This window comes from Mytilus californianus, unplaced genomic scaffold, assembly GCF_021869535.1.
Source record: "Mytilus californianus isolate M0D057914Y unplaced genomic scaffold, xbMytCali1.0.p SCAF_12, whole genome shotgun sequence".
Taxonomy (NCBI): domain Eukaryota; kingdom Metazoa; phylum Mollusca; class Bivalvia; order Mytilida; family Mytilidae; genus Mytilus; species Mytilus californianus.
In genome coordinates, this window is record NW_026262604.1 from 35,715,883 (window position 1) to 35,860,061 (window position 144,179).

Consider the following 144,179-nt stretch of genomic DNA (forward strand, 5'->3'; position numbering starts at 1 on the left):
AAAAAGTTTTGAGTTTACCTTGAGGAATGTAAGTAATTATGATTAACGCTTACAACTTGTTTAAAACTTATTCACATTATATCTTATGAAAATCATTGTTTTTTTTTAGTTGCTTTGATTAAGAATCATTTTCACTGGCAAACTTCCAAGCATAGATTGACAACTTCATGAGTCCGCCCATAGTGGAGGCAAGTAATGTATTAACAAGTAATACACGCATACCTGTTAGAGGAGAAATATCAAGAGTAAGTCCCCCAAGGGTGACTGGGGAATAGAAGTATGGTCACCATTGGTCTTCCTCCGACCGGCAGTAAAACCCGTGCTAAAGTGGGGCGTCCGTTTGGCTGTGCGGGATGTACAAATTTGCAGCCACGTCCGGTCAGAATGGGGACGTTAAATCCGATGCCTCGTGTTAAGAGAGTGCCACGCTCTTTGCACGTTAAGAACCCTTGCAACAACTCTTTGAGGGGTCCGTAGGTGACCTGTTGCAAGGCTAAATTTCTGTTCCTATCCAATATACCCTCATTTCCCGTGGCAGTCTATATTTCTCCGACCTTAATTCCTTAATCTATTACAGAACCTACCTATTGTATTTATTGTGAACTTGTTCTCGTCCTGAATATGCATGAAATATTTGCCACTGGACGTTAAGCAACCAACAATCAATCAATCAATCAAAAGTTTTTTTTCTAACTAATTCGACAAATTGCAATGAATATTAGTATGTGGAAAATTCATTATTATTTTTTAACATATACCAGTTACATATCAATTTTATAACCTTTTTACTTGTTGGAACTTTTTATCATTGATGAATTTCTTCAAATGTGGTATTAATATGAAATAAAAAGCATTTTTTTAATGGTTTACATTTCACCAGCAAGTGTGGTGTCTTCAAAGACAAGTATATACATTAAATAAAACAGTGAATTACACACTGTAATTATTGCGATTGAATAGAAGTAACGTTATAGTAATGGTAACAAAACCGCAAAATATGTATTTCACCCTTTTATTTCATGTGTATACTTGATAATTGTATTTGACTACAAGAATAGATTGATTGATTGTTGGTTGCTTAACGTCAAGTGGCAAATATTTCATGCATATTCAGGACGAAAACAAATTAACAATAAATACAATAGGTAGGTTCTTTAATAGGGGCGTCCGGGATTAAGGTCGGAGAAATTTAGACTGCCACGGGAAATGAGATATATTGGATAGGGACAGAAATTTAGCCTTGCAACAGGTCACCTACGGACCCCTCAAAGAGTTGTTGCAAGGGTTCTTAACGTACAAAGAGCGTGGCATTTTCTTTACACGAGGCCTCGGATTTAACGTCCCCATTCTGACCGGACGTGGCTGCAAATTTGTACATCCCGCACGGCCAAATCGGACGCCCCACTTTGGCGAGGGTTTTACCGCCGGTCGGAGGAAGACCAATGGTGACCATACTTCTATTCCCCAGTCACCCTTGGGGTTACAAGAATAGAAATAATTCATGAAAGCTGTTCAATTGTTATAAATACACAGATGGCATTGGCTGAGATGTTTGTTATTTTTATACCTCCCTAATGCTCACGATGAATTTCAAACATGACCTGGGCCAAGTGTAAATTAATAACAAAACTTAGCTTCCATCATTTTTTAATGAACAATGAAAGTGGTGCCCAAGAGCAGAACATTTCTGTAATTACACTTTTATCGGTTGCCATTGAAGACTATTTTGCAGTCCTCTTTTATGTATTTTTTTATATTTGAAATCTTTTTCCGATTAATTATTATATAAATCATACAAGATAAACATGCTTAAAAAACTTACATTGTTTAATTATCATACAATAAGATTTCATCAAGCTTGAACCATCAAACCAGACAGAAAACACATACAGGGGACTACGGGTAACAAATACGATCCTGATGCCCCGCTCCCTGAAAATAAAACTTTGACAGGAGAAGGTCACTATGACAACCGTCTTTGCAGTGGCCGACAAGGTTGTGGTCAAAAATCTTAAAGTGGCAGAATATCGGGGTTCGATTTTTCTGAATTCCATGTGTGATAACAACATAATAGTGAGCTGTATTTTGTTTCAAATCTCCACTCCTATAAAATGTAAAAAAAAACAAAAACAAAAAATGATAACTTTTTCAAAAGACCCAAAATTTCACTCACTTATCAATTAAATATATTTTAAAAAACAAATAAATATTAACTGATGTTTGAAATGATAAATATGTACAAAAAATACTAATTTGAATTTTTAAACATGTGGTACAACCCAATCTGTTAAAACATATACTAAAACACATTTAAGCTAAAATTTAGTAGCATTTTGACAAATTATATACAATGTAATTATTGTTTTTAATTAATAATAAAAAAAAAACAAAAAACACTGAAGATAAAGACAGAAAACTAGAGGCTCTAAAGAGCCTGTGTCGCTCGCCTTGGTCTATGTGCATATCAAACAAAGGACACAGAAGGATTCATGACAAAATTGTGTTTTGGTGATGGTGATGTGTTTGTAGATCTTACTGTACTGAATATTCTTGCTCCTTACTATTATCTCTTTATCTATAATGAACTTGGCCCAGTAGTTACAGTGGAAAATATTTTGTAAAAATTAACAAAATTTATGAAAATTGTAAAAAATTTTCTATAAAGGGCACTAATTCCTTAAGGGGTCAATTGACAATTTTGGTCATGTTGACTTATTTGTAGATCCTACTTTGCTGTACATAATTGCTGTTTCTCTATCTATAATAATATTCAAGATAATAACCAAAAACTGCAAAATTTTCTTAAAATTACCAATTCAAGGGCAGCAACCCAACAACGGGTTCTCCGATTCATCTGAAAATTTCAGGGCAGATAGATCTTGACCTGATAAACAATTTTACCTATTGTCAGATTTGCTCTAAATGCTTTGGTTTCAGAGATATAAGCCAAAATCTACATTTTACCCCTCTGTTCTATTTTTAGCCATGGCGGCCATCTTGGTTGGTTGGCCGGGTCACCGGACACATTTTTTTTAAACTAGCTACCCAAATGATGATTGTGGCCAAGTTTGGTTAAATTCGGCCAAGTAGTTTCAGAGGAGAAGTTTTTTGTAAAAGTTAACGAACGACGGACGCCAAGTAATGAGAAAAGCTCACTTTGCCCTTTTGGCCAGGTGAGCTAAAAATGTTTTCTATTCAACTTGCAATTTTGCAATTATATGAAAGTTTGTTTACCTGTTCAGACTTATATAAACCACATACCATTTTTATATGTCAATCCAACTTAACTTCAATTATATTGCAGTATGACACAGAGTTTGAAGAGACCGTCGAGGGGCTCATCATTAAGCCAAACCCTTTCTGTGTTTTAAGACTGAAACAGAAAATAGAGTTGGTAAAATGTATTTGGATGCAAATATTTTAAAATGTACTGGACATCTAGGCAGCAAAGCTATGATAATTGCATGTAATCTATTTTTTACCTTGAATAAAATTGAGAATGGAAATGAGGAATGTGTCAAAGAGACGACAACCCTACCATAGAGCAGACATCAGCCGAAGGCCACCAATGGGTCTTCAATGCAGCGAGAAACTCTCGCACCCGGAGGCGTCCCTCAGCTATCCCCTAAACAAATAAGTATACTAGTTCAGTGATAATGGACTCCAAATTATACACAGGAAACTAAAATTAAAAAAGATACAAGACTAACAAAGGCCAGAGGCTCCTGACTTGGGACAGGCGCAAAAATGCAGCGGGGTTAAACATGTTTTTTTAGTTCTCAACCCTCCCCCTATACCTCTAGCCAATGTAGAAAAAACAAACGCACAACAGTTCGCACAGTAAAACTCAGTATAAGAGAAGTCCGAGTCCGATGTCAGAATAGGAAACAAAAGAAAATAAACAAAATGACAATAATACATAAATAACAACAGACTACTAGCAGTTACTGACATGCCAGCTCCAGACCTCAATTAAACTGATTGAAAGATTATGTCTTCATCATATGAATATCAGGCACAATCCTTCCTGTTAGGGGTTTAGTATTATACCGTCATAAAATATATGAGAAGAGCCAACAACTGGTTTTAGAATAAATGTGTTAATTCCGATGCAAAGACCCCATAAGTGAATCAACACTAAAGACAAAATATGCAATCTTTAATGACCTGATAACAATATCGTAACTATATCCCTTCTTAATAAGTCTGTTTAAAGGTTTTGTTTTGTCTCCTTTTTGTATATTTTATATCAAATGCAATGTAGATTAATGACATATCCACGAAGTTAGCTCTCAAAGAGACATTAACCAACATACATTCATCTCCAAAAAAGATTATAAATTGATTGATTGATTGTTGGTTGCTTAACGTCCAGTGGCAAATATTTCATGCATATTCAGGACGAGAACAAGTTCACAATAAATACAATAGGTAGGTTCTGTAATAGATTAAGGGATTAAGGTCGGAGAAATTTAGACTGCCACGGGAAATGAGGGTATATTGGTTAGGGACAGAAATTTAGCCTTGCAACAGGTCACATACGGACCCCTCTAAGAGTTGTTGCAAGGGTTCTTAACGTGCAAAGAGCGTGGCACTCTCTTTAACACGAGGCATCGGATTTAACGTCCCCATTCTGACCGGACGTGGCTGCAAATTTGTACATCCCGCACAGCCAAACGGACGCCCCACTTTAGCACGGGTTTTACTGCCGGTCGGAGGAAGACCAATGGTGACCATACTTCTATTCCCCAGTCACCCTTGGGAGGAAGATTATAAATGCCTTACTGGAAAGAGCTAAAGTAAAAGAAAAAGATTGAAAACATGCAAGAAGTCTTTACCTTTTTTCAGTGAAGAACTCTGCATCTATATAGAGGATGAGAGAATGCACACGGTTTCCCCGGACATAATGAGGAACATTTTCCAACACACAACTTTCAAGAGGGGACTACCATCAGGTGTAAAGTCAACAATGGGCAAGTGACGTACATTGCAAGTTTACTTTCGTTATTTACTGTTTTAAGTGCTAATCATGAAGTTGAAACCAAATCGGTTTGCTTTCAATGTCGTTCATAATAAGGTTGCACTATCAACATTTTAGTTCCTTAAAATTTTCAAAATAATTTGTTCAATTAAAATTCATATTAGAGAAGACAACGTATTTTATGTTTTTTTAAAAGACATACTAAAGATAATCGCATCGCCTCGATCAGATAGAAATCGATAACAAGTTGACAATAAATACAATAGGTACGTCTTGTAAAAGAGACCATACGCGGTATAAGGTCGTGGTAATTAGGACTGTCACTAGATAATGAGTTTATTAGATTGTTGCTAGCGTTCTAACCGTGGAGCTCTCTGTAAACGAGGCATCGGATTGAACGTCCAGCACCGCCCAACTTAGGCCAGAGTGTTGCTGCCAGTCGGCCTTACTTCTAATGACCAGTCTCCCTTTTGGGATTTAAGAATGAGGAAATCAACTAACCAGTGGTGGTACATAATTCACTAATCAATGCAATAAACAGGCTGTCCATGTGAAAAAAAAAACTAATGAATATAACAGTAAATGTTTGCATTAAATTTTACAAACACTTCAGATTCATCAACTTGGCCCTAATTTATGTGAAAAATTATATAAATTTTCAACCACTTGATCGAAGTCAAAGAACCGGTTTTAGGATTCGGAATCTTGAAAGACATAATATTTATAGTGGACACGAATTTAAATCTCGTGTTGAGTTTCTGTTCCAGAGTATCATACATATAATTAATGCTGGAAAGTCTTGTTTTACTATTACACATCAAAAGTTTCTGAAAATTTACTAACATACAACTGATAAGTCATCTAATCAATTCATACAGTAATTAACATACACTTTCATTGGGATAAATTCTTTCTGAAAGCCAGATTATCAAGATGTAGTTTCAGGTTGTTGCAAAGATGCATCCGACAGTTTTTGAAGCAGATAATTTCAAACCATTTTCAGAAGCCAATTTTTCAATTCTAACAAGACATACCTGCAATTGACGTTCAATATATCTTATATTTTGCCCTCTGTAACACATTAAGTAATCATCAACGTACAAACACCCTTCTATAGTACTTTTTAAAACTTCAACAAGACTGTTAATTTTTAAACTGAACAATGTAAAAGACAAAATACTCTCCTGACCCATCTCCTCATCATAAAAATCAGACATTGATCAGTTAACCCAACATTAAATTGCCTGTTAGAGAGAAAATTTGAAAAGAAATTTGGCATATATTGCATTTCAACCCCATAGGAAAAAGATCTTTCAACCTTTTCAAGGTCGAAAAAGACTGACACTACATGCTCATTTTTCGTAAAACCGACGGTCGACCTCGGATAGCAATCTACACGGGGGGTGGAGGGGTTGCTTAACGACAAGAAATGATAAACAATTTCTACATGTATTGCCCTTTTTCATCCAGTCTAATGAAGTTTTGTTCCACCGTATTTTTTAAGTGCATATGCAATTGTGCTATTATTTTAAAGAAACACGTGAATATACTAATAAAAAACTCTTATCTTGTAAATGATTTAAAATGACGTTAATCCAGAACAAAATGCTTTGTTTATGCAATTTAGTTACATTTCATACGATAACATTTTAGTTATGTAAAGTTTAATTTCTACACTTTTATAGAAAGTTTCTCCTGTCTCTTGCAATAAAGTTTTTCTTTGCTGGTTCTAATGAACCACTAATTTTTATTCATAGTCTGTTATGAAGTCATTATATTTCGTAATCAATATTTCAATTAGATTCAAGATATGACATCTAGCCTCGTATAGTTTTTGTCGTTCTTCCTCTGAACCATCATCTAAGTTGTCAATAATTTTCCTTAAACGAACTCAGCCTTGCTGGTGTATATTTTAATATCTGAAGTTTTGATAAATTCATCTAATGTTTATTGATTAACATTTTCTCTTATTGTCCTAAGCTTGTCTTGAAAGTAATCCTTAGCGGAATTGGATCAAGAAAACAGAACGAAATCCATGTTGGAGTTAACGTATTTCGGTACCACATAAGAAATAATGTTATTGTATATGTATCGATGTTACTGATGGAATAAATAATCAAAAAGTAATGTGAGTTTTTTATACTACCAAAATATCCAATTTCAAATGATTGTGTGACATTTTATGGTGCCGGAACCCGGGAATAGTGAACAATTCTGTTAACTTCAAACGAATACAAGATGACGACTTTGAGCCATTTGAAAGGTGTTAGAACCAGATATAGGAATACGTTATACACGGGAATTCAATTCTACTTGCGGAAATTTCGAATTCGTAATGTCAAAAATTGGCGTTCAAAATTGCCACAGGAAGTGATGCTGCAATTTGAAATTCAAAAAGGAACTAAAGAGAAATGTTGTGAGCGATCTTTATGTGCTAGATTAATGGATTATGATGTAGTGGCAAAGGAAAGGTCAGATAAAAGTGATGTTAAAAAGGATCGTCAAAATAGTCAAAACAATAACGGAGCAAATTCTTTGTCAAAACGAAATCAGTTTCAAGAAAATGTTTCTTAATTCCAAAACGGATCATGTCAGTTTCAAAACAGAAGTACAGCCGAAGCATTTATAGTGAACGGAAATGATACTTCGCAGAACTCATCTTATTTTGATTAGTGTCGATTTTGTCAAGGAAAGCATTGGAGTGATGAATGTCCTAAATACAAAACCATTGATGAAAGGATTGATTGATTAATTGTTGGTTGCTTAACGTCCAGTGGCAAATATTTCATGCATATTCAGGACGAGAACATTGATTGATTGATTGTTGGTTGCTTAACGTCCAGTGGCAAATATTTCATGCATATTCAGGACGAGAACAAGTTCACAATAAATACAATAGGTAGGTACTGTAATAGATTAAGGGATTAAGGTCGGAGAAATTTAGACTGCCACGGGAAATGAGGGTATATTGGATAGGGACAGAAATTTAGCCTTGCAACAGGTCACCTACGGACCCCTCAAAGAGTTGTTGCAAGGGTTCTTAACGTGCAAAGAGCGTGGCACTCTCTTTACACGAGGCATCGGATTTAACGTCCCCATTCTGACCGGACGTGGCTGCAAATTTGTACATCCCGCACAGCCAAACGGACGCCCCACTTTAGCACGGGTTTTACTGCCGGTCGGAGGAAGACCAATGGTGACCATACTTCTATTCCCCAGTCACCCTTGGGGGCTTGATGAAAGGAAAGCTCAGTTGAAAGGTAGTTGTTTCAAGTGTTTACGTCAGACACATAAATCAGCTGATTGTAAGAAAGGAAAATTGTGTATACATTGTGGTGTTTTGAACAGTCATCACCGGAGCTTATGCCTTAAAAAGTTCAGATCAGGATTAACAAGTGTACATTTGAGTTAAGAAGATGATATTTCTTCTAGTGGATTAATTAGTGGCATAGAACAATCATTAACAAGTTTAAGTGAACAGAGAGAAACTACATCGGAGAATATGTTAATATCATCTAGTGAAATTGTTCTTATGCAGACCGCTAAAGTTGAAGTGAACAATCCAAATGATTCTTTAAAACAAACAACCAGATTGTTGTTTGACTCCGGATCTCAGAGAACCTACATTTCTCAAAAGTTAACCACGATGTATACTTGCTTAATTTGCTACAAGAAATATAAATACGAGAAGAATCTCATACACCATATCAAAGAACACCGTGCTGGCCTAGAGTCGTATGACTGCACAGAAGATAACTGCAGTTCAAGATTTTTTTTCAGAAGAGGGTACTTGTTTAATCATTTAACTACCATTCATGTCATTGAAGAAGAGTTGGCTAGATGTAAATCGTTATCTGCAGAAAGAAGGTCAAGTAGCAACAATGAACAATATTATGATGATGTTAGCGAGGATGATACCATTCTAGACCTGATTAACGATGCTATAGAAACGGAAAAACAAAAAGTAGTACCATCAATGAGTGTTGAAGAATTTCTAGACAGTTTGGATAATATCAGTGATGATGAAATAAATGACTGTACAGCTACAATGAAGAAGAATGTGAAAATACAAGCAAATATAATGATACGAGTGATGCGGAGAGCCGACATAGTTCTTATGATAACATTTCTGATTGCTACAAGTCGGATGATCAGCCTACTAGTGACATTAACAATAATACAAATGATATAATTATAGTCAGTGATGATGACGACGATGATATTAATGATGAGAGATCCCTGATTAACATCGGTAACTCAACTATTCAGCAGACATTGATTCTTACTTTTCAAAGACCGCTTACAACTATTGATGGACAAACATATGTGTCAGACTTTTAAGGGGCACTGGCTACGAGAAATACAAAACATCTTAGATATTATTTTTTTGCTCAATCATTAATGAAATGAAAGTAGTGAAATAATAATTCGCTTTTAGCATCCAGTATGGTCCATTTTTGTCGAAATAAGCTATAAAAAACCCCATCGATAATGAATTTTTCACTTGCAAGTGAATAATTCGACCTCATTGGATGCGTATTCATGTGAACTTCAATTTAACCCCTTAACCTGAGATGGATAACGCGTGAATTGTATGTGTAAAGTAATTTAAAGGAAAAGAATGTCAACATTGAAAGTGAAACAAAGTAAATCATTTTATTGACTGATTCGATCTACAAAAAATCATTCTTATTCAGGTAAAAACGATGATAAACATTTATTTTTCATCTATAATATGAAATTAAATAGACCTAGAATAATCCAACAGCACGAGTTTGCTTAATCTATTTATATCTGTATTTATGTTTACATCGCTTATATGGTCATCGGATGACTTTAAAGGTCAACTTGACAAGTAATTAGATGGCGTTTAGACTAAAATACACACGAAACGAACCTACGTATTTCCATGTCCGTGCCCTGTTAATTGTTTATTTTATAGACTTTTAATAGTTTGGATAATTGTTTTACATTGTTATATTTGATTGAAAACGGTGAACATGAATTTGACAGCTAGTGCCCCTTTAATATGGAACAGGACATTTATGATGGGTTCCTTTTTTATTTGTACTGGCATGATGAAAAACAGTAATCTGAGGGTATTGCATAGTTAGTTTGGTTAAAAACCCTTCATGTGGATCATCTCTTCAATCGATAAATTCCGTTTCACATAGCCAGCACTATTCAATATTTACAATTCTACGAACCTTCATCAATGAAAAATATTTTTTTGTAATAATGGCACACATTAACTGTTAAAAGCTAGTAAAAAAAACGACAGCTCTGGGTACTGATTATTGGACACTGCCTCTGTGAATGTATGGTTGTAGCGTTCGTAGGTGAACATCCAAAAAGTTGCGTGGTGGATTATACAATCTGATGTACTGGGGCAGGTGATGCAACAAGTGGAAGTAAAATGTCTGAAATAATAAAATAGATTCATCATATATTTATGAACATATTTCAAATTCTGGAATCATAGTAATAAATCATTTCACTTTAAGGAATACCACTTTTGAAGAATTGACTAAATACCTATTTGAGTAAAAAAAAATCACTTGTTTAGATGATAGCAGAAATAGATTCCATTTTTCAGTTTTTAACCTCGCTCTGTTATTATTTTTTGAAACTTGAAGGATCTCTTAATTCCTGAAGACAAGTTTAGAATTATAGAACCAAGTGAAATAGAAATAGTGTTTCATTATATTTTATTTATATAAAAAAAACGTTATTATGTTACCTTTAAGGCAGATGGGAAATCTGTCTCTACAATATAAAATGCCTCGTGCCATATTTCCTCAAAATTGTCTAATTCATAAAGCAGTTAGAATTACCATTTTTGTATGTTATGGAATCGTGGCAATTTTGTCTTAGCTTGATCCATTCCATCTATAATTAGATAAAGGTATTGATCTGGATCTTCTTGGGCCTTGTTATTGTGTTTATATCACATCTGTCTACATTACCTGTAATAAGAACATATTTTATCTGATATGGCAATGAGGTCAATCAAGGAAATCCTGAAATTGCACAACATTTTAAACTGGAATTCTGATTCAGAATAGAAGAACATAAAACATCAAACCTTTTAAGGAAGTGTCAACCAACAAAGCATCATATCAGAAACACCTAAGCTTCATATATTTATTTTCAAAACAATGTGTCCTTTATGTTACAGTGGCAACTGAATGCAAGCGATCGTAACCATCATGAAAGAAGCAATTAAGCACAAACACATAATATCTCACTAAACTTGTGAAAGTTGTTCCCATAAGTATAGCTGAACACGTTTCTGTTCATAAATGTATCTGAAATATGTGTATGCTTGCATTAAAGAAAGTTGTAAAGTAAACGAGTTAGCCAAAATAATTACCTCTGTAATTCCAGGTGAGCAGTTCTCATTTCTATAATCTTTTTCTTTTCTTCTTTAGATTGCTTCTTTAATAATGCTGTCTTGAAGTTAGTACATTCAATACTTTGTGTAAATGTCTGGAACTATTTAAAATAAAAGTTATTGTAAAACAATTTCAAATAGTTCCTTATCATGCTTATTATCGTTCATTTAAAAAATATGTGATAACCAATTACAGTCTCTAAAGAGTCTGTATCGCTCACCTTGGTCTATATGCATATTCAACAATGGACACACCAACTCCCTGTTTGTCTTTCCACTTCAAAATATGAAGGATTTCATTTGTCATTTCAACACTTTCCCCCTTCTTCAACTTTACGTTCTTAATGTCATCTGGGACACCTTTTCTGTCCGAACGTAAGTTGCCGCAAGCCCCTGTTCCTACCTGCCTTTGATCATGAAAAAGGATAGCTGATGTGTAGTAGTTGTCATAAGTTGTGATCTTTAATTAGGTAGGGCTGCATAAGCCTCATAACCAGATCATAAATCTTCCCTTTTGGTGATGGGTTCTGGTCGGTTGCATAATAGATCTTCAAACGAGAGCAATAACCATTTGACGAGTCGCAAAGCATGACAAGCTTCACCCAAACTTGTTTGGTTTGTCCGGCATGTAGACGCGAAAGGACAAATTTCCCCTCCAAGCCATAATCCCTTCGTCAATGGCAATGTTTTCACCTGGAAAATACAATTCTTGAAAGTTAGACCTAAGATGATCATACACAGGTCTTATCTTTGCAATTGGATCATGTCCTGGTTGCCCACGAGGAATATTTATGTGGTTGTTGTTCAAATAAAGGAATGAAAGCATAAGTAAAAATTTATTTCTTAGCATGATTTTCCTAACCAAGGGAGTCTCCAAAAGTTCGTCTTTACTCCAGTAATTATGAAGGTCTTGCTATTGGACCATCCCCATGGCAATTATCATACCATTAAAGCGCGACATGTCTTCCCGATTGACATTTTCCCATTGTTTAAAATGAGAGTGTGGCTTCAAATTGTGGCCGTCTGGTGTAACAAAGAAGTCTGTAGCATATCGGTTTGTCTCCTCAACCAATTTGTCAAAACGCAAAAAATCAATCATTTCTGGATTGTTCCCAACGTCAAAGTTCAGGGACTTCTCCTTGTCAAATGGGAGTGTACGTGTGTCTGTCTAATTTTCCTCGGATCCAAGTGTCCTCCAACGGCGCGATTTGTTCATCAATTTCGAGGTCATCCTCATCAAAACCTAAAAATTGATCCCATGAATCGTCATTTAAAAATATTTCTCTAACAAAATCATGAATATCAGGTTTACTTACTCCAATAACGCGACACCGTCCACAACTTCTTCGACAACATCTATTCTGTACACAAAGCCAATGTGTATTTTCCACACGAATTTATTTCAGAAAGGAATTTCTAAGAGAACCAATGAAAACAGTTCTGTGTAGGGAATTCCTTCCTCTGACACGTTGTTTACTTGTTACATAAATAACTCGACAATTTCATTGGCTATAACCGACTATATATTGAAGGTCTACATATCGACGACGGCAATGAATGAATTCCGGAAGTAGTCAATATATCGACGACCGGTGTCGTATGGTATTTTGAACCCTACCATGGAAAATTGAGCCCCCCTGTTTTAGATAAATAGTATTGCAGATTGAATTATTTACAATTTGTTGGCTAATTTTTTTTTTAAACTGGAGCTATAGTAGGGGGTTCAATATACCATGATTGAATAAAACATCTGTTCAAGCAAGTAAAATACATACAAACTACTTTTTGGAGTATAATCGCTATGTAAAGGAGTTATAAAAGCTAGAACTTTTGAAATTAAAGGTTTATAGAAGGGGATTCAATATCCCATGGTTTGGGGGGGAGGTCAAAATACCATGGCAAAGTAAAATTTTCAATATATCTTTTCATGCATGTAAAATACTACTTATTGGGGTATAGTATAAGCATTGGTTTATACCAGTGGATCACTCTTGTGTTAACTAGTTCAACAGTGTACAATTTATAAGGTCACTTTTGACCTACATTTGTACAATTTATGCAGAACCTACTTTGGTTATTTTGTGTTAAAGTGAAGGCATGGTTTAGTTTAGACATGCCGGTAGTTTATGGACATATATAGCATTGGTTGATGCTTAATAATCGGGTCATGGGATACTTTTTGTACCAAAAGGTCAACACTGTATTGAGTAATATAATTATGACTATGAAAATGTGGTGTTACCAGTAAAGTGTCATGTTACTATTAAATATTTTGGACTCGAGCATGAAGAGATATAAATTATGCCTGTACCAAGTCAGGAATATAACCGTCATTGTCCATTCGTTTGATGTGTTTTATCTTTTGATTTTGCCATTTGATTAGGGACTTTCCGTTTTGAATTTTCACCAGAGTTCAGTATTTTTGTGATTTTACTTCTTTTGCATCTTGTGCATTTAAATAGGAACCGTTTTATGTAGTTTACAACTTACGAATGATTTAGCTCAATCACTATTATACTAGTATCTGTAGAGCAAGGCTTAGGCTGGTCGGAGTTTGAAATAGATCGTTCAATTGGCTGTAACATTGACACGGTTTCCAAAACAGTGGTGGATCCTAGACTGTTTTTGGTGATCCTAGGTTTCCCCTCTTTTGAATACTTTTTGTGGGAGGTGAAGACTTGGCACTTGATGAAGGGTTGTGCGTCCTTCTCTCGGAAAATGATCTGAACACACCGATTTATAAGTTGATAGTTTAAAGTCTTAACGACTAATTGCACGTAGCCATGCCGTTCGTACAGTTCCTTCCTTTGCACGTACATTTATTGTATTATATATAAGCAGTGGTTTATACCAGTGGATCACGCTTGTGTTGACTAGTTCAACAGTGTACAATTTATAAGGTCTTTTGTCTGGCTTCATAAGTATTTTGATCTGAGCGTAACTGATGAGTCTAATGTAGACGAAACGCGCGTCTGGCGAATCAAATTATAATCCTGGTACCTCTGGTAACTATTTACACCACTGGGTCGTCCCAGAGGGTATCACCCAGTAGTCAGCACTGCGGTGTTAACATGAATATCTATTATTTGGTCATTTTATAAATTTTCCGTTACAAAACTTTGAATTTTTCGGAAAACTAAGGATTTTCTTATACCAGGAATAGATTACCTTAGACGTATTTGGCACAACTTTTTGGAATTTTGGGACCTCAATGCTCTTCAACTTTGTACTTGTTTGGCTTTATAACTAATTTGATTTGAGCGTCACTAATGAGTCTTATGTAGACGAAACGCGCGTCTGGTGTATCAAATTATAATCCTGGTACCTTTGATAACTATTTAGTAGTCTATAAAAGTTTAACAGTTCTTTCAAATCTCCCTTTGTCTCCGGACTCATTGTGACAGTCTTTAATAGCGCAGTAATTAGGTACACACATCGAACATGAAACATGTGTTAATGGCTTTTAAAGGTTCAAGTTCAAATCTCGAACGGCAGCGATGTATTTTTGCATCATCAATCCATGCCTTGCGTCTTCAATCAATATTAATTAGGTGAAATTAATCAATTTGAAGCCACTAACTATTTCTTTTAAACATTTCATTGTTTCATGTTTGACTAACGGCAAATATTTCATGCATGTTCAGGACGAGAACAAGTTAACAATAAATACAATAGGTAGGTCTTGTAATAGAGGCCGTCCGGGATGATGGTCGGGGTAATTTTGACTGCCACTGGAAAATGAGGGTATAGTGGATAGGGACAGAAATTTTGCCTTGCAACAGGCCACCTACGGACCCCTCAAAGAGTTATTGCAAGGGTTCTTAACGTGCAAAGAGCGTGTCACTCTCTTTACACGAGGCATCAGATTTAACATCCCCATTCTGATCGGACGTGGCTGCAAACTTGATACATCCCGCACAATCAAACGGACGCCCCACTTTGGCAAGCGTTTTACTGCCGGTCGGAAGAAGACCAAGTGATCATACTTCTATTCCCCAGTCACCCTTGAGGGTTATCTCCTAAAACGTTTATAAGAAGATTGAACATATGTTGTAAGAAGTCTTTACCTTTTTTTTCAGTGAGGATCAATCCATATAAATGGAAAACGAGGGAATGTTTACCGTTTCCTAAAAGATTCTATGAGGACTTTTTCAATTGAACTTTACAGAGGGGACTGTAATAAGATGCCGGGTGAACAATGGGGAAGAGACATACATTGTTACTTTACTTGTTAGTCTTTCTATATCATTTACAGTCAGCAGGGTTTAAGAACATAAGTTGTTCAACCTGTTAGTCAAATGCGCTTTATTAAAATATAAATTATAACATAGAGAATGGAAATGGGAAATGTTTCAAAGAGACAACAACCCGACCAAAGAACAGACAACAATCAAAGGCCACCAATGGGTCTTCAATATACTTTTTCACTTTTATGTTCGTTTTGAAAATGTTGTGCGTGCTGTATTTAGACCCTCTACCAAGAAATTTGTATTCAGTAATGTTATAGCTTCATTTATTAACTCGGCGCTCATCCGAGGTGACACTCAGCGGTTTTCCAAAATATAGCGTTCCATTCATTCAACCATAATATTTTTAACAACCTCTATTTTCAATTTCTGATTGTAGTCGTTTGATTTCCCATCAGTTTTCTATTCTCCGGAATTTGACAAAACACATACAGCATTGAAAGCTTAACAATTCACCCGATATAACAAAATGCCCAACCAATTTACCTAAAGTAAGATGAACGAACAATCAATTTGAACCCATTTGCTTGTAACAACCTTAACAAATGCATTGCAATATCCTTATCATTTTTGGATTCTGAAAACAATAGAAGAGCTAGGAGTTTTCACTAAAGATTTTGCTTATACCTATAAACAATCAGAAATGGAGTCTAGAAAACGGAAAGAGTCTGGAAATTGGAATTCGGTGTCCATTACAAATGTACAAATCCTGATTGACTGTTGATTGCTTTTAACGTCCTATGGCAAATATTTCATGCAAGTTCAAGACAAAAACAAGTTCACAATAAATGCAATAAGTAGGTCTGGTAATAGAGGCTAAACGGGATTAAGGCTGTGTAAATTTGGACTGTCGCTTGAAAATAGGGGTATATTAGATGGGGACAGAAAAGAATTGTTGCGAGTATTCTTAACGTGCTGAGAGCGTGATGACGATGCTCTCTTTTTAAACGAGGCATTTGATTTAATGTCCCAGTTCTGATCGAACGTGGCTGCCATCTTGTACATCTTGCGCAGCCAAACGGACGCCCCATTTTGACATGCGTTTAACTTCCAGTCGGAAATAGACAAAGTGACCATACTTCTATTCCCCAGTCACCCTTTGGGACTTTAAGATTGAGGAAATCACCTAACCAGTACATACTTTACTAATCAATGCAATAAACAGGCTGACCATGTGAAAAAAATACTTACTGAACATAAACAGTGGTTAAGCAATATGTAAGCAAAGAGTTTTAAAGACACTTCAGATTTATCAACTTTGTTCTGTTTCGAGTTCATGTAAACAATGGTAAATATTTTTAACCACTCCAATCACGTAGTTTTACAAAGTCAAAGAACCGGTTTTAAGATCCGGAATCTTGGAATACATACAATTTATAATGGACACGAATTCAACTCTCGTGTTGAGTTTCTGCTCAAGAGTTTCATAAATCAAAAAAACGTCTTGTTTTACTATTACACATCTGAGGTTTCTGAAAATTAATTAGCATACAACTGTTAAAAGTGTATATGCTAAAGTAATCTCCTATCCAATTCATACAGTAATTGACACATACTTTCCTTGGGATTAATCCTTTCTCAAATAGATATAGGAATATGTGGTATGAGTGCCAATAAGACAACTCTCCATCCAAGTTACAATTTATAAAAGTAAACCATTATAGGTCAAGGTACGGCCTTCAACACGGAGCATTGGCTCACACCGAACAGGAATCTATAAAGGGCCCCAAAAAATTACTAGTGTAAAACCATTCAAACGGAAAAACCAACGGTCTAATCTATATAAAAACGAGAAATGAGAAACACGTATGAACTACATAAACAGACGACAAATACTGTAATCAGATTCCTGACTTAGGACAGGTGCAAACATTTGCAGCGGGATTAAACGTTTTAATGGTACCAAACCTTCTCCCTTTTCTGAAACAATAGTATAACATCACAACATAGAAAAACACACTATTACATATCAATTGGAAGGCTTAACTCAATCAAAGCCTGTTTCCCTGGCTAACCACTATATATATGGGAAGAACAAGGCAGTGAGAAATTCCAAATTCGCATATAATTTCTAATTTTGTTGTTTCAAGTCGCTGGAAAGCTTCTTAAAACAGTCATTCTCAAAATCAGTTTTAAATTTCCTCGTCTTCTTTTAATTTGGACCGATAACGGTACAGTTTTGAAATAAGGTCATTTTTACTTATAGATGAGCTGTCAATATTAGCAATGGAAGCAAACTTTTGAATGAAATAATCTTCATCTGGAGATATAATCTGGTCAAATATTTCTATGCAGTCTTTACATTTATATTGCGAGTCATTTTTATTATCCAGCTGATATCTTCAACTTAAAAAAGTCATATGGACGTATCTAGTAGGAATGTTATTTTTAATACGGCGTATTGGTGTATCTGTCACCCAGAACAGTATTAATCACTTTAGTACAAAGAGTGTGCATTCAATCTCCCGTCGTCAAGTGCATTTGTTAATGCCGTATTTATTTTGTTCACCAAATAATCAGTAAGTTCTATGAATAATGTCTCTTCTAATTGAACATTTTCTGTCTGTTTTATGTACAATAACAAATTGAATACTTTTGTGGGAAAATCACAAAAATAAATATCCCAGCAATAGTACCAAATAGTTTTAACTCGGGGAAACAAATATCTTAGTAATAGTACCAACAATAGTATTAACTCGGGGAAACAAATATCCCAGCAAATAGTACTAACAATACTTTTAACTCAGGGGAAACAAATATCTTAGCAATAGAACCAAAAATAGTATTAAATAGGGAAACGGAATAACCCAGCAATAGTACCAAAAATAGTTTTAATCCGGGGAAACAAATATCTTGGCAATAGACCACTTTTGAGTTTTTCCGTCACCGGAAAAAAATCGTCAATTATGCGCGCCTGTATGACGCCATTTACCAGACAGAGGGGATCGCCTGCATCCCTGCACTATAAGCGTTCATCAAGCGTCTTAGTAATTGTCATTGTGCAGGATTACCAAGAAATAATATTTGTTCTGTAGGTCCTTAAGCACAATTCCCTAATAACAGCAGTGCTGAAAGACAATTATGAGAATTCAATTTGCCGAATAGTTCGTGCAAAATAGTTTTCCAACCACTCGCTCAACATTAAATGGAAGTGACGACGTCCCTAAACGCACGAATGATGTTCATTAAAACCAAAGTTTTTGACGGAAATCCATCGAACTTGAAAGTTGTCTATAGTACCAACACTAGTCTTAACTCGGGGAAAAATATCCCAGCTATAGTACCAAAAAAAGTTATAACACGGGGAAACTAATATCTTAGCAATATGACCAACACAAGTTTTAACTCAGGGAAACAAATATCCCAGCTATAGAACCAACCATAGTTATAACTCGGGGGGAACAATATCCCAGATATAGTACCAACCGTAGTTTTAACTCGGGGAAAACAAATATCCAAGCTTTAGTACCAATAATAGTTTTAACTCAGGGAAACATATCCCAGCAATAGTACCAACAAAAGCTTAAACTCGGAGAAACAAATATCCCAGCAATAGAACCAACAATAGTTTTAACTCGTGGAAACAAATAACCCAGCAATAGCTTTAACCCCGGGAAACAAATATACCAGCTATAGTACAAACAATAGTTTTAACCTGGTTAATCATTGTAAAGGCACGAGCAATAGAGCAAAAAATTGTTCCCACAGTTGGGCCGCAAACATTCCGCTTAATGAAGCCGGGTATAAGCACTTTTCATTTGGCCGAAGACCAGCTTCAAACAAATTTATAAAAATGCAGAGACCGGAGAAATAGTTAAATGTTGCACAAATAGAATTGAAATTGTCAAAAGATCATTTTCGACGAATAAACGGAACTATCACAAAACAATTTGAGCAACATCTTGCTGAAATAATATGGATGAATTACGCTTCGTCAAATAAGAGAAACGTAAACGAAGCCTTCTTCAGCTTAGTGAAAGAAACATTCACTTTAACCGACGATTCAAAATATACATATTCGTCGCCATTGTTTCCCACCTGGACCACTTACGTGAAAGAGGTAGGAAACGCCCATGATGTAACCATCGTCCAAGGAAGCGATGACGAAGCTGTTATGTGAAACATTATCTAGTCAAATGAATATGATCAAAACCACAGGCAGGTTAAGCATGACAAGAAAGTCGTCAAACAGTCACCTGACATATCAAACTTCAAAGCTGTGGAGTCCGTGGAACTATGGCTGGTAAATCTATAACCATATTATGCTCTCATCTTGTAGCATCAACTTTAAAACAACAAATATTATTTTAGACATTATTATTAAATCTATAGTAATCAATAATAATCTGTAGTTTGGAATTTTTCTCAAAATAAAAGATTAAATGGTTTCAACTTAATGTTAAATGTTTTAATTTTAACTAAAGGTTATCATTTACATCTCAGTGAGCTGGCTTTACTGTACGTAGTGCTTACAAATTATTAAATAGTGCATGGTTACCTGGAATAGTTATATAAACTTTCATGACAATAATTCGCCAATTGTTCATGTATGTTTTAGAAATTGCAAGAGGCAGCATCATTTAGACAAAAAGGTCACAGAAGAATTCACTACAACAAAAACTAACAACACAAGTCAAAAACAACAGGACGAAACACCACAAGACGGCACATCTGAACAAGCTAATAGTTTGTTTGGTGTTTGCTTCACGCTGCATGAGCACATAAAGGCTATATCGCGGCGAGAGCTTATTCATATATGTTTTTACAATTTAAAGTATAGTTTTGAAATAAGACAAAAGGTCCTTCAATAAACTAAAATGAAAGTCTTAATCAAATTGTTTATTTTTTTAAAAAAAATTCAAACACTAAGATAACTTGATAAAAATTAAAATCATTACAAATTTATACAACATTTTATATTTTAGAATATATTCCAACTCCCATCAAGAATGAAGCAATATATTTGTATTTCGAACACTATTAAATAAATCGTACATATTAGTGACGTCAAAATGCTTCCTACGAATATCGGGAAAGTCAATTCAATTAATTAAAACATGTGTAAAAGAGGAACGATAGATACCAGAGGGAGAGTCATTTGCAGTTACAAGGTATACATTGTGGTTCATCTTAATTTTTAAGAAGATTGCAGTGAATAGTTCTAGTATGACCAACAAGAGATCTAGAAATAACACACTGATCTTTTTTGCACATGATTTAAAGGTTACCTAAATTAGGTTTGATTTCATGTTATTTATTATCATGTTTGTTTTTACTCCATTCATTTTGTGTTGGCATAAGCTCACATGACCGTACCTTTAAGGTCAGCTGAGATAACAAAAAGTAGTACGGATGTAATGCAATTTTAGGTTGATTACTAGGAATGTCTACCTTATATGGATTACAAGAATGATAGACTTAAGAGATAATGAATGCCCAATGCTGCACTTTCAATAATTATTGTAACTTATTTCTATTAATTTAGTCACCTTAATTATTTCAGCATTGTTGTTTATCACTCCATATTATGAATCGTACCAAGAGAACAGTCAAAATAATGTATCCACAAAGATTTCATTCAACTCTTTTCCACCATTTCATTCCTACGAAATGATAATGGCAGAGAATCAAAAAGAAGAAAAATACATCCCTTCCCTCTGATGGTCGCCACACATTTTTTTCTGCGGTTGCGAAGAGCAAGGGGCTAGAAAAATACTAAGTTAAAATAAAAAGAATCTATATTCGTGGACAACAAAAAGTGGGGTCATTAATTGTTGTCTTGGGCAAAAAATAATGATCATAACAAGAGTTAGTAAATACATATACATTTTCCTTCCTTACACCAGCATTTATTCTGTTTGTTGGAATTTCAAGATGGGAATCTTATACGACTGTCATGCCTGTGAGAAGTTTAGCTAGTTATAAAACCAGATTTACTCCACCATTTCCAACATAAGAAATTGTACCAATTCAGGAATATGCCAGTTGTTATCCATTCATTTGATGTGTTTGAGCTTTTTATTTTGCCATTTGATTTGGGACTTTCCTTTTTGGGTTTTCCTCGGAGTTCGGTATTTTTGTGATTTAACTTTCCATAAGGACAGCTTTATCGTCGGGGATATTTACTGGGACTCCTTTTCCATACGATCGAAATAATAATCATATCAACCAGAAGCATCAATCTGAGGCTATCTTAATCACAATAAATGCACTCAACTAGTCTTCTAAACAATATGCCCGCACTGCAGATGATAATCCTTTATGTCTTTAGGAAAGTCACTTATTATTATACAATATTGCCTCTAAAGGGTGCCTGTTACATCCTGCACGGCCTTTCACCTACATGTACTCCTCAATTGTAGTTGATGGTCTACAATGAATATTCCGTTAAATACATGGAGCATTCAGTACTATTTTAAGTGCAAATGTTGCATGAACAAGTCTAATAGTTGAGTTTGGTTTCACAATTTCACTAACAATCAAACTTTTGATATCCTTTGGGTAATCCATCATATAATGCAAGCTGCTGTTGGATATAATTATCACTTAATTTACATATATAGTTTATTACAATATTATCTGTAGTTATAAGTATCATAGTTTTTTTTTTTATTTCGGCATTATATCTCAAGAGTTACACCATACCTGCATGATTTTTTTCTTCTTTTGAACTTGGTTCCAAAACAAGGAAAAAGTTAAGTTCATGGAAAATATTTGTCTTTAAGTAACAATGCTGATTTATCCAAACTGTACAACACGCCAGTATCCGATACTTTGTGCTTTCTATTTGGATGATCCCTAATGCGTGTTTTTTTCTTCACCACATTTTAGACATATCTTGATGATATACCCCTTGCGAATTCCGTACTGTGTCTTTATTGTGTTAACTGATTCCATGTCTTTCATACAAGTGACGGTTTAAGTTTTGTAGATTTTTTCCGCACACATGGCATTGATTTGTTGTTTTTGGGAGTTGTTATCTCTTTGACTTCTTGCTGCTTCAATTTCTGCCATTTTCTTTGTCTATTCTTTGACGGAAACCCTTTTGTCGGTCTATGTGTTCTTACCGACTGAAAGGGTACACAAGTTAATGTCCTCCCCCTTTCAGTGGGTGCAATCACTGATTCCTCAGAAAATACCGATGGTACTGTTTTGACCCATTTTTCTTTTCTTTTTTAGCTCACCGGGGCCCTTCGTGCCATCACTTTGCGTCCGTCGTCTGTCGTCGTAAACTATTTCAAAAATCTTCTCCTCTGAAACTACTGGGCCAAATACCTTCAAACTTTAACTAAATGTTCCTTATGGTATCTAGTTTATAAATTGTATCCGAAGTTTTGATCCATCGACAAACATGGCCACCATTGCTAAAAATAGAACATAGGGGTCAAATGCAGTTTTTGGCTTATATCTCAAAAACTAAAGCTTTAAGAGCATATCTGACATGGGGTAAAATTGTTCAATTGGTCAAGATCTATCAGCCCTGAAATTTTCAGACGAATCGAACAACCTATTGTTGGGTTGCTGCCACTAAATTGGTAGTTTTAAGGAAATTGTGCAGTTTTTTTTTATTATCTTGAATATTATTATAGATGGATATAAACTGTAAACAGCAATAATGTTCAGCAAAGTAAGATCTACAAAAAAATTAAGAAGACCATAATTGTCAATTGACCCCTTAAGGAGTTATTGCCCTTTAAAGACAATTTTACACAATTTGTTCAAGTTTGCTAAAATTTAAAAATCTTCTCTGAAACTACAGGGCCAATTACCTTCAAATTTTAACTAAATGTTCCTTAGGGTATCTTGTTTATAAATTATATCCGAAGTTTTAATCCATTGACAAACATGGCCGCCATGGCTAAAAATAGAACATAAGGGTCAAATGCAGTTTTTGGCTTATATCTCAAAAATTAAAGCTTTTAAAGCATATCTGACATGGGGTAAAATTGTTCAATTGGTCAAGATCTATCGGCCCTGAAATTATCAGACGAATCGAACAACCCATTGTTGGGTTGCTGCCACCGAATTGGTAGTTTTAACAAAATTTTGCAGTTTTTTGTTATTATCTTGAATATTATTATAGATAGATATTAACTGTAAGCAGCAATAATATTCAGCAAAGTAAGATCTACAAAAAAGTTAAATGACCAAAATTGTCAATTGACCCCTTAAGGAGTTATTGCCCTTTAAAGAAAATTTTACACAATTTGTTCATCAAGTTTGCTAACAATTAAACATCTTCTCTGAAATACAGGTGAGCAAATCAGGCTCTTGAGAGCCTCTTGTTTAACAATGCTTGTGTTTTCACTTTGATCGGCTTCATCGCATTCGCTGCTTGGTTGGTACTCCTTTCCAGACGATTGACATTCTGATGATTCACTAGATATGAAATAAAAGTTATTAGCACAAGCATACATACATACTTGTAAACTTAAACTGAAATCTATTTATGAGTGTATATAATATGTATAATATAATGCATGTTTGCACTTAAAATCTTCAAATGCATGTTGTGAATACGTATCAGTTACCAGATAAAAGGGGATGTGACCCTATCCAATTCGACAAATCTTTCCACAGTTAATCGGTTGATTTAGCACACCACAAATAATTCATTATGCTTAAATGTTGAATTTTGAAGTGTTCTCCAGCTCCACAATACTATGATGAATACCAAAAGTTAGTTTTATCCTTTTCTTTCCTAATTTCAGGTCTTAACTTACTTGTTGGTAAGTTTCTAGGATAACAATAGTTGCTAATAGTAAGATATTCTGTAATCTGTGTTACTCAAGGTCCAAGAAAGGGGGGGGGGGGGGGTAATGAGTTGGTACCTAATTTTTTTGACAGCGTATCCAAATGAAAATGAAAATCCATGTTTTATTTTCCTCAATAACTGGTCTTAAAGATTTAATTTGTTCATACAATTTCTGCTACTTTCAATTTAATGTTCTCCAATTTGAACGTTTCAATTTTAACCAGTTAAATAAATGAATCTCTATTTCATTTGAAGCTAGCAGAACAAAAAATGAAGATCTAATTTGATCCTTCTCTTTTTATGTCACTATTTCACTGTTAAGTAGACCTTTTTGGTGCTGATGTATTCATATCTGGGGTTGCAGCTCTACATGATATCGCATTTGAAGCAAGTAAATGAAGATCATAATTGCTCTTTTATACAGATTGACAATTTGGCTTTATTTATATATCTAGGTTGACTCCAGTGATTTTTAATAACGGACTTCCCTCTTAATAATCTATTAACTTTTTGTTAATTTTTTTTCCACATTCACCTATCAACCTCTGCTCACTTGCAGTTGACAATGTAAGTCTGATCTTGTTAAGTCGACTTAAAAGCTAAAAAAAAGGAAGATGTTTATCAATATATAGAAATTTCAGAAATAAACAAAATAAAAATAAGGAATTTTTTTCTATCATGACCAGCCTTTATCGGATCAACTGGAGTATACGGAACAAATAGTGCCAACAAATAGTGCCGAATTGTATTTTTATTTGAGTAAATCGGTTTAGCATATCTTATTGACTCGGTTGACAGGTTGACATGGTCGACACGTTTTTCTTCTTTCTATACTGTGGAGGGCTTTTCTAGAGCATTATCACAGACATGCTTATTAGAAGGGCTTTTTGATTATAAACCCACCGTCGGCAGCTTAACATGTAATGTTCAGGAGCTATATTTTACTAACCAAGAAGAATGAATTACTAGAATAATATGACAATAAATGAAAAGAAAACCATGACAGACCCAAATTTAAATGCCTTTTGAAAATGTGGAAATATCCACAAAGGAGTTATTAATAAATGAACTGTTGAACAGGTATACCAGGAATAAAAAAAAATATGCAGACACAATACAGATTACTAGGATACTGAATACAAATAACATAAACAACACAGACGCTTGAGTCATTTGATGTTCTTATGAAGGATGAGCAGGTTTTTTCGAATGATTATTAGATTTTAATTTACAACACATAAACATGATGGCTATCCAACATGATTAGTGAGGTTTTTTTTAATATATTAAATAACCACATCAATCTTTGAATTTACCACTAACGAACCATGCATGAAATTCACTAAGGTCATAGTCAACTGAGAGATTTCAAGCTGAGATATAAAACTTTCAATTATTTAATACGAAAAATACAGTGGTATTTAAAAATCAGATCAAATATGGAGAAACTTCTTACATCAGGGATCAGTGAACCATGAAAGTAGGAATCGTGGTGAGATGAAACATGCCACACATATATACGCATTCCAAAAACTAGATATACTTTACTCATTTCTTATGTGTATGATAAATAAACACATTCTGCATGTATGTGCCTGTCCTATGCCAGGAGTCTGTAATTTTATTGTTGTCGTTTGTTTAAGGAATAATTCATGGAAGCCGTAGATCTGTTAGAAATGTACACATGGCCTGGGCCGTGATGTTGCAATTTTATTTGAGTGTTAAAACATTAAAATCCACATAGCGTTTGCATTTAGGTTTCGATAGTGGGTGTTTATATATATCATGTTGAAAAGGATATATTCGGTATACTGTCTGTGGCTACGGTCAGCAAAATTTCTCTTGCGTCAGACATAGTTAAAGATGGATTTTTGTATCGCGTATCGTTTTCTAGACTAGGATGGATTTTACTTCCTTCTATAAAGGCAAGCTCCAAAACCTCTTCTAGCTGAGGAAATTTACCAGCAGGCGTTTGTCTTCCAGCAACTTAAGCCCTTGCTTTAAATGCATTTTCTTTATTTTTCAATAGCATCCTATTGTAAAGGTTTGCTGTTGTTTGTTTGTCAAATAATTCCTAACCGTCAGTGAACTCTTTTAAAATTTTGAATGAATGCATTCTAATGTCTAGTTCTGCATCTGTATAATGGAGACAGTCTTATTTCATTTTCCAATGGGTGTTCTAAATTCCTGTTGACAAATTCTTTATGATATATGATGTAATTTCTGACCATCACAGTCTCTGGATTCCATTATGAACCCAGTTTCATTTATGTAAATTTGTTAGTATTATAGTGTCAGAGATTACCCCCACCAACAAGATGGAAGGTAAAAGGATATGGTCATATACGAAATTTGACCTTGGAGCATGAATTGATGATCATTGAAGCAGTTCCGTAGTGGCTACGACTTCAGGAGTTTTCAGAGTTCAGTGGCCAACAGACATTGGTTAATTATTAAAAGGATTAATCCTACCAATGAGTCTTAATCTAAAGATTAAAATGCATCGGAAACCCAGAGCAGGTTTTTTGATGTCCACTGTATGGGCATTATGTTTTCTGGTATGTGCGTCCATTCGTCGGTCTGTTCCGCTTCATGTTAACGGTTTTTTCGAGGTAGTTTTTATGAAGCTGGAGTTCAATCAACTTGAAACTCAGTACATAAGTACCATATGATTGATTGATTGTTGTTTGCTTTACGCCGCATAAGCACAAAAAGGCTATATCGCGGCGAGAGCTTATTCGAATATTTTTACAATTTAAAGCATATTTTTAAAATCAGACAAAAGGTCCTTCAATAAACTAAAATTCTAGACTAAAGCAAATTGATTATTTACAAATAAAAATCAACAGTAAGATAACGTGATAAAAATTAAAATCGTTTTAAATATAATAACATGTTTATATTTTATAATATATTCCAACTTCTTTTAAAAATAAAACAATATTTGTAATATTTGTAATTGGAACACTATTAAGGTAGCACTACAGTCTAACAATGATTTTTTGAAGATATTTTTGTTATCACATATTTTTGAAGTATTTATTATTCTACACAGTTTGTAAAAATCCCAAAGTCATTATCATATCACAACAGGAAGTAAATTGATATTGAACTTATGTAAATAAAAGCACATGTAATTAATCTAAATATATAGGCATTTGGGAGGGGCTAATATGTCAATCATCTGTTGATAAATGTACCAGTGTCCAGCTGTTAATCTCTGACCACAAGATAAATATATCATTGCATTGCAACAAAACTAATTTTTAAAACATGGAAGTTTAGAACAGAGAAAAAGAATAAGATATGAAAAGGAAAAAATCTAAAGGGAAAAAATCTACCAAAATGAAGAAAAGAAAACTATCGAAAAGAGTTTGAAGTATCTTTGAAATCCTCTGACTACCTGTATAAATTTCTCCTCTTTGGTCTTATACATTTAAAAACAATTTTAGACATTTTAACTTATTTTAAGTTTATGTGAAATTGAAAAACTCAAAAATTATGTTGGACAGTCTATTTCCAAGTAGGGGATGGTCTTGAATCCCTTTGCAAATTTCATTTGAAAAAATGATTGGTCTCAGTAGATAAAAGCAATTGGCTAACTGTATCTGTACTTATGATGATTGTAACGTATACATGTTTGTCTGACATTACTCATTTGACTTTTACCTTATTTACATTGATAACTGATAATGCTATGATTATTTGATAACTAAAACATCCATCTTAGAAACTATATTCATAAATACCATCATGATCTGTTAAGAATACGAGACATTTCAACCTTTAACTCTTGTTGTCTGTGTTTATAGTACTGATCCATGGTTCACGAAGACAATATTTCGATGTCTAGCTATACATTTAGGTATTTTAGGACTACCCTAGAGCATGGGCTAAATGAGAAGTAGTTAGACTTGATACTTTACTTTGGCAGATTGGGTAAAATCAATCAGGTCTCTGATAAACGTCGAGTTCATAAGTTGAAAACTGTGTAAATGATATCAAAAAGAACTCTTGACAGAAATTATACAACTATAGGTCACCATACGGCCTTCCACAATGAGCAAAGCCCAAACTGCATAGTAAGCTATTAAAGGCCCCGATATGACAAAAGTAAAAGAATTCAGACCAGAAATCTAACGATATAATTTATCTTTAAAAATATTTAACAAAAAACAAATATGAACAGCAGCAAACGACAACCACTGAATTCGAATGTTCGTTTTCAGAGCCAAAGAAGCTGTGAAATGTCTATCATCTCCTCATGATAAGTATGTAGTTATCCTGAAATCAAATAATATTATCTGTTTATGTAAATCGTACTACTAAGAGTGTCTTGTAAAAACATTAGGAATACATAACACTCAGGTATATCATTTGACAAGGACGAGATTTTGGCGAATCATAAGTTCTTCGTGGGGTCCATGAACATTGAACAGCAAATCGGAGGAATTATCTTGTTTGTAATGGATACCTTAGCTTCGCAAAATTCCGTACAAACAACGTACATTGCCGGCTAATATGTATGTTCGACGAACGAATTGTACATTAGATTGACTAAATGCTGTCCGCAGGAAAAGAGGGTCTTCAGAAATAGTGTGTAAGTGTTTATTCGCGAAGTGGTATTAACCAAATGTGGATACTAAAACACTTTCAAGAACTTCTTGATAATTTCTAATATCATTCTTTCTCAGAAATTATTTCCATCAAAACTCTCATGATTTTTCAACCCTATTTACCACCATTCCACATTTGAATTTGAAATATCGTCTTAAAGAATTAATCCACGATGATTTCCAACATAAAACGGTAGCATACGCTATACATTTATTACTTTGGGATACAATACAACATATTTTTTTCAAATTTCAAAAGTGAAATTAATGGTAAATATAAAAAAGAAGATGTGGTATGATTGCCAATGAGACAACTCTCCACAAGAGACCAAAATAACACAGAAATTAACAACTATAGGTCACCGTACGGCCTGCATACAGGCAAGGTTACATCTAAAAGTTATCTACAAAAAGTGGTTGAATCTTGTTAAGTGTGACATAATCATTAATAACGAATGACCGATTTCAGTTCTATCTAATAAATACCAATGTAAAAAAGTTGTAAAATTTACTGAAAATGTTGTACAATTCTCAATAAAGTTGTGGTTGGTTAAAGTTTACATCTAATATAACTATCAATACACATTTGTTGAAATCATCTGAATAAAATATAATAAAAATAAATGATGAGGAAAGTGACCGATTTAAGGTAACGTCTCATTCTTTATCTATAAAAAGAGGTTGTATCTTGTAAAATGTTATACAATTATAATAAAGAAAGAAGCCGATTTTAGGTTACATCTAATAAAATTATTTACAAAAATGACTGATTTAAGGTTATATGTAATACAATTATCAAAAAGTCTATCTCAGCTGAAAATATGTCATTGGGAACTTGTGGAAGAGAGCTCTGATAGCACATTTTACATTTAAAATTTGGCAGTTTTATGAATTCGACAACGTTTACAAATTCAGAAACGACAGAGCTCCGAATTCGACGTTTACGAATTCAGCATCGGTATTGTTTTGGCTTTCGAACTTTTTTCATCTGAGCGTCACTGGTTAGTCTTTTGTGGACGAAACGCACGTCTGGCGTATTTAAATTTTAAACCTTGTACCTTTTGTTAGCTATTATTCGTGTGTTTCTCTGTCCTATATGTTCTCCCATTTATTCGTATTGTAGTCCTGTCATGTAATGTTGTCATTTTAATGTTATATTTAACATTGCCATAAAAGCGGGAGGTTTGGCATGCCACAAAACCAGGTTCAACCCACCATTTTTTCTTAAAATGTTCTGTACCAAGTCAGGAAAATGGCCATTGTTATATTATAGTTCGTTTCTGTGTGTGTTACATTGTAATGTTGTGTCGTTGTTCTATATTTGATGCGTTTCCCTCAGTTTCAGTTTGTAACCCGGATTTGTTTTTTTTTCTCAATCGATTTATGAGTTTCGAACAGCGGTATACTACTGTTGCCTTTATTTGTCTAATTCGACAACGCATGTACCTAAGCGGCTATCGGCTAAATGTGTAAACAAAGATCGGAAGCGGCCTAAAATAAGCGCCAACACTTCCTCTCCAACTTTCATGTTGACTGAAAGGATTTCATCGGTGAGTTTTCACAATTTTGACGCGTGATGTCATCGTCCGAATTTATTTTGTTAATATATTCTCTGTCATGTCTGTAGTGATAAATAATATGGCATAGATTGATACTTACATAAACTAGTTCTGAGGAATAGAAATGTAAAAAGTGGGCCATTCCATTTGATATTTGAAACGTGTGGAAGGAGTAAAAATAATAATCCCAAGAAGACCATATGAAGCATCTTTTTGACCCCTTTCTCCCTTTACCCTGTCTTCCTCTTCTTTAACATATTCTCTTTCACGTCTTTTTTGATAAATAATAGTTATTTTAAAAAAGTGGTAAATAAATATAGTACAGTACATTCTAAAACGTCCACAGTAAACCGTTTTTGTTTTGGTTATATACTAGTATACAGTCATAATTGAATGTCTTTCCATTTTTAATTTCCATTATATTTCATGTGGGTCCATAATTGGCCAATAAGTTTGAATATAAATGTGTTTGTTAGGACTGCAAGATCAATCAGATGCAAGAAAAATATCATTTGAAATATTCATATGTACATGTATAACTTTATTTCAAATTCAGTAACCTGTATACTTCATATAGTAATAAGTGTACATTTTTTATCTATTCTATTCTAGGCAATGGAGTTGGTGATCCAGACCCACTGTCATATGAGCCTATAAATAACACCGACATTGCATAAAGGACGTATGCATTCCTATAAATCAAAGATGGAAGAAGAGGAAGGGGATGCACCAGCAGAAACCGGACAAGCAGGGAATGCAGCAAGACCCTCTGGTGAACCCAATAGCAGCAAGTCCTGCAAAGAGGAAAGTTGGTCCATCACTTTCAGCTGTGGTACCCACAACAAGCCAAAAATAAACACGAAAGCCTGTAGTATATGTTCAATATCCAAGAAAACATCTTTGTTGGCTTGGTTGTGGGTTTACAAACGCACGTTCCAAAAGGCAGGACTGTTGCTTTTTGGTCCACCAGAAGTGTATTGGTTTAAAGAAAAGAGAGGATGGTCAAATGCCCCATTTTATTGTCCCAAACATGGACTTTCCAAATGATGATGAATTAATTGTTATAAATTATACATGCAAACTTTATCATATACTTTGCACTGATATGCTTGTTTTTGCATATGTGCAAATCACATACATTCTCTAGATTTGGGTTTAACAACAAAGAATCACCCTTTCTACATTTTTAATTTACTTAACATGCCAATTGTAGATTAAAATACCTGCTTGCTATAAAAAAAAATAACAGTATATCAACAATTACAAATAATAATTAGCCCCAGGTAAACGCTTTAATGCAAAGATGATTTCACTGTTAAACTTTATTCAAAGGAATTTGATCATTAGACGAGACAAGATTTTTCCAGACAACTGGGATGTCACAAGTACCGAGACACATTAGAGCAACGAAAACACCAGGATCAGTTTCGTAGACAAAGTCGTATTGCTTTACGTATAGGGTATAATTGAAGATCTTCCACTTTCGCAGAAAAAAAAGAAAGTTATAGCTATATTTGATGTTTACAGAGCCCACACAGGAGAAAAGCTGCTAAGCCACTTAAAGGCAAATGACATCATTCCCTTATTTGTGCCTGCAGCCTGTTCTGACAAACTACAGCCGTCGGACTTATCTGTTAACCGAGAATACAAAGAACAATTAAAATCTTATTTCCATGACTGGTACTCAGCAAAAGTAGTGCAACAGCCAAACCAGCAAGAGATATCCGTCATGAAACACAGTTCATGCCCAGTTGATAGTTTCAACATCATATGACAAAATTTGGGGTAATTTGCATAGCGGCCATTTTGCCTTATCATGACGGCAGCCATTACAATAGGATTATATAAGCCCTTTTAATAAAATTGCCAATATGCAAAAACCTATGTCGAATGAACAATTTGTTCGCATATAGGTGAATTGTACATGTTTTTAGGCTTCTGTCCGTGTACAAATGGACATTGTCTACTCTGAAATCTTTCGGCCTTTTTAGTTAAAAAAATCGGAAGCGTAACCATTGTGTTATTGCTATATAAGATAAAATAAAATGACGTAAAATCGTAAAATAGCAAGATTCAAAACAGAAATACACATGCAAGAAGATATTGTTCATGATTTGTTCGCATATAGGGAAACACCTTGTAGGTTGAATTTTAGAGTTAAATTACTTTTAACTTACCTGCTTTCTTAAGTTTTCGGCCAAATTCTTTTAAAAAAATGATGATTTCAACCTTCCCATTTCGTAAAAAGTCAAATTTTAAGCATTTTCCCTTAGAATTACACAGCATTTTTGTAAATATCCGCCAAAGGAAGTTTTAAAAGATACATTAGTTTTAGATATATGACGGAAAAGGACTGGATTATCCGCAAATCTATAATAAATTATATTTTCAATCTTAAGCTAAGGGAAGTAATTTGATCAAAAGGGACAAAGTCACTTGGTGCAAATGATTTAAATAAAGTACCTTTGATTTTGCCATATGTACCAGATCATGTCCACCCGTACCGACCTATTCAAGTCTGGCTTCCGTAAAGCAGGTTTATTGTAAATTTGACATTAGAACATTATATTTCAGTGCTTTGTTTCGTACTGTTTATACAAGCGTGTGACCTCATTCTTGTTAAAGATGGTTAATAGTATGTGTGCAAATGTTTTGATGTGTGTATTTGAGCGGTTATATAATTTCAATTAATCATTTATCATATGTATTTGTATGTAATATTTGTTAAATTGATTGATTGATTTTTGGATGCTTAACGTCCAGTGGCAAATATTTGATGCATGATCAGGACGTTACAATAGTTAGGTTTTGTATTAATAGAGGCCATCCTGGATGATGGTCGGGAAAATTTGGACTGCCACTTGAAAATGAGGGTACAGTTGTTCGAGAAAGAAATTTTGCCTTGCAACAGGCCACCTACGGACCCGTCTAAGAGTTGTTGCAACGGTTCTTAGCGTGAAAAGAGCATGGCACTCTTTTTACACGAGCCATCGGATTTAACGTCCCCTCTCTGACCGGAAGTGGCTGCAAACCTGACATACCCCGCATAGCCAAACGGACGACCCACTTTGGCAAGCGTTTTACTGCTGGTTGGTAGCCCAAGTGACCATATTTCGTTTCCTCAGTCACCCTTGGGGGTTAAAATATTCAAATGATTGATTGATTGATTGTTGGTTGCTTAACGTCCAGTGGCAAATATTTCATGCATATTCAGGACGAGAACAAGTTCACAATAAATACAATAGGTAGGTTCTGTAATAGGGGCTTCCGGGATTACAGGTCGGAGAAATTTAGATTGCCACGGGAAATGACGGTATATTGGATAGGGACAGAAATTTAGCCTTGCAACAGGTCACCTACGGACCCCTCAAAGAGTTGTTGCAAGGGTTCTTAACGTGCAAAGAGCGTGGCACTCTCTTTACACGAGGCATCGGATTTAACGTCCCCATTCTGACCGGACGTGGCTGCAAATTTGTACATCCCGCACAGCCAAACGGACGCCCCACTTTAGCAAGCGTTTTACTGCCGGTCGGAGGAAGACCAATGGTGACCATACTTCTATTCCCCAGTCACCCTTGGGGGTATATTCAAATGAAAGTGCAATACTTGAATATGAAAATACTCCCAATTTTATTTAAAACACGTGTTTTGTACCATGTGTGTCCCGAATCAACACTTTACTAGTATAGAAAAAGATAACTGGAAGTAAACATCAGATTCATTTTACATTTCTCGGGATTATTCTTCGTCGAATTTCAATTCGTGGGTTGCTGTGTCCCACGAAAATTGATATACCACCAAAAAAAATGAATTCACAGTATAGTTCTTCGTAATTAATTCCGTTTTCTATGTGCAGAGTAATTTACGAAGGATTTTATTAAGATATGATAGATTGGTCTTTGACCCGATTGATTTTAATATATACTTATGTTACAACAAGATGTGAGGATATTGAATATCTAACCCCAATCACACTTAATGGAATTCCCCTGACTGAAACAAAAAATATGCTGGATTGGTCCTGGACCCGATGGATTTTAATATATGTTCTTTGTCGGTACTGCTCCGAAAAACCATCCTACACCAAGCATGACCTACAATTGGACTCGGGAGATGTTCTTATAATCCCAGATGGTGTTTTAACAGTCATCAATTCAAATTTGATAAATAATATATAAACTGTATTGTGCAGACAATGATTTTACTCCTCTCAGTGACTCAACTCAGTATCAAGTGTTAAATGCATGTGAAGCATCAAAAAGGAAGTGTTAAGACAACATTGATGTAGATGGTACAACTGCATTTGATAACATATTGTCATAAATTTCCATGGTGAACCTCCTAGAGGACTGGAAGATTAAAGTTTAGTCAAACTAGTAGCGGACTATAACTTAAAACAGGCTACAAATTGCATATAAAAAGAGAAGATGAATTTGTTTTTTCTTCATCCATTTCACGGCTAAATATTAAAGGTAAGAAACTTAAATCCCAGTCTGCCTAAGAATCAGCCAATTTTGGAAATAAAAACCCACACAAAATTACATTGATTTCAGTTTATGATAGACAGTTTTGCATGAAACCTTTTTTTTCTTTTCCCAATTTGAACATTTAATCGATGTTAAATGTGAAAAAAATAATCTGAAAGATGAAGTTACAGCTTTAAAAGAAGAAACTACATACTTCAAAACTAGGAATTAATCACTTTTGAGTATATATTGACAATGCAAGAATTAAATAGTTTGAAAATGAAGGGAAAAAATGATGAAATTCATCAAACGCAACAATTTAGGAAATTAAAAACATTATCTACATTTTCAGTGCAAGCTTTGGCATTTGCTGAAACATTTGGACTTAAAATCTGAAAAAAGTAAATCTGTCTCTGTTGTATTAGGTGAAGATAAAGCAGAAAAAGAAAATAAAACTTCTGATGAAAATCTAAACTCTGAAGATAAAGACTTATTAAAAACAGGTAGTGTTTTTACTTGATAACTTTTATATAAGTGATGCAGCATATCATGAGTTTTCCATGATATGTGATGATCTTCCCATGATATATTTAGTACTTCAGTGTAGGGAAGACATCAATAAAATTTATCACATAGAAAGACTTTCAGGAAACAAACCAGGCGTAATGATAAACTTAAATATTGACATTGAAAGACTTATAAAAGATAAAATCAATAAGTGGCAAAATTCAGATATATATCAAATTAAATTTTCAGGTGATGGTGCTTGAGTCTTTAAAATTTCTAATTATGTATTTTTTTTTCTCTAGCCATTTTAAATGATGATATAAATCTTTCTTATAATCAGCTAACTACAGTTGCCGTAGTAAAGTGTGATGAAAATTATGAAAATTTAAAGGAAATATGTAAACCTCTTTCCGATCAATTAAATAACTTAGTAAACATAAAATTTGTGAAGATAAATGATAAGCCTTAAGAAATTGAATTTTTTGTAGGAGGGAACATGAACTTTTTACAGATTTTTTAGGCTTAGGCAGTTCAGTAGGTGGTTATGGATGTCCCTGGTGAAAGGTTCATAAAAATGAAAGACATGACATCAGTACGTGTTGGAACTTTTACCATACCCCAGAACTGTTCCGATCATATGAGGAAATTTGTCAGTTGTCATATCTGCCTAAGAACAATGTGGTGTTCAACACAAACCTCGGCTCCATATTGTCATGGTAATTGCCGCTGCTTTTTGACACTTCTGTTCCCATTTACATTTAAGGAAAGAATGGAGTACTTTTTCAAAAATATTTTGTATGATTTGAAACGAATTTGTACAATTTTACCTTGCGAACACAATTGCATACAGTGGAATGATGCTTGCGCCGACACTGGTTATGGCCGTAAAAGAGTAACTTGGCCAAACGTTGATTGAAAAAACTCACAGACTTGCCTAAATTAAATGAATTCAATCAGCATCTTGAAGTCAGCCTCTTACGTCATAATAAGAAATGCATACATGAAAATCATTTGGTTCATGGGCCGCACATCACAAATATGGAACGTAATGGCTGTTTTGCTGCAGGATATTGCTCAAAAGGACACAAACCATACTGTTTGCTTTAAATAAGCAATGAAAACTAGTGAAACTATGCTATGGCTCACTCATGATACCCCCGCCGCAAGTTGATGTGAATAATTTTAATAGCGTAAACATATGTAAGTGTTCGGTAAACAAAAAGTTGTTGAGTGATGCATCTGAAAACGCATCACACGGTAAAGCTTACTTATATAAACCCTGAATATGTTTAAACTAAACTATCTGCTAAGACACTGATGACGTTTTACAAAGTCTTGAATGTATATCCCATATGCAGGTCAAGTTGGTATATTGCTACTAAGCTGGCGGAAATTGATAATTTCATAAATTGAAGTCTTCTCGTGTGTCATAGCAAAAAAATGGAACACAAAAAGCCCTGTATAGTTTATCAATTTTATTTTGTCATTTCAGATGATCATGGCTATTCAGAGGAAGTTAATGGTCTAAGATCACAATCATTAACAGCAAGGTACCACCAGTTCATTGACGGGAAAACACTAAATTCATACGTGGCCTCCAATGAAAATGATGCTCAAAAATTTAAACAGAAAGTTGGTAATATACCAGTAATAACAAAACAAAACAAAAAAACAGCAACAATGTTTATTTTCACATTACTGAAAACCTAACAGATCCCGGAAAAAATGCCATCAAGGATATCAATTCAAACTTGTTCAACTTATTGATAGATTGGTGTCCCAATTTTGAGAGTTTTGTCAGTTCAATACATATTCTAGGTAAATTACTTAAACAAATGTTGTTTGTCCTATGCTAGGGTTCGGGTAGCATGCAGGGTTACACGTTGTTCGAAATAGGGATAGGTAAACAGGGAAGGTTTGGGTTAGAGTAAGAGGTTGTGTTAGGACAAGGATGGGGATACAGTTAGAGGTTATAGGTAACATTAAGGTATGGGTATTCTAAGCCTAATCCTAACCCTATTCATACCTCCAGCCTTTCAAGATCATGTTTCTAGTTAATTTAAGGTGACACGGATTTTTCACTTTTTAAGCAAATAAAATGCTACACAGGGCGCGCGCAGCTTTATACGACCGCAGAGGTTGAACCCTGATCATTTGGGGCGAGTATGGACACAACATTTAACTTTGTATTTGTTTGGCTTTCTTACTATTTTGATCTGATCGTCACTGATAAGTCTTATGTAGACGAAACACGCGTCTGGCGTATTAAAGTATAAGCCTGGTACCTTTGATAACTATTTAAGCTTGACACAGCTCTGAATTTGGATTGTGCTTAAATATTTGAAACAGCATAGGTTTCTGACACAGAATGAATGTGGTCCAAGAGCTTAAAATTTTAAAATTTGTCATTTACCTATTATGGTCCAATATCCAAAATCTTAATACATGGTTAGATTCAACATATCAAAGAACCCCGTATATTCATTTTTTATGAAATCTAACAAAGTTTAATTTTGGACCCTGAAAATTGGGCTCATAACCAAAAATCAAAATACCTGTTTAGATTCACAGGGACTCCGTTAGCAGAGTAACAAAAAAAATCCGGAAGTTTTACGAATGACAAGAGTATATCTTACTGAAAAACGACTTGTTTGCCAGTTACGTTGCTTTCGCCGGGAAATTTGAATATTCTGACCCGAATGCAACTGAAGCTGCGTAAGGGTTCTGTTGATCCAAATATCTAAATATGCATTTGATAGAAGAATAATTTAGGAGCCTTTGTAAGGTATACAGGTTGCATTTCTGTAAAATATTGACAATGCATTTTCCCATAGGAACTCCCTTTACGGCTAAATTTGGACAACTTTTACTACGAAGTTTTGAAAAAAATCATATCCTAGAATGTAAAGTTCATATGCACTACCATTTTTTTCAAAGGTCAAAATATAGGGCTGTGCGGCATATTTTCAACGTTTATATGCCCGAACTTCTAAGAGTTTGAACTAACACTAAATTTCTTAACTATCCCTACCATGACTGTAGGGTTACCACAGATTTCAATATAAACAATATTCACATGTATTTTTTCTGGTAACATTCCCAAATTATGTCTCTATGAGATGCAACCTACAGATCAGAACTGGGAACCAGTATGTAAACAAAATTAATTATCTATGAATTTTCTAAATCTCCCCAAAAGAGGCGTGGTTTGAGAAACAGCTGTATTTACAAAGTGCAACCTATAGTAATTTATTAATATTTTTAATTATTTTTTATCTAAAGTAGGGAAGACAATTCAAGATGACGACTTAGATCCCTTAAGGATTTTTCAGTATATGGATATGGATAGTAAACTGCACATTGCAAGAAATAAAGAAATGTTGATGCCAATGTTAAAAACGTTAATATAATTGAATAAAATATAACAGCTCTGAACACAGTCAAACTCAGTTCATAGGAAGTCTGAGTGTGATATCAGAAAAAGTAACAGACAAAGCTAAGCAAATAGTTATCAAAGGTACCAGGTTTATAATTTAATACGCCAGACGCGCGTTTCGTCTACATAAGACTCATCAGTGACACTCAGATCAAAACAGTTATAATGCCAAAAATGTACAAAGTTGAAGAGCATTGAGTACCAAAAATTCTTAAAAAGTTGTGCCAAAATGATAATAATCAATATAAATTTACCAATTACTAAGACCATTGTCTGACATGCTAGTTCCAGATCTCAATTAAACTGATAAAAAGATTTTGTCAAAGTTATCTTAAAGAAAATCAACCAGTATCACAAATTAATTCATTTATTACTAGTGTAAAGATAAAAAAATCTACATGTATGATAGATGATTTTATTTCTATCAAGTTCTTGTACAATTTTAATGTAAGAGATACATGTAGATTGTACTTGATACTCATATGATGAAGACATAATCTTTCAATCAGTTTTCAACCAGAGGTCTGAAGCTGGCATGTCTGTAACTGCTAGTAGTCCTTTGTTAATTAATGTATCATTCTCATTTTATTTAGTTTCTTTTGTTACCTATTATGACATCGGACTCGGACCTTTTTTGAACTGAGTCTTACTGTGCGTATTGTTATGCGTTTGTTTTTTCTACATTGGCTAGAGGTATAGGGGGAGGGTTGTGATCTCAAAAACATGTTTCACCCCGCCACATTTTGCGCCTTTCCCAAGTCAGGAGCCTCTGGCCTTTGTTAGTCTTGTATGATTGATTGATTGATTGTTGGTTGCTTAACGTCCAGTGGCAAATATTTCATGCATATTCAGGACGAGAACAAATTAACAATAAATACAATAAGTAGGTTCTGTAAGAGGGGCGTCCGGGATAAAGGTCGGAGAAATTTAGACTGCCACGGGAAATGAGGTTATATTGGATAGGGACAGAAATTTAGCCTTGCAACAGGCCACCTACGGACCCCTCAAAGAGTTGCTGCAAAGGTTCTTAACGTGCAAAGAACGTGGCACTCTCTTTACACGAGGCTTAGGATTTAACGTCCCCATTCTGACCGGACGTGACTGCGAACCTGTACATCCCGCACAGCCAAACGGACGCCTCACTGTAGCGAGGGTTTTACCGCCGGTCGGAGGAAGACCAATGGTGACCATATTTCTATTCCCCAGTCACCCTTGGGGCCAGAGTTAAGTATGACGTCCATTATCACTGAACTAGTATACAATTTTGTTTAGGGGCCAGCTGAAGCACGCCTCCGGGTGCGGGAGTTTCTCGCTGCGTTGGAGACCCATTGGCAGTCTTTGGTTGTTGTTTGCTCATTGGTCGGGTTGTTGTCTCTTTGACATATTCCCCATTTCAATTCTCAATTTTATATAGTGTTGGGTGCGTCCTTTTGTTATGAATTATTAGAAAAATGTGCTTTTACAGAGTTGATATTAGAAGTAGAAAAGAAACAGCTAGAATTAGAAAAAAAGAGAAGATTGTCCTTAAACAGGAAAAACAAGAAATGATGAGAAAACAAATGGAAGAAAAGCTAGAGCTGCTGATACAAGACATTGAAATAAAGATTGATTGATTGATTGATTGATTGTTGGTTGCTTAACGTCCAGTGGCAAATATTTCATGCATATTCAGGACGAGAACAAGTTCACAATAAATACAATAGGTAGGATCTGTAATAGATTAAGGGATTAAGGTCGGAGAAATTTAGACTGCCACTGGAAATGAGGGTATATTGGATAGGGACAGAAATTTAGCCTTGCAACAGGTCACCTACGGACCCCTCAAAGAGTTGTTGCAAGGGTTCTTAACGTGCAAAGAGCGTCGCACTCTCTTTACACGAGGCATCGGATTTAACGTCCCCATTCTGACCGGACGTGGCTGCAAATTTGTACATCCCGCACAGCCAAACTGACGCCCCACTTTAGCACGGGTTTTACTGCCGGTCGGAGGAAGACCAATGGTGACCATACTTCTATACCCCAGTCACCCTTGGGTTTTTGAAATAAAGAAAAGGGCCCTGGAGTTGTTTCAAGATTATGTTAAGTTTATACTAGACAGCGCATCTATGGTAATCAAGGACTAGCACATTCCGATGAAGACATTCGTTTTGATGTGAAGTTTGAACAGCTCGTGTTAGCACCTATATTTCCTGATTTATGGGCGGGACCGACAACACCAGGTTACTTTGACATCCATCCGTCCCATAAATATTTTTTGTCGCATTTTTCTTAAGATATTTATCATAAGGAATTCCGAAATTTCTCTTGTCAGTGTTTGTACAAGTTCGCTTTACCGTGTGATGCGTTTTCAGATTCATCACTCAGCAACTTCCTGTTTACAGAACAGAGGCATATTAAACTATTAAAATTATTCAGTAGTTGCAAGGGTATACGGGTTAACTTCTGTCTGACTAATGAGACAACTCGCCACACAAATGAAGTTAATGTATATTGTATAAATTTTATTTAAAATTTCGTTTTTATATTTCAAATATTTTAATTTTTTTAATTTTGTATAGATGACAGGTGCAGCTAACGAGATTTGTAACACGAGGCTTTGTCATTCTTCAAGCCATGCAGTTGTTAGGGTTTGATTCTTTGGAACAATTTAAAGACCTAACACCGACACACAAAAGAAGGATTATATGTATGGTGTCCTATTAGGTGTAACGAAAACATGAAGGAACAAATGGTTTTCTGCGACAGAAAGTAAGAAAGATTACCTTGTAGGGGATAAAATAAAGGAAATATCTTAACGCTTGAACTGAATTTAGTCACGAGAGAGCATGGAAAGGTTGCCCCGAGATTTGGAAAAAAATTATTCACATTTCAAGGCAACTGAACTTCAAGCGTGGCTTCTGTATTATGCTGTTCCCTGCCTTGACGGCATTTTTAAGCAAAACTATTTGACACGTTTTGCACTTATCTCTGAAGGTGTATATATTCTGCTAGGGGCAGCATTACTCAAAATGAGCTGCAACGGTCTAGAGTCTTGGTTGATAAGTTTTTGAGCAGTTTAGCAAACTCTATTCTGTGGGGTCATGTGGCCTTAATGTACATGGCATTGGATGCCATTTAGTGGAATATGATCTTTTGTTGGGTGTAATATTGGCTGGAAGTACTTTCCCATTTGAGGACTGTAATTCCACGAAAACAGTTCATGGTACAGGAAATGTAACTAAATGTAAAGAGCTATTCAGGAATAAGTTACAAATAATATACAAAAGAAAATTTTGGAAAAACTTCAAACCTGTTACAAACTGTCAATTTGCACGTGCTTTGTTGGAACTACAGCCAGATGATTATACACAAATTATTCTTTAAAAACTGCATGAAAATATTTCTTGAGTGAAAAAAATTGAAAGAATTGTAAACGATGGTAAAAATTTTACTCTGGGAGTTATTCCAGGATGACACTTAGGATATGTAATACTTTTGTTTCAAAAAGTGGCACAGGTTTTTCTGTTGAGTATTTTGTGCTACATCAAAATTCAGAGCTGGTATATGCGGTTACAGTACCTCTGCACTTAACCGGGTGGGGTATAGGAGTTCAGTTTTAAGGGCAGAAAAACATCTTGGTGTTGCTCGCATAGAGTTATTTTGATATGTGTGTCAGATGTAACCTAAAATCGACCATATTTTATAGATAAATTTTTTAAATTTAACAGCAAAACCTGCCGCTGTCTTATTGATAATTTTACTACATTGTACAGTTAATTTTACCCTTTTATTGAAAATTGTATTAAATGTTACTTTAAATCGGTAATTTTTTCTAGATAATATTACTAGATATAGCCTTAAAAAGTATTTACAAAATTGTAACTGATATTTGGTTTTGCAGATTCATTTGAAATGGCTGGATTGAAGTCAAAGTTAGCGAAAGACACTTCCAATAAAGAGAGTAAGGATGAGGAGGAAACACAGACAATTACCTCTGTAAATAGCTTGTCAACCTAAACAAAACCCAGGGAGAGGAGTCCGAATTAATCAGAGATTTTGTTCTTAGCAATGCAGCATTTCTTTTAATTATTTAACTTTTTATTCAAGGAAGACACAATTCAGTTGCAACACTTGTTTTAAGAAAAAAATCCGGTTTATCCGTTTATTACTTATAAATGGGCTTAGTTTTTCTCAATCAATATCCAGATATTATTCATACAATACATTCCTAGAAGAAAATGGGTAAAATATCAAAAGTGAAGAATTCATTTGCTCATGTAAAGAAAGAGGTTATCAACTTGAAAACAGAATTGGACCATTTTGAAATTCAGAGAAAAAAACCCAGAGTGTAATGCTTCTGCAAAGTCTTTTACTACAAAACTAAAGATCTAACAGGAGACCTAGATGTTACTCTGAATTCACTATAGAAAACTTTTGATGATTTAAAAAAAAAACGCAAACCTCCCTGTGTGTTCCTACCATCCAAAGAAATATTCAATAATTGGAGTCATTTGGAACTCACTTACCAAGCCTCTTGCATAAAATAAATATGATTTCATCTGAAATTTAAACTTTATGTTTCCATGGTTATGACCTTTTAAAACAAGATCCCCAATAATTTTATTCCATATATTGAAATTATGTGTTGCCTCAATGGAAAGTTTAATGTCCTAAACCAACATGGATGCGTACGTTTGCTATCATCCCCTAAAAATGTGTATTGCATATACTTGTTGCTCTTCCATGTATCCAAAGATCAAGTGAGAAAAGCATTTAATATTTAATATTTTTAAATTTATATTAATTTTTTTGTCTTTTCAATTTGCATTTATTCGCTTTTATTACACTATACATTATATCTCCACTTTCAGAGATTCTCTATAAAACAGCTGAGACTTCATCAGTAATGCAAGCCGAATATGTTATCGAGAATTAAAGCTGGTGAATAACAGTTTTATGTCGACATTTTTATGCAATGCAAGGTTCTGGCAAGTTCATTAGAGACAATACCAGTGTACATTCCTAGGAGTCCACCACACCAGCTAGTGCTAAAAACTTATTAAGATAACCCCCAGTTTTTGGTGGGGTTCGTGTTGCTTAGTCTTTAATTTTCTATGTTGTGTTTTGTGTACTGTTATTTTTCTGTTTGTCTTTTTCTTTTTTTTCCATGTCGTTGTCAGTTTATTTTCGATTTTATGAGTTTAACTGTCCCTTTGTATCTTTCGTTCCTCTTTTATTAACCTTTCTTATCCTCGTTCACCTGTTATCCAGTTTACAACCAATGGAATCTTCTAGTGATTGCCACTAAACTGAGTCGGTGGAGAAATGATCCCTTTGTTTGTGCCGATGTGTACCGTAAATGACAATGCTTTCCTTCGGCAAATGCTATTTACCATCAGAAATGTAGCTTTACTTCAGGACAGGAAAACATATACCTATTGGAGCACCAGTTCAAACACGAAAAAAAGCAAGGTAGACCACGTTTTTGGTTTTTCTTGAATTTATTTACTAGGTACATATCTTTTCGTATTGTTCACGTGTAAATCGATTTTGACTGAATCTTTTTTTATCCTAGATACCTAGATTTTGTTATATTTTCTTAAATTTTAAAAAGCATGGGCGCCGCCATGGACAGGAAGAAGGACTCCCACTTACGGGTCCCTGAAAAATTGCGACATGTCTTAACACTTACAATTTGGTTAAAAGGGTACACTAACATTAAATTGGAGTTTCTCCCTCCCTTATATTCAAAATAACATGTATGGTTATATAACTCATTAAACATATATAATTAAGACCTACGGTCTTTTGATTTGAGGTCCTTGTTTTTGACCAAATACGCTACCATTTGATGCTTAAAATGACATTTTAAACCGAATTTTAATATTTTCATATCGAAATAGACCTTTATTGGTGGAATGACCTTTAGAGAACAATTGTACAAGCTATCAAAGCCTTCTCAAGCTGCTGTTGAGTGGTTGTGTGTTGTTGTTCATCACTTTGAACAGTTCTTGTATTGTTATGTGGAACCACTGTCCTAGGATATGGTGGAGGTTTGGGTACTTTTGTGTTATCGTGCTATGGTCAGTTGTACACTTACTTTTATTTTCGTTCATTAACTTTATCTATATGCCATTTTTGTTTTTCTGTTTGCTTTACCTCAAAAATTGTTTTTAATATATTGTGAGGGGCTTAGCTAGCTATACAACCAGGTTTAATTCCATTTTCTACATAAGGAAATGCTTGTACCAAATCAAAAATATGACAGTTGTTATCAATTCGTTTGATGTGTTTGAGATTTAGATTTTTTTTTTAATTTGCGAAAGGACTGTTCGTTCTCAATTTTACTTATAATTCATCTGTAAATAGGCTACCAAATCTCCGTCTTCTAGCTCACTATGCATGCTGCTGACTATAGATACATACCGAATAGGTAGCCTGATCAATATTTTCACATAACAATTCTAATTCGTATTTATTAAACCCTTAATAATCGGAGACATTTATTTCATTTCAAACATGATTGAACTTTTTAGAAATAAAATTAGTTACGGATATCAATATTTCCAGTTACGTTTATCATTGAAAATTTATTTACTTCATTACCCGTATCATCACGAAATTTTAGGTAGCTGTTTTCTCCATTTAGCGGTTGAATTTTTTTGTAGACGAAACGCGCGTCTGGCGCAAAAACAAATTTCAATCCTGGTACCTATGATGAGTTTATTGTACATTTAGTTTCGTAATCATGGTAATAAAACGATGTTTGGATATTATTAAGTAACATATTCTCGAATTCAATAATGTGCCTAATGGATAATTTTTCACACCCTTTTTGTCCAAGGTTCAGTTTTTTTAGAATCTTTTAAAGTGTCTTTTGAAGTAATCCAATGGCGGTTCACTGCAGAGGTGTGTACTTGTACGGATTGTCCGTATTTTACCCAGATTTTTTAATAAAATTACTCAATACGGATTCGTCATGAAAAAGTACAAATTTTCCACCTATCCGGAAAAAAATCATAGTTGCTTCCGTTTACGGCAATCGGTGTCTAAAAGGCGCTTTTTGACTTGGATTCGCCGCTCGTTAAAGCGCAAAATGATAGCAATCAAGGCTTATGCCATGGGCACAAGGATAATAGTTACGCTGAACGGTGCCCACTGGTCACCCTATAAATAGTGCTCTTGTGTGTAGTAATATTGTAGTTCTAACACATGTCTAAAAATAGAAAGCTTAAAATAGACAATTCATCTTTCTATTTAGCAATACACCATAGAGCCTGTCACCGTCTGTATTATCTGTCAGTAAAATTAACATACCGAGCAATTGAATACAATGAATAACACAAACTTAAGCATATTAAGTTTAATTAAGTCATTCAAAGCAAAATAATTGTTTCATCCATTTTGCATGATTTGTCATTTGTGATGACACGTTTTTTTTAAATGTTCGAATCACAGACTAGAAGGATATATTCACCCTAAGACTCTAAGTAGATATAAAAAAAATTCACAAAATAAATAATTCACTAAGGCCGTGTTCACACCAAACGTCGTGTACAGTAAACATGTTTACATTTGGTTTAATGTAATGTACGCTAGTTTCACATTAAATTTGTTCACATCTATACACCTTGTTTAGTTACATGTACATAAGATTTGTTCACACTCGTAAACTATATGTCATTTAAATGTTCATTACGTAGAACCGAATTCAAATTTTCGAACAACTTTTCTACAGTTAATAAACGACCACTTGACTTTAAAAAAGGGGGGGGGGGTGGATTTTTCCACAATTAGATTTAAAAAAAAATTTGAGACATTCAGACAATTATAGAATGAACAAATATTCTGAATCAAACGTTTTCCCATACATTATAGTGTTAAACATGTTAAATATTATATAAATAGGTACCATCGAAAAAAAACTAATTATAAACTTTCGCGCGAGAACTCAGAACCCCTCTCCCTTTTTTTTGAAGTAAAGTGGTTGCTCCTTTAAGAAAGTCATTTTGGATGATTTGCAGTAGTTTAAAGATGTCTCGATTACGCATTAAAAACGTAGGATTGCCATTAGCGTGCTTACAGACGAAGAAAAAGAATTGCTATGTTAAGGATCACTACATTTCTATCTCTTCTGTTTGTTTCAAGTGCTATTTTTTTTTTATCCAAGGAGTATTTGTCAAAGGGAGGGGAGAATGTTTTTTTTATTATTTCTAATAGTATTTTAACGAGTCTCAGATACTACACAAACAAACAATTAACCTCCCCCTTTTTCAGTAATGCATTTATAAGTGAATCGCTGTTTGAGTATAAAGACCAGTGGCAAATATTTCTGTCAGTGTGTACGTCTGATCGATTCAGGAAGACCTTTTCAAATGAACTATGTGTTCGGCAAAGATGATAGATGAGTCTTGATTAAATCTTCATGTAAACATTAAGTTTTATCAATGGGAACGCAATTATGTTTAGTTAATGTGTGAGTTACACTAACACAACACCGAGTTTAAGTCAATGTGAACACGGCCTAATCTTATACATGTAGTTGATGATATTGATAATGTTAAGATAACTTAAGCAATGGATGAACTGTATTTTAATATTTTTTAAGGATAATGTTAGCTGTCATAAAAGAAAGAAGTAAAGGTAAGTTTTTAAATCAATTCTATATTTATCTTCAAGAAGAAAGGAAATGCTATTGATCTAGTGCCACCTTACAAACGGAAGACAAAAGTTACACAATACAAAGTTAGGGATTTACCTACTTTAGAGGTTTGATCAAGAGTACCAGAAGGTTCCATATTATGACATTTACTTTTAATAATATTTTTCAATGATTTATCTCTTGAGCTTGAGAAGGTTTCTTCTGATGTTATGCTGATCTTACAGTTTTATTTGTCAACTCAACCAGTAACATATTTATATGTATTTATGAATGTAGACATTTGTAATGTTGTTAGCTATATATAGTTGGTGTAATTATATTAAAATGCCATTGAACAGTATTAAGAGTAAGGTCACATTCTAATCGACTTAATCCTTTTAATTCAGGATTTAATATTTATATAATAGTTGGACCGCTCACAGGACAGTGGTATTGACTAAGGTAGCGATAATGACGCGAAGGCGAGGTCATTATCGCTGTCATAGTCAATATTACTGTCCTACGGGCAGTCCATGTATCACGATAATGACCAGTTTTTTTTGAAGAACTATTATGTTTATTTCATTGAGGAACTATGTTTTGAAAATTTTCATTAATTCAAAATGCCTAAAGCGAACTCGAGTAGTTGACGTACGATTTGTATGGCATGGAGAGTGAAGACCAGTTGTAGGAATACTCCCATTCATTTTAGTGCAATTTTTCAGTATATAAATACTTAATCAAGTTCTCTTTAATTTTATTATTAACAAAAACAAATAATAAACAATTCAACAAATTAAATATAATATTAAAGAAAGGAACATGTTTTAAAAATGGATAAATCTCTCTAAACAGAGAAACCACGCCCCATTGGTCATTAACAGAGAAACCACGCCCCAACGGTCATTTACAGAGAAACCACGCCTCAACGGTCATTATCAGACGGAAACCACGCCCACCTGTCATTCTCATGTAAAAGTTCGTTAACGACCAGTTTTCTGGTCCGTTTTGTTCTGTTAATGAAGGATGGAATTTATTACTGAAAAATAATGAATGTCATATTACCCCTTTTTATCCAATAAGAGAATCTTATTCTGAACCGATATGAAATAAATAAAATTACAATTAAATTTCAAAGTAGACGTAAACCATAACATAAAACTGCTAGGAATCCAAAAAAATAAAGAGGGAGGGCCAATTTGCCGGAGATTTGTTTCATTCGATAAGATAGGTAAATAATGTTTTAAATAGCCCGATAGATGCTAATTATAGTACAAGAAAATACGTCACATTATTTATTTTTATACCTTGAACAGGTATTCCTACAAAAACAAGGCCAAGGCTATTGTTTTTTTAATATTGATTTTATTTTATTATTAACATCCTTTAATGCGAGGTGCCATACCATGTAAATTGTCAAGGAGCCAAATAATATCGAACTAATTCAAATCGTGATTTTCTCATTCTGAATATGTATATCTGTATTTGTCCTGGTCTTTTAAGGTTTTATCGTCTATAAGATAAGACAAGAAAATACATGTACATGTATATAAAATTAAAACCGGAGAACATCTTACATCAGTTGGTCATAGATCACCCTGTGTTACTACTTCATGTTTTATTGCCTTTTCTGTAATTTTAACAAATCGGCCCTTCGTTGTGATACAGATGCAACAGCTTCTTGATGTTTTACCTACAATCGCGATTTGTAGTGTAATTGATTTGTTCTGTTATGTTGTTTTATTTTTCTGATGAGTTAGGTACCCGTGTATAGAAGGTGGTAAAAATTTCAGTACTAGTATCTTTACAGTTTGTGATTTGGCGACAAAATTGTTGTTGACTGCATTTGTTACATATAATACCATGTTCAAAAAAGGTTTCGACGAATTGTTTTTTGTTGTTATGAAACTTGTATACAATGGCCTTATTTTAAGTTATGTGTATATTACACCCGCAACATGTAGGCTTAATTTCTATAGAATTAATTCTCGTGTTATTGGTTATGTACAGGCACCTACATCAATTTGACGGCAGTTGTCCCTTGGATATACGTAATAATGTAAACACATGAATAGAAAGTAATTCAAGAGTATGGACAGTCATAGGATTGCACACAATAAGCGATACATTATTTTTCTTTGATACACGTAAAATTATATACTAGTAAACTAACTGAATAGTCAAAATGAACCAGAATGACTCTATGAGTCAAGCAAACATCCGAAAAAATATGATAGAAACTTTAAAATTTAATATAACAACACAAAAAAATGCAAAAGTTCTGAGCGAGGTTCGAACCCTTTCTTCAAATTCATCATTTATTAGTAGTTCTGTGCTCTAATGGTGGAACTACGGCGATTCTGATCATTATGACTCTTATTTAGAAGGTATATCGGTACAATTTATCGATGTTACAATTTTTTCTTTAAAAAGTTGTTTTTTATGTAATAAGGACACACTAAACCAATTTCATTTTTGAAGTAAAAAGTAGTATGAATAACAACAGTCATAAAAAGCATAACTTTTTTTTGGTTTGAAATGTCCTTCTTGGGGGATTCCCTGTTTTTTCCACATAAAAACACCCGAAAATCCGGATATTGGATTTTCATCATTTTTTAGGGTTAAATTAACTATTGATCACACATATCATACTATATGTAAATCGAGATATTGATGAAAAAGCATTTTTATTTTTTGTTTTTATAGTAAATTTTATTCTGTCGGCACTTTTTGAAATTGGCCCTTCTGTGAAAAAAAATCCTCGGCATATTGGCCCTACCTCTTTCTTTCGTTGGAAAATTAAAATTACCAAACTCTGTGCAGTAATTGTGTGCATACTAAAATCATATCTTCCAGATTAAACAATGGTTACCTTTGGTCACCCTTCATATATATTGAAACTGGTTACTTCCTAACGCCATACCCCCCAAGGGTGACTGGGGAATAGAAGTATGGTCACCATTGGTCTTCCTCCGACCGGCAGTAAAACCCGTGCTAAAGTGGGGCGTCCGTTTGGCTGTGCGGGATGTACAAATTTGCAGCCACGTCCGGTCAGAATGGGGACGTTAAATCCGATGCCTCGTGTAAAGAGAGTGCCACGCTCTTTGCACGTTAAGAACCCTTGCAACAACTCTTTGAGGGGTCCGTAGGTGACCTGTTGGAAGGCTTAATTTCTGTCCCTATCCAATATACCCTCATTTCCCGTGGCAGTCTAAATTTCTCCGACCTTAACCCCTTAATCTATTACAGAACCTACCTATTGTATTTATTGTGAACTTGTTCTCGTCCTGAATATGCATGAAATATTTGCCACTGGACGTTAAGCAACCAACAACCAATCAATCAATCCTAACGCCATACACGTGACAGATATTGTCTTTCGTTTGCTGTCGGCAGTTTACATAGATATAGATTTTGATTAAAGATTACATCTGGTCGCCATAGAGATTTATTGACTGGTGCCCTCTGGTCACCTTTCACATATATTAACTTTGGTTACCTCTGGTCACCTAACACAGATATTAACTTCGGTTATCTCTGGTCACCCTACTCATATATTGACTTAGGTTGCCTCTGGTCACCCTTCACATAAAATGACTTTATAACCTCTTTTCCTACTTAGTTATTGACCTGAGTTACCCCCGCACAATTATCAAACTTGTTAACTTGTAGGCAGTTCACACATATACAGATTTGGGTAACATTTGTCCCCTACAGATTTATGGACTGGTGCCCTCTGGTCACCCCTTCCCATTTATTGACTTTCTCTACATTTGGTCACCTTACATAGTAATTGACTTTTGTAACCTGTGGTCATCTTACACATATATTGATTTTAGTTAACTTTAGTCAGGTGACAAAGTTATGAACTTTGGCTAGCTCTGCGACATTTAAACAGATATATATTCTTTGATTAAATCTGGTCACCCTACGCATATTGTCTTAGTTAACATTCGCTTACCTTACAAATATATTGACTGGTTACATCTTGTCGCCCTTCACTGATAGTGACTTTGGTTGACCTCTGGTCACCCTACATAGTTTCTGACTTACTCTGCTAACCCTACACATATGTTGATATTAATTACCTCATGTCATTCTGTAACTTGTAAACCTTTATTACCTCTTTGCAATTTAAACGGTTATAGACTTAAATAATATGGCACCTATTGTTTATATAATATTGACTGCGGCTACTTCTGGTCACCCTACCCAAATATTGTGATCTTCTGTGCAAAACAAGATTGCACTTCTGTTTTCGTAGAATTCCAAAATTTAAAAGAAACTTAATTGATGTCATTTGTTTCAGGTATTATTATTTGTATTACTTTGATTGTTAAAAATGATTATTTATTTAAAGCATTTTTGGAAACTATATGGGATTCATGGAAAGGAAATGCTGACGAAAAGTTTGGTACGGTGTATGGGAATGTTCTTTACGTATCGGATTTAATGAGCTTAAAAATTGAGGAGGAGTTGAATGATCAGGTAACAGTACTAATGGTTTAATTTATGTAATAAAGGTTAAACAATTTCAAAGATCTTGAACTCTCCTCTGAAACTACTGAACCAATTCCAACCAAACGTAAGCTTAATCATCCTTAGGGTATCTAAAATAAAATTAAATCTGACATTGGTGAAAAGGTTCATTAGGTAAAGCATTTTCAGACAAATAAAACTACCCATTGTTTGGTTGATGCCACTAAATTGCTAATTTTTGTGACCCCTTAAAGAGTTACTGGCCTGTAAGTAATTGTGTTTTCTTTTATGCCAAGAAATATAGTCACTATGGCTTAATAGCATATTGGTTTAAAATGCATTGTTTTGCCATTGAAGAAAATATGACAGATACCAAAAAAAATTAAATACCAATTTGACAATGTAAGCACTACTTTATTTCCATTGAAAAGCAGAAATAATCATTGATGAAAGATTTAACAACAACAAAATTGCAGGTAAGTCATTCAGGTTTTTGGAGGTCTTTTGATTTTATTTAGTTCTATAAAATGTACAAGGATTTTTTTAAATAATCTGTCTTAAACTGATAACATAATCATGGTACTTTATGTTATGTGTTATCTTGATCAAACTTGTATGTCTTCACCTTTGTGATATTTAGTTTTGTTGATGGTTTCCTTTGTATCATACTGATTGAAAAGATCTGACCTTATCATTTTCTTTTTTTTTTCAGATAATTAATCTTTATTGTAGTGTACTGCAAAAACGGACGGATCAGTGTGTACAGGTAAACGAATTAAAAGTATTTATTTAATAACCGTTTTATCATATTTCAGTGCATTTATTTTAGAGTTGACTGATTTTTTCATCGGCTACTTTAAAGCATGCTTATTTTTTTGTAATTTCCAGGATCAATTCATTTAATTTCGCTTTTTCTACATGATCCATTCCTCCATTAAGGGTATCTGAATTATCATTCTAAACTTGTTTTATGCATTTTTTATTCATTTCCAATTTCACCAAAGTAAACTGTGTATTGTAAAAGTTACTTTCGCACCCACCGCCCTTTTTGCAGAGAATGAAATATTTGTTCCACTAAATCATCTTTTATTTTTTCCCTTTTATGTAATTTAAGGTCTTTCTACCTTTCGGTTGAAAGACTTTTAGCTTTACTTAAGGATTATAATTATTATCATTATTTTGATATTATTATTTATATTTTGTGCGCCTTTTTTAAGTTGAGCTATTATTTTTAACAGATGTAGTTTTGACTTTGTTTTATATGATATCGTACAGCTTATGAGCTTTCGCCATTGCCCTAACGAAGACTTTTTACTCTCATTAATAGAGTTACCTCCCCAATCTCGATTTTGCGTGTAGATACATCTACTGCGATATTTTATTAGTTTACTCAATTACTCGTTACACCCTTATGATGTCATATATTATTTAACCGAAGCTATCTGGATATTCCTTATAAGAGTTATATCCCATTTGGAATTGTCGTTAAGGAAATATATGCACAACTCATTAACTATGAGAAAAATGAATTTACTTTTATTCCTCGTATTTTTGATGGGTAATTTCATACTGACTTTGAAGAAGTATTGAACCAGGCAAGAAAAACCTTATATAATTTCACGTTCCGATGTAATAGAAACAGTTAAATAAATCCAATGTTCTTGTCACACAATTTGTTTTATACATATTTCCGTTTTCCAGAAAGTGTCCCGTGCAGATTGTCTGATTCTGACCTCAATTTTTGAAGGGAGGAAAAACGTAACTTGGTTTAAAAAGGTATAATACTATATAATCATCTGTTATAAACTCTTTTTATATAAGTGCTTTTGATTTACACATAGATTACTCTTTTTACAGCTAAAAGCTGGATATTACCAATTCGCCTTTCACGTTTTAACAAAATAATAAGACATTCTAACATATTGATGATATATGTAAATTATCAAATGATAAATAATAAAACAATATGCTAAATATTGTATTGTGTATGGTATTATATTGCTGTTTATAAAATGTATTTAATGTTTCATCGGTCTTTTTTTTATCAGCTTGCAAGTTAATAATAACATTTTACAATACTTTTTTAGGACGATATACAACAGTATGACACTGTCATTGGGTGCATTAATGACGGGAAGTGTCATTGGGTTGCTGTGGTAGGTTTATTTGCTCAATTAATGTTATTAATTACACTATTCAGGCATTTTTCCATGAGGTTATAAGTTAATAGAAAAATGAGTTGCAAGAACAGCATTTCAGACATTTCGTTGAGTTTTTAGTCATGTTAGTTGTTCTTCTATAACTTAATTCAACTTACTTGACTTAATATATATATTTTCTCATACATTTTTCCAACTGATTTTGCACTCATTTATATGAAAGCATTTATACTGCATGGAAATGATAGTTAGAAAAGAAATATCAGATATAAAATATTGGCTTCTTCGTATAGAATATTATCAAATATTTGCTTCTGAACATTGAGCAACAACCAGTAATTAAGCAAAATATTTATTTTTTTATAAATGTTAATGTAAACAGATTTAAGTATGTGAAATTAAAAAGAGAGAATAATTTTTGTTTCAGGTTATGGATGTCCAACACCATATTGTGACAATTATGGACCCGCTCAAAATATCAAAGAAATTGAGAACATATGAAAAGAATTTCAAGTAAGATTGAAACTGTAGTTACATGACAGTCGTTTATTGCTTTAATGCATGTGATTTGTTTCAAAGTAAATTTTTATTTCTGTGTTTGATATATATACTTAAAAAAAAGTTTATAATTCTGAAATTTTCAGAAGTGAGTCACAAGTTATAAGGACAAATCTAGAGAAATATAATTTGTTAATCTAAAATGAAAATTACTTCTGGTTGATACTGGAATTGAACAATAATTGTATTATTGATTGCACAGCTTTTTAAATTGAATATAGCAGTAAGAACTGAAGACCAGTTATTTTTTTCCAAACGTTGTTGATATCAACTTTAAAACAGCTGCAATTATTTTTTTTCCTACATTAGAAAGGTTGGTCAAATGAACGGTTTTCTATGGAATGTGCAATATCTCCTTAAGTATCATACATCTAGCTAGACATGTAAGTTCTATGATACAGTCCGGGGTAAGGCAATGGCTGGCATTATGGCTATAGCCAGCTTGACTTTTTAATATATATCAGTTTTAAGTAACACATTTTTCTTTTCATATTATATTATGTAGCTACTTCACTAAAAGCAGAGATCTTGGTACATGGACAATCTGTACAGCAGTTGGGTATCCTCTGCAAAATGATTTTAGCTCATGTGGTGTTTATTGTTTGAAGGTACATAAAACATTGGGCTTTGCATGTATGAATTGAGAGTTAATAAATGAAAGTTCAATTGAAGCTTGAATCTTAAATCAATGATATATATATACTAATAAAGATCACAATTTTGCACGTAAAAGACACCCTTGTTGATTTTTAAAAAAAGGCAGAATCGTACAAACAAGATGAACAAAATATTGTTGTAAGTTGTAAACAACTTGTTTCCCAAACCTGTTTATTTAAATATGTGTAAACAATAACTTGGAATATATATCATGTAAACTATTTCAGTAAAATCCGCAAAGCACAAAGGTTGTGTGAAATTTAACCAAATCTATGATTTGCATAAATTACTTTAAATGTAATGGAAAGAAAAACAAATAAATATGTGGTACTTTTAATTTACCTTTTGTAAAAAAAACATTTTTATATCATTATTAGGCCTACATGAATCATTTCAGTAATTTAAACATTCAGTTTTGAACAGGCCATAGAAAATTTACAAAACAATGTGTACATTTAAGAATTATTTTTTTAGTTCCTCGACCGATACCTAAGTAAGACAGATACATCTTTGGAATTAAACGTCCAAGCTGAAAGATTCACAATTGGCAGTGAAATTGTTCAAGCTGTGCGTAAGTAATCAATAGAATAAAAGCATTTACTAATAGTACCGTATGTTATGTAAATACTTAATATCTTCTTGCTAGACAATAAGTGAATCTAATAAAAAGGGAATATGAATTTTAACATGTTCAATAATGTGTTTGAAATCCTTTTCTTTGATGTTTATCTCAATTCATTGATGATTTGTTTTTAATTTTATCTATTGTTTCTGACCAAATTTCTTTACGCTATAAATGATGTATTTATGTTTCTTTAATGAATTATTCATTATTGATATGTTATACTTAAAAATGTAGTTTGGAAATAATAGCTTAATAATTCCGGTTGTTTTCTGTAATAATTTCTCTCTTTTTTCTACAGCTCAAACTGTACTTATTTTTATGATATTCCATGTCTTATATATGTATGATAATGTGTTGTTGTCAAATATTACGATCTTATTAATGGAAATATAAACATGGAAAGTAGATGTTTAAAAATCAACTAGTTTTTGTAGGTCTAATTAAGTTAGCCGATATATTTATGCGATTGTCTTCTTCATATAAACTGCCGCTGTCATCAATGAGCATCACCATCATAATTACCATCTACGGGAAGGAACGTAAAAAATAACATCAACCAAGTGTAAACATTTTCAATTTTATGACTTATTATCAGCTGCTGCAATTTGTGATTTGGAGCAGAAGAATGTTGTTCCTAATTCATGTTAACATCTATTTCTATTTTACTATAGAAACAAAAGGTGCTGTTATGACATGCTTCTTGTGTGCTAAAGAACCAACTAACATGGTAAATATACATTTATAGATCGTTGATGTTCAACTTAACAGGGTGCTTTATTATTTTTATTGCTTATTTAAATACGTTTTATGGTTAAAATTGAAATTTTTTTAACAGAACCTTGTGATATTGTAGGTTAGAATATAAATGTTTTTTTTTATATCAATTTGATGAACTTTCACTAATATTAACATTTTTCGCAATAACTACATTAATTCATAGAATTTGAACATGTCTATTAAATATTGCAGAGAGCATGTTCATGCTGTAAAAGGAATTTCCACAAAAAGTGTATGACTCCAGGACTATGCAGTCTGTGCTCAATTTTTCCACCTGGTGAGTGCAATAGAAAATTCTACCATTTCTAATTTTTTTTTAAAGTAATACAATGAAATAGAATTTAATTTGCAAGGACAAAATGCGATATAACAAAATTGTAGAATGATCATTGTTCTTCCATTTGTTCAATAATTCTATAAGTTGCGTTTAATTTCATAACAGAAGTCGACTTATTAATTTTTGTAGATATATTCATGTTGATATTTCTTACATTTTTTATAGATTGCACTAAATGAACTTATTCTAAGATATCTTTGAAATCCAAAGATTTGTTGTTCTCACATTCAGACTCACATGGTAAAGGCAGACGTTTAATGTTCCCCCTCATGACTTAGTTGATTAATACAGAATGACGCTGGCATAGGTACCGTTTGCTTAGTGCACACTACTTTTTAAGTCTTCTTTAAATATTGTCTTTTCAAATGATTTTGTTATATAACTTGTCAGTTTCTTGTTTGCATTGTATAAGCTGTTGGATTTTATTTATTTTTTTGTTTCTTATATACAGATGTATGGTAATGTATAAAATACTGTGAACTTTTAGTTTGGTGTGCTTTATCCTAAATCTGTACGCTTCAAATATAATCAATGTGTAGTCAATATGCCACTACTTTTACATATTATAGTTCTCACTTAATGTTCTGCTTGACACAATAATTACAATTTCCTTATTTATTATCTCTGCTGTGAAGTCATGTATCTTTATCACAACTTCATTTCTATCCTGTATCAATTTTACATTACATTATAATCAATGATAGATAAACATAAATGCATGCAGAAAAAATAATAAAGCATGCTTCTGAATTAATTCCTATGAATATATATAATTCACACAGTTTTCGCTAGAAGTAAGTTCACGTTAAGCTATTAATTTTTTTATGTTTCACCCACACTTATTTAAAAGCACTAAATGGTTCGTGTTGTTCAAGGTAATCTATACTTGACAGAGAGGTTACCCTTTTTTTATATTGCAATTTAATAATTTGAGTATATATTTTTACTCTGAATTGTACTGACTTTAAAAATATTAACCTTTAGTTTCTCTTCATGGATTTTGTTTATTCTTTTTTTTAGAAAAAGTTAGACATTCAAAGAGAGGAAAAAAAGAATAACAACAGGTTTGATATCTATAATTGGTTCATCAAGACTACAGATGATTGTTGCATAACATTTTAAATGTTTATTCATTGAAAACACTTTACCATCGAATTTTCTTCCTGATCATCTAAAAAAAATGAACGAACTTGCAAAAATTGTCAAGAACATTCACAATTAAAAATCGGGTCAATTTATGCTTGTTCTCACTTGATACTTCTGAATAAATCAATTGATTTCCTTATACAATTATTATATTTTTATCTTCTTTTTTCAGAAGTCCATACAAATTTTAGATGAGAATGGTATGTATGCATTTAATTTGTTGATTAAATCAATTAATATGATGGATAATACCTTATGCAGATTTCAGATTTTGTTAACTCTGATCAACTAATGCAAATATTGAATTTGGTTACCTCTGGTTATCTTATGCAAAAAAGTATTGTATTACCTCTGGTCAACCTATGCAATTATTGGATTTGATTACCTCTGTTAGTTTTTGCAAATAGCGGCTTTTGTTACATCTGGTCAACTTATGCTAAAATAGTATTCGGTTAACTCTGGTTACCTTCTGCAAATATTTGAATTGTTACCACTGGTCACCTTCCGCATATAGGATTTGGTTACATCTGGTCATCTGACGCATATATAGGATTTGGTTACCTCTGTGTACCTTATGCAGATAATTGATTTGGTAACCTCTTGTCACCTAATGAAGATAACGGATTTGGTTACTTCAGGTCAACTTATGTAAATATTGGAATACGTTCATCTAGTCACCTATGCTGATATTGAATTTGGTTACCTCTGGTCACCATATGTATTTATTGGATTTGCTAGCTCTTGTCACATAATGTAAATATAAGGTTTTGTTACCTCTTCTCACCTTACCGCGATATTGCATCTGAATACTTGTGGTCACCTTGAGAGTGGTTTGTATGCATTTAATTTATTGTATTAAACCTTTAATATGATAGATATGTACACAAAGTTCATATAATGCTGCAACTAATATTCTTTTTGAACTTAAAACTTGCAATCGTTTCTGGTAATGGCCACTTAGGCTTAGTTGAACAAATCATTTTTTGTTTCTTGATTACCTTACACAAATATTTAATTTTGATTACATGTGGTCATTTTTACCAGAAATTAGATCTGTTAACCTCTGTTTGCCTTACTACAACGGGGTTACTTCTGGTCACCTTATTCATATATTGGATTTGGTGACCTCTGGTCACCTTATGTTAATAACGGGTTTGGTTACCTCTGGTCACCTTATTCATATATTAGATTTGGTTATCTCTGGTCACCTTATGGAAATACTGGATTTGGTTACCTCAGGTCACCTAATGCAGATTTCAGATTTGGTGACCTCTGGTCACCTTATGTTAATATTGGATTCGGTTACCTCTGGTCACCATATGCATATTTTAGATTTGGTTATCTCTGGTAATTAACATTTACATACAACTAGTTGATGTTTTTCATTTCATTTGTAGAAAGTTTTAGACAATCAAAGAAAGACAAAAAAGAAGAAGAACAGGTTTGATATACATTATGGATTCAACAAGAATATAGAATATTATTACATTAAGTTTAATGTACCGATAAAACTTTACACAATGATCATTATCTTTCATGATCATCTACAAACAAATTTAAGAAAAATCATTGATCTTTCAAACATTGCCAAGAGCACGGACAGTTGATAATTAAATAAAATAAAACTGATCCTCATAAGATACTTTTGGATAAATAAAATTGAATTTACTAATACAATTATCATATACTTATCTTCTTTTTTCAGAAGTCCTCAGAAAATGTAGATGAGAGTGGTATGTATGCATTTAATTCATTGTATCAAACTTTTAATATGATGGAAACATACACTATATTTATATAATGCTGCAACTATTATTCTTTTTGAACTAGAAACTTGCAATCGTTTCTGGTAAAATGGCCACTTAGGTTCGATTGAACTAATCATTTTATTTGTTTCTTGATTACCTTACACAAATATTTAAGTTGATATCATGTGGTCATCTTAGCCAGAAATGGGATTTGTTAACTTCTGTTGGCCTTAATATGCTAGAATGGGGTAACTTCTAGTCACCTTATTCATATATTGGATTTGGTTACCTCTGGTCATCTAATGGAAATATAGGATTTGGTGACCTCTGGTCACCTTATGTTAATATTGGATTTGGTTACCTCTGGTCACCTTATGCAGTTTTCAGATTTGGTTATCTCTGGTAAATAACATTTGCATACAACTAGTTGATGTTTTTCATATCATTTGTAGAAAATTTGAGACAATCAAAGAAAGACAAAAAAGAAGAAGAACAGGTTTGATATACATTATGGATTCAACAAGAATATAGAATATTATTACATTAAGTTTAATGTACCGATAAAACTTTACACAATGATCATTATCTTTCATGATCATCTACAAACAAATTAAAGAAAAATCATTGATCTTTCAAACATTGCCAAGAGCACGGACAGTTGATAATTAAATAAAATAAAACTGATCCTCATAAGATACTTTTGGATAAATAAAATTGAATTTACTAATACAATTATCATATAATTATCTTCTTTTTTCAGAAGTCCTCAGAAAATGTAGATGAGAGTGGTATGTATGCATTTAATTCATTGTATCAAACTTTTAATATGATGGAAACATACACTATATTTATATAATGCTGCAACTATTATTCTTTTTGAACTTGAAACTATCAATCGTTTCTGGTAAAATGGCCACTTAGGCTCGATTGAACTAATCATTTTTTTTTTGTTTCTTGATTACCTTACACAAATATTTAAGTTGATATCATGTGGTCATCTTAGCCAGAAATGGGATTTGTTAACTTCTGTTGGCCTTAATATGCTACAATGGGGTAACTTCTAGTCACCTTATTCATATATTGGATTTGGTTACCTCTGGTCATCTTATGGAAATATAGGATTTGGTGACCTCTGGTCACCTTATGTTAATATTGGATTTGGTTACCTCTGGTCACCTTATGCAGTTTTCAGATTTGGTTATCTCTGGTAAATAACATTTGCATACAACTAGTTGATGTTTTTCATATCATTTGTAGAAAATTTGAGACAATCAAAGAAAGACAAAAAAGAAGAAGAACAGGTTTGATATACATTATGGATTCAACAAGAATATAGAATATTATTACATTAAGTTTAATGTACCGATAAAACTTTACACAATGATCATTATCTTTCATGATCATCTACAAACAAATTAAAGAAAAATCATTGATCTTTCAAACATTGCCAAGAGCACGGACAGTTGATAATTAAATAAAATAAAACTGATCCTCATAAGATACTTTTGGATAAATAAAATTGAATTTACTAATACAATTATCATATACTTATCTTCTTTTTTCAGAAGTCCTCAGAAAATGTAGATGAGAGTGGTATGTATGCATTTAATTCATTGTATCAAACTTTTAATATGATGGAAACATACACTATATTTATATAATGCTGCAACTATTATTCTTTTTGAACTTGAAACTTGCAATCGTTTCTGGTAAAATGGCCACTTAGGCTCGATTGAACTAATCATTTTTTTTTGTTTCTTGATTACCTTACACAAATATTTAAGTTGATTACATGTGGTCATCTTAACCAGTTTGGATTTGTTAACCTCTGTTTGCCTTAATATGCTAGAATGGAGTAACTTCTAGTCACCTTATTCATATATTGGATTTGGTGACCTCAGTTCATCTTATGTAAATACTGGATTTGGTGACCTCTGGTCACCTTATGTAAATATTGGATTTGGTGACCTCTGGTCACCCTATGTAAATATTGGATTTTGTTACCTTTGGTCATCAAAACATAAGTCATGTTATGTTTTTTATCATTTGTAGGAAACGTAAGACAATCGAAGAGAGGAAAAAAAGAACAAGAAAAGGTTAATATGCATTACTGGTTCAGCAAGGCTATAGAATTGTATTGCATATTACATTTAAAATATTAATAGCACTCAACAGAATGATCATTGTCTATCCTGATCTTTTAAAGAACAAATCTTTGAAAATCATTGACCTTGCAAACATTGCCAAGAGCATTGACAGTTGAAAATTTTGTCAATTTTTACTTATCCTCATAAGATAATTATGGATAAATAAAATTGAATTTACTAATACAAATATCAGATGTTTATCTTTTTTTTTTTAGAAGTCCTCAGAAAATGTAGATGAAAGTGGTATGTATGCATTTAATTTATTGTATCAAACCTTTAATATGATGAAAACATACACTATGTTTATATAATGCTGCAACTATTATTCTTTTTAAACTTAAAACTTGTTATCGATAGCTGTAAAATGGCTTCTTCGGTTTGATTGAAATTAATTATTTTTGGTATATTTAATTGGCTGCATATGGTCAACTTTCCCAGATATGGTATTTGAGTACCCTAAGCAACCTTAAAATGATGTAGAATTGTGTTAACACTGATCACCTGAAGCAGATACTGTATTTAGTTATCTTTGGTCACTTTCTGTTGTTATTGGAATTCTCTTGACAGTTGACACCTTTTGCAGATTTCGGATTTTGTTATTCACTGGTCATTAAATTTTACAAAAATTGGTCATATGTAGTCTTAGATGTATGATCGTTTGAATTATTTTACATTTCTTATTTCCGGGCCTTTAATAACTGACTATGCGGTATGGACGTTGCTCATTGTTGAAGGCCGTACAGTGACTTATACTTGTTAATTTCTGTGTCATTTGGTTTGTTGTGAACAGTTGTCTCATTGGCAATAATACCACAATTTCTTTTTTAAATGTTGAGTTTTTTTTATCATTTGTAGAAAATGTGAGAAATTTGAAGAGGGTGAAAAAAGAAGAACAGGTTTGTATATATCATTGGTTCAAAATATAGAATACTATAACATTATATTTACTATCTAAGTAACACTGAACAGAAAAAATGTACATTATCTTCCATGATCATTTAGAAATAAATCTTAAAAATAATTGAATTTGCTTGCGTTGTCAAGAGCCGATAATGAAGTCAATTTATACGTATCTTCATTAGATCCTTTGGATAAATCAGTTGATTTCCTATACGATTATTTAATATTTAACTTCTTTTTTCAGAAGTCAACAGAAAATGAAGATGAAAGTGGTTTGTATTTATGTTATCATTTTTTAGTATGATGGATAGGTTCATTACGTCTATATGATACTGAAACTAAATTTCTATTTAAACTTACAACTTGTTATCGATAGCTTTAAAATCGCTACTTAGTTTTGATTGAAAAATTTCTTTTTCTCTTTGGATTAACTTAGAAAAATATTTAATTAGCTATAAGTGATCAATTTTATCATATATGGTATCAGATTATCTCTAGTGATCTTAACATGATATGGAATCGGATTACCATTGGTCATCTAATGCAGATACTAGATTTAGTAACCTCTTGTCACCTTATGCAGATATTGGATTTGGGGACCTCTGGTCACCTTATGCAGATATTGGATTTTAGGACCTCTGGTCACTTTATGCAAATATTGGATTTGGGGACCTCTGGTCACCTTATGAAGATATTGGATTTGGATAAATCTGGTCACCTCATGCAGATATTGGATTTTGGGACCTCTGTTCACCTTATGCAGATATTGGATTAGAGTTCCTGGTCACCTTATGCAGATATTGGATTTGAGGACCTCTGGTCTTCTTATGCAGATTTCCGATTTGGGGACCTCTGGTGACTCTATGAAGAAATTTGATTTGTTATATATCTGTTCACCTTATGAAGATATATGATTTGGGGACCTTTGGTCACCTTATGCAGATATTGGATTTGGGAACCTCTGGTCACCTTATGCAGATATTGGATTTGAGGACCTCTGGTCACCTTATGCAGATTTCAGATTTAATTAACTCTGGTCATCAAAACATAAGTCATGTTATTTTTTGTTATTATTTGTAGGAAATGTAAGACAATCGAAGAGAAGGAAAAAAGAACAAGAACAGGTTTGATATGCATTACTGGTTCAGCAAGACTATAGAATTGTATTGCATATTACATTTAAAATATTAATGATCTCAACAGAATGAACATTGTCTATCCTGATCTTTTAAAAAACAAATCTTAGAAAATGCTTGAACTTGCAAACGTTGACAAGAGCATTTAAAGTTGATTATTAAGTCAATGTATACTTACCCTCATTATATTATTTTGGATAAATCAATTGATTTCCTAATGTAATCATTATATATTTTATCTTCTTTTTCAGTCACTAGAAAATGTAGATAAAAGAGGTATGTATGCATTAAATTTGTTAAATATAATTCTTATTTATGATGGATAAGCGCCTTGTGTCTATATAATACTGCAACTATTATTCTATTGAAACTTTAAACTTGTTACTAATTTTGTGAAATGGCATTTAAGGTTTAATTAAAAAAAACATTTTTCTTTTGGGATAACCTTATAAAAATTTAAATTGGCTACATGTTGTCAACTTTACAAGATATGGTATATGGTAACCTCTGGTCATCTGAACAACATATAGAATTTGGTTACCTCTGGTCACCTTACGACGATATTGAATGTGTTTACTTACCTCTGGTCACCTTACGACGATATTGGATTTGTTTACCTCCGTTCATTTCATGCATATATTGGAAATCTCTGGCCACCCTATGTATTATTCGAATTTGGTTATTTCTTGTCATCAATATTTACCTACAACTGGTCATGTTGTGTTTTTTTTATCATTTTAGAACATGCTAGAAAATCAAAGAGAGGGAAAAAAGAAGAAAAACAGGTTTGATATACATCATGGGTTCAACAAGAATATAGAAAAGTATTATATATTACTTTTAATATTTTATTACAATTAACAGAATGAACTTTGTCTACCATGATCATCTATAAAACAAACGTTAGAGAATGATTTAATTTGCAAACGTTGCCAAGAGCATGTTCAGTTGATAATTGATACTTATCCTCTGTAGATATTTTTGATAAATCAATTGATTTCCTTATACGATTATTGTATTTGTTATCTTTTTTTTCAGAAGTCACTAGAAAATGTAGATGAAAGAGGTATGTACGCATTAATTTGTGATATATAATCATTATATATGATGCATAAGTACATGAAGTTTTTATAATACTGAAATTATCATTCTATTCTAACACAAAACTGGTTATCATTTTTTGTTAAAACGGCTACTTAGGTTTGATTGAAAAGTAAATTCAATATTCTTTTAGAATTTCCTTACAAAATTCTTAATTTTGGATACATGTGGTCATCTTCCCAAGATATGGTATCTGGTAATTACTGGTCACTTTTAAAAGATATAATAGGGTTTTGTTACTGTTGGTCACCTGATTTAAATATAAGTTTTGGTTACCTAAGTTTATGCAGATATTGTAATTATCTGGTCATCTTCTGCATATTTCGGATTTGGCTTCCTCTGGTCACCTTATGCAGATAATTGATTTGGTTACATCTGGTCATCTTATTCATACATGGGATTTGGTTACCTCTGGTCACCTTCTGTAGATTTCAGATTTTGTCACCTCTGATCACCTTATGTTGATATGAAATATGGTAACCTCTGGACACACTTACGCAAATAAAATTTGTTTTATTTAGTCTTTTATAACAGAAAATGAAACAATTAATGTTAATATAAATTGCAAAAAAATATCAACATTTACATTTGAATGGTTCATGGTTTTATTTCTTTTCATTAGTAGATAATGTTAGACAACCGAAGATCCAGAAAAAAGATGAAGATCAGGTTAGATATACATTCTTGGTTCAGGGAGAATATGTTATATTGTTATATTAATTTCAATATATTAATAACCATTAAAAAATGTACATTGTCTTTCAGAGTCGTCTAAAAAACAAATCTTAGAAAACAATTAAAATTTCTTACTTTGTCAAGAGGATTTTTACAATTGATTATGTAGACAATTTATACTTATCATTATTAGATAATTTTTGATAAATCAATTGATTTCCTAATACAATCATTATAATTTTTATCTTCTATTTTTAGAAGTCAACAGAAAATGTAGATGAGAGTGGTATGTATGCATTTAATCATGATGGATAAGTTCATTAAGTTTTATGACACTGAAACTATCATTCTTTTTGAACTTAAAACTTGTTATTGATATTTGTAAAAATGCTACTTAGGTTTGATTGAAAAGTAATTTCATTTTCCTGTTGAGATTACTTTACAAAAATATTGAATTGGTTACATGTGGTCAACTTAACAAGATATTGCCAATTTCATCAAAATTGAATGGGCAAGATGTGGCGCCATAGTTAAATTTATGAACATTGAAAAAGGTGACAAAAATGTAGGGAAATTGACCAAAATGAATTATTTTCCTATTTTAGAATGATATATTTTTAAATATGAAGCATATAATAGTTTTTGTTATACTTTATATAAAGAAAACAATTGAAGTTTTTAATATACTTCTTCACAGGGCAGGCTTTGGAGTTGACTGGCTCAACCCCCAACCTAATTTTATTTAGGAGATATTGGGGTAGAAAAATGTCACTTTGTTTCTAAAAATGGTATCATAATGATCAAGACATTGATATTATGTAGTTATTTTGTACACAAAATCAATGCAACCACCAGGAATTAATTACCGAAGATAACTAGGATTACATTTTATGATTAAAGTAATTGTGTTTTGATTGGTTTCTTATCAATTATCCTGAATAATACTCTTATCTCAACAGGTACAAGTGAGACGACGGATTGGAATGAGATTACTTCTTTTGAGGAGTTTAGGATTGCAAGTATGTACATTATATTTTTTTGATCATTTGCATACCATGATCACCAACAATCTATATTTCACCTCAACAATCATTATATTTAGCACTTCATGGATTTGGATATGAATCATTACTTGTTTTATTATTGTCTTTCCAATTACTTTTTATGAATAACAAAGCTAAATGTCCTGTGTGATGACTGTACCTTCACATTTTCAGGAATGGCTTTTATCTGTTTAGTAACAACCTATACATATACTAGTTTGATATTTACTTGGTAATTTTATACATTTAGAAGCTCCCTGTATCATTTATTTTTACATTGTGCCTTAAATAATTCAAGTCATTGATTTCTTTTAATAGGCTAACAAAAACACAATTTTAAGTTTCTCATTAATCTTATCATAAGGGTTCATGATTATTTTCCAATTTATTTTAAAAAGACATTAGACCTGTGAGAAGTAGACTACAGTCAATGAAAACAAACAAAACGGAGAAAAGAATGATTTATATGGTGAAGGGAGATGAAATCACGGCCAGAGTCCAGGGACCAGACAGAATGTCAGTTCACCAGATAGGTGATTACTTGACAATAGGGAAATCAAATACTACTCAACAAAATCGAAAGGAACTTTCAAGACTAGTCAATTTGATTCCAAAACCAACAAACATAGTGCCACCGATCACATCAGCCTGGTCCATGTTAACAAACGGTAAGACTTTAGTGAATACACTTGATTCTCAAAGAAAACAGTTTATGCTGGTTAAAACACATAAATTGATGATCTCGTGTTTTTTTAAGCATTGATTGATTAGAAGGTAAGGAATGGTGAATGGGTCGAAAGGAACAATCAAACTGAAATTTGGAGAACAAACTGACAAAGCTGAGCAAAAAAATTTTAAAAAATGATGGAAAGTCAAAAATGCAATCATTATAATTCAATATAGAAAAAAATAAAACTGAGCAACATAAACCCCATAAAAAACTAGGGTGGTCTCAGGTTATCTATATTGGTTAGCAGATCCAGCTTATTATGTGGTGCCCATAATATTGTTCATGCTTGAGTTTATGATCCCTTGGTACATAACTGTATCTTTTGAAATCATATGTCTACTGTGAATCATATACATGTCGCTTTGCCAATCTGTAAGACATTTTTTTAAGTTGTAAGAACTTTCATAACGGTGCTTAATATGTCTTATTACATATATTTATCAGCTTAACTGCAAGAAAAGATCACAACTGTATTTCACTTCATTTTCAGGTGATGTTGACTATCAAGTTCAATCTTTAAACACTTTGACCGAGGCTCTTGTTGACAAAGAAGCAACCAAAAAGGCTGTATGCAAAAAAATGAAAGGGACATCTGCCCAAAAAAAGGGTGACATTGAAAAAACTAAGTAAGTGTTTGAGGAGAATTCAATTGTTCAGATTTTATGAACATTGGATTTATAATGGCTACAAAGGCAATCGTCTTCTTGACATCTTTATTACATACTAAGAGTATGGAATAAAATACACAATAGAAAATGCAAACATCTAGATTAACATGAAATATATAAAACATACATTTTCCAAATACCATGATCATTATGTATTTATCTTCTCAACAATCAATTATAAACTGAGTTCTCATCTATTCAATTGATTGCTTATCTGTTTCAATAATTATTCTAGACTAAATTTGTGGCAAAATTCAGATCATAAATTCATAATCAAGTCTATAATGCAATCTATCTTTTTACACTCGAGGTCTATATATAGAAAATGAACAATTGTGTTAAAAGCGAATGGAAATGTGTAGTTATCATTTTAATATACAGTCAAACACAAACATACTACCAGCTGTTTAAAAACAGATTTCGTTTTAATATAACTTTATGGACACAGGGATTATGTCAAAGAAACAACAACCCGACCAAAACGTAAAAAACAACTCAAGGTTTCACATTTCTCTGTGTACTAAATAATAAACTTTTCAAAGCAAAATGACATGGAATCAATCATTTTAAAATTAATAGCATCGTTAGAATACTAACTATAAAATCATATACAATCTACTTCTTACTGGTCATAAACTTGAAACAATCCACACTACATGTTTATCAGAAAGCTAGGTAGAACAATTGACTTATAATTATTGATGTACAAATTACTAATGTATAACATTGCTATTCTCATTTATTTTCCAACGGTTTAACATGCTCTATTTTGTTGTAGCTAGGAAACATTTGAAATTATTGAATACAATTTTTGTTAGTAATGACATAAATTAAGCATTATAGTATTAACATATTAAAACATTTAAAAAAAATATTTAAGTCAATAAAATAAAATGCATTCTTGTAAATTAAGTCTTTTATTTGCTTAGATTAAGTGATTCTTATTAAAACTAGAATAATTAAGATGGTGTCATTATATAAAATTGTGTAGGTAAAGAAATGTCCTATAATAATTAAATTGCTGTCTTAACTTATATTTGCAGAGAAATTGTTGGCCATGTTATAGCCGAACTAAATAAAACTAATGTAAACAAGGCAATGCATGGGAAAATTTTTGAGGCCTTTTGGAAGACAATACAGACAATGCTGCCAGGTAATGATTTATTAGACACATGACACGTATTATCTTAACTTAAAACATATTTGATCATTTGCTTAAAAAATATAACCTACTTGAGACAACAAACAGACCTAGTCCAATGTAATAATTAGCCAAGTTATCTGCTTGACAAAATCATCATTAGGAATAGGTATTTGTTATATTAAATTATATCCATTTGTTCACATCAGTATCTTTGCAAAACATTTCAAGAGCAAACTGTATATGTCCTACTTTTAAAGCATTTAAGCACCTATGTAACATATACAATTTTTGAACGAATATCTAGAAAAGGCAGTTTTTCAAAATCAGTATAATATTTCATTATTTTTTTCATTGAAATGGTTTACGAATGGATCCTTTCTTTCTGTGCGTAGATTTGAAACTGCCATCATCATTAACTTTACGCCCCCGTTTTTTCAGAACACACTTTCGGCTTACTGAATAGTCATGATCAGTTTTTGGACTTTTGGATTTTCTGCTTGGAAACAGCGGTTGCCGCTTTCGCTTTCTTGTTGTTTTGGAAAAGTTGGTTGTCTTACAAATATGTAATGCCGTTGTGAGTGCTTGACAAATAGCTTTCTTTTTTTTCACGTCAATTGTCTGGAAATTTTTATTGTTTACATATAAATTGATTTCCTCAATTTTTCTTTTAATAGCCTGGTCGGTTGTTTCTTTGTCTTCAATTAATTGTTGTTTTGTTTCATCAATTGAGGTAGACTCTATGTCAGGTGATGGAACTACCAGTTTTGCTACCATCACACAAACACAATGTTTACCATGGCTATTGGCAAAACATGTACATTTGAAAGAGGTCAAATTAACAACTGATACATTTCCCAATCTTGACAAAACCTCTACCTGGTTGTTATCTCTGTCATAAAAATATTGTTCTGCATTAAATACATCCATTGCTTCTGATCTGCGCACTACAGTAAGGTCGATGTTCCTTTTAGAAGCAATCAATTCAGCTAAATGAACATGCTTACACATTCCTGAAAAATAGTAGAGAATGGAACATAAATAACTTGTACCTTTATGGTTCACTTTCAATTGTACAAACTTTAAACAAAACCACTAATGAACGTTGAGTAAAGATTTACTTAAATTGGATCGCATTGTTTTAGAAAATTTGATGAGGAAAATGATTATTTGCACTTGTATAACCTGATGACGGTTGATAATGCCTTGTTGGAAGACAAAAACAATCAAAACCGAGGAGACTCATAAAACCATAAGACATTTACAACAACAGTAAAAAACAATAATAAACAACACGAATTCCACTGAATACCTGAAGTGAAATTAGGTGCCTTAGAAGGATAAGCATTTCCGGGAACCATATACGGTACCCGAAATTAATAATCTTGATTTCAACAATTCATACTTGATGGTGTACTTTTAAACATTGTTGGACTGACTTAAGATGCTAAAAAAATACCTCTTGTTGTTGCTGCTGGACAATTGCACACTTCATTGACAATGTCCACATTATAAATCGTCCCAAATGCTGTCTGTGATGGAACAGTGCATTCTGTGGATGAAGTCCATTGCACAGTTTGGTCGAGTCCTGCCTTGAGCATATTCTCTGCTGTCAATTTACTTTTGTCTCCCCTTTGTCCTCCCATATTTTTCAGGCGACCAATCTTTGCGAGTTCATCCAGATAACTAAAATTACGATGTTTTTTTTAATTTATTTTTGGTTATGAAAACATAATTCAAAGATCTAATAATAAATTATTTCTTAAAAAATTGAATTCACAGTATTTAATATTCAATGTATTTGCATCTTAAATTAAAATGGTCTTTCTAATTTCAGACGATTCAAGTGAACGATAAGAAGAACAGGATTGTGACAAATTTAAACTTACTTACTCATAAAACATAGATACATTTCCATGGAGAAGGAGTAGTAAGTCCTCTACTCTGCTATTGGCATACCCACCAAGGAAATGGTATTTCATGCCCAGGAAAAACCTGAAAATGACAAAATGTTAAGGACTTTGAATTTATGATTTATATTTGAATGTACAAATAGAAAGTACATAAAATATTAATGTGTTAACATTTGAATGTTATAAGTAGCATTATATTTTTTTGTTTTAATATCCTCATACACATCAGGTTTTGCTAGACTACATTTTTTCATTTTGTCTGCTTTTATGTAATTATCGACTTGCATTGACAATTATGATATTTGTATTAAATTTGCATAACCCTATCATGAAAGAACGGCAAAAATCCTCTCCATATAGTTAAAAATTGTAAAGTTTATATCATGCTATGTCTTTGGTTACCCATGAAGAAGTAGGATTTAGACAAAGTGTAATACTTTTTATAAATCAGGTCATAAAAACAGAGACAGTTCAGAAAATTTATCCCCAAAATAAAATATACTTAGTTACTATTATCAAACAGATGATAATTAGATGATGCTTAAAATTTCGATCTTGTAAAATATAAGGTGTATAGTAATAAAATGTATTAATAACCTTTCAACTAAGTTATTTGTATCTTGATCTTCATGAAAAAAATGTCTTCCATAGTTGGCCCATCGACATCCCCACTTGTCAGTACACCAGTTGTCTAACAAGTAGTCTGCTATTTGTTTGGAAGGCATCTTCTCTTGCAACATTTTAACTTTTTGAGAAAAGTCTTCTTTCTGATGAAAAATTATATTGACACATTTCTTTTGAGTATAAAATCAGATTTTATAGATTAAACACGCGTGTACTCATAAGCATTGTATATTTATAGGTAAGATCTTTAAATCGCATTAAGCAACTATTTGTACTTTCTAAATTATTTTACTGCTTTAATTCAATAGAGATTCATTTCTATATGTTTCAGTGGTTTTTTTTTCATCTTTTATCAACCAAAATTCATTGATTGTATTTTTTATTATTATTATTATTGCGTTTTAATTGACTCTATTTGAAAAATCTTGTTGGTATGATTTTGATATTAAAACAATTACAATGTTGGAAAAGGAGAAAAAGATCCCACTGAGGTTTCATTTCTACAGGGATTTTTCTTATAATATAAACATATCAATAACCAATCGTGTTTCATTGTGAGGCCACACACTCGTGATTAATTTTTTAACAATGTTTCACATCCTCTGCATATAAAACTGTTATTATCAGAAGCAGGTCAAGTTATACTATGTAAATTAACATTCACCTAGTACATTTTAAATATTCGAATACATTATTTGAATTTGTCAGGACCAACTCAAAATTATTGACCAATTTAAAAATTATTATATTTCACTGTGGTATCATAGGTTCATTATATTTTATTTGTCTTAACTATCACGTTTGATTACCTTGGTACATATTTTCATAGTTCTAATATAGTCAATAACTTTTTTTCTGGTATGTGCGTGCATGGGTCCTGATACACCAGATTCTTTTTTATTCAAAAATCTGTACACAGCCTGTAAATCAAATCATTTATATTTAGTTCATGTCTTAAAGATTCTTGATAATAATAATTAAACATTGTCTTGAATATATCATGACTAATTATTTTTCAACAAGATAATATTTGATCTATGAAAGTATTAATGCGAAAGAGTCTATTTATTAATTCAAAACTGACCTCAAGCTTATAAACACAAAAAAAAGATATAAAATGTTAAATCCAATGCAATTAATACTTATTGATCCAAAAGAGTGAAACTTCACAGAATAACTCTCATTTAATAACTGATTTTTTTCCCATAAAGAATAAGGTAAAATGTATGATACATATATTGAATAATATAATACCTGTAAAACATGAAACCAGCAAAGTAAAACAGAGCTGTTTGGGAATACTTCATTAATTGCGCTGATTTCTTTGGTATCTCTGTCTACCATAAAAGATCTAGTAAACAAAATGTAACACTGCAGTATCAACAATCTATATCTTTATCTCATATTGGTTTTTTTCTATAATACTATTTGTTAATTTGTAAATAATTATGTAAATTCTTTTTTTTTTTATATCAATTAGATTTTTAATTTGTGATTAAAAAGTTTGGAAACAGGACTAAAAAAGCTTTAATTATTATGTTATGTATAAACCTGACTATGCTTTAATCTTAAATGCTTTGGTTTTAAAGCCTTGCTATAGATCACACTCAAAAGATCCCCCCAAGGGTGCCTGGGGAATAGAAGTATGGTCACCATTGGTCTTCCTCCGACCGGCAGTAAAACCCGTGCTAAAGTGGGGCGTCCGTTTGGCTGTGCGGGATGTACAAATTTGCAGCCACGTCCGGTCAGAATGGGGACGTTAAATCCGATGCCTCGTGTAAAGAGAGTGCCACGCTCTTTGCACGTTAAGAACCCTTGCAACAACTCTTTGAGGGGTCCGTAGGTGACCTGTTGGAAGGCTAAATTTCTGTCCCTATCCAATATACCCTCATTTCCCGTGGCAGTCTAAATTTCTCCGACCTTAACCCCTTAATCTATTACAGAACCTACCTATTGTATTTATTGTGAACTTGTTCTCGTCCTGAATATGCATGAAATATTTGCCACTGGACGTTAAGCAACCAACAATCAATCAATCAATCACTCAAAAGATTTTAAGGAAATTGATGTTTTTGTAAGTTTCATTAGTACATTAGAAAAATATTATTATGCAAAAATTATTTATCTAATATTCTTTGCCAAAATTCAACTGAAATTATTGTGGACCTTAATTGTATTAATTTTGATATGCATGAAAAAATGTTTCTTTAGATGAATCTATCATAGCATTGTCTATTTGTCATTTCAAATAACTATCACTGCACGAATATGTGAATAATGTCATAGTTTAACCTGTAATTTTTACAGCCAAATTAATTAAAACATATAATTGAATGGTATTTATTTATCTTTTATATCCATATCAGATTTGATGTTGACTCCGAATAATGTTACTAATTGTAAACAAATAATAAGACGAAAATGAAAAGTGTTAATAAGCAATGATATTGAATTCGAAATATTGTCAACTTTGATACCCACAAACCTTGGACGGAAATCAAATCCATGATTTTCAGCCGTAGTCTTCAGAGATCTCAGAAATATTTTGACAACTTCACCAGTATCATCTGACGAGATACAGTACGAAAGAGGAGTGCCTCGGCCTTGCTGTTCATCTCTTGCAACAAGAGCATAGAATGAATAACCATAGGCAGTTAATCCTTAAAACAAACAAAAAACATGTTGTAAGTTTATTGTCACACAGTTCAATTCTTTTAAACGTATCAATATTTTAAATTGAAATTTCCATGATTATATACAAGTATATACCTTTATATGTAGCATCTAAAAACACCACATTTTCTGCTAGTTTCACCATTCTTTTTCTTTGTGCTTCATTCTGGTAAATAATTACTAATGGCTGTACTCCCCTACAATGTAAATGTTACATATTTAATGACCAAAAGTATGAGTATGAATTATATATTTTATGTTGAAATCATGTCCATTTAATGGAAAAGAAGACGACAAACTAGCTACATTGTACTCATATTAAATAACCTCTATTAAAACTGAAAAAGACAAAAATGTAAAATATATTGACAAAATATATGACTTGTGAACAAGTGTAGCACTAAAAACACTCAAAAGGATAAAAACCAAAAATACAAATCATCTATTATGAGAAGTCAGATATACGTTCAGTCTACAGAAAACTCATCTGTACAGCTCTCATTGAAACATTTTACAGACAAAATCATATACGAAATTGGACAGACGAGTACTATAAAAACTATTTGAACATAAGGCAATCCAGTCATGTCTGAAGAACAAAACAGGGTATCAATCAGTAATTTCAGAATTACTCTTTATCAGCATTATGCTTATATCAGTTATTAAAATTTACAAAAGTACATTATTATATAAGAATAATTACTCTTTCAATTCTTGGTAGAAAATTATCTCTTCCTTCAGTATTTGTGTGCATAGCTCGTGTACAGCTACAGCATCATTCTGGTGAATTCTAAAACAAATGAGGAAATATCATAGATCAATACCAGTACTGACATATACAAAATCAATGTCAACATTACATCTGTATAATTTGACCAGAAAACACCAAAGTTAATTTACTGTGTAAAGTGCATGTTTACAATCAGATTGGTAAAAAGATTAAAATGGTGAATAAAGTAATGATTTTAACAGACGAACCATTGGGTTTGCAAACAGTGCATCAGTTTAAAGAACCACAAACCAAAGGCTGTATCTATAAATGTGATGGAGGTAACCAACGTCATTTCCAGTGTAAGGTACTAAATACCAAATGCTCTTTAAATTTCACTTTACTAAAGTATGTAGATGTAACAAGACGGAACCAAGGATATACTTTGTGTAAAGCTATCATTTTTTTTTAAATTGTCCAGATGTGACCAAAGTTGCGGTGAACAGTGGTAACCAAAGTCAATATATGTGTACGGTTTCAAAAGGGATATAGATTATATACATATCTAAAATAGACATAGGAAACACAAGTATGATTAAGGTAGCCCTAGTCAATACCTGTGTATCATTATATATATGTTTCAGGTGACCAAAGTTAACAAAATGGTGAAAAGTGATTATCAAATTCTACAAACATTTAAGGGTACAAGTGGCGACCCAGGTCCATATATGTGTTCATTAACCAGAGGTTACCAAAGTCTGTATATGTTAAGTGTTATCAGAGGTAGCAAAGTCTTTGTCAATATTAAGATTTGGTTCAAGTTATCAGAGGTAACTGAAGTCCGGATAATGTGTTATTTTTCGATGACTGGATACGTAGAGACAAATATAAAAAAGAAGATGTGGTTCGATGACTGGATGCGTAGAGACAAATATAAAAAAGAAGATATGGTATGATTACCAATGAGACAACTATCCACAAAAGACCAAAAATGACACAAACATTAACAACTATAGGTCACCATACGGCCTTCAACAATGAGCCTGTTTTTTTAGAAGAACAAAGTAGTAAGTACATATTTTAAGTAAATCTTTTGATTATGTTTTGATACCTTTTATCCATTTTGTAACGTTGACATATATTCTTAATGTCAACTGGTGTCAGATAGTATCTTCTATCGTGCACATCAAAATGCCCTTGATCTCTAGCCCATTTCCATGCTTTGCACAATATTTCCATGGGTTTTTTCCCCTATTGATAATGAAATAAAATTAAATTCGTGTCAATTACAATTAATTTCAAATTTAGTTAAAATCTTTTTGAGCTTAAGGATTTTTTCAAATCAACACAAAATATGTCGTTGTATCAATATATGTCATTGTAAAAATATATGTCTTCTAGAATATTTTATCATCAATGCTATTCAGCTTTAAACTGGTTTTTTCATTAAAATATTTCATACAAGCGTCCGATATTTATGTAAATGCATTAAATGACTCTCTGGCAAGCCAATTTTATCCTAATCATTTTATTTTTGATTTATTTCAACCTATTCATTCATTATAATCTTTGCAAATTATGAAAAAATGCGCCGGAAGACAAACACAGACATCGAAAAGAACAGAATGGTTGAGAAAATATTAAACTCCAATAATGTCAGCATACACAATTTTTATTATCATTGTGTTTATAAGAGTGCCAGCAACTTATAATTGAAAAATAAGTCAATTCGTTATGAGCAATAAATTATATATAATACCGACGACATGAATACCTGATCAAGTAAAGCATCTATATAAAGCAGTAAGCTGTGATCTGGGCGTGATTGGTGTTTTTCCTCTTTTATCTGTAAACTGTGTCCATTGTGTTTTAGTTGTTGCCGAATTATTACTGCTTTTTTACTCAAATGGGTCAAAAATCTGTGTAAGAAGATATTAACATGCCCTTTAATGATTTTTGTTACATGTACAACGCACTGGTTAGTACTGTTTTGCCAAACGTATCATTATTATATTTATTACAACAGCTTGTAAGCAATATTTAAGATCTATCGGACTTGAAGAAAAGGATTATTTTTTCTAAAAATATGTGTAAGGCTACTTCGAATAACTGCTATGGTTGTTGTGTTCTCCTTGTAAATTGATAACTTATCATCAAAATGATATATACCAAATTCTATATAATTTGATACAGGGATTCTCTATATAATAATTTCAACCATGACAGGGTGTATTGACCCGCTCATCACATGAAATGTCAGGTAAACTAGCCAGAAACTCATGAATGGTGTATGCCCGGTGAATACCTGTTTAAATGTGTTTGGTTTAGTAATATGATAAATGCATTTAATTCCCACTCTCAAGACACGGACAAAAGGTTGCTTAACTACAACAAGGATGTTAGGATCAATAAATAATGATGTTCAAACGCTTAAAAGTTATAAATTAATTTATAGTTTTGCATCATAAAAGAAAAGTAAAAGAGATAGATGAATATTACATTAACATAACATACTGGAATGACACATATGCCTGACAATTATTTGCCCTGGTATTCAAAGGACCTGTTTTTTTCCTCTTGGTTTATTACATCTAAAATAAACATGATAAAATTTAAACAAATATGCATCTTAACTTTATAGATAACCAAAGAGAAAAATGTTGTGCAATATTTCAGAAAATTCATAGTTCAATACGTTTAAAAGCTTTCGGAACTATCTGTTATTAAAGGCCATACTATAATTACTGTATAAACTATAACACAAAACGTATATTATTGAAAAAAAGCAAGAGAATAACATACAACCAGAAGTCAAGATTATACAACTCATCTCTTTCAAAACTATACCAATATTATTTTCTGTCACAAATGTATCTTTTAACTCAGCATTGTCTTGCAAATTTGATATGCAAGATATGTAAATAGATTCTTTAAGAATGTTTACGATTGGTACTAAAGTTGTTCTCTTTTTCTATTTATTGTTTATTTGGAGAAAAACAAGAGTGGATTTATTTCAAGATAAAATTCCTTTATAGATTATCGACTTAGATGATTAAAATTACCTTTCACACCTGTATTGCAATGTGGTTTTATTTGCTTTCCTGTGAATAAAATTCCCTGTGATTGTTATATCCATTAAATGCTTGGTTATGACGTCTTCGTTGTCCACTTCATTTCTGTTGAATGATAAGCAAAAACTGAAGCCAAAGTCACAAATGCTAGCTGATAAAACACAACAATATGTTTCAGTGTAATAGTGTGACCAAAAAATCATCCATATATTCAGAAACATTGGAAAGAGTTACACCATAGTATAATAGACTTAAATTGTCCCCCAAAAAATAGAGTTCTTAAAAATGATCCCTTTGTTAATACAGTGATTTTTATATTTTGTAAGACTATTTGAAGTTCAGTAAAATTATTCTGAATAACAAACAGAGTTATTTTTCAATAATCTGAAGGTATATGTTTTGCTGTGATAGATATTTATTTTCTTTTAATTCTATTGAAACCATTAGGTCATAGGAAGAAGGTAGCATATAGAAATTAGTTGATTTCAAAACTATATATTTTCGATTAAAATAAAATTTCCCATACCTTAAACGTCTAACAATGCAATCAGTACCATTTTTCCGTTTTTTGATGAAGGTGGATCTCACAAACTCTACGAATGGCATATCTAGGGTAAGAAAAGCATATGTATTGCTGTGTAGTAACACTAGTTTACTTGTTATAAATTTAAAAACAAATGATGACATCGATGAAAAATACCAACAAACGACCTCTGCACAATAAAATTAACGGTACCAATTTTCTTGCACCAGATGCGCATTTCGACAATACATGTCTCTTCAGTGATGCTCGTTGCCAAATTATTTGAAATCCAAAGCTTATATAAAAGATGAAGAGCTATAATCCAAAAGGTCCAAAAAGTATAGCCAAATCCGTGAAAGAAATCAGAGCTTTGCATGAGGGAGATACATTCCTTAATTTATAATAATTTCTAATATTTTGTAACAGCAAATTTTAATAACACAAAAAAATAGTTGCATATAATATATTTGAACGTTTCAACAGGCGCAAACCTGCACATTACACGTAAAACAGCAGTAAAACATTAAAAGAAAAGACGCACTATAAAAGCAAATAATGGAAAATGGCTTAACTCTGACAAAACAATTAACGAGTTACAAAAAATACAATTATAAACATAAGTATACTTCGCGACACAGTATTAATACAATAATAAAACGCATTTGCAGTATAACATAGACGTTACAGTTAATAATAAAAAAGGAGGACACATGATACAACTATTGCGACAAAATGACGTTAGATAAACCACTTTAAATTTCGCATGTAAAGTCAAATTTAAGTATAATAATTTTGTCGTTGGAAGTACGGAGAAATGGAAATAAAATGTGTTTTAAATGCATTGTTGACTTTCGAAAAGCCTTCGATAAAGTCATGCTCATTGGTAGTATCTATAAACTGCAACTTTATAATACAACTAATTATTTTTTATAGAATATTGACGTCTATGTATACTAATGGTAGGTTATGTATAAAAGTGGATGATAAAATGACTTTTACTTTTTATAATAAAATTGAGAATAAAAATGGGGAATGTGTCAAAGAGACAACAACCCGACCGTAGAAAAATACAACAGCAGAAGGTCACCAACAGGTCTTCAATGTAGCGAGAAATTCCCGCTAATTATAAGTTATTCAAATCATTTTAAAATCACTGATGATAAGTATGGCTAGTGAACATTTCCGAAGGAACAATATTGTACCTTCAACATCATGTGTCATGTTATAGTTGCTGAGTTCTTCGTTGCACACATCAACAGGAATAAAAAGGTTATCATCATTTGTTGCATGCTAATCATTCGTGTGGTGATCAAGTTTGCCACTGTCACCTAAAATTTGTTGTATAAACGTTACAATTAACAAAAAAACGTAATAATTTATAATTAATACTAGTTTATCTGTTAAAATAAAGCTTTTTTGCATCTGAATGTATTTGCCAATTAGAAAAACTTTGCCTCTAATGCTGATTGATATCAATGCAGTAATTATGCAATCAAATTATGTAAAGTAAACTTATATAAATATCACATTTACAATACTTCCTTTAATATTTTTCTTTTTCAAAAACAGTCTACAGTGAAAAAACGTAAAACGATTTAAGGTAGATCATTACTGAATTTTTTTCTCAGACATAATTTTCTTATACATAGCCACAATTTAGTAGAAAATCAAAAGAAAAAGGGTGAAAATAAATCTCGTTTTCTTGCGAAAAATGGAAATTTCATTATCATTCCTTTAAAGAAAATTCACCAAATAAGTTATCTTCCGTTAATTAGCTCAGTTGACAAATTGAATCAAACAAAGACTGATAGCCGGTTTTTACAATAACACTTATTTTTTCAATGATATAATGCACTTATTTACATTTATCAAACAAGAGTTTTAAAAATGAATAGCATTTATGTCTCAAAATTTGCAGTTTAAATAAAGAACTTTGTCGCTTGTGTGCTGCTATTTTACAATTCAAGATGGCGATATACAGATATATAGTGATGATCTACCTAATTCAAAGATATAAGGCTTAAAAATGTGTTCCGTCTACGTAAGACTCATTAGGGTCGCTCCTATCGAAAATGTGAAAATGCCTAATGAAGAACAAAGTTAAAATAAACTTATTTCATTTCGTTTTGCCAAAAACAATTTGATAAAATATCAAATATATAAATATGGACATTTTACTGATTCTATGGTATTTATCCCTTTCTGAGCACAATATTGATCAACATTTTACCAAACGTGGGTCATTTGATCGAAGTCCTTCCTTAGTCGAAATATAATAATGACGACAAATATTTTGCTTTCCTCTGAATTTTATATAATGACGTCATTGGAATAGGTGATCATGCCCGATGAAGTCAGACAAGAAGAGCATGACTTTTTGTAAATAATCTAAACAAATTATCAAATTTTATTGGAATCATTAGATTAACAGATTCCACAACTATATCTCGTGTTATAAGATATTTCCCAACTATCAACCGTAGACATTATTTTTTTAACATAGATTTACATATGCGTTACTTTAAACTATAACTGTAAAGGTATCTCTTTATGAGAGATAATCATAAATTATATAATTTCTATTATCAGTTACCTTTTGGCTGGAGTGACTGGTAGTGGTTTTCGAAAATGTGCCCAAGAAGAATAGGATTACCGGAAAAACCATCACAACCAGTTACCCAAAGGACACTATCCTCATTATTGGTACTGGGAGCACTGGTGACAATAACTATGTCTCTCTGTAGCATTCTGGACATTCCAATGACCACAACATGGTCTGCGTACTCTCCATTCTGTAACATCCTGTCACAGTAGTCCGGAAAATTGTCTTCGGAAGTATTTTTGATGGTATTTGTGTGTTAATAGCTTCTTTACTGATTTAAATCATATATTTAAGTTGTGCTGATGCGCCACTAACGTTGCCAACGGTTTTGATTTGTCCCCTGAAAACATGTCCAACTAATTCTTTATGTTTCTGTCCATGGAGGAGTTTGATAATTAGTGAATGTATTTAACAAGTAAATTAGTTTACCTCAAAACTAGGATGTGTTGATATGTAGTTTACAACATTTGTTCTTAATTGTTCGGGAGCAATAACGTCTGCGCCAATTCTATCTAGCTGGCATGTGATTGCTTCAAAAAAACAATTACCATTCCCTGGTGTTTGACCTCTGTATTCTAAGCCATGGGATGAACAGTTCCTCTTAAGTCTCTCAACTATTAATGTTTGTTCCTCGTTTGAAGCTATGGATTGCTTTATAGCAATTTGTAGTTCATCAGGTGTTTGGAATGATTTCCCTTAATATTAGAATATAAGGTTAAAATTTCTTCACTTCAAATTTACAGCTAAATGACATTGTTTATACATACTTATGTGTATTCAATTGTAATAAAAACGTATCATTGAAAATATTACTTGTTTATTCAGGGATCATTTGACAGATTTGTTAAGAGTGATATGATTCTGGGTAAACTCTGAATTTTACAATAAAATATGAATTATGATTCTTTCATTTCTTTGTGAGGTTGTTGACATTCACCTCTTTAGAATTATAAATTAACTTTTTCAGACCTTCTGCTCTGAAATATTTGTATCACAAAAGTCTGACATTTTTGGCTATTCATAAATTTATTCAAAAACAATATTTGACTTTGTTATTCATGATTATTGAAAGCAATGATAATATGCTGGTGGTTGACTGGTTTTGTGTAAATTATTTTGTTTTGAATTAAACAAATAAAATGAAGATACAGAACCAAAAACATTCTAAAATTTGAATGATGGCAGCAACTAGATGCATGTAATTGGTATTGACATTTTGTTTTAGAAAATGTGTGTGTAGGTGTGTATGTGTGTTGGTGTGTTGGTGTGTGTATGTGTGTTGGTGTGTTGGTGTGTATGTGGGTGTGCTGGTATGTGTGTGTGGGGAGGTAAAAATTTGATATGAATCCTTTCTTTTTACTAATAAAGGGCATCATAAGAAAATTGAAATAAAACACTGATCAGTATTAAGTGAACTGCCAAAGTGTGTTATGTACACTAGTTTTGAGATGATAAACAAATGATAAAGTAAGGAATAAACCGCAAACCAATTCCGTGGAATGATGTTTGTCTTGTTCCCGATTTTGTGTTTATTGTCGTGGCTTTGTCAATTTGGTTATGACAAGTGGATTTGATTAAGTGCCTTTTGAATTTTCTGTTTTTCAGTTTCCAATTTGCGTGCCAACAGATATATTCAACTACAAAAGTCTACAGTATTAACATAAAAATAACACTACTGTGTTATAAATGTATATCTATAATATAATACAGATAAAGAAATAAATCACCTGATGCTAAGCATATCTTTTCTTTCATCTCATTTGCTTTTTCTGTTAAGGTTTGTGCGTGGCGAAGAATATACTGTTTTGAATTTGTATCACATGCTAAAATGGTAGGGAAATATAATATTTGTGCGTGTAATTTCCTAGAATAAATCATATTTTTTCAATTTGCATATGTACACAAAAAAACAAAAACAGTAACAATTTTCGATTTGTTGGAATAAGATACTAATTTTGAAACACTTTTAAAAAAAATATATACGCAGTCGCTGAGCCATTACAAATTGGCCAAGGATAATTGATCGTAGCTGAATAAAGTTTTAAAAAATGAAGAGCATATTATCCATGCCATCGGTCGTTGTAAAATATTTAGCATAAAAGGTCAATCCGTGGTAAAATCAGTATAAATTCAAGCCTAAATGAACTATTTCTCAATTGTATGATCTAAACAGCGTAATCTATACAATACTGTATGAAAAATATCACGACATTTGTGGCGGTTTGGGCATAAATGAGAAAACACAATTCATACCCAATTCTCTGGCTTTTTTCTCCAAAGAGGTTGCCTCAATATATATGGCTTCAATCTGTTTTTTAACTTCTTCCTTTTCTTCATGTCGCAATTCATGGAGGTCTTCCAAATTAAAGTTTTCCAAACCTGTAAGATATGGAAATGGCGGAATAAATAACGATGTTTCAAATATACACCGCGATAATGTATCATAATTTGACATTCCTTAACTATAATTTTGGAATTTGTGCAGTTTTTCTAGTTTTCGAAGTATTTGATTTGTACTATCAACCCTACGTTTCGAATTCTGATTTTAGGAATTGAATATTGGTCTTTATATGACCTCTACTATGATTAATGAAATAATTATGTTTTAAACTGTAACCATTACCTTCAAAATCGCCTGTTACACCTGTCATATTTCCTCTATTTAATTCACGAACAAAAAACCCTGTAATGAGAATGTGAAATATATCATATTTATTTTTAAAATGTCAACAAAATCTTTTTTTTATTAATTGTATATAACCGGAGAAACCATGAGACCCCTTAAAAGTCATATAATTATATATAGGATGAACAGATTTAACCAAAATGAATTGCAGTTCAGGGTAATAAGAGGTTGCCTGAGACATTATTTGCGTCAGATTACCAAAAGTAAATAAATTATAGGATGGGTATCCAGAGATATCCATAATCATTATCTGTTTATGATGAGCAATATTCATATTCAATATAAATGTTGCGGGAAGTGTTAACCAAATTTAACATCTGGATAGTGTGAAACGAGATAATCGATGCCAATAAAGATTCATTAATTATGAATTGTGACCAGAACCTAAAGTTAATACCTGTGTATGGTGACCAAAGGTAACCACATTCCAAATCTGTAAAGGGTGACCAGAGGTAATTTAAGTAAATATATGTATACGATGACCGGAGGTAATCTCATTCAATAATATGAAAGGGTTACCCAATTCGAAATCTGTGTAGGGGGGCCAGAGGTAAACATATTTAATATCTGTGTAGAATGACCTGAGTTAACCACATTCAATATCTTTTAAATTGACAAACGATATTCATCTTATGAATTGTCACCATAGTTAACATAAGCCAATTTATTGTAGGGTGACCAAAAGTAACCATTTTCAATATCTGTGTAGGATGACCAGAGGTAACCATAGCCAATATCTGTGTGGGTGACCAGAGGTAACCATATGCAATATCTTTGTAAGGTGACCAGAGGTTACCTTAGTCAATATCTGTGTAAGGTGTCCAGAGGTAACCTTATTCAATATCTGTGTAGGGTGACCAGAGGTAACCATATTCACAATTTTGGTAGGGTGACCAGAGGTCACCCTATTTAATATCTTTGTAAGTTGACCAGAAGTAACCATATTCAATATTTTTGTACGGTTACCAGAGGTAATCACATTTAACATCTTTGTAGTGTGACCAGAGATTACCAAATTAAACATCTAAGTAGGGTTAATAAAGGTACCTAAATTCAATATTTATGCATGGTGTCTAAAGATAAATAAATGTATATCTGTGTTGGTGACCCGAGGTAACCACATTAAAAAAAAACAATTGCTATATATATTTGTTGACAACGGCTACATAATTTAATATATGTGTACATCGACCGGAAGTGGCTATATTAATTATAAAAGTAGCGCAAAAAGTGTGCACCGAGATAACCATTGCTAACCAAATTCATTATTTATGAATTGTAACCATAGGTAACATAAGCCAAATTTTTGTAGATTGACCAAAGGTAACCATAGCCAATATCTGTGCGGGTGACCAGAGGTGACCATGTTCAAATTATGCGTAGAGTGACCAGAGGTAACCATACTTAATATATGTGTAGGGTGACCAGAGGTAACCACATTCAAACTCTTTTTAGATGACCAAAGATAACCATATGCAATATCTTTGTAAGGTGACCAGAGGTAACCATATTCAAAATTTTAGTAGGGTGACCAGAGGTAACCATATTCAAAATTTTGGTTGGTTGACCAGAGGTTACTATATTCAATATCTTTGTAGGGTGACCAGAGGTAACCATATTCAATATTTTTGGAGGGTGACCAGAGGTAACCACATTCAACATCTTAGTAGTGTGACCAGAGATTACCAAAATAAACATTTTAGTAGGTTTAATAAAAGTACCTACATTCAATATTTATGCATGGTGTCTAAAGATAAATAATTTTATATATGTGTATGGTGACCCGAGGTAACTACATTAAGAAAAGGCAATTGCTATATATTTTTGTTGACAATGGCAACATTATTTAATATATGTGTACATCGACCAGAAGTTGCTATATTAATAATAAAAGTAGCGTAAAAAGTGTGAACCGGGATAACCGATGCTAACCAAATACATTATTTACGAATTGTAACCATAGGTAACATAAGCCAATTTATTGTAGGTTGACCAGAGGTTACCATTTTCAATATCTGTGTAGAGTAACAAGAGCTAACCATACTCAATATATTTGTAGGGTGACCAGAAGTAACCACAATCAATATCTTTTTAGATGACAAAAAAAACCATATCCAATATCTTTGTTAGGTGACCAGAGGTAACCATATTCAAAGTTTTGGTAAGGTGACCAGAGGTTACCATGTTCAAAATATGTGTAGGGTGACCAGAGGTAACCATAGTCAATATATGTGTAGGGAGACCAGAGGTTACCACATATAATATCTTTTTAGGTGACCAAAGATAACCATATGCAATATCTTTGTAAAATGACCAGAGTTAACCTTATTCAATATCTGTGTAGGGTGACCAGAGGTAACCATATTCAAAGTTTTGGTTGGGTGACCAAAGGTAACCTTATTCAATATATGTGTAGGGTGACCAGAGGTAACCATATTCAAAGTTTTGGTTGGGTGACCAGAGGTAACCTTATTCAATATCTGTGTAGGGTGACCAGAGGTTACCATATTCAATATCTTTGGAGGGTGACCAGAGGTAACCACATTCATCATCTTGGCAGTGTGACCAGAGGTAACCATATTCAAAGTTTTGGTTGGGGGACCAGAGGTAACCTTATTCAATATCTGTGTAGAGTGACCAGAGGTAACCATATTCAATATCTTTGGAGGGTGACCAGAGGTAACCACATTCATCATTTTGGCAGTGTGACCAGAGGTAACCATATTTAAAGTTTTGGTTGGGTGACCAGAGGTAACCTTATTCAATATATGTGTAGGGTGACCAGAGGTTACCACATTCAAAAAAGTCAATTGCTATATATATATGTGTGTGTTGACAATGACAACATAATTCAATGTATGTGTACAGCGACCAGAAGTTGCTATATTAATTATAAAAGTAGCACAAACGTGTGAACCGGGATAACAGATGCTAACCAAATACATTATTTATGAATTGTAACCATAGGTAACATAAGCCAATTTATTGTAGGTTGACCAGAGGTTACCATTTTCAATATCTGTGTAGAGTAACAAGAGCTAACCATACTCAATATTTTGTAGGGTGACCAGAAGTAACCACAATCAATATCTTTTTAGATGACAAAAAAAACCATATCCAATATCTTTGTTAGGTGACCAGAGGTAACCATATTCAAAGTTTTGGTAAGGTGACCAGAGGTTACCATGTTCAAAACATGTGTATGGTGACCAGAGGTAACCATAGTCAATATATGTGTAAGGAGACCAGAGGTTACCACATATAATATCTTTTTAGGTGACCAAAGATAACCATGTGCAATATCTTTGTAAAGTGACCAGAGGTAACCTTATTCAATATCTGTGTAGGGTGACCAGAGGTAACCATATTTAAAGTTTTGGTTGGGTGACCAGAAGTAACCTTATCCAATATATGTGTAGGGTGCACCGTGACCAGAGGTAACCATATTCAAAGTTTTGGTTGGGTGACCAGAGGTAACCTTATTCAATATCTGTGTAGGGTGACCAGAGGTAACCATATTCAAAGTTTTGGTAAGGTGACCAGAGGTTACCATGTTCAAAACATGTGTAGGGTGACCAGAGGTAACCATAGTCAATATATGTGTAGGGAGACCAGAGGTTACCACATATAATATCTTTTTAGGTGACCAAAGATAACCATATGCAATATCTTTGTAAAGTGACCAGAGGTAACCTTATTCAATATATGTGTAGGGTGACCAGAGGTAACCATATTTAAAGTTTTGGTTGGGTGACCAGAAGTAACCTTATTCAATATATGTGTAGGGTGACCAGAGGTAACCATATTCAAAGTTTTGGTTGGGTGACCAGAGGTAACCTTATTCAATATCTGGGTAGGGTGACCAGAGGTAACCATATTCAAAGTTTTGGTTGGGTGACCAGAGGTCACCCTATTCAATATCTTTGTAGGGTGACCAGAGGTAACCATATTCAATATCTTTGGAGGGTGACCAGAGGTAACCACATTCATCATCTTGGCAGTGTGACCAGAGATTACCAAAATAAACAGCTTACTAGTAGGTTTAATAAAGGTATCTACATTCAATATTTATGTATGGTGTCTAAAGATAAATAACTTTATATCTGTGTATGGCGACCCGAGGTTACCACATTCAAAAAAGGCAATTGCTATATATATATATGTGTGTGTTGACAATGGCAACATAATTCAATGTATGTGTACAGCGACCAGAAGTTGCTATATTAATTATAAAAGTAGCGCAAAAGTGTGAAACGGGATAACAGATGCTAACCAAATACATTATTTATGAATTGTAACCATAGGTAACATCAGCCAATTTATTGTAGGTTGACCAGAGGTTACCATTTTCAATATCTGTGTAGAGTAACAAGAGCTAACCATACTCAATATTTTTTAGGGTGACCAGAAGTAACCACAATCAATATCTTTTTAGATGACAAAAAAAACCATATCCAATATCTTTGTTAGGTGACCAGAGGAAACCATATTCAAAGTTTTGGTAAGGTGACCAGAGGTTACCATGTTCAAAATATGTGTAGGGTGACCAGAGGTAACCATAGTCAATATATGTGTAGGGAGACCAGAGGTTACCACATATAATATCTTTTTAGGTGACCAAAGATAACCATATGCAATATCTTTGTAAAGGGACCAGAGGTAACCTTATTCAATATTTGTGTAGGGTGACCAGAGGTAACCATATTTAAAGTTTTGGTTGGGTGACCAGAAGTAACATTATTCAATATATGTGTAGGGTGACCAGAGGTAACCATATTCAAAGTTTTGGTTGGGTGACCAGAGGTAACCTTATTCAATATCTGTGTAGGGTGACCAGAGGTAACCATATTCAAAGTTTTGGTTGGGTGACCAGAGGTCACCCTATTCAATATCTTAGTAGGGTGACCAGAGGTAACCATATTTAAAATTTTGGTTGGGTGAACAGAAGTAACCTTATTCAATATATGTGTAGGGTGACCAGAGGTAACCATATTCAATATCTTTGGAGGGTGACCAGAGGTAACCACATTCATCATCTTGGCAGTGTGACCAGAGATTACCAAAATAAACAGCTTACTAGTAGGTTTAATAAAGGTATCTACATTCAATATTTAAGTATGGTGTCTAAAGATAAATAACTTTATATCTGTGTATGGCGACCCGAGGTTACCACATTCAAAAAAGGCAATTGCTATATATATATGTGTGTGTTGACAATGGCAATATAATTCAATGTATGTGTACAGCGACCAGAAGTTGCTATATTAATTATAAAAGTAGCGCAAAAGTGTGAACCGGGATAACCGATGCTTACCAAATTCATTATTTATGAATTGTAACCATAGGTAATATAAGCCAATTTATTGTAGGTTGACCAGAGGTAACCATTTTCAATATCTGTAATTGTTTACCAGAGGTTACCTTTTTCAATATTTGTGTACGTTGATCAGAGGTTACCACGTTCAATTTATGACCGAAGTTTACAAAATTAAATATTTAAGTAGGCTAACTATAGGTAACCAAATTAAATATTTATGCACGGTGACTAGAGGTAATCAAGTTTTCTATCTGTGTAAGATAAGAGGTAACCACATTCAAAATATGTGAAGGGTGACCAGAGGTAACCCAATTCAGTATTTGTGTAGGGTAACTTGAGGTATTTAAAGTTCATATATGTATAGGGTGACCAGAGGTCACCAAATTCAATATTTTAGTAATTTATGTATGATTAATCATATTAAAACTCTTGCACAGTCATCAGTACATTTTCATTATTACCGGACTTAAGAAAGAACTCACACGATGGGAGCGTTCAAGACATGATTAAGAAGATTCCTGTTGTTCCTTACTTTTTTAATGTTGTTGTAAATTTCTTTTGGTATATCTGTTTACTCCTTGGTTTTGATTGTATTTGTCTTAGTAGGGTGACCAGAGATTACCAAAATCAAGACATATTTAGGGTAACAAGAGGTAGTTAAAGCCAGTATATAGGTTTTGAAACCGAACATAACTCAATTAAAAGTATTTGAAAGATGTCCAGATATAACCGTGATCATTATCTGTGTAGGATGGCAAGTTTATAACTAATTCAAACATCTGTGTTGGGTGACCAGAGGTTTCCATATTCAGTATATGTGAAGGGTGACCAGAGGTAACCATATGCAATATCTTTGTAAGATGACTAGAGGTAACCTTATTCAATATATGTGTAGGGTGACCAGAAAGAACCATATTCAAAATTTTGGTAGGGTGACCAGAGGTCACCATATTCAATATCTTTGTAGGGTGCCCAGAGGTAACCATATTCAACATCATTGTAGAGTGATTAGGGTTAACCATATACAACATCTTGGTAGGGTGTCCATATATTACCAAATTAAACATCTAAGTAGGGTTATTAAAGTTAAATAAATTCAATAGTTATGCACAGTGTCTAAAGATAAAAAATAGAATATATGTGTAGGGTGACCAGAGGTCACCACAATTAATTATGTAAAAGGTGACAAGGTGCAACAAAATTCAATATCTGTGAAGGCTTGCCGGGTTGACAAGAGGTAACCAAATTCAATATCTTATAATGTTTATTGCAATTCAATACATGTGTTGGGTGACCAGAGGTCACCACAATTAATTATGTAAAAGGTGACAAGATGTATAGAAATTCAATATCTGTTTAAGGGCCATTCAATATCTATATCTGTGTCAATTAATTAGAAGAACCACTGTAAATTTATCTGCAAAGGAAGTAAGGTTAATAAAGTTACTATGCATTTTGTATCAAATGACCAGTGTAACTGTATGCACTATTATTTTCTGTATAGGGTGACCAGAGGTAACCAATGGCAGTTTAAAGGTACCCGAGTTCGAGGCATACCATCTTTTTAGTTATATTTCATGAGAGTGCAATATAGGCCATTAGGTTATTTTTTTTTCTGAAAAATAAGCCATATCACTCGTTAATAGAGTTACAGATGAATCTTCTATGCATTTTCAATTGTTTGTTTTGAGTGAATCATTATGATTATTGATTATTTGTGTATTATTTTTTACTTTTTGTACCTCTCTCAACAGTATCCTTTGAAATATGGTGATTCCAGAACTTTGCATTAAGCTCATATCCGTATTGTATAACAGCAATTATAAACTGAGTATGCTGCACTGAGTATCCCCTTAGTAACGTACTTTCACTTTAAACCGGAAATCATGTACTATTTTTTGTCGCGTATAGACTCAATTTTAACCGTTTCTGTTCAGGTGACCAGTGGGCACCGTTCAGCGTAACTATTATCCTTGTGCATTTCATGGACGGATGGATGCCGGCGTTTCTGAAAAACGCAAAAATGAAAGTTTTGAACAAGAATCAGCGCATAAGAAAAGGAAATGCCTTCAAGAGTATAAAGACTCGTACACGGCTCTCTAGCCTTGCCTTCGGTCATCCAAGAAAGGGGAATGTATGGTACATTGTACAGTATGCAATTCAGATTCTCCGTCATGTAAAAGGGAAACAGCACAAGGATCGGACTGAACTCTGAACTATGACTTGAATATGATCTCCAGAGTACCTTGTTGAACTCTTAAACTATTGACATATCAATATAAGATAGTAACTAGTTGACTTTTAGTCAATGGCAATTAAATGTCTAGTCATAAGTATTCAAATCAAATCATCCCAAATGAGTTTATTATTTTGAGGTTTTGTATAAATAATGTGTTGTACAAGATTAAATGTTTAATAAAATTTTAAATCTACATATCTTGTTTCTTTATAAGTACACACTGCATACCAGATTTGCATGTATTGACTTATTCCAATCTTGAGCTCAACTTTTCGTCAAATCATGCAAATCTTATGTTATAATCTTGGTCAAAATCTTTGTTCCAAAAATATCTGAATAAGACTGCAGATACCTTTAGAATGCAGGAAATTGTGTGGTGTTAAAAAGTAAAACCACAAAAATACTGAACTCCATGGAAAATTCCCAACGGAAAGTCCCTAATCAATTGGCAAAGTCAAAAGTTCAAACACATCAAACGAATGGATAACAACTATCATATTCCTGGAGGGTTGGATGAAATTTGAAAAAATAGGCAGGACAGGAGTTTTGAGTAAAAAAAAAGGCACGATGAGATTATTTGCAAAAAAAAAGGCAGGATGACAATTTATGTAAAAAAAAAAAGTCAGGATAAATTAAAAAAAAAAAAGGCAGGACCGAATAGAGGGAAAAATAAAAAGGCAGGACAAAATTTTTCATCCTAGCCTCCCCCAATTGATATAATTGATCAGTTAAGTTAAATTCTACAATTTTGAGGCTCTTTATAGCTCACTAAGTGGTATGGGTTTTGCTTGTTGTTGACGGCTGTACAGTGACCTATTGTTGTTTATTTTTGTGTCATTTGGTCTCTTGTGGAGGGTTGGCAATCATACCAAGTCTTCTTTTTATTAACTTGTAGGAATATTTTATTGAAAGGTGTAAGGAATGAAAACAAATGTTGAAAAGTGGATCCATAACTAACCAACTTTATTCAAAGACACATATCATTTAATGAGACAATGCATGTCCAGTTTAGGAAAATTATACCTCATACCCAACAACAAACTTTTATACAGAACAGATGATTTTTTCCATGTTAGGTGAAAATGTGAATGAAACAAAAACTTCAATTGTAAAATGTTATTATTTTATTATTGTTCAGAGTAGTTACATGGCACTTTCCTAAGCATAACAATAAATATCAACAGTTGAATGACATGGAAGTAACATTTTATAGTAAATTCAATAATATTGTTAAAGTTATTTCAAACAGTTAAATTTCTTAATTGTTTTGAGATAGAATTTGTACTTTTATGATTATTTGAATGAATACAAATAATCATATAATACACATTCTATGTATAAAGCAACTAATAAAACTTTTAAATCATTTGCATAACTGAATCTATGGAAAAAATACCACAGTATTATACAATAAACAAAATTAAGATTTCAATTATAAAAAATTAGAAATATCAAAAAAAGATTTTATTGAATTTATAAAAGCTTAAGAATGTTTCCCAAAATTTAGACAATCCATTTATTGTCTCTTACTAATACACTGATTCATATTTTATTTTCACACAACATTTTATAGTACACAAAAAATATGTTAAAAATAAAAATATAAAATATAATGACTACCGTATTTAACTTTTAAGTTCTTAATTTATATTATATTTAGAAACAGTACATTAATACTATAAAATTTTAAAGAACTGTAACTAAATAAACAAAATTGTAGTGATTTCCCTTTGATCAAAACGAAAATAAAAAGATATATCATATTTAAAATCTGTTATATTTTTTCTTAAAAGATAAACTTACCAGACTATATAGCTAAGTCTTGAAATAAAAAAAAGTCATACATTCATGAGAAAAATCATAAAAAATATATACAACAATATACATACATGTAGCTACCTAAATTTAAATCAAATATACTTCACAATTTCAAACTAAGAGTCAACCCTAATTTTAAAACTTGAGACACTATTTAAAATATTTTAATTTTATCTATTGGTTTTTCTTTTATATTTCTTTCTTTTTTTAGAAGTGATCAAAATATTTGATAATTATTTGAAATAATAATATATTCATGCTAGAAATCACAACACTGTACAACATTTATAGTATAGGAACTATGAAATTATAAAGGGACATAACTGAAGAACGGTAAAAGTGACGCTACCCAAATTTGAGTTTTGTGGTGATAAGCATTGTGTGTAAGTCTCATAACATTTGGTTGAGGCTAACTTAAGTAGAGAACAGAAACTAAAAATTCAGCAATGTTTCTATTTGTAAACACGCACAACTCTAGAACGGTTGTGTAAAAGTTTTATAACATTTGGTTGAGACTAACTAAAGTTAGAGAACGGAAACCAAAAATTCAGCAATTTTTATGTTTATAAAGGGACATAACTCAAGAATGGTAAAAGTGTTGCCACCAAATTTCGTACTTAATCTGTATTATGTATTAATAAGCATTGTGTATAAGTTTCATAACATTTGGTTAAGGCAAACTAAAGTTAGAAAACGGAAACAAAAAAAAATGTACTTGATCTTAGTTTTGTGGTAATGAATATTGTGTATAGGTTTCATAATGTTTGGTTGGGGCAAACTTAATTTACAGAATGGAAACTAAAAATTTTGCAATCTTTCGATTTATAAAGGGGCATAACTCAATAATGGTTAAAGTGACACTACCCAAATTCAACTTGATCTGTGTTTTATCAGTGGAAGTCAAAATTAAATATTGCATTGTATAAAGCATTGATTATAGTTGATTCAACTATAATCATGGACAAAGGAAGATAACTCCAATTAGAAGAAAATAAAAATTTGGCAATTTTTCCATTTATAAAGGGGCTTAACTCTAGAACGGTTACAGTGACGTCACCAAAATTCAAACTTGATCTGTGTTTTGTGGTAATAAGTATTGTGTATAAGTTTCATAACATTTGGTTGAGGCAAACTTAAGTTAGAGAACGGAAACTAAATAGTGGCAATTTTTCCATTTATAAAGGGGCATAACTCTAGAACGGTTAAAAATTGTAATCTGATAGTAAAAAATAAGCAGAAATCCAGTCATGATTAAAAGTCAATAGCTTAGACAAAATAAAAATATATCTGTGATTCTAGTAACCATTCAGACTCCTAGTTTTAATCTATAACTGAAGAATTTTTTTTGGGTCAATCTCAAAAAAAAATAAAATATATTGATTTTTTTATTGAATTTCACATACTTATATATCAGAATTCTCTTTAGAACAGAAATACAAAAAAATGTAATGAGAATGCAACATAATCAATTTATAACCTATATATTTCAACCAAACATAGAAATTGACATATAACTGGTAAGGCATATGTAAAACTAGAAGTTGTTTCCATAAAAAATATGGATTTTATGCCTATCTACATATACTAGACTAATTTTTTCAGAATATTACTGGAATAACATATATATTTTTATTTGTTTTAAGTGCTTCCAACTAAGTAAGTTACAGTGCAGTCATTTTACATACAACATCTCTGATGGTACTGTTAACAAGTCTGTATTTTATATCTATAGGAATGATTGTCATTAATTTTTTCATCATCTCAATTCTGTCGAATAGAATACTAGAATCTAATCCCCTACTCTCTAAATGTTTCTTCACCTGGGGGGCAAACATTACAACTTTCTTAGTGCCATCTTCAATTTTTAACAGTACTATAACCCGTAAAGATCTAGTGCAATTGCTGGCTCTAAACTTCCCATTACAGGCCTTGCAAGTCATCTTGAAGATACCATCATCATCTTTGATTGTTGTCAGCTTTGTGTTGTTGCAAGATGCAACAGGGCAGGATAGATATGGATCACAGTCAAAAACAGCCTTATACATAAGTAGAGACATTTGACTTGTGTTTTTGCTATAAGTGAACTTTCTTTTTTTTAACATTATTCAGTTAAATTGGTACAAGATATATTGAATGGTTTAACATTTCTCACCTTGGGGCCTTTTATAGCCGACTGCCTATGGGCTTTGCTCATTGTTGAATACTAAACGGTGACCTACAGTTCTTAATTTTTGTGTCATTTGGTCTGTTGTCGAGAGTTGCCTCATTGGCAATCATACCACATCTTTTTATACGACCGCAAAAAAATTTTTGTGGTCGTATATTGGTATGACGTTGGCGTCGTCGTCGTCGTCGTCGTCGTCGTCTGGCGTCGTCCGGCGTCGTCGTCGTCGTCGTCTGGCGTCGTCCGGCGTCGTCCGAAGACACATTGGTTTTCGCACTCTAACTTTAGTTTAAGTGAATTAAAGGTTGGGATTAATTTTGGGGGTTATGGTACCAACAGTAAAGGAATTGGGGGTCAAAAAGGGGCAAAAAATAAGCATTTTTGTAACTTCCAGACATAACTTGTGTGTTAGTGTATGGATCTCTCTGACATTGTACTACAAGGTTTCATATCACAAAGGGAAAGCTGGAATTGAGTTTGAATTGAATTACAAGTGCACATCCTAAACATACTTTTAAAAGTATTATAACAGGTGAAACAATTCGTCACATAAGAAACAATAGCAACGAAACTGATCTTAACAAACATCTTCTGACCTTGGAGAATAAACTTATAGATAGAGGCTATGATAAGTTGGAAACTGCAAAAAACATAAAAGATGTGAAATACAAGATTAAACGATGCAGTACTCTGTCAGATAATTTTAGAAAAAGGGAAATTCCACTTTCACTAGTAACTAAATATAACCCCACAGTTATAAATCTTAACAGAGCTATTAAGAAACATTGGCAAATTTTGCAAAGAGATGAATATTGTAAAACAATATTTAAACAGATGCCTATCATTGCTTATAAACGCAGTAAAAATTTAAAAGAGCACCTAGCAAAAACAAGACTTTTAAATAGGGAGACTTTTGAGAAGGGACCCTTGCTAAAATAGAACTTAGCTAAAAAATCCCGAAACACCGTTAATTAATTATATATATATTTCTAGTAAAAAGGCAATTAGTCATTACGACTCTGTAAAAACGGTGTCAAGTCTTTAGGTTTAAGTATGTATGTTGGCGATGGGAATCTATGCATTTGTGGAAAGTTTTACCCAAATGTTTGTAAAGGTGAATGATAAAAACGAATTTTGAATGTTTAAAGATGAAAATTTAGTTGTAAAAAAAATGTGGAATATTGAAAACAAATGTTTAATGTCGAAAACAGGTGTTGGAAGTTGAAAAATAGTGTTGAAAGTTGAAAAATAGTGTTGAAAGTTGAAAAATTGTGTTAAAGGTTTTTAGCGGATGTTAAAAACGAAAGTTGTATGTGGCAAACGAATGTTGAATTTTGAAAACGAATGTTGAATTGTGAACGAGTGTTAAGTGTAAAAAACGAAAGTTGAAAGTTGAAAACGAATGTTGAATGTTAAAACTCGAATGCTGAAAGTTGATATCAGGATGTTGAAAGCGAACATTGAGTGTTGAAAACGAATGTTAAATGTTGAGAACGAATGCTGAAAGTTGAAAATCGAATGTTGAAAAGGAATGTTGAATGTTGAAGTTTTATTCTTATGTTGAAAACAAATGTTGAAAACGACAGTTGTATGTTATAAACGAATGGTGAATGCTTTAAGCTAACAATCGAATGTTGAAAATGAATGCTTGATGTCGAAAACAAGTGTTGGAAGTTGAAAATAGTGTTGAAAGTTGAAAAATATTGTTGAAAGCTGAAAAATAGTATTGAATGCTAATATCAGATGTTGAAAACGAAACTCGAATAATGAAACCGAATGTTGAATGTTGAAAACGAGTGTTGAAACTTGAAAAACGACTGTTGAATGGTGAAAACGAATGTTGAAAGTTGAAAAACAAATGTTGAATGTTGAAATAAATGTTGAATGTTAAAAACGAATGTTGAATGTTAAAAACGAATGTTGAAAGTTGAAAAATGACTATTGACTAGTGAAAACGAATGTTGAAAGTTGAACAACGAATGTTGAATGTTGAAAACGAGTGTGAAAGTTGAAAATATAATGATGAAAACAATTGTTGAATGTTTAAAACGAATGTTAAAAGCTGAAAACGAATGTTGAATGTTGAAAACGAATGTTCAATGTTAAAAACGAATATTGAATGTTTAAAGATGAAAATTTAATTGTAAAATAAATGTTGAATATTGAAAACAAATGTTTAATGTCGTAAACAAGTGTTGGAAGTTGAAAAATATTGTTGAAAGTTGAAAAATAGTGTTGAATGTTTAAACACGAATGTTGAACGTTGAAAACGAATTTGAAAAATCTAATGTTGAAAACAATTATTGAATGTTGAAAACGAATGTTAAATGCTGAAAACGAATGCTGAATGTTAAAAACGAATGTTGAATGTTTAAAGATGAAATTTTAATTGTAAAAAAAATGTTGAATATAGAAAACAAATGTTTAATGTCGAAAACAAGCGTTAAAATTTGAAAAATAGTGTTGAAAGTTGAAAAATAGTGTTAAATGTTTATAGCGGGTGTTGAAAAAGAATGTTGAATGTTGAAAACGAATGTTGAATTTGAAAGCGAATGTTGAAAATTGAAAAACGAATGCTGAATGGTGAAAACGAATGTTGAAAGTTGAAAAACGAATGTTGAATGCTGAAAACGAATATTGAAAGAAGAAAATCGAATGTTGAAAACGAATGTTGAAAACGAATGTTGAAAACGAATGTTGAAAACGAAAGTTGAAAACGAATGTTCAATGTTGAAAACGAATGTGGGATGTCGAAAATTGATGGTGAAAGTTGTAATTCGAATGTAGAAAACGAATGTTGAATGTTGAAAACAAATCATGAAAGTTTTATCCTAATGTTAAAAACAAATGTCGAAAATGGATGTTGAAAGTTGAAAACGAATGTTAAATGTTGAAAACGAATGTTGAAAGTTGTAAATCTAATGTTAAAAGTTGAAAAACGAATATTTGAATGTTGAAAACGAATGTTGAAAGTTAAAAATCGAATGTTGAAAACAATTGTTGAATATTGAAGACGAATGTTGAATGCTGAAAACGAATGTAGAATGTTGAAAACGTATACTGAATGTTAAAAACGAATGTTGAATGTTTAGAGATAAAAATTTAATTGTAAAAAAAATGTTAAATATTGAAAACGAATGTTTAATGTCGAAAACAAGTTTTCGAAGTTGAAAAATAGTGTTTAATGTTGAAAAATAGTGTTAAATGTTCAAAGTGGATATGGAAACGATGGTTGAATGATGAAAACGAATATTAAATGTTGAAAACGAATATTAAATGTTGAAAACGAATATTAAATGTTGAAAACGAAAATTTAATGTTGAAAACGAATGCTGAATTTTAAAAACGAATGTTGAAAGTTGAAAAACGAATGTTGAATGGTGAAAACGAATGTAGAAAGTTCAAAAATTCGTTTTCAACATCTGATTTTTAATTTTGAAGACTTTTTTTTCGTTTTCAACATTCAACATTAGTTTTCAACATTCAACATTTGTCTTTAACATTCAACATTCGAGTTTCAACATCCAATGTTGAATGGTGAAAACGAATGTAGAAAGTTTAAAAATGAATGTTGAATGTTGAAAACGAATGTTGAAAGTGAAAAATCGAATGTTGAAAACGAATGTTGAAAACGAATATTGAATGTTAAAAACGAATGTTGAATGCTGAAAACGAATGTTGAATACTGAAAACGAATGTTGGATGTGGAAAATGGATGTTGAAAGTTGAAAACGAATGTAAAATGTTGAAAACGAATGTTGGATGTCGAAAATGGATGTTGAAGGTTGAAATTCAAATATAGAAAACGAATGTTGATGGTTGAAAAAGAATGTTGAATGTCGAAAATGGATGTCTAAAGTTGACAATCGAATGTTGATATTAAATGTTTAATGTCGAGAACAAGTGTTGGAAGTTGAAAACAAGTGTTAGAAGTTGAAAAACAGTGTTGTAAAATGAAAAATAGTGTTGAAAGTTGAAAAATAGTATTAAATGCTAATGTCGGATGTTGAAAACGAAAGTCGATTGTTAAATCCGAACGTTGAATGTTGAAAACGAGTATTCACAGTTGAATGTTGAAAACGAATGTTGAATGTTAAAAACGAATGTTGAAAGTTGAAAATCGAATGCTATAGTTGAAAAACGACTGTTGAATGGTAAAAACGAATGTTGAATGTTGAAAACGAATGTTGAATGTTGAAAACGAATGTTAAAAGTTGTAAATCGAATGTTGAAAGTTGAAAATCGAATGATAAAAGTTGAAAAACGACTGTTAAATGGTAAAAACGAATGTTGAAAGTTGAAACACGAATGTTGAATGTTGAAAACGAATGTTGAATGTTGTAAATCGAATGTTGAAAGTTGAAAAACGAATGTTGAATGTTGAAAACGAATGTTGAATGTTAAAAGATGAAAATGATTGGTTAAAAAAAAAATGTTGAATGTTTTAAATCAATGATTAATGTCGAAGTGTTGGAAGCTCAAAAAAATAGTGTTGAATGTTAATGTCGGATGTTGATAACGAAAGTTGAATGTTGTAAACGAATGTTCAATGTTGAAAACGAATGTTGAGTAGTGAAAACGAATGTTGAAAGTTGAAAAACGAATATTGAATGTTGAATGTTGAAAACGAATATTGAATGGTGAATACGAATATATAATGTTGAAAACGAATGTTGAATATTGAAAACAAATGTTAAATGTTTAAAGATGAAAATTGAATGTTGAAAACGATTGTTGACTATTGAAACGAATGTTGCAAGTTGAAAATCGATTGTTGAATGTAGAAAAAACCAGAATGAATGTTGAATGTTGAAAAAAAAGTTGAATGTTGAAAACGAATAATGCATGTTTAAAACGTATGTTGAAGGTTGAATGTTGAAAACGAATGTTCAATGTTGATAACGAAAGTAGAAAAATAGTGTTGAAAGTTGAAAAATAGTGTTGAATGTTAATATCGGATGTTGAAAACGGGAGTTGAATGTTGAAAACGAAACTTGAATGCTGTAAACGAATTTTGAATGCTGATAACGAATGTTGAAAGTTGAAAAACGAATATTGAATGTTGAAAACGGATGTTGAATGTTGAAAACAAATATTTAAAGCTTAATACAAATGATAATGTTGAAAACGAATGTTAAATGTTGAAAACAAATGTTGAATGTTTAAAGATGAAAATCGAATGTTGAAAAAAAAATGTTGAAAGTTGAAAACGATTGTTCAATGTAGAAACAAATGTTGAAAGTTGAAAACGATTGTTGAATGTAGAATCAAATGTTGAAAGATGAAAATCGATTGTTGAAAAAGTGTAGAATGTTGAAAACGAATGTTGAAAGTTAAAAATCTAATGTTGAAAACAATTATTGAATGTTGAAAACGAATGTTAAATGCTGAAAACGAATGCTGAATGTTAAAAACGAATGCTGAATGTTAAAAACGAATGTTGAATGTTTAAAGATGAAATTTTAATCGTAAAAAAAATGTTGAATATAGAAAACAAATGTTTAATGTCGAAAACAAGCGTTAAAAGTTGAAAAATAGTGTTAAATGTTTATAGCGGGTGTTGAAAAAGAATGTTGAATGTTGAAAACGAATGTTGAATTTGAAAGCGAATGTTGAAAATTGAAAAACGAATGCTGAATGGTGAAAACGAATGTTGAAAGTTGAAAAACGAATGTTGAATGTTGAAAACGAATATTGAAAGAAGAAAATCGAATGTTGAAAACGAATGTTGAAAACGAATGTTGAAAACGAAAGTTGAAAACAAATGTTCAATGTTGAAAACGAATGTGGGATGTCGAAAATTGATGGTGAAAGTTGTAATTCGAATGTAGAAAACGAATGTTGAATGTTGAAAACAAATCATGAAAGTTTTATCCTAATGTTAAAAACAAATGTCGAAAATGGATGTTGAAAGTTGAAAACGAATGTTAAATGTTGAAAACGAATGTTGAAAGTTGTAAATCTAATGTTAAAAGTTGAAAAACGAATATTTGAATGTTGAAAACGAATGTTGAAAGTTACAAATCGAATGTTGAAAACAATTGTTGAATATTGAAGACGAATGTTGAATGCTGAAAACGAATGTAGAATGTTGAAAACGTATACTGAATGTTAAAAACGAATGTTGAATGTTTAGAGATAAAAATTTAATCGTAAAAAAAATGTTAAATATTGAAAACGAATGTTTAATGTCGAAAACAAGTTTTGGAAGTTGAAAAATAGTGTTGAATGTTGAAAAATAGTGTTAAATGTTCAAAGCGGATATTGAAACGATGGTTGAATGCTGAAAACGAATATTAAATGTTGAAAACGAATATTAAATGTTGAAAACGAATATTAAATGTTGAAAACGAATATTAAATGTTGAAAACGAATGTTGAAAGTTGAAAAACGAATGTTGAATGGTGAAAACGAATGTAGAAAGTTCAAAAATTAGTTTTTAACATCTGATTTTTAATTTTCAAGACGTTTTTTTTCGTTTTCAAAATTCAACACTAGTTTTCAACATTCAACATTAGTCTTTAACATTCAACATTCGAGTTTCAACATCCAACATTCGTTTTCAACATTCATCATTCGTTTTCAACATTCATCATTCGTTTTTGATATTCAATATTCGTTTTTAACGTTTGGATTTTAACATTCAACTTTCGTTTTCAACATTCAACTTTTGTTTTAAATATTCTTTTTTCAACCTTTAACACTGTTTTCAACTTTAAACTTTCGTTTTCAACAATCAACATTCGTTTTCAACATTCGATTTTCAACAATCAACATTCGTTTTCAACATTCGATTTTTAACTTTAAATATTCGTTTTCGACATTCAACATTCGTTTTCAACATTCGTTTTCAGCATTCAACATTCGATTTTTCACTTTCAACTTTCAACATTCGTTTTCAACTTCCGTTTTCAACATCGGATTTATAATTTTCAACACTAGTATTCGGTTATCAATATTCAACATTCGTTTTCAACATACAACATCTATTTTAACATTCAACCTTCGATTTTCAACTTTCCAATTTCGAAATGTTGAAAACAAATGTTGACAGTCGAAAATCGAATGTTCAAAACGAGCGTTAAATGTTAAAAACGAAAGTTGAAAGTTAAAAACGAATGTTGAATGTTGAAAATCGAATGCAGAAAGTTGATATCCGAATGTTGAAAACGAACATTATATGTTAAAAACGAATGTTGAAGGTTAAAAACGAATGTTGACAGTTGAAAATCGAATGCTAAAATTTGAAAAACGACTGTTGAATGGTGAAAACGAAAGTTGAAAGTTAAAAATTGAATGTTGAAAACAATTGTTGAATGTTGAAGACGAATGTTGAATGCTGAAAACGAATGTTGAATGTTGAAAACGCATGCTGAATGTTAAAAACGAATATTGAATGTTTAGAGATAAAAATTTAAATATAAAAAAAATGTTGAATATTGAAAACGAATGTTTAATGTCGAAAACAAGTGTTGGAAGTTGAAAAATAGTGTTGAAAGTTGAAAAATAGTGTTAAACAATAATAGCGGATGTTGAAAACGATGGTTGAATGTTGAAAACGAATATTAAATGTTGAAAACGAATGTTGAATTTTAAAAACGAATGTTGAAAGTTGAAAAACGAATGTTGAATGGTGAAAACGAATGTTGAATGTTGAAAACGAATGTTGAAAGTTAAAAATCGAATGTTGAAAACGAATGTTGAAAACGAATATTGAATGTTAAAAACGAATGTTGAATGCTGAAAACGAAAGTTGAATACTGAAAACGAATGTTGGATGTGGAAAATGGATGTTGAAAGTTGAAAACGAATGTAAAATGTTGAAAACGAATGTTGGATGTCGAAAATGGATGTTGAAGGTTGAAATTCAAATGAAGAAAACGAATGTTGATGGTTGAAAAAGAATGTTGAATGTCGAAAATGGATGTCTAAAGTTGACAATCGAATGTTGATATTAAATGTTTAATGTCGAAAACAAGTGTTGGAAGTTGAAAACAAGTGTTAGAAGTTGCAAAACAGTGTTGTAAGTTGAAAAATAGTGTTGAAAGTTGAAAAATAGTATTAAATGCTAATATCGGATGTTGAAAACGAAAGTCGATTGTTAAATCCGAACGTTGAATGTTGAAAACGAGTATTCACAGTTGAAAAACGACTGTTGAATGTTGAAAACGAATGTTGAATGTTAAAAACGAATGTTGAAAGTTGAAAATCGAATGCTATAGTTGAAAAACGACTGTTGAATGGTGAAAACGAATGTTGAATGTTGAAAACGAATGTTGAATGTTGAAAACGAATGTTAAAAGTTGTAAATCGAATGTTGAAAGTTGAAAATCGAATGATAAAAGTTGAAAAACGACTGTTAAATGGTAAAAACGAATGTTGAAAGTTGAAACACGAATGTTGAATGTTAAAAACGAATGTTGAGTCTTGTAAATCGAATGTTGAAAGTTGAAAAACGAATGTTGAATGTTGAAAACGAATGTTGAATGTTAAAAGATGAAAATGATTGGTTAAAAAACATGTTGAATGTTTTAAATCAATGTTTAATGTCGAAGTGTTGGAAGCTAAAAAAATAGTGTTGAATGTTAATATCGGATGTTGATAACGAAAGTTGAATGTTGTAAACGAATGTTAAATGTTGAAAACGAATGTTGAGTAGTGGAAACGAAGTTTGCAATTTGAAAATCGATTGTTGAATGTAGAAAAAACCAAAATGAATGTTGAATGTTGAAAAAAAAGTTGAATGTTGAAAACGAATGTTGAATGTTTAAAACGAATTTTGCAAGTTGAAAATGTATTGTTGAATGCAAAAAAAAGTAATGAATGTTGAATATTGAAAAAAAAGTTGAATGTTGAAAACGAATAATGAATGTTTAAAACGTATGTTGAAGGTTGAATGTTGAAAACGAATGTTCAATGTTGATAACGAAAGTACAAAAATAGTGTTGAAATTTGAAAAATAGTGTTGAATGTTAATATCGGATGTTGAAAACGGGAGTTGAATGTTGAAAACGAAACTTGAATGCTGTAAACGAATTTTGAATGCTGATAACGAATGTTGAAAGTTGAAAAACGAATATTGAATATTGAAAACGGATGTTGAATGTTGAAAACAAATGTTTAAAGCTAAATTCAAATGATAATGTTGAAAACGAATGTTGAATGTTGAAAACAAATGTTGAATGTTTAAAGATGAAAATCGAATGTTGAAAAAAAAATGTTGAAAGTTGAAAACGATTGTTCAATGTAGAAACAAATGTTGAAAGTTGAAAACGATTGTTGAATGTAGAAACAAATGTTGAAAGATGAAAATCGATTGTTGAAAAAGTGTTGAATGTTGAAAACGAATGTTGAAAGTTAAAATTCAAATGTTGAATGTTGAATACAAATGATGAAAGTTGATAGTTGAAAACGAATGTTGAATGTTAAAAATCAAATCTTGAAAGTTGATATCCGAATGTTGAAAACAAATATTGAATGGTGAAAAAACGAATGTTGAATGTTAAGAACGAATGTTAAAGTTGAAAATCGAACGTTGAAACCAAATGTTTAATGTTAAAAACGAATGCTGAAAATGAATTTTGGATTTCGAAAACGGTTGTTGAAAGTGGAAAACAAATCTTGAAAGTTTTTATCCTAATGTTAAATACAAATATTGAAATAATACGATTGTTGAATGTTGAAAACGACAGTTGAATGCTGTGAACGAATGGTGAATGCTTAAAGATGAAAATCGAATGTTGAAAACGAATGTTTAATGTCAAAAACAAGTGTTGGAAGTTGAAAAATAGTGTTAAAAGTTGAAAAACCGTGTTGCAAGTTAAAAAAAAATAGTGTTGAAAGTTAAAAAAATAGTATTGAATGCTAATATCGGATGTAAAACGAAAGTTGAATGCTGAAAACGAATGTTTAATGTTGAAAACGAATGTTGAAAGTTGAAAACAAATCATGAAAATTGATATCCGAATGTTGAAAACGAACATTGAGTATTGAAAACGAATGTTGAATGTTGAAAACGAATGTTGAATGTTGAAAACGAATGTTGAATATTGAAAACGAATGTTGAAAGTTGAAAATCGAATGTTGAAAGTTAAAAAACGACTGTTGAAAGTTGAAAAAGAATGTTAAATGTTGAAAACGAATGTTGAAAGCTAAAAATCTAATGTTGAAAATAATTGTTGAATGTCGAAAACGAATGTTAAATATTTATCACCGTTGACATAGCAAGTTGTTGACTTCTATTCCAACAACTGAAATTCCTGAGTGATGATAAATTCAACTATAACACGATTATGGAGGGACTTAATCTGGCTAAAAAGTCTAAAGCCGTACCCCCATATATGAACATAACAGTTAACTTTACACCTAGAATGCTACAACATCAAACAAAAGATGGTGTTAAAGATCAAGTCCGGGAACTAAATGCAAGAATCAAAACGGAAGTGCTTTCCTCCCTGTCTGGCATTACTGCAAAAGCCATTACGGAAGTTGGCAAATAGATGGACAGCATCGTCCAAGAGGTAGATGAACAGTTCATAAAAGGTGAACAGTTTGAAGAAAGAAACAGGTTCCTTAAAACAGCTAATGAAATCAAGGAAGAATATGCCATCAAACTGGCTAAATACAAAGAAAGTCTACCAAGAAATTAAACATTTAGCAGTGGTTTCAAGCCAAAGGACAAATATAGAAAATTTTAAGATTTTGTTTCACATACAATAATTTGACTAGTAGCGTAGTGTAGGATTTTAGTTACTATAGTTCAGTGAAATCTTCTAGGGATTTTAATTTCTAGGTTGTCAGTTATGTGTACGTTATCTCACTTGGATTTGTTATAATATTGGAATATTATGTGTTTATCTTATCATTGGAAATATTAAATCATTTCATTCACCTGTGTGTTATCGTTTGTTAAGCTTCTTTTGGATAATAGTTTTTTGTGCACTGCGCATGCGTGCCATATGCTGCCCTTCCTTCTGCAAACAGTCTTACCAATTTACTCTTACTGTTAGGATGGTTTGCAGAAGATTTAAGAGTTCCTGTAGATATAGGAACAAAAGAAAACGGGAAAAACTTAAAACCCGTAAACTAAATAACAAGTATAAATCAAGAAAGATTCGAGAAGAATCTTGCAAAAAGTTTGTGTTGAACTTGTCAAGTAGACTACTGACAAACGAGGAATACCTCCTCTTGGGAAAAGGGATGAAGTTTATTCCTACTCCTAAAGTTTCAGGTACTTACATACGTAAACAAATCATGATGGATTTTCATGAACTAGCTAGAAATTTGAGATGTAGATTTCACTACTCTACGAACACAATTAAAGAAATCCATCCTTAATACTTACAAACAGGGCATATTCCACCTAACGGAAACAATGCCCTTGAATGTTACATAACTGATACAAAACTTGAAATTTCTAGATTAAAGGTTAAACAGTTCAAACACAACCTAACACTAGCAGAGCGTAAAGCTTTCAATTATCTTATAAAAGATGACAGCATCTATATATCTAAGGCAGATAAAAACAACACAACTGTGGTCGTAAACACATTAGATTATATTAATGCAGGAACTAATCACTTAAACAGTGATCATTACAAGAAAATAAATCACACAAACACAGAGATTATCACTAGATCTATTTCAAAGATTGTAAATAAACTATTTGCAAACAAAGAAATTGATGAGCACACTTATAACTTCTTAAGTGACTGCAAGAATCCTAAACATGGATACATGTACCTTCTTCCTAAAATACATAAAATTCGGCAAGACTCATTAGAAGCAATCAAAATAGATGGGTATAAAAGAGAATTAGCTGTGCCTTTCAGGCCTATAATCAATAAATGCAATTCTCCAACTAGAGGAATTGAAAAGTTTTTAGATTTAATATTAAAACCTTTATTGGGGAAACTAGAGTTTTACATTCAAGACACAAAAGATTTTATCAATAGGATAGAGTCAAAGACCTGTGTACATAACTGTACACTAATTGCCTATGATGTAACTTCAATGTATACAAACATGAACATTGACAATTTACTTGATACAACCAAGAATTTCTTAGATCAAATTGATCGAACAAAGTATAAGTTTAAAGTACCAAACAAATTAGATCTAATATCTTTTGCAAAAATTATATTGGAAAACAATGAGTTCCAATTTAATGGGACTTTATATAAACAAGTTATAGGGGCGCCACAAGGTGGAATATTATCACCCACTGCAACCGATCTGCATCTGTCAACAATACTTACACAAATCTTAGACAGATTTCAATTTAAAAATAGCATTAGTATGATTTGTCAATATCTTGACGATGGTTTCATGATTACAGAGTGCAACAAATCACAAATTGATGAGTTCTTTGCAATTGCAAACAACATTGACCCTCTACTTAAGTTTACGTATAATTTCTCCAATACAGAAGTGACGTACTTAGATACTGAGGTGTACAAAGGGAAGCATTTTAAATCGAGTGGTGTCCTTGACATCAGGTTACATGTCAAACCAACTGAAACTTATCAGTATCTCCCCATTACAAGTGCACATCCTAAACATACTTTTAAAAGTATTATAACAGGTGAAACAATTCGTCACATAAGAAACAATAGCAACGAAACTGATCTTAATAAACATCTTCTGACCTTGGAGAATAAACTTATAGATAGAGGCTATGATAAGTTGGAAACTGCAAAAAGATGTGAAATACAAGATTAAACGATGCAGTACTCTGTCAGATAATTTTAGAAAAAGGGAAATTCCACTTACACTAGTAACTAAATATAACCCCACAGTTATAAATCTTAACAGAGCTATTAAGAAACATTGGCAAATTTTGCAAAGAGATGAATATTGTAAAACAATATTTAAACAGATGCCTATCATTGCTTATAAACGCAGTAAAAATTTAAAAGAGCACCTAGCAAAAACAAGCCTTTTAAATAGGGAGACTTTTGAGAAGGGACCCTTGCTAAAATAGAACTTAGCTAAAAAATCCCGAAACACCGTTAATTAATTATATATATATTTCTAGTAAAAAGGCAATTAGTCATTACGACTCTGTAAAAACGGTGTCAAGTCTTGAGGTTTAAGTATGTATGTTGGCGATGGGAATCTATGCATTTGTGGAAAGTTTTACCCAAATGTTTGTAAAGGTGAATGATAAAAACGAATTTTGAATGTTTAAAGATGAAAATTTAGTTGTAAAAAAAATGTGGAATATTGAAAACAAATGTTTAATGTCGAAAACAGGTGTTGGAAGTTGAAAAATAGTGTTGAAAGTTGAAAAATAGTGTTGAAAGTTGAAAAATTGTGTTAAAGGTTTTTAGCGGATGTTAAAAACGAAAGTTGTATGTGGCAAACGAATGTTGAATTTTGAAAACGAATGTTGAATTGTGAACGAGTGTTAAGTGTAAAAAACGAAAGTTGAAAGTTGAAAACGAATGTTGAATGTTAAAACTCGAATGCTGAAAGTTGATATCAGGATGTTGAAAGCGAACATTGAGTGTTGAAAACGAATGTTAAATGTTGAGAACGAATGCTGAAAGTTGAAAATCGAATGTTGAAAAGGAATGTTGAATGTTGAAGTTTTATTCTTATGTTGAAAACAAATGTTGAAAACGACAGTTGTATGTTATAAACGAATGGTGAATGCTTTAAGCTGACAATCGAATGTTGAAAATGAATGTTTGATGTCGAAAACAAGTGTTGGAAGTTGAAAATAGTGTTGAAAGCTGAAAAATAGTATTGAATGCTAATATCAGATGTTGAAAACGAAACTCGAATGATGAAACCGAATGTTGAATGTTGAAAACGAGTGTTGAAACTTGAAAAACGACTGTTGAATGGTGAAAACGAATGTTGAAAGTTGAAAAACAAATGTTGAATGTTGAAATAAATGTTGAATGTTAAAAACGAATGTTGAATGTTAAAAACGAATGTTGAAAGTTGAAAAATGACTATTGACTAGTGAAAACGAATGTTGAAAGTTGAACAACGAATGTTGAATGTTGAAAACGAATGTTGAAAGTTGAAAATATAATGATGAAAACAATTGTTGAATGTTTAAAACGAATGTTAAAAGCTGAAAACGAATGTTGAATGTTGAAAACGAATGTTCAATGTTAAAAACAAATATTGAATGTTTAAAGATGAAAATTTAATTGTAAAAAAAAGTTGAATATTGAAAACAAATGTTTAATGTCGTAAACAAGTGTTGGAAGTTGAAAAATATTGTTGAAAGTTGAAAAATAGTGTTGAATGTTTAAACACGAATGTTGAACGTTGAAAACGAATGTTGAAAGTGAAAAATCTAATGTTGAAAACAATTATTGAATGTTGAAAACGAATGTTAAATGCTGAAAACGAATGCTGAATGTTAAAAACGAATGTTGAATGTTTAAAGATGAAATTTTAATTGTAAAAAAAATGTTGAATATAGAAAACAAATGTTTAATGTCGAAAACAAGCGTTAAAAGTTGAAAAATAGTGTTGAAAGTTGAAAAATAGTGTTAAATGTTTATAGCGGGTGTTGAAAAAGAATGTTGAATGTTGAAAACGAATGTTGAATTTGAAAGCGAATGTTGAAAATTGAAAAACGAATGCTGAATGGTGAAAACGAATGTTGAAAGTTGAAAAACGAATGTTGAATGCTGAAAACGAATATTGAAAGAAGAAAATCGAATGTTGAAAACGAATGTTGAAAACGAATGTTGAAAACGAAAGTTGAAAACGAATGTTCAATGTTGAAAACGAATGTGGGATGTCGAAAATTGATGGTGAAAGTTGTAATTCGAATGTAGAAAACGAATGTTGAATGTTGAAAACAAATCATGAAAGTTTTATCCTAATGTTAAAAACAAATGTCGAAAATGGATGTTGAAAGTTGAAAACGAATGTTAAATGTTGAAAACGTATGTTGAAAGTTGTAAATCTAATGTTAAAAGTTGAAAAACGAATATTTGAATGTTGAAAACGAATGTTGAAAGTTAAACATCGAATGTTGAAAACAATTGTTGAATATTGAAGACGAATGTTGAATGCTGAAAACGAATGTAGAATGTTGAAAACGTATACTGAATGTTAAAAACGAATGTTGAATGTTTAGAGATAAAAATTTAATTGTAAAAAAAATGTTAAATATTGAAAACGAATGTTTAATGTCGAAAACAAGTTTTCGAAGTTGAAAAATAGTGTTTAATGTTGAAAAATAGTGTTAAATGTTCAAAGTGGATATGGAAACGATGGTTGAATGATGAAAACGAATATTAAATGTTGAAAACGAATATTAAATGTTGAAAACGAATATTAAATGTTGAAAACGAATATTAAATGTTGAAAACGAAAATTTAATGTTGAAAACGAATGCTGAATTTTAAAAACGAATGTTGAAAGTTGAAAAACGAATGTTGAATGGTGAAAACGAATGTAGAAAGTTCAAAAATTCGTTTTCAACATCTGATTTTTAATTTTGAAGACTTTTTTTTCGTTTTCAACATTCATCATTAGTTTTCAACATTCAACATTTGTCTTTAACATTCAACATTCGAGTTTCAACATCCAATGTTGAATGGTGAAAACGAATGTAGAAAGTTTAAAAATGAATGTTGAATGTTGAAAACGAATGTTGAAAGTTAAAAATCGAATGTTGAAAACGAATATTGAATGTTAAAAACGAATGTTGAATGCTGAAAACGAATGTTGAATACTGAAAACGAATGTTGGATGTGGAAAATGGATGTTGAAAGTTGAAAACGAATGTAAAATGTTGAAAACGAATGTTGGATGTCGAAAATGGATGTTGAAGGTTGAAATTCAAATATAGAAAACGAATGTTGATGGTTGAAAAAGAATGTTGAATGTCGAAAATGGATGTCTAAAGTTGACAATCGAATGTTGATATTAAATGTTTAATGTCGAAAACAAGTGTTGGAAGTTGAAAACAAGTGTTAGAAGTTGAAAAACAGTGTTGTAAGTTGAAAAATAGTGTTGAAAGTTGAAAAATAGTATTAAATGCTAATGTCGGATGTTGAAAACGAAAGTCGATTGTTAAATCCGAACGTTGAATGTTGAAAACGAGTATTCACAGTTGAATGTTGAAAACGAATGTTGAATGTTAAAAACGAATGTTGAAAGTTGAAAATCGAATGCTATAGTTGAAAAACGACTGTTGAATGGTAAAAACGAATGTTGAATGTTGAAAACGAATGTTGAATGTTGAAAACGAATGTTAAAAGTTGTAAATCGAATGTTGAAAGTTGAAAATCGAATGATAAAAGTTGAAAAACGACTGTTAAATGGTAAAAACGAATGTTGAAAGTTGAAACACGAATGTTGAATGTTGAAAACGAATGTTGAATGTTGTAAATCGAATGTTGAAAGTTGAAAAACGAATGTTGAATGTTGAAAACGAATGTTGAATGTTAAAAGATGAAAATGATTGGTTAATAAAAAAAATGTTGAATGTTTTAAATCAATGATTAATGTCGAAGTGTTGGAAGCTCAAAAAAATAGTGTTGAATGTTAATATCGGATGTTGATAACGAAAGTTGAATGTTGTAAACGAATGTTAAATGTTGAAAACGAATGTTGAGTAGTGAAAACGAATGTTGAAAGTTGAAAAACGAATATTGAATGTTGAAAGTTGAAAACGAATATTGAATGGTGAATACGAATATATAATGTTCAAAACGAATGTTGAATGTTGAAAACAAATGTTAAATGTTTAAAGATGAAAATTGAATGTTGAAAACGATTGTTGAATATTGAAACGAATGTTGCAAGTTGAAAATCGATTGTTGAATGTAGAAAAAACCAAAATGAATGTTGAATGTTGAAAAAAAAGTTGAATGTTGAAAACGAATGTTGAATGTTTAAAACGAATTTTGCAAGTTGAAAATGTATTGTTGAATGCAAAAAAAAGTAATGAATGTTGAATGTTGAAAAAAAAGTTGAATGTTGAAAACGAATAATGAATGTTTAAAACGTATGTTGAAGGTTGAATGTTGAAAACGAATGTTCAATGTTGATAACGAAAGTAGAAAAATAGTGTTGAAAGTTGAAAAATAGTGTTGAATGTTAATATCGGATGTTGAAAACGGGAGTTGAATGTTGAAAACGAAACTTGAATGCTGTAAACGAATTTTGAATGCTGAAAACGGATGTTGAATGTTGAAAACAAATGTTTAAAGCTAAATACAAATGATAATGTTGAAAACGAATGTTAAATGTTAAAAACAAATGTTGAATGTTTAAAGATGAAAATCGAATGATGAAAAAAAAAAATTGAAAGTTGAAAACGATTGTTCAATGTAGAAACAAATGTTGAAAGTTGAAAACGATTGTTGAATGTAGAACAAATGTTGAAAGATGAAAATCGATTGTTGAAAAAGTGTAGAATGTTGAAAACGAATGTTGAAAGTTAAAAATCTAATGTTGAAAATAATTATTGAATGTTGAATACGAATGTTAAATGCTGAAAACGAATGCTGAATGTTAAAAACGAATGCTGAATGTTAAAAACGAAAGTTGAATGTTTAAAGATGAAATTTTAATCGTAAAAAAAATGTTGAATATAGAAAACAAATGTTTAATGTCGAAAACAAGCGTTAAAAGTTGAAAAATAGTGTTCAAAGTTGAAAAATAGTGTTAAATGTTTATAGCGGGTGTTGAAAAAGAATGTTGAATGTTGAAAACGAATGTTGAATTTGAAAGCGAATGTTGAAAATTGAAAAACGAATGCTGAATGGTGAAAACGAATGTTGAAAGTTGAAAAACGAATGTTGAATGTTGAAAACGAACATTGAAAGAAGAAAATCGAATGTTGAAAACGAATGTTGAAAACGAATGTTGAAAACGAAAGTTGAAAACAAATGTTCAATGTTGAAAACGAATGTGGGATGTCGAAAATTGATGGTGAAAGTTGTAATTCGAATGTAGAAAACGAATGTTGAATGTTGAAAACAAATCATGAAAGTTTTATCCTAATGTTAAAAACAAATGTCGAAAATGGATGTTGAAAGTTGAAAACGAATGTTAAATGTTGAAATCGAATGTTGAAAGTTGTAAATCTAATGTTAAAAGTTGAAAAACGAATGTTGAAAGTTACAAATCGAATGTTGAAAGTTGAAAAATGACTATTGACTAGTGAAAACGAATGTTGAAAGTTGAACAACGAATGCTGAATGTTGAAAACGAATGTTAAATGCTGAAAACGAATGTTGAATGTTGAAAACGAATGCTCAATGTTAAAACAATATTGAATATTTAAAGATGAAAATTTAATTGTAAAAAAAATGTTGAATTTTGAAAACAAATGTTTAATGTCGTAAACAAGTGTTGGAAGTTGAAAAATAGTGTTAAAAGTTGAAAAATAGTGTTGATAATTAAAAAATAGTGTTGAAAGTTGAAAAATAGTGTTAAATGTTTATAGCGGATGTTGCAAACGAAAGTTGTATGTTGAAAGCGAATGTTGAAAATGGAAAAATGAATCTTGAATGGTGAAAACGAATGTTGAAAGTTGAAAAAACGTTAAAAATGAATGTTAAATGCTAAAAACAAAAGTTGAAAACGAAAGTTCAAAATCTGATGTTGAAAACAATTGTTGAATGTTGAAAACGAATGTTAAATGGCTGAAAACGAATGCTGAATTTTAAAAACGAATGTTGAATGTTTAAAGATGAAAATTTAATTGTAAAAAAATATTGATGACAAATGTTTAATGTCGTAAACAAGTGTTGGAAGTTGAAAAATAGTGTTGAAAGTTGAAAAATAGTGTTGAATGTTTAAAAACGAATGTTGAACGTTGAAAACGAATGTTGAAAGTTAAAAATCTAATGTTGAAAACAATTATTGAATGTTGAAAACGAATGTTAAATGCTGAAAACGAATGCTGAATGTTAAAAACGAATGTTGAATGTTTAAAGATGAATATTTAATTGTAAAAAAAATGCTGAATATAGAAAACAAATGTTTAATGTCGAAAACAAGGTTAAAAGTTGAAAAATAGTGTTGAAAATTGAAAAATAGTGTTGAAAGTTGAAAAATAGTGTTAAATGCTTATAGCGGATGTTGAAAACGATGGTTGAATGTTGAAAACGAAAATTAAATGTTGAAAACGAATGTTGAATGTTAAAAACAAATGTTGAAAGTTGAAAATCGAATGTTGAAAGTTGAAAAATGACTATTGACTAGTGAAAACGAATATTGAAAGTTGAACAACGAATTTTGAATGTTGAAAACGAATGTTGAAAGTTGAAAATATAATGATGAAAACAATTGTTGAATGTTGAAAACGAATGTCAAATGCTGAAAACGAATGTTGAATGTTGAAAACGAATGCTCAATGTTACAAACGAATATTGAATGTTTAAAGATGAAAATTTAATTGTAAAAAAAATGTTGAATATTGAAAACAAATGTTTAATGTCGTAAACAAGAGTTGGAAGTTGAAAAATAGTGTTGAAAGTTGAAAAATAGTGTTGATAGTTGAAAAATAGTGTTGAAAGTTGAAAAATAAATAGTGTTGAAAGTTGAAAAATAGTGTTGAAAGTTGAGAAATAGTGTTAAATGTTTCTAGCGGATGTTGAAAACGAAAGTTGTATGTTGAAAGCGAATGTTGAAAATGGAAAAATGAATGTTGAAAGTTGAAAAAACGTTGAAAATGAATGTTAAATGATAAAAACAAATGTTGAAAACGAAAGTTGAATATCTGATGTTGAAAACAATTGTTGAATGTTGAAAACGAATGTTAAATGCTGAAAACGAATGCTGAATTTTAAAAACGAATGTTGAATGTTTAAAGATGAAAATTTAATTGTAAAAAAATATTGAAAACAAATGTTTAATGTCGTAAACAAGTGTTGTTGGAAGTTGAAAAATAGTGTTGAAAGTTGAAAAATAGTGTTGAAAGTTTAAAAACGAATGTTGAACGTTGAAAACGAATGTTGAGAGTTAAAAATCTAATGTTGAAAACAATTATTGAATGTTGAAAACGAATGTTAAATGCTGAAAACGAATGCTGAATGTTAAAAACGAATGTTGAATGTTTAAAGATGAAAATTTAATTGTAAAAAAAATGTTGAATATAGAAAACAAATGTTTAATGTCGAAAACAAGCGTTAAAAGTTGAAAAATAGTGTTGAAAATTGAAAAATAGTGTTGAAAGTTGAAAAATAGTGTTAAATGTTTATCGTTTATAGCGGATGTTGAAAACGAATGTTGAATGTTGAAAACGAATGTTGAATTTTGAAAGCGAATGTTGAAAATTGAAAAACGAATGCTGAATGGTGAAAACGAATGTTGAAAGTTGAAAAACGAATGTTGAATGTTGAAAGAAGAAAATCGAATGTTGAAAACGAATGTTGAAAGAAGAAAATCGAATTGTGAAAACGAAAGCTGAAAACGAATGCTCAATGTTGAAAACGAATGTGAGATGTCGAAAATGGATGGTTACAGTTGTAATTCGAATGTAGAAAACAATAGTGTTGAAAGTTGAAAAATAGTATTAAATGCTAATATCGGATGTTGAAAACGATTGATTGATTGATTGTTGATTGCTTTACGCCGCATTAGCACAACAAGGCTATATCGCGGCGAGAGCTAATTCGAATATTTTTTACAATTTAAAGCATATTCTTAAAATCAGACAAAAGGCCCTTCAATAAACTAAAATTCTAGATTAAAGCAAATTGATTATTTACAAATAAAAATGAACATTAAGATAACGTGATAAAATTTAAAATCGTTTTAAATATAATAACATTTTTATATTTTAGACTATATTCCAACTTCTACTAAGAATGAAACAATATTTGTAAATGGAACATTATTAAATAAATCATACATATTATTAACATTGAAATGCTTCTTACGAATATCAGCAAAGTCAATACAATTGATTAAAACATGTTTTATAGTATACTTGCAGTTACAAGGTATACATTGTGGTTCTACTTCATTTTTTAAAAGATATTCGTGTGTTATTCTAGTATGACCAATACGACATCTAGAAATAACACACTGATTTTTTTCTGCACATAACATTATTGAAAGGTTTACCTTAATTAGGTTTAATTTCATGTAATTTATTATCTTTTTTACTCCATTCATTTTTCAATATATTAAAAACATATTCTCTAATATTAGATTTAAAATCGGTATATGGTATATCACAGTTAGATAAAGGGTCACCCAGGGCATTCTTTGCCTCAAGGTCTACAGCTGTGTTTCCAAGGATTCCAACATGACTCGGCACCCATAGAAATAATATTTCTTTACGAAGAATTTTTAAATTCCTCATTACATATAAAATTTTGAGAATTACTGGGTTTTTAATTTTAGTATTTTGTATAGCTTGTAAGCATGAAAGTGAATAAGAACATATAATAAATTTGGATTTATCTGAAGAAGCAATAAATTTCAAAGCCAAAATTATTGCTGCTGCTTCAACAGTAAAGATCGATGCATCAGACGGCAAACGGAGAGTTGCAGCTCTGTCCCTGAAGACAGCAGCAGATGCAACTCTGTCACCATCTTTTGATCCATCAGTATAGACAGTTGAAAAATCTGAATAATTGGCTTTGATTTCAGCATAGTGTTGCTGAATTAAAAGAGGATTTGTTTTATTTTTATTGTGTTCACGGAGTTCAAATATCATTTTTGGTTTGGGAAGTTCCCATGGAGGACATTTGCAAGTTTCAACTTGAGCAACAGATTTTAAATCAAAAGAAGCTAAATGTGGTTTTAAACGTATACCTAACGGAGGAATTTTATTTTCATGTTTTGCAAAAATATCTTCATAAATTGGATTAAAAACACAGCTGTAGGCAGGATTATCTGAGTAGGCTTTTAGTTTGACAGCATATTGAAGTCCAAGCTTCAAACGTCTGTTAACGAGTGAGTGCTCATCAGCCTCTACATACAGACTCTCAACTGGTTAGGTTTTAAATGCGCCAAGACAGAGACGCAAACCCTGATGATGCACAGCATCGAGAATCTGTATGTAGGACTTCCTTGCAGAGCCATACACTATAGAGCCATAATCTAGTTTAGATCTAACTAGAGATCTATATAAATTAAGTAAAATGTTGCGATCAGCACTGGATCAAGATGCAATTTCCTTTTGTTACAAAAATGCAACCCGACCGTTTTTGAAGTGGAAAATTTAAACCCATTTTCCGAGGCCCATTTTTTAATTCTTCCAAGACATAACTGTAATTGTCTTTCTATGTTATTCATATTTTTGCCTCTATAACATATTAAAAAGTCATCAACATACAATGAACCTTCAATATTACTTTTTAAAACTTCAACAAGGCTGTTGATTTTAAGACTAAATAATGTAACAGATAAAATACTGCCCTGAGGGACACCCATCTCTTGATCATACAGATCAGACATGGTTGAATTTACTCTTAACATTAAATTGTCTGTTAGATAGAAAATTCGAAATAAAATTTGGCATATTGCCTTTCAACCCCATATCAAAGAGATCTTTTAAAATACCATACTTCCATGCAGTATCATAGGCTTTTTCTAGATCGAAAAAGACCGACACTACATGTTCATTTTTCGCAAAACCATTACGGACAAATGATTCGAATCGAACAAGATGGTCAATAGTACTGCGACCTTGGCGGAATCCACACTGGATATTGGCTAAAAGCCCATTGGATTCCAGGAACCAAACAAGGCGATCATTGACCATCCGTTCTAGTGTTTTACAGACACAACTGGTAAGAGCAATTGGTCGATAATTAATAGGATCCGTGTGATCTTTACTTGGTTTTGGAATAGGCACGACGGTTGCAAGCTTCCAGATTGATGGTAAATCACCAGATTCCCAGATGTTATTCATAAGCTGCAAAAGAGCTTCCAGCGAGGAATCTGGCAAGTGTTTTAACAGTTGGTAGTGAATATTATCAGGCCCACAAGCTGTATCATGGGCTTTTGACAGAGATGTTTTAAGTTCTTCAAGAGAAAAGAGTTTATTATAATTTTCACCATTTTTTTATTTAAAGTTTAATTTAATTTTTTCTTTTTGTTTTTTAACTTTTTTAAAATCTTCCCTGTAGTTGTTAGAAGAAGAAGATTTCGCAAAAGTTTCACCAAGCTTGTTGGCAATATCCTTTACAGATGTTAATAAATCATTGCCATTTTTTAAATGTTTAACTGTGGCTTTAGAATTTTTACCTTTTATCTTTTGTATCATGTTCCATACTTTTGTCATCGGAGTGCGAGATGTTATCTCCGAGACAAATTTCTTCCAAGACGTTCGTCGTGCTTGCCTGCAAGTCCGCCGTGCCTTAGCGTGAAAAACACGGAAATTACTCAAGTTTTCCGTCGTTGGTTGTTGATTGAACCGTCTTTCAGATTTTTTACGGTCACCTATTGCTTGATCACAAGCATCATCAAACCATGGTTTGCTGGGATGTTTCGGATTTGCCGAGGTCTTAGGAATAGTTCTGTCAGCAATTGACGTTAAAACTGTGTTAAAAGTTAAAATTGGATCTTGTACAGTCTCAAACATCTTTGACTGAAGTTCCGCTTGACAGAGATTCTCAAACAAGGACCAGTCCGCCTTGTCAAGTTTCCAACGTGGTACTCTCTGTTGGGTAGAAGTAAAAAGATGTTGAAGTACTATTGGAAAGTGATCACTTCCACATAGATCATCATGAACACGCCGCCATGAATAATCCAGAAGAAGAGAGGGATCGCAAATAGTGATATCAATAGCAGAATAAGACCCGTTTCCAGGATGAAGATAAGTATTAGATCCATCATTAAAAATGCATAATCCTTCTTGAGAGACAAAGTCCTCAATGATCTTACCTTTGATATTATGAGACTTGCTTCCCCACAAAGGGTTGTGGGCATTGAAGTCGCCCATAAGTATAAATGGTGAGGGTAATTGATCAGTGAGGTTTTTGAGTTTAGCTTTATCTATAATTGAATTGGGTTGAATATATATAGAACATAATGTAATTGTTTTATCTAATGATAAACGAATTGCAACTGCCTGCAGATCCGTGGTGAGTTGGACTGTGCTATGAATGACGTTGTCCTTCACAAAAATGGATGATCCGCCTGCAGCACGTTCATCTACCTTAGAAAATGTGCTATACATGTTGTATCCTTTTAAAGATACATTGTCACCTTCTTTTGAATAAGTTTCTTGAAGACAAAAAGCAGAAGGTAAAAATGACTGAACTAGAAGCGTTAACTCGAGAAGATTTATTTTAAGACCTCGGCAATTCCATTGGATGATATTAGTCATGATTTGAAAATAGAAACGCGAATGCTGTCGAGTTTGCCAGCATTCTTATTTCGCTCACCCTGAGATTGTGATCTTTCGGGTGGCGGAACACTTTCGATTTCCATTTCAGTTTCGTCGATAAGTGTTGAAAATCTGTTGTGTGAGGAGAGTCGTCGATCTCCAGGACCACACGGGGCTGCTTTTACTCCGCCTCGACCCCTACCCCGCGACCTCGAATCAGAAGACTTCTGAGAGGATGTATTTACTGGCTTCTTTTGGACATCCTTCTTTTCTGGAGAACGAAGAGGAGACGGGGCTCTGGTAGACTTTGCACTGGGTGTAGAAGACAACTTTTTAGATGCAGATGAAGGAAGACTATTTGAGATGGAAGAATCATCTATGTCACTGGGAAGATCCCAGACAGATTCACTGCCCCAACTGTCTGATTTAACTGCATCTTTTTGATCTGATTTCTTTTTTTCATTTTTTTTAGATGATGACATTGAGCTCTGTAAGGAAGATTGAGTTGACTGAGTACTGGTTTTAGAAGGCTTTAATTTTCTTGGAATAATTAATTCTAATTGAACAGGCAACATTGTAAAAGTTTCAGCATCAATTGGTCACGTCATGCGAGTTTGTGTATTCTCATGACTGAATGAGCGGCCAACTTTGCTGGCGTACGATGGTTTGTTCGAAACTAAAGGATCACTCGAAACAGAAGCTATCTGTTTAGCTTCTGGGTAACTGATGTTTCTTTCTGTTTTTATTTTAATAATATTTTTTTCTTTCAGGTAAACAGGGCAGTCCCTAGATGATGAAAAATGGGATTCACCACAGTTTACGCATTTTGAAGATTCAGAGCTACAGGTTGTTCCCTCGTGTCCTTCGCCAGAACACTTGAAACATCTCTGCGTACCACGACATTGTTTGGTTCCATGACCAAATTTTTGACAGGTGAAGCATCGAATTGGGTTAGGGATGAATCTGTCAACTCTGATTCCGAAGCAACCTAAAGTAATAGATGAGGGAGGAGTTGGGGTTTTAAAGGTCAAAATATATGTATTTAATTTGGTTATATTTCCATTCTTTTTTATTTGAAATCTAACAACATCAGATACACCTTGGTTTGTTAATTCATCACTAATTTCTTCCACGGTAAGATCACCCAGATATTGACTTCTGTCTCGAATGATTCCTTTGCAACAGTTCAAACTATTGTGAGGAGAGACAGAAACAGAAAAGTCTGTAATTTTTGTCATGGTCAGCAAATTTGTTGATTGACTTTTGTTGGAACATTCAACCAACAAATTCCCTGATCTCATTTTTGAAACTTTTTTAACTGTACCAGCAATGCTTTAAATTTGTTTATGAATTACAAAAGGAGATATTTTTGAAACTGGTTTTTCATCTGTTCCTTTTATTACAATAAATCGGGGCCAACTATCATCTTCCTGACAGGGCGCAGAGTCATCACATTTTCTTTTTTTTGTTGAAGCTAATTGAGAAGTTTGGTTTTTGTTTGCCATATGAAAGGAGAAAGATTCACTATCCTTGTCATCCACCCACCTCGGAGTGCCTACAAGGGCGATGCTGTGTTTCCGTGGCGAGCCGGGGTCAAGCGCTAATGCTGAAAGCAAGCTGCAAGTATAATGCAGCCTGTCCCCAAAATTAGCACCCAAGATCCACTGCGGAAAGCACCAGATGTTCCAAAAATAGTATACTCAAGCGTATCCATCAAGCGAAATAGAAAGCGTACCACTTGATTGACCCATGAGCCATCGCCTTCTTCAGTTATCCGAAATATAAATAGCTTAATTTAAATACATGTGTAAATAATGAAAATTGTTACACGAAAGCTTTTTGTTGAGGATTAACTGAAGGGCTCGACATGACCAGCCGATTGGTCGAACCGGGTCCATCCGACCTCCCGTTTAGATGATATCAGAGCCAAAGCAGCTTATTGAACTATAGTCTCGTCCGTCCGGGTATTTTCTGACCGTAAGGAGTCTGACTACAGCCCTCACCCGCAAGGATCTCGTCAAACACCGACACGGGTAGCAACCCACGGCCAACGGGTTGGAGAGCCTATTTTATTCAAAACATCGGGCAACTCGTACGATGTTCGGATCACTTTAGTCTGGTCTCTACCCTTCGACCTGTCCAGCATGGGTAATCCTACCAGGAGACGAAGCTCCAGCTGGCATAGCTTTTGGGGTCACTGAGACACGCAAGCCACCCGACCACGGCAAGGATAGCGATCCACCGGGGGGCCGTTTACAAAGAAATGTGAATGCAAAATAACTCTATAACTTTATTATTAGATTGTAGAGTGTAGCATTCTTTTTTACACTAGACTTGTAGACTGACAGCCAGAACATTACAATTTAATATTACTATGCATAGATATTTACATTCATACCTTACAAATTTAGATTCTCCTAATACAGGGAAGTTTCTGAGAATATCCTAGTATAGTTTTCAGTGGAAGCCGCTCTGTCTCTGCCCTCCTTTGATCCATTGTAAGCTTTAACAACTGTCTGATATCTGAATGCTTTGAACCGTTTTTGTATTTTTCAAATCTTCATTTAACACTGTTATAAACATAAATTTATTGTAAACAAAACGTGTGAGTGACTGAGCACCATTATATACAATGTTTGTATCATTAGTCATGCTGATAAAACAATCAAGCTGAAAAATAATCTTTTAAACAAATGGGAGTTATAGATTAATTTAACCACGGCCTTAAACCGGTTGACAAATAATTACTACATGTATATATACAATGTATACAAAAACAGTTAAAAAATAACATTCATAGGGCATGAAACCGGTTGACCATTAATAACTTCATGTATATACACAATGTATACGCATAGTTATTAAATAACATTCATTTTACCACGGAATTCACAGGGGCATGAATTTATATAAATTTAACCACGGCATTAAATCGGTTGACCAATTATATTGATATTTTACCCATCGCCCATCCTACAATAAGAGGGGTAAAAGATACCAGAAAAATAATCTTAGTCTGGTCTCTACCCTTCTGTGTTGTGTTGAAAACGAAAGTCGATTGTTGAAACCGAACGTTGAATGTTGAAAACGAGTGGTGACAGTTAAAAACGACTGTTGTATGGTGAAAACAAATGTTGAAAGTTAAAAGACAACTGTTGAATGTTGGAAACGAATGTTGAATGTTGAAAACGAATGTTATTTGTTAAAAACGAATGTTGAAAGTTGAAAATTGAATGTTAAAAGTTGAAAATTGAATGTTAAAAGTTGAAAAACGAATGTTGAATGTTGAAAGTTGTAAATCGAATGTTGAAAGTTGAAAAACGAATGTTGAATGTTGTAAACGAATGTTGAAAGTCAAAAATCGAATGTTGCAAACAATTGTTTAATGTTGAAGACGAATGTTGATTGCTGAAAACGAATGTTGAATGTTGAAAACGCATGCTGAATGTTAAAAACGAATGTTGAATGTTTAAAGATGAAAATTTAATTGTAAAAAAAATGTTGAATATACAAAACAAATGTTTAATGTCGAAAATAAGCGTTGAAAGTTGAAAAATAGTGTTAAATGTTTATAGCGGATGTTGAAAACGAATGTTGAATGTTGAAAACGAATGTTGAATTTTGAAAGCGAATGTTGAAAATTGAAAAACGAATGCTGAATGGTGAAAACGAATGTTGAAAATTAAAAAAAACGAATGCTGAATGTTGAAAACGCGAATATTGAAAGAAGAAAATCTAATCTTGAAAACAAATTTTGAAAACAAAAGTTGAAAACGAATGTTCAATGTTGAAAACGAATGTTGAATGTTTAAACAAATGTTGAATACTGAAAATGAATGTTGAATGTCGAAAACGAGTGTTGAAAGTTGAAAATTGAAAGTCGAGAACGAATGTTAAATGTTACAAACGAATGTTGAAAGTTAAAAACGAATGTTAAATGTTTAAAATCGACTGCTGAAAGTTGATATCCGAATGTTGAAAACGAACATTGAGTGTTGAAAACGAATGTTGAATGTTGAGAACAAATGTTGAAAGTTGTTAATCGAATGTTCAAAACGAGTGTTAAATGTAAAAAAACGAAAGTTGAAAGTTGATAATCGAATGCTTAAAGCTGATATCTGAATGTTGAAAACGAACATTGAGTGTTGAAAACGAATGTTGAATGTTGAGGACGAATGCTGTAAGTTGAAAATCGAACGTCGAAGACGAATGTTAAATGCTAAAAACAAAAGTTGAAAACGAATGTTGGATGTCGAAAAAGGATGTTGAAAGTTGTTATTCAAATGTAGAAAAACGAATGTTGAATGTTGAAAACAAATCATGAAAGTTTTATCCTACTGTTGAAAACAAATATTGAGATTAAATGTTGAAAACGACATGTTATAAACGAATGGTGAATGCTGTAAGCTGACAATCGAATGTTGAAAACGAATATTTAATGTCGAAAACAAGTGTTTTTGAAAGTTGAAAAATAGTGTTGAAAGTTGAAAAATAGTGTTGAAAGATGAAAAATAGTATTGAGTGCTAATATCGGATGTTGAAAACGAAAGTCGGATGTTGAAACCGAATGTTGAATGATAAAAACGAGTGTTGAAAGTTGAAAAAACGACTGTTGAATGTTGAAAACAAATGTTACATGTTGAAACCGAATGTAGAATGTTAAAAACGAGTGTTAAAAGTTGAAAAACGACTGTTGAATGTAGAAAACAAATGTTTAATGTTGAAAACGAATGTTGCATGTTAAAATAGAATGTTAAACGTTGAAAATCGAATATTAAAAGTTGAAAAACGACTGTTGAATGATGAAAACGAATGTTGAATGCTGAAAACGAAGGTTGAATGTTGAAAACGAATGTTGAATGTTGAAAACGAATGTTGAAAGTTGAAAACTGACTGTTGAATGGTGAAAACGAAAGTTGAAAAACGAATGTGAATGTTGAAAACGAATGTTGAATAATAACAACGAATGTTGAATGTCGAAAATGGATGTTAAAAGTTGAAATTCGAATGTAGAAAACGTATGCTGAATATTGAAATCATGAAAGTTTTTATCCTAATGTTGAAAACAAATGTTGAAAACGACAGTTGAATGTATAACAGAATGGTGAATGCCTAAAGATGAAAATCGAATGTTGAAAACGAAGTTTAATGTCGAAAACAAGAGTTGGAAGCTGAAAAAAAGTGTTCAAAGTTGAAAAATAGTGCGGAAAGTTGAAAAATAGTATTATATGCTAATATCGGATGTTAGAAACGAAAGTCGACTGTTGAAACCGAACGTTGAATGTTGAAAACAAGTGTTCAAAGTTGAAAACGAGTGTTCAAAGTTGAAAACAACTGTTGAATGATGAAAACGAATGTTGAATGTTGAAAACGAATGTTGAAAGTTCAAAAACGAATGTTGAATGGTGAAAACGAATGTAGAAAATTGAAAAATGAATGTTGAATGTTGAAAACGAATGTTGAAAGTTATAAATCGATTGTTGAAAACGAATGTTGAATGTTGAAAACGAATGTTGAAATCTGAAAATGAATGTTGAATGCTGAAAACGAATGTTGGATGTCGAAAATGGATGTTGAAAGTTGAAAACAATGTTAAATGTTGAAAACGAATGTTGTACGTCGAAAATGGATGTTGAAAGTTGAAATTAGAATATAGAAAACGAATGTTGATGGTTGAAAAAGAATGTTGAATGTCGAAAATGGATGTGTAAAGTTGAAATTCGAATGTAGAAAACGAATGTTGAATGTTGAAATCATGAAAGTTTTTATCCTAATGTTGAAAACAAAAAAGACAGTTGAATGTTATAAAAGAATGGTGAATGCTTAAAGATGAAAATAGAATGTTGAAATCAAATGTTTAATGTCGAAAACAAGTGTTGGAAGTTGAAAAAAAGTGTTGTAAGTTGCAAAATAGTGTTGAAAGATGAAAAATAGTATTGAATGCTAATATCGGATGTTGAAAACGAAAGTCGATTGTTGAAACCGAACGTTGAATGTTGAAAACGAGTGTTCAAAGTTGAAAAACGACTGTTGAATGGTGAAAGTTAAAAATCGAATGTTGAAGACGAATGTTGAATGCTGAAAACGAATGTTGAATGTTGATTGATTGATTGATTGTTAGTTGCTTAACGTCCAGTGGCAAATATTTCATGCATATTCAGGACGAGAACAAGTTTACAATAAATACAATAGGTAGGATCTGTAATAGATTAAGGGATTAAGGTCGGAGAAATTTAGACTGCCACGGGAAATGAGGGTATATTGGATAGGGACAGAAATTTAGCCTTGCAACAGGTCACCTACGGACCCCTCAAAGAATTGTTGCAAGGGTTCTTAACGTGTAAAGAGCGTGGCACTTTCTTTACACGAGGCATCGGATTTAATGTCCCCATTCTGACCGGACGTGGCTGCAAATTTGTACATCCCGCACAGCCAAACGGACGCCCCACTTTAGCACGGGTTTTTCTTCTATTCCCCAGTCACCCTTGGGGGATGTTGAATGTTGAAAACGAATGCTTAAAAACGAATGTTGAATATTAAGCGATAAAAATTTAATTGTAAAATAAATGTTGAATATTGAAAACGAATGTTTAATGCCGAAAACAAGTGTTGGAAGTTGAAAAATTGTGTTGAAAGTTGAAAAACAGTGTTAAATGTTGATAGCGGATGTTGAAAACGATGGTTGAATGTTAAAAACGAATATCAAATGTTGAAAACGAATGTTGAATTTTAAAAACTAATGTTGAAAGTTGAAAAACGAATGTTGAATGGTGAAAACGAATGTTGAAAATTGAAAAACGAATGTTGAATGTTAAAAACGAATGTTGAAAGTTCAAAAACGAATGTTGAATGTTGAAAACGAATGTTGAAAGTTCAAAAACGAATGTTTAATGTTGAAAACGAATGTTGAATGCTGAAAACAAATGTTGAATACTGAAAACGAATGTTGGATGTCGGAAATGGATGTTGAAAGTTGAAAACGAATGTTGAATGTTGAAAACGAATGTTGGATGTCGAAAATGGATGTTGAAAGTTGAAATTCGAATGTAGAAAACGAATGTTGAATGTTGAAATCAAATCATGACAATACAGGTCCCAGGCCTGTAAACATGAATAAATGTTACAAATCCAGCGCAAGTATAGCAGAAATGAAACAAATAATAATTTCCGAATTGGAAAAAATACAAAGGGAAATCGATTAAGATGGAAAATAACCTTGGCAACTTTAAGGGAGAGGTGGTGCACTTTGAACAACTGCAGCATTACGACAAAGACAAAGACAAGCCGCACCTTTATGTCTTTACAAAGGAAAAGGTATTATATAAAGTAGCATTGATTACTTATGTTATTTATGTGTATATGCTTTCGATACTGTAGTTCATATTATGTCTTCAATTTCGTGAAAAAAAATTGTAAAATATATTATCAAAATTGATTGAGATATAGATACTTAAGATAAAATAGGGGAATATTAAGAAAAAATTAAAATCACAAAAATACTGAACTCCGAGGAAAATTCGAAACGGAAAGTCTATAATCAAAAGCTAAAACACATCAAACTGATCCCCAGTTATAAAAAGCATTTTAAAGAAATACAAAACGAAACTTGTAAATAAGTCAGCCCTTTTAAGTCTATATCTCTGTCTTGCAGCAAGGATTTGGGAATTGAGGGAGGGTAGGGGTATCCTACAGCGAGTATCCCCGGGAAGTCCCATACATAAGGATAACTGAGGCGTCCCTGTAGTTTAGTACCTCCTTGCCATACAACAGGGGGCTAGTAAAATTTGCAAAAAGGAGATGAGGCACAAAGAAAAAGCAACGGACTTATCCAGACACGAGGAAGGGGCGACGCCAACCATGAATATTTCACACATAGTACCCACCCCAACTCCAGGGAATGTTAGGACACCGGAAAGAATATGTTATTATGGTGGAGGGAAGGCAAAACACTTTCTGATGCCATTCTGAATGAACTATATTTTAACAGATATGTAACATGAAACCCATATTGTCTCACAGACAACCTATGCTAGTGTTCTCACAAGATTTTTCCTTACCCTATCCAAGCATTTCCCTTTCTCTACTCCAGAATGATCATTTCTGAAAATATTTTGTAATCCATTTCATTGGGGTGACCATCTTGATTGTCATCCATAAATAGGGTATTTTGTACTTCCCATAAAGTTCTTGTTGGTGAGCACCTCATAAGCAACATTCTTGCAATGTTAGGTTTCATTCCATTCAATGTTTCTCTAAAAGAAGACATTTCTAGTATTTCCCATGGGGTCCTATGTAAAACTAAGTCCCCCGCTGGTGGCCATTTTGGATCTTTATGGATCTACTTTCCCTACCTGGATCTGTTTCTATTCATCAGACATTACCACTTCTACCAGCTATAAATATTCCGGTACCAGCAGCTGCAGTGGTGGAGTTAGAGACTCTAACAACAAAGAAAGAAGGAAAAAGCAACTGGTGACGATGTCTTTTAGCTACAGGTAACATTAAAAATTACATATATTTTACAAACAATCCAAAATAATAGAAACCATTCACAAACCTTCGCACTATATTTAATGACTCGGTGGTAGGTTCAAGACTGTCAAAACGGGTCTGCTGACCTTTGAAAACGGGGAAGCAGTCATAACTCGGAAAAAATAAAAGGTAAAAATCACCACTAAGAAATAAATGACAACTTTTCATTTTTAAATGATGCAATTTGCATCTTTATGAAAATCTTTCAATATAGATAATATAATTGTATGGTCTTCAAGCCTCCATGTCCAACAGTCATACACTTTATCTGCAACTGTCAATTTCATGCAATACGTCTGTAAATTCCACAAGAGATGTAAGGTTTACACATGTAAATATATGCTAAAATTCAGATACTGTATTTGAAAGGAGAAATGGCAAATTAGACTAAAGAGATTAGGAAATTATATCTTCAGATAGAAGTGCTGAATGAAAATCATTTTTCTTATCATTCAACAATTATTTGCCAAAAAAGGTAGTAAAAGCATTTAGAAGTCTGTAAAATATTATTATTTAAAAGCAAAAGGTAGAAAAAGCATTTAAAAGTCTAGAAAAAACGTACATTGTTTTTTTGGTATTTAAAAGAAAATACATAATAACCGACACTTTCAACTTCAGCCTCAAAGGATTTATTAATTTCAATCTAATAATAATTTATGATTTTTTTAAATGAATATAATATCAAAAGTAATGCTAAAAGTACTAATTATTATAGATAAGTATATACATTGGCCTAGTAGATTAAGCCAAGCCAAGTAACTTTGAACTGGTTTACAGTTTCCTACCCGGTATACACAAATCTGCCCACTCTACTTCAAGATCTAAGTAACAGACTCAACATTCTACTACAACCAACCACGATGTTTCTCGACTACGAAATAGCCATCAGAAACGCAGCCACTACGATCTTCCCAGGAATCAAATTAAAGGGTGCTTTTTCCACAACACTCCGTGTATCTGGCAAAATACACAGAAGCTTGTTTTGCATACTGAATACAGTTAAAGGGCGACATTCACCAACTTGTTCGAAGAGCTGCAGTTCTGCCACTTTTACCACCCAATTTGAAGATGTCTGATTTAACGCACCGAAGGACATCGATGATGCAGATACAGATACACCAACCCTTACCTTTACAGACAATGAAACCTACTTCTGGGTGGAGAACCACCAAAGCCTATGGAACCACTACGCACCAGAATGTCCTAAACCAACAAACCATCTTGAAGGTTGTATAGCAAACTAAAAAAGTTAGTAAAGGCACCACACCCAAACATCTTCAGCATGATCAAGTTGTTGAGACAAGAAGCTTTCCATGCTCTCCCCTTAATGTGACTAACCCAGGACACAGCCGGTGTGAAATGCGTTAAAAAAGAGAAAATACAGAGAAATAGATGACAGACTGTAAACACTGAACACAAGGTTGCAGAATGATGAGCTTACTCCAGTCGAGTATGGAGATGTTGCTTCTCATCTTCTGCACATTGATTAAGACTTAGTATTATCTTGCATGTTCAATGTATTACTGTGTGAGTGCTATGATTGATGTCAATTTAGTGTATTTTTTGGTGCTTTGTTTAGTGCAACTAAAAATTTAGTGCTTTGATTCAAAGAGTAATTATTAAAATTTACATTTATATTTCAATTTATACTATTTACTTGTACATATTATTGTTTGCACCTAAATAATTGCAATTGGTTGTGAATAACATTATGCCTATAAATTCATATTGTGCTTTGAATATTATTTACACAAAATGTGCTATGAAATTGTTAAATAGAATTTTGTAATTAAATATAAACTATTCTTTTTCTTTATTTTCCAGAAGATTTACCTGGATTTACATTTGTTCATTAGTTAAGTGTTGTTACAACATAATCCTACATAATCCCATTGTTTACATAAAAATTCTGGGAACTCCTACATAAAATTTTACTATTTTACCTATAAAATTCAAAATGTAGGAATAGCCAGAATAAACCGCCAAAAAAATGCATGTGTACGGTAGAATTATATTTTGCAATTTTTAAATTTTAATATATTTTTATAAGTGCCATTCATTTTGATAGTTTGCTTTACATACAGTGGCAAATATTTCATACATGTTAATGAGAACAAGTTAACAAAGAGTACAATAGCTATGATCAGACCCCTCAATCCTTAGGGTAAGATATCATTCAGAGTAAAATTACCAAGAAAAGATGTTAAAAAAAATCGTAACGACGGACACCTAGTGGTGCCAATAGCTCACTTAAAAGTAGGTGTAATATGAACGCATTGTTTTGCTTTAAATTCAACATGTCGAATGCATATACTTTGAGAAAACGTAAATGTATAATTTATCACAATTTAATATTGGATGACAAAAATAAAGACTCTTTTTGTGTTAGCCAAATCTTTTAAAATATCCCACCAACTATTCATACATACAAACATTTTGAACAAGACTACAACAAAAAGAGTAAGGACCAAATCAGAATTTTTGGCATTTGAGAAGGAGCACAATCAAAGAAGAAGAACCAGTCCAAAGTTAGTTGCAATTAAAACAATTTTGAAGTGAGTATAATCGTTTAATGATATATTCATTAGGAATAGGATGAGTGTTTCTAAAATAAAGAAGTATATAAATGAAAAACCTTAGGAACTCCAATTTGAAATTCCAATATTAGTATCGGTGAGTAAAGGATTTACACCGAGGAATAATTGTTTAGATTATGCATTTCCTTAAGAACTGTGGTGTTTATCATCTGGACGGACTTAAGGATAAGTATATATCATAGAGGAGCTAGTGAAAAGGCGATTAAACGCCATAGTCACATAATTTCGTATATTTGGTCAGTAACATTTGACATAAGTTTAGGGTGCAAATAATAATGCAATATTAACTAACACGTCTTTAAAATTTTGTTGCTAATCAATTTTAAGTCAATGCGTTAGCTAATCACTGCATTAGAATTAAATCATGTAATTAGCAAATGATAAGCACATGTAAACATCCTGTTAAGCAGAAAGTTGCAGAAAACCATCCACAGAGATTACCAAGGTTGGGAAAAGCTATGATTATTATATATTATTACTATAATTATGACAGGTTAATTTACTAGTGGCAAGTATACCATCAATGATTTATTTTTGGAAATCTTCAGAATTAATCTTATTCTTATTTTATACGACATGATGTTGCTACTGATGTCAATATTTGAAACTTGCATCTAAGCAAAATCACATTTCAGGGCATTGGGAGATATAGTCATGAACAAAAGACTGATCAACAATATTCCGCACTTCACTAACTACATCTATTAACAATACAATTAAGTCATCAGATTATTTAAAGAAAAGATAGGTTGATGTATGAAGACTTAAGGAAAAAAACTGTTTTGACAAATTTCTGCTTTGCTGTGAATAAAACGACATTTGTATTTTGATCGTTCCTTTTCAGCATTAACATGTAGTTACAGTAGATTTATACATTCCTAGAAGTTATCTAAAAGAAGACGATTTTTTATTCATTGATTTATTTTTGTGTACATTTATTGAAATAAAAAAAAAACATATATTTCTTTCAGAAGTACAGCAGAACTGGAAAGTTTCCAGCATCTGATTCTGATGTATGCATCAAAACGGCATTTGTATACACCACCAACATATAGATGTCGGAACTTGTTGGCAGCTTTAGACCAAAATGATCACATTGGTCGATCAATCTTGACAAAGATGGATCAGTAAGGTAAAAACATCATTTTTTTAGATTGTTTTCCCTTTAGCATAAGCAAATTTTGTTTTTTTTTCAATATTGTTTTAATAGCAACTTTCTCTTATCTTAATTTACAAATCAGTATTAATTTGTGTACTAAATGTATTATGCTTTCATGGTTTTATCACTTTCTTTTCTAAATCATAATTCATTTTTTTTGCAATACTTTTTTGTATTTTTCTAGGTATCAGAGAGTGTTTCAGAAAAAAAAGCAGCCGCTGGTCTGTAACACCATGCAAAACTTTGAAGGATTATGCCTACATATCTCAGGTTATTGAGAAAATTGTTTTGAAAAGACTTGCTGATGAAATTGGAATGAATCAGTGGATGATCCTAGAAGTTGATGACCCCAGGCTAGTGTCTGCACACCTTGCACCGGTTCCACTACCACCTACCCAGGAGTTGTTGAGTCAGCAAATATATACAATTAAAAGTTTATATGCTCTTCAACTTTGTACTTATTTGGCTTTAACTATTTTGATCTGAGCGTCACTGATGAGTCTAATGTAGACGAAACGCGCGTCTGGCGTATTAAATTGTAATCCTGGTACCTTTGATAACTATTTACACCACTGGGTCGATGCCACTGCTGTTGGACGTTTCGTCCCCGTGGGTATCACAGTTGAATAGTCAGCACTTGAGTGTAATATCAATTATATGGTCATTTTTATAAATTTCCTTTTTCCAAAACTTTGAATTGTTCGAAAAACTAAGGATTTTCTTACCCCAGGCATAGATTACCTTAGCCGTATTTGGCACAATTTTTTTGGAATTTTGGGTCCTCAATGCTCTTCAACATTGTACTTGTTTGGCTTAAACTATTTTGATCTGAGCGTCACTGATGAGTCCTATGTAGACGAAACGCGCGTCTGGCGTATTAAATTATAATCCTGGTACCTTTGATAACTATTATACATATTTAATAATGTTGTACTCGACCACCAATAAACCCCATGTTTTTTCCAAAACTATCTGGATATTTGTCTCTAATCTTCCAGACACAAAAGCTTGGAACGACCCTTCTGTTTCCTGCACCAAGGTGACCATGGATCCTTAAGATGTATTGCCTGTAGGCTGTATGGCGGTTGCTTTCATTATAATCATCATCTTCACCTGCAGCCAAAACGTCTTGTCTATATCTTCTTCCAAAGGATCTAATGCAACCTAATCAAAATCCTGAAATGGAACAAGAGTGTAATTTATCAAGGAAAAAAATATTTATGCATTTTTTCTATAAACTACTAGCAGAATACTGGTCAAAGCTATACAGATTCAATGTGAAGGTATGGTTTTCCTAGGTGGCTAGGCTTCAGTAGAGTTGCAGATTATCTAGATACTCTTTAAAAATGGATTTAGGCTGTGAGGTCGTTGATACAAATCTGAATTAAGAAACTAAATGGGCATATCAATATCCACGCTACATCAATTTTTAAAGACCCAAATGTTGCAAAACACTTGTCCTACCTCCATGACAAATATGTTGTTGTCCCTGCAGATAAAGCCCCAAACAACATCGTTTTTGTGTGTAAATATCATTACATAAACTGCTTGATAAATGAATTAGGTATTGACAATTCACTTGGAAACTCAACATATACCCTCACGACACTTACCAAAGAGGAAATCCTGGATAATCATAGGTTTGTTCTATGTTCCTTTGGAATTTCAACCAAAGATGAAGAACCGGATCTTCCATCACTGTATTGGATACCTAAACTACATAAGTGTCCTTACAAACAACGGTATATTGCTGGGTTTTCCAAGTGCTCCACGAAACATCTTTCTAAATTATTAACATCTATTTTATCAGCAATCAAAGCCGGGCTCCAAAGTTATTGTGAAACTGCCTATTCTAGAGGTAGCGTGAATCAGATGTGGATACTAAAAAATTCCAAAGATCTTTTAGAGTACATACAATCTAATACTCTCTCATCTTGCAGTAGTATTAAAACATTTGACTTTTCTACACTTTACACAAGTATTCCCCATTCCAAACTAAAAGCAAATTGAAAGAGTTGGTATTACTTTGTTTCATTAAAAAAGAATGGCGAACGTAGATACATGTATCTTGTCTTGGGGAGGGATAAATCCTACTTTGTAAAGAATCACTCTGATTCAAATAAAAAATTCACTGAAACTGACATTATCAAGATGCTTTATTTCTTGGTTGACAACATATTTGTTACGTTTGGAGGACATGTTTTTCAACAGACTGTCGGAATTCCAATGGGAACCAATTGTGCCCCTCTTCTTGCTAACTTGTTTCTTTATTATTATGAGGCTGACTTCATACAGGAACTTCTTAGGAAGAAAGATAAGAAGTTAGCAATATCCTTTAACTCTACGTTCCGCTATATAGATGATGTTCTCTCACTAAATAATACAAAATTTGGTGACTATGTTGAAAGAATCTATCCCATCGAACTATATATAAAGGATACTACAGATACAGTTAAGTCTGCCTCATATCTTGACTTACATCTATAAATTGACAATGAGGGTCGGTTGAAAACAAAACTTTACGACAAAAGAGATGATTTCAGCTTCCCAATTGTGAACTTTCCATTTCTATGTAGCAATATTTCAGCAGCGCCTGCATACGGAGTATATATCTCCCAACTGATACGATATTCCCGGGCTTGTGTTTCCTATCATGATTTCCTTGATAGAGGATTGCTGCTCACAAGGAAACTATTAAGCCAAGAGTTCCAAATGATGAAGTTCAAATCATCCCTTCGTAAATTTTACGGACGCCATCACGAGTTGGTTGACCGTTATGGAATAACCGTTTCACAGATGATATCGGATATGTTCCTTATGTCGTAACTGCAATACCCTTCCCTTTTCACGAATGTGACTTACCGAATTAGACTATTTACCGGATTTGTAATAACATAAGCAACACGACGGGTGCCACATGTGGAGCAGGATCTGCTTACCCTTCCGGAGCACCTGAGATCACCCCCAGTTTTTGGTGGTGTTCGTGTTGCTTAGTCTTTAGTTTTCTATGTTGTGTCATCTGTACTATTATTTGTCCGTTTGTCTTTTTATTTTTGGCCATGGCGTTGTCAGTTTGTTTTCGATCTATGAGTTTGACTGTCCCTCTTTTAAATTGATTTAAATAGTTGACCCATATAAAGTCACATGTCTGGGTATTTTTTCTGAAGACCTGCTAATTGAAAAATACAAGAGGGACTAAAAAAAAATAACCGGTAATGTGGATGTGTAATTTTGTGGTGTTTGCTTGCAACATTTTTTTTCTCCTCCTCAGTGGGCATTTCTCTGCACTTGGTACAAACACACCAAGGTGGGGCATTACTCTCTGGTCTAAGATGGTATCCTTGAATTTCTGTTTGTGAATCCCTGTCTACAATGTTCAACATTATTGATGGATCCTTGTCAATCATGCTTATCAAAATTTTTCTCTCAAATCATCTGCCGACATCTGAGAAATTCGTTCCTAAAAGACGAAAGAAAATATTTGCAACCATGAAAATCATATTTTTTAGGAAAAATAGGGGTGTAACCCTCAATATCTCCTTAAAATTTTCCATTTTGATACAATATCGAAGAAAGTTTATTTATATTTATTAACGAACTGACTGCACATGTATACCCCGTATGGTTGAAGGCATATAAACAACACAATAAAAATATTACACAATGCAAAAGGACCATTGATAGATTGAGAAAAAAATTAAAAGATCAGTTATATTTTCTTTATTGATTACTACATTACATTTACCAGATTCAACCACTTCTTATAGATAATTGTTATAGATGTAACCTTAAATCGTTCACTTTCTTTATTGATTATTTTTTTACAATGAATCAGAATAATTTTTAAAGATAGATGTGACCTTTCATCTACCACATTATATAGATAATAGTTTACGGTTTTGATCGTATAAATATTTAAATCATTAAGTCAATAATAACTTTACTTTATTCAACAATTTTAACAAATATTCACTTATTTTCTTTCTTGCTTATATTCATTTAGTAAGTCATGGCTTAAATCTTTGCATTTTGAAAACATTATCAATGGTTGATTTTATATCTCACAAACTTTTATATTAAATACAGTATGACATGCCTATATATTCCTTGTATTTTATTCATCCCTCCTTAACAATATCTTTATCTCTCTAATTTTGTGCCAAACATTGGTACGAAGATGGCACTTCAGCATCCAACTTTGCCATGTTTTATTAGCAGAGGGGTGAAATTTTGACGGAAGGTATGAATGAAGATTAATATGAAAAAGAACGGAAATGTATTAATGGCACAAAGACATCACCGAGACACTGAATGTAATAAAATAAGAAATCGGCAGCTAACCACATGAACTTTAATTGAGCAGGAACTAACAGGCAGCCAGCCCCGGATGACCCTAACCAAAACAATAACATCAAACCTAAAGGCACAGCAAAATGGCCAAATATCTTACTTAAAACTAAAAGGTTGGATAAGACAAGGACACACCAATGACCAAAAACTAATATCTATTATTCAAACATAATATTTTTATAAGTCATATACTGTTAATCGATTTATTTTACGTTTAAAATATATTACAGGACCACTTGTCATGAAAGACCCTGTTGCTATTCAAAGATTTAAGGAGGTAACATTGGAAAGGACAGTCAGTTGTCGTACTACCACTTATTATGTTATATTGTGTTACCTAAGTCATCTATTTATATATTCATGGTTTCTCTCCCTGTTAAGAGAACATAAGTAAATGATGTATATTATTGCTTTCTGTTGTTAGTGTGATGAGTTGTGATATGAATAATACTGGATATTATCTATTAACAATATTTGATTGAATATTCGTTATACCATAATCATGATAAACGTTTTCTTTTTTAACTAATTTGTATAAATTTATATTATTGTTCCTGTTTAATATCTGCAGCTACATGTTATCCTGGTCCTTTGGGGGGGAGGAAGAAGATGAGCTGTCAAAAATATAAGGAATTTAAAACATCATTTGATTATTACAGAAATGAGATTATTGATGGAGCCGAGCATAATTGTTTCAAGAATAGACAGTAAAATGAGGCGGACACAATCTACCTCATATTGATGATGGAAGAAGATTGCGAAATTACACTCTTACTGGAATTGCTCAGATGGGTGATCAATATCATATGTCAGAAGTTAATGAATATCCCCAGCTAGGAGATCGTGTGGTAGAAAGAACTACACTTTTCAATGCCAAGAGGGGAGGAGAACCAAGTAGACCTTATTTGTATAATTGGTTTATAGGATGTAGTACTATGTTAGATTGTATATCTTTTGAAATATCCTTGGTATAGTGGGTTTAAACGGTGTAATAAGGTGTTCTATGTTGTATGATGGTATACATGCTGAACATGTTTCGTATAATTGTCTATAAAGGTGTAGTATAATTAGACAATATACGTATAGTGTCTTGAAATATGAAATTTATTTGTATGAGGCTAAGAAACTGGGGGAAATGCGAGGTTCTACCGAGCATTTCCCCCTGTTTCGTGCCGAATACAAATAAATTTCATATTTCAAGACACTATACGTATATTGTCTTTATACTGAAATCGATAAAAAATATTAAAAATAAAATACGTAACAAATTTATTGTTAAAAAGAAAAAAACAAGTGTTCAGAATTTCCCTCTTTGGGTACCATTGTTGGGTATTTCCCTTTATAGCGTAGTAATTCATAAAGTCCAGGCGATAAGACATTGATATTTTTAGGAAATAGAAAGAGAAAATGAACTAGATTAATAACAGAGTGACATTTAATAAATATGGTATGTAAATCAACAATTTGAAGACATAAAGAGTTTGAATTTATAAAAGTTTGACAAATGTTACTACACGTTGTGATCTAACGGAATTTGGCGTGCGGCCATTACTGTTGAGGCGGTTTGTCCATGTAAACATTGAGGGAGTTGATGTGGAGAGTAGCGCCATAAAACATGGAATTGATACGGCTGGACATATTGGTTTGCGAGCTAATGGAAGGTGCCATCATATCAAGGTTGTTTTGTTGGTTGACAGGCTGAGACAAAGATGAGAGGACTGTTGAAGCTGTTGTGCACGGTAAGTTTGGCCCCGTGGAAGTGTGACAAGTTTCCTCGCTGCTTGTATTACTTAACAAATTTGAAATTTTTCTCTGTTTGTTTTCTGAAATTGAACTGTAACTGTTTATGAAATTAACATTTTTGTGACCCGAAATTTGCATAATGTCCGTGTCAGGAATTTCATTTGATCTTAGTTTCTGAACAAGATACTTTCGGGCACTGTGGTTTGTTAAACGCTTGTTTTCATCTAACCCTCCTTCAATCTTCATGGTTTTAACTATTGAACCCATTTTTCTCTCTCCTATTTTCTGTCGAAGAAACCATATTTGGGAACGTGTGTCGGCCAATGAAATGGTGCGTGGCGCCAAGTAGAATGGGTCCTCTGCATCACTGAAATTTTGTGGCCTCTTTGATTTATATACTTCATAGTACGTTATTGGATCATGATCCCCTTTTGTTTCATATATTTTAGGCGACACTTCTCTAACGTCTGCAACATTTGCCCCTGGTCGAGTTTTTGTCTGCCTTTCATTTAATTCTAGATATTTTGTGCCATCAGATGCCGTGTTTAAAGTTACATCTCCCCAACTGAAAAAAAACAACATCGTTATCATATTTTTCACAATTTGAGAATAATAGTTTTATTTATTTATTTATGAACGAGTTACACCAGTGGACTTGGTCAATCGCAGTTAACAATGTCATGATATCAGACAATCCGTTCTTACTTTGCGGTAGATTGCCAATGAGACAACGATCAACCAGAGACCAAATTATGTGTATGAAAGCCTTCTACAATGTATAAAAATCTATAAAAGGCCAAAATGTCATATTTGGACGAGAAAAGCAAATGTCTTATTTAAATGTAGACTTTATTTCATGTTTGTTGTGTATGTATTCTTACATGTATGCATTATACTCCCTTCACCTTAGTTAAGTGACTAGTTTCATTTTTGTATTTATTTTATTTTCAGAGATTCTGATTTGCTAGCTGCAAGAATTTGAACACCATACCATTCACTAACTAAGGAGTAGTTATATGTATACATGTCTGAATTTGATTCATATTTGTGAATGATGAAGTATTGTGCTAGAATTATTTATAGAATTAAAAACTCCAAGCTGTGACAAAAACTTTTTCTACTATGATGCAAAATTTCACTCGCAGTAGTTTATTACAGATGAAAGATGTGTCACAAATATAGAGAATTGTACAGAATGAGACGCTATTAAGTTTATTCATCAAGTGGATTTATATGCATGTATTATTCAGTGAAACAAAAGCGACAACCAGATGCAGTTTGTACACTAAATATGGCCTTCGTAACTGTTCGCCACAAAACATGTATAACTATGCGGTCTGAAAGTGGCGTTAACCACCATCAATCAATCAACATATAGATGCATTTTATGTACAATGTATGTACATTGTTTATTCACCTGAAGTTAGAAAATTTGATTACACTCGAGCAAATGTGCAGTAAAAATGATCCGTGTGTTTTCTAAATATTTTATAAAAATAAAATGTGATTTATTCCTGTGAATATTTCAGCTTTTTTATGCTTGTTTAAAAGAAACAATGTGATGTGATATGATTGCCAATGAAACAACTGTATCGACGAGATCTACGATTGATTGATTGATTGTTGGTTGCTTAACGTCCAGTGGCAAATATTTCATGCATATTCAGGACGAGAACAAGTTCACAATAAATACAATAGGTAGGTTCTGTAATAGATTAAGGGATTATGGTCGGAGAAATTTAGACTGCCACGGGAAATGAGGGTATATTGGATAGGGACAGAAATTTAGCCTTGCAACAGGTCACCTACGGACCCCTCAAAGAGTTGTTGCAAGGGTTCTTAACGTGCAAAGAGCGTGGCACTCTCTTTACACGAGGCATCGGATTTAACGTCCCCATTCTGACCGGACGTGGCTGCAAATTTGTACATCCCGCACAGCCAAACGGACGCCCCACTTTAGCACGGGTTTTACTGCCGGTCGGAGGAAGACCAATGGTGACCATACTTCTATTCCCCAGTCACCCTTGGGGGAGACGAGATCTACGAGATAATGGTGTGTGATTTATGACGTACATGTATGTCATATCGCTTTAATATTGTTCTTTTTTTTATGTTAGGTTTTTGAAATTCTCTGATATTTTATTTTGGATATATTTTGTCGAGTTCAGTATAAAGACAATATACGTATAGTGTCTTGAAATATGAAATTTATTTGTAATCGGCACGAAACAGGGGAAAATGCTCGGTAGAACCTCGCATTTCCCCCAGTTTCTTAGCCTCATACAAATAAATTTCATATTTCAAGACACTATACGTATATTGTCTTAATTATTCCAACAACACAATAAAAATATTACACAATGCAAAAGGACCATTGATAGATTGAGAAAAAAATTAAAAGATCAGTTATATTTTCTTTATTGATTACTACATTACATTTACCAGATTCAACCACTTCTTATAGATAATTGTTATAGATGTAACCTTAAATCGTTCACTTTCTTTATTGATTATTTTTTTACAATGAATCAGAATAATTTTTAAAGATAGATGTGACCTTTCATCTACCACATTATATAGATAATAGTTTACGGTTTTGATCGTATAAATATTTAAATCATTAAGTCAATAATAACTTTACTTTATTCAACAATTTTAACAAATATTCACTTATTTTCTTTCTTGCTTATATTCATTTAGTAAGTCATGGCTTAAATCTTTGCATTTTGAAAACATTATCAATGGTTGATTTTATATCTCACAAACTTTTATATTAAATACAGTATGACATGCCTATATATTCCTTGTATTTTATTCATCCCTCCTTAACAATATCTTTATCTCTCTAATTTTGTGCCAAACATTGGTACGAAGATGGCACTTCAGCATCCAACTTTGCCATGTTTTATTAGCAGAGGGGTGAAATTTTGACGGAAGGTATGAATGAAGATTAATATGAAAAAGAACGGAAATGTATTAATGGCACAAAGACATCACCGAGACACTGAATGTAATAAAATAAGAAATCGGCAGCTAACCACATGAACTTTAATTGAGCAGGAACTAACAGGCAGCCAGCCCCGGATGACCCTAACCAAAACAATAACATCAAACCTAAAGGCACAGCAAAATGGCCAAATATCTTACTTAAAACTAAAAGGTTGGATAAGACAAGGACACACCAATGACCAAAAACTAATATCTATTATTCAAACATAATATTTTTATAAGTCATATACTGTTAATCGATTTATTTTACGTTTAAAATATATTACAGGACCACTTGTCATGAAAGACCCTGTTGCTATTCAAAGATTTAAGGAGGTAACATTGGAAAGGACAGTCAGTTGTCGTACTACCACTTATTATGTTATATTGTGTTACCTAAGTCATCTATTTATATATTCATGGTTTCTCTCCCTGTTAAGAGAACATAAGTAAATGATGTATATTATTGCTTTCTGTTGTTAGTGTGATGAGTTGTGATATGAATAATACTGGATATTATCTATTAACAATATTTGATTGAATATTCGTTATACCATAATCATGATAAACGTTTTCTTTTTTAACTAATTTGTATAAATTTATATTATTGTTCCTGTTTAATATCTGCAGCTACATGTTATCCTGGTCCTTTGGGGGGGAGGAAGAAGATGAGCTGTCAAAAATATAAGGAATTTAAAACATCATTTGATTATTACAGAAATGAGATTATTGATGGAGCCGAGCATAATTGTTTCAAGAATAGACAGTAAAATGAGGCGGACACAATCTACCTCATATTGATGATGGAAGAAGATTGCGAAATTACACTCTTACTGGAATTGCTCAGATGGGTGATCAATATCATATGTCAGAAGTTAATGAATATCCCCAGCTAGGAGATCGTGTGGTAGAAAGAACTACACTTTTCAATGCCAAGAGGGGAGGAGAACCAAGTAGACCTTATTTGTATAATTGGTTTATAGGATGTAGTACTATGTTAGATTGTATATCTTTTGAAATATCCTTGGTATAGTGGGTTTAAACGGTGTAATAAGGTGTTCTATGTTGTATGATGGTATACATGCTGAACATGTTTCGTATAATTGTCTATAAAGGTGTAGTATAATTAGACAATATACGTATAGTGTCTTGAAATATGAAATTTATTTGTATGAGGCTAAGAAACTGGGGGAAATGCGAGGTTCTACCGAGCATTTCCCCCTGTTTCGTGCCGAATACAAATAAATTTCATATTTCAAGACACTATACGTATATTGTCTTTATACTGAAATCGATAAAAAATATTAAAAATAAAATACGTAACAAATTTATTGTTAAAAAGAAAAAAACAAGTGTTCAGAATTTCCCTCTTTGGGTACCATTGTTGGGTATTTCCCTTTATAGCGTAGTAATTCATAAAGTCCAGGCGATAAGACATTGATATTTTTAGGAAATAGAAAGAGAAAATGAACTAGATTAATAACAGAGTGACATTTAATAAATATGGTATGTAAATCAACAATTTGAAGACATAAAGAGTTTGAATTTATAAAAGTTTGACAAATGTTACTACACGTTGTGATCTAACGGAATTTGGCGTGCGGCCATTACTGTTGAGGCGGTTTGTCCATGTAAACATTGAGGGAGTTGATGTGGAGAGTAGCGCCATAAAACATGGAATTGATACGGCTGGACATATTGGTTTGCGAGCTAATGGAAGGTGCCATCATATCAAGGTTGTTTTGTTGGTTGACAGGCTGAGACAAAGATGAGAGGACTGTTGAAGCTGTTGTGCACGGTAAGTTTGGCCCCGTGGAAGTGTGACAAGTTTCCTCGCTGCTTGTATTACTTAACAAATTTGAAATTTTTCTCTGTTTGTTTTCTGAAATTGAACTGTAACTGTTTATGAAATTAACATTTTTGTGACCCGAAATTTGCATAATGTCCGTGTCAGGAATTTCATTTGATCTTAGTTTCTGAACAAGATACTTTCGGGCACTGTGGTTTGTTAAACGCTTGTTTTCATCTAACCCTCCTTCAATCTTCATGGTTTTAACTATTGAACCCATTTTTCTCTCTCCTATTTTCTGTCGAAGAAACCATATTTGGGAACGTGTGTCGGCCAATGAAATGGTGCGTGGCGCCAAGTAGAATGGGTCCTCTGCATCACTGAAATTTTGTGGCCTCTTTGATTTATATACTTCATAGTACGTTATTGGATCATGATCCCCTTTTGTTTCATATATTTTAGGCGACACTTCTCTAACGTCTGCAACATTTGCCCCTGGTCGAGTTTTTGTCTGCCTTTCATTTAATTCTAGATATTTTGTGCCATCAGATGCCGTGTTTAAAGTTACATCTCCCCAACTGAAAAAAAACAACATCGTTATCATATTTTTCACAATTTGAGAATAATAGTTTTATTTATTTATTTATGAACGAGTTACACCAGTGGACTTGGTCAATCGCAGTTAACAATGTCATGATATCAGACAATCCGTTCTTACTTTGCGGTAGATTGCCAATGAGACAACGATCAACCAGAGACCAAATTATGTGTATGAAAGCCTTCTACAATGTATAAAA

The 144,179-nt window shown here is 32.4% G+C and overlaps 6 protein-coding genes across 6 annotated transcripts; 3 read left to right on the forward strand and 3 right to left on the reverse strand.

Moving 5' to 3' along the window:
• The first annotated feature begins 46,071 nt into the window (after positions 1-46,071).
• Positions 46,072-53,808, forward strand: LOC127721758 (uncharacterized). The gene is made up of 5 exons (XM_052228559.1): positions 46,072-46,238; positions 47,549-47,583; positions 51,942-52,069; positions 52,793-52,826; positions 53,762-53,808. The coding sequence occupies exons 1-5, from the start codon at positions 46,153-46,155 to the stop codon at positions 53,803-53,805; spliced, it is 327 nt and encodes a 108-aa protein (XP_052084519.1). The 5' UTR covers positions 46,072-46,152; the 3' UTR covers positions 53,806-53,808.
• A 15-nt stretch (positions 53,809-53,823) lies between these two features.
• Positions 53,824-57,145, forward strand: LOC127722416 (uncharacterized). Its single transcript, XM_052229287.1, has 7 exons — positions 53,824-53,836; positions 54,148-54,216; positions 54,647-54,732; positions 55,283-55,385; positions 55,909-56,005; positions 56,731-56,786; positions 57,029-57,145. The coding sequence occupies exons 3-7, from the start codon at positions 54,650-54,652 to the stop codon at positions 57,143-57,145; spliced, it is 456 nt and encodes a 151-aa protein (XP_052085247.1). The 5' UTR covers positions 53,824-53,836; positions 54,148-54,216; positions 54,647-54,649.
• A 265-nt stretch (positions 57,146-57,410) lies between these two features.
• Positions 57,411-70,444, forward strand: LOC127722417 (cilia- and flagella-associated protein 251-like). The gene is made up of 22 exons (XM_052229288.1): positions 57,411-57,425; positions 58,516-58,519; positions 59,717-59,760; positions 60,025-60,052; positions 60,520-60,563; positions 60,828-60,855; positions 61,325-61,368; positions 61,633-61,660; positions 62,120-62,163; positions 62,430-62,457; positions 63,070-63,110; positions 63,359-63,386; positions 64,195-64,238; positions 64,502-64,526; positions 64,992-65,035; positions 65,289-65,316; positions 65,974-66,020; positions 66,285-66,312; positions 66,986-67,045; positions 67,468-67,737; positions 68,290-68,425; positions 69,511-70,444. Exons 1-22 carry the CDS (start codon positions 57,411-57,413, stop codon positions 69,641-69,643), a joined length of 1,191 nt encoding a protein of 396 aa, XP_052085248.1. The 3' UTR covers positions 69,644-70,444.
• LOC127721756 (uncharacterized) lies at positions 69,615-71,287 on the reverse strand. Its single transcript, XM_052228557.1, has 2 exons — positions 71,068-71,287; positions 69,615-70,621 (listed from the first exon to the last, which is right to left on the reverse strand). Exons 1-2 carry the CDS (start codon positions 71,252-71,254, stop codon positions 69,960-69,962), a joined length of 849 nt encoding a protein of 282 aa, XP_052084517.1. The 5' UTR covers positions 71,255-71,287; the 3' UTR covers positions 69,615-69,959.
• A 210-nt stretch (positions 71,288-71,497) lies between these two features.
• On the reverse strand, positions 71,498-81,946 carry LOC127722418 (uncharacterized). Its single transcript, XM_052229289.1, has 14 exons — positions 81,715-81,946; positions 80,324-80,449; positions 79,125-79,206; positions 78,590-78,703; positions 78,042-78,118; positions 77,302-77,446; positions 76,639-76,778; positions 75,522-75,608; positions 74,915-75,015; positions 74,631-74,805; positions 73,400-73,496; positions 72,955-73,065; positions 72,119-72,288; positions 71,498-71,603 (listed from the first exon to the last, which is right to left on the reverse strand). Exons 7-14 carry the CDS (start codon positions 76,764-76,766, stop codon positions 71,498-71,500), a joined length of 975 nt encoding a protein of 324 aa, XP_052085249.1. The 5' UTR covers positions 76,767-76,778; positions 77,302-77,446; positions 78,042-78,118; positions 78,590-78,703; positions 79,125-79,206; positions 80,324-80,449; positions 81,715-81,946.
• Positions 81,947-82,017: 71 nt separating this feature from the next.
• On the reverse strand, positions 82,018-91,700 carry LOC127721757 (uncharacterized). The gene is made up of 5 exons (XM_052228558.1): positions 91,469-91,700; positions 84,347-84,406; positions 83,977-84,102; positions 83,451-83,546; positions 82,018-82,418 (listed from the first exon to the last, which is right to left on the reverse strand). Exons 2-5 carry the CDS (start codon positions 84,372-84,374, stop codon positions 82,144-82,146), a joined length of 525 nt encoding a protein of 174 aa, XP_052084518.1. The 5' UTR covers positions 84,375-84,406; positions 91,469-91,700; the 3' UTR covers positions 82,018-82,143.
• Between the last annotated feature and the right edge of the window lie 52,479 nt (positions 91,701-144,179).

Coding starts and splice junctions, on each gene's coding strand:
- LOC127721758 (XM_052228559.1), top strand. CDS start 46,153: ATGTCTAAAAATAGAAAGCTTAAAATAGACAATTCATCTTTCTATTTA. Junction 47,584..51,941: donor CATAAAAGAAAGAAGTAAAG/GTAAGTTTTTAA, acceptor ATTTATTTAAAG/CATTTTTGGAAACTATATGG. Junction 52,070..52,792: donor AGGAGGAGTTGAATGATCAG/GTAACAGTACTA, acceptor TCTTTATTGTAG/TGTACTGCAAAAACGGACGG.
- LOC127722416 (XM_052229287.1), top strand. CDS start 54,650: ATGGATGTCCAACACCATATTGTGACAATTATGGACCCGCTCAAAATA. Junction 56,006..56,730: donor TGAAATTGTTCAAGCTGTGC/GTAAGTAATCAA, acceptor ATTTTACTATAG/AAACAAAAGGTGCTGTTATG. Junction 56,787..57,028: donor CTAAAGAACCAACTAACATG/GTAAATATACAT, acceptor TAAATATTGCAG/AGAGCATGTTCATGCTGTAA.
- LOC127722417 (XM_052229288.1), top strand. Junction 60,053..60,519: donor AGAAAATGTAGATGAGAGTG/GTATGTATGCAT, acceptor TATCATTTGTAG/AAAATTTGAGACAATCAAAG. Junction 63,387..64,194: donor AGAAAATGAAGATGAAAGTG/GTTTGTATTTAT, acceptor TATTATTTGTAG/GAAATGTAAGACAATCGAAG.
- LOC127721756 (XM_052228557.1), bottom strand. CDS start 71,254: ATGGGAGGACAAAGGGGAGACAAAAGTAAATTGACAGCAGAGAATATG. Junction 70,622..71,067: donor TCCAGCAGCAACAACAAGAG/GTATTTTTTTAG, acceptor ACTATTTTTCAG/GAATGTGTAAGCATGTTCAT.
- LOC127722418 (XM_052229289.1), bottom strand. CDS start 76,766: ATGGAAATATTGTGCAAAGCATGGAAATGGGCTAGAGATCAAGGGCAT. Junction 73,497..74,630: donor GGATTTGATTTCCGTCCAAG/GTTTGTGGGTAT, acceptor TTTGTTTACTAG/ATCTTTTATGGTAGACAGAG. Junction 72,289..72,954: donor CTATGAAAATATGTACCAAG/GTAATCAAACGT, acceptor ATTTTTCATCAG/AAAGAAGACTTTTCTCAAAA.
- LOC127721757 (XM_052228558.1), bottom strand. CDS start 84,374: ATGACAGGTGTAACAGGCGATTTTGAAG. Junction 84,103..84,346: donor TGTAACAGGCGATTTTGAAG/GTAATGGTTACA, acceptor CATATCTTACAG/GTTTGGAAAACTTTAATTTG. Junction 82,419..83,450: donor AAAGATATGCTTAGCATCAG/GTGATTTATTTC, acceptor TCTAATATTAAG/GGAAATCATTCCAAACACCT.